The 142,597-nt window shown below is 47.9% G+C and overlaps 3 protein-coding genes and 1 pseudogene across 3 annotated transcripts; all 4 read left to right on the top strand.

Moving 5' to 3' along the window:
- Positions 1–46,540: 46,540 nt before the first annotated feature.
- On the top strand, positions 46,541–120,050 carry LOC129041366 (uncharacterized; annotated as a pseudogene).
- Positions 120,051–121,471: 1,421 nt separating this feature from the next.
- LOC129041492 (basic proline-rich protein-like) lies at positions 121,472–133,256 on the top strand. Its single transcript, XM_063668467.1, has 3 exons — positions 121,472–121,547; positions 121,811–122,211; positions 123,042–133,256. Exons 1-3 carry the CDS (start codon positions 121,472–121,474, stop codon positions 124,812–124,814), a joined length of 2,250 nt encoding a protein of 749 aa, XP_063524537.1. The 3' UTR covers positions 124,815–133,256.
- On the top strand, positions 125,616–133,256 carry LOC129041491 (basic proline-rich protein-like). Its single transcript, XM_054497046.2, has 3 exons — positions 125,616–125,742; positions 126,126–126,313; positions 126,513–133,256. Exons 1-3 carry the CDS (start codon positions 125,616–125,618, stop codon positions 127,527–127,529), a joined length of 1,332 nt encoding a protein of 443 aa, XP_054353021.1. The 3' UTR covers positions 127,530–133,256.
- On the top strand, positions 128,415–129,398 carry LOC129041490 (putative uncharacterized protein FLJ44672; the record flags this gene model as incomplete). The annotated part of the gene is made up of 1 exon (XM_054497045.2): positions 128,415–129,398. A coding segment is annotated over one exon (984 nt), but the record flags the coding sequence as incomplete, so codon positions are not given.
- Positions 133,257–142,597: the final 9,341 nt, after the last annotated feature.

Below are 142,597 nucleotides of genomic sequence, written 5' to 3'. Positions count from 1 at the left end.
ACTTTGGGAGGCCAAGGTGGGTGGATCCCTTGAGGCCAGGAGTTTGAGACCAGCCTGAACAACATGGTGAAACCCCATCTCTACTAAAAATACAAAATTAGCCAGATGTGGTGGTACACACCTGAAATCCCAGCTACTTGGGAGAATAAGGCAGCAGCATCGCTTAAACCTGGGAAGCAGAGTTTGCAGTGAGCCGAGATTGTGCCACTGCTCTCAAAAAGAATGGATAAGAGGTAATAATCTCCCTGGCAGGTGGTCATCCAAGCGATTCTCCTGTTTCAGCATCCCAAGTAGCTTGGACTACAGGCACCCACCACCACACCAAGCTAATTTTTTTTTTTTTTTGTATTTTTAGTAGATACAGGGTTTCACTATGTTGGCCAGGCTGGTCCTGAACTCCTGACCTTGTGATCCACCCGCCTTGGCCTCCCAAAGTGCTGGGATTGCAGGCATGAGCTACCTCACCTGGGCAGCTTATCCTATTTTTGAACAGATCTACATTGCTGGGAAACATCCTGTTCGGCTCTGCTGGTAATAGTCAACCAAAGTACTGCTCCAGTGAGTCTCATGAGGTTTCAGAGCTATGGAGCTCCTTGGGGGAGGGTCTGGGTAACCTACTCATTTTACAGATGAGCAAATTCAGGCAGAAAGAGGCCCCAAAACTCACCCAAGGTCACAGAGGTGGTGGGCAGCAGTGCCTGGAACAGCTCCCTGTCAAATGCTCTTTGGAGCGAACCACATGGATGCCCTGTCTTTATTTAGCAATGGCCTTTAGATCTGAATGCTTAAACGTGTTACAACTCAACAGATATGGGCTGCAAGATGGCCAGCAGACTTGTAGTCACTTTTAACTCATTCATACACTGTTATAGTTTACCCAACTTTCTCTATTTCCCCTATTATTTGATTGGAATCTGTCAAATTGTCCTGCCAGTGTCCATGGGGAATTTGCTTTCTACTGTACCTCTTTGAAAGGGTCTAGTTCAAAGGGGAGACCAAAGGGTCTCCTATAAAGAGACCTAAGGGTTCTGCCTACAAGGCCCTGGCATGACCTGGGTCCTAATATCTTCCTTGGTATTGCTCCCTGACAGGCAAGCCCATCCCTGCAGAGCTCTGGTACTCACTGCCCCCATCTTCCTGATGCTCTTTCCCAGCTCCGAGTGTGGCTGGTTCTCCTTGCTTCTTCCCTCTGATGTTCTGTTGTCCTCCCTGGAGAGGCCTCCCTGGATGACTGAGGAAGCTGCTACCACCCCTTCTCGCTCTACCCTGAGACCTAGTGTGTCTCCCTCGCAGTGCCTGGCACCATCTAACATTGCCTTTTGTGTTTATCATCAGTTTCCCTTCATTAGAATAGCAGGGTCCTAGCTGATTGTATTCAACATGACATCTTTAGCTACTGTTTAGCCCATACCTGGAAGCAGGAGGCTCCCGAAAAGGTTGTGTTGAATGAAGACCAGAGAGTAAAACCCAGCCTCTGAGAGCACGTCCTGCATGCAGCCCTGAATGCGGCCAAGCACGCTGCATGTAAGGGAGACATTCAGCACAAAGGGAAGTTTCAGATCATTTCTCGGTCCCTCCCTCAGGCCATATCAGCAGGTGATACTGTGATGAAATTCACAGTTAACCTGGGTCCCACTCCTTCCAACGATGCAGATCTTGGTTGTAGCAAAGCGCATTGACACAGTTATGGATGTACACATCAGACAATGCACCAAACTCCAGAATTTATCTAGGAGGGGCTGGTTAGAAGGGAAGGGGGCTTCAGGCAGGGTTTGCAGAGCACTGTGTGCAAGATGCACATCAATTTTTTTTAATAGAGACATGGTCTTGCTCTGTTGCCCAGGCTGGAGTGCAATAGTTCAATCATAGCTCACTGTAGCCTCAACCTCCTGGGCTCAAATGATCTTCCCACCTCAGCCTCCCAAGTAGCTGGGACTACAGGTGTGTGATAACATGCTTAGCTAATTTTTGCATTTTTTGGTAGAGACGGAGTTTCACTATGTTGCCCGGGCTGGTCTGGAGCTCCTAGGCTCAAGTGATCCACCTGCCTCAGCCTCTCAAAGTGTCAATCAAAGACTGGAGAGGTTGGCTGAGATCAGGGAGGTGATGAAGGCATTGCTTCCTCCCCGCTCAAGCAGTATCAGAGCGCACCAACAATAGCACTTCTGGGATGCCAGATGGCCCCAGAATCGAGGCCCACTCCTGCCATTATGACCTGTGTGACTTGGGGTCCTCTCTCAGGCTTAGTCCTTTTATCTGTAAGATGGTGATGATGCTTCCATCCACCCATCCTATAAACACTTATTTAACGCTCATGAAGGAGAGGCACTGGGTATACAGAGCTCATAACTTTCAGTAAATAAATCCATATGCATTTCTATTATTAATCTTTTGTTACAACAAAGTGTTATCATATTCTTTCTCCTGTTGATGGCTGCCTGGGTTGTCTTCATATGTTAACTATTTTCAAAATTTCTGAACTGGTTTTCCAGGGCAAACCAGTTTAAGTTTATTTGTCTCTTTAATTTTCTTTTGAAATAGGATCTGACTCTGTCCCCCAGGCTGGGGTACAGTGGTGCCATTAAAGCTAACTGCATTAGCCTCCAACTCCCAGGCTCAAGTGATCCTCCTGCCTCAGCCTCCTGAGTAGCTGGGACTACAGGTATGTGCCACAAAGCTTGGGTAACTTTAAAAAATTTTTTTGGTACAGATAGAGGTGTATGTTGCCCAGCTGGTCTTGAACTTCTGGGCTCAAGCGCCATTCCCATCTCTGCCTCCCAAAGTACTAGGATTATAGGCATGAGCCACCACACTCAGCATGCTTAAGTTTCTTTATATATTTAGGAGTGAAATTGCCAAGGTACAGGTGAGTCTTTATCACCAGATGTGAAATTGGCTTTCAAAAAGGTTAAATCAACTTACGCTCCTGTCTTGACTTTTTAATTTTAGCCAACTTGGTAGGGAGGAATCACTTGCAAATGAGTTATTTTAATCTACATATCCCTGGCTATTATGGAGCCTAACATCTTTTCATATAGTACTGACCATTCTGATGTTCTCTTCTGACAATTATGCTAATGACTTGTACTCCTTCTTTTATTGGTTTTTCCCCCATTGATATATGAGCATTTTGAATATCTTGTGAACATTAATTGTTAATTACAGGTGTGACAACTACCTCCTCCAGATTTGTAAACCATGGCCAAGCTTACCCCACATACAACTGTGGAATGCACAGCCCTAGATGGCACCCTTCACCTCCTGGACATTTGAATCTTTATCACTGTAAACATTGAGGTAAGTGTGAATCTTTATTACGGCAAGTTTCCAACAGGTGATGTGAAAGGTCTTGAGAAAGGCAGACCTTTTTTCTAGTTCACATGAACATACCATGGAGTTAGCAGTGCACTGGACTTATATTTCCACTTTTTTTTTTTTTGAGACAGAGTCTCACTCTGTTGCCCAGGCTGGAGTGCAGTGCCACGATCTCAGCTCACTGCAGCCTCCATCTCCCAGGTTGTAGCGATTCTCGTGCCTCAGCCTCCTGAGTAGCTGAGACTACAGGCATGTGCCACCACACCCAGCTAAACTTCGTATTTTCAGTAGAGACAGGGTTTCACCATGTTGCTCAGCCTGGTCTCAAACTCCTGACCTCAAGTGAGCTGCCTGCCTCAGCCTCCAAAAGTGCTGAGATTACAGACGTGAGCCACCACACCTGGCCATCTTTCCAGTTTCTTTAGGGTATCTCTCCATGAAAAAAAAGAGCTCCTACTTTAAAATTTTAACGTAGTTCACTGCAACAATCTCTTCTTTTATGGTTTTCTGTTTAAAAAATTCTACCCAGCCCACAGCCAGGTGTGGTGGCTCACACCTGTAATCCCAGCACTTTGGGAGGCCAAGGGAGGTGGATCACTTGAGGTCAGGAGTTTGAGACCAGCCTGAGCAACATGAGGAAACTCCATCTCTACTAAAAACACAAAATTAGCTGGGTATGGTAGCACATGCCTGTAATCCCAGTTACTCAGGAGGCTGGGGCAGGAGAATCATTTGAACTCAGGAGGCGGAGGTTGCGGTGAGCCGAGATCGTGCCATTGCACTCCAGCCTGGGCAACAAGAATGAAACTCCATCTTAAAAAAAAATTAAAAAATAAATAAAACATGGGTTTTCCAGACAGGGAGATCTGGCAGAAATTTTACTCTATCCTAGTAGGAAAGTTATTTAGTCTTAATAAGTTCAAGTGATCGTGCCTATAATTAGGGTAATAGTGACCGCTAGGATTTTTAAACATATTTGTAAATACTTTTGTAAAATATATCCATAGACACGTATGATTGTTATATAGTAGGTATACATATAAAAATTGTTTTATACATACACACAAATATAACAAAATCTAAGTGCCTGCTTGGCACAGGCAAGGCACTAGATAAACTAGAATTTGTTCAATGTGGCTCCTGAATCAAATGACAATTTGTTAACCAGAGTCTTGTCCTCAAATCATGAGAACTGTTATTTCTCTTCTCATTTGGCCCTCAGGATTGATGTATACACTGAATGAGAAAAAAAATAAATAAATAAAATAAATAAATAAATAAATAAATAAAAGAAACGCTACCCAGCCCAAAGTCGTCATCTTTTATATTTTCTTCTAAAAAGTTTAAAGCTTTGCCCTAAGACTTTCCTTGTAATTTGTGTTTCCACACAGAGTAAGGTAGGGCTCCAACTCTAGTTAATTGTTTGTCTGTTTGTTTGCTTGAGACAGGATCTTGCTCTGTCAGCCAGGCTGTAGTGCAGTGGCATGCGATCACAGCTCACTGCAGCCTCCAGCTCACGGGCTCAAGCAATCATCCCACCTCAGCCTCCCAAGTGGCTGGGACTACAGGCATGTGCCATCACACCCAGCTAATTTTTGTAATTTTTTGTACAGACAGTGTTTCACCATGTTGCTCAGGTTAGTCTGTAACTCATGGGCTCAAGGGAACTGCCTGCTTCAGCCTCCCAAAGTGCTGGGATTACAGATAGGAGCCAATGTACTTGGCCTTAACTTCATTTAATCTATAAGGATTTGACAATTGTCAGGGGACCATGAAAAGTCCCCTCTTTTGTCACTGATCCATACCATCTTTGCAATATATTCAACTTCTCTATATATGCATAGGTCAGATTCTGTTTTTTTGTTTGTTTTTGTTTGTTTGTTTGTTTTGAGACAGAGCCTCACTCTGTGACCCAGGCTGGACTGCAGTTGTGTGATCTCGGCTCACTGCAACCTCCGCTTCCCAGGTTCAAGCAATTCTCCTGCCTCAGCCTCCCAAGTAGCTGGGACTACAGGAGCATGTGACCACACCAGGCTAATTTTTGTATTTTTAGTAGAGACAAAGTTTCACCATATTGGTCAGGCTGATATGGAACTCCTGACCTCAAGTGATCCTCCTGCCTCAGCCTCTCAAAGTGCTGGGATTACAGGTATGAGCCATCACACCTGGCCAGATTCTGATTTTTTTATTGTGTTCCTTTGGTGTATTTATCTCACTCTGTGCCAACTACTGTAGATTTAATAATCTGATAGGGCAATTCCTCCAACTTGTACTGGTTCAATATTTCTTCACTTTATTTTGTTTGTTTGTTTTGCTGACTATTTTCAGTAGTATCCTTTTTAAAAATTACATTTTAAGTTTGCTGCTGATACAGAGGTATATAATTACTTTTGTATACTGATTTTGTATCTAGTAAACTGGTTAAGTGAGGCTCACTTGAAAAATGACAGTTTGATTTCTTCTGTTGTAGTACTTATACTGGATCTACAACAGGGTTACATCCCAATAAACTCATTGTACATTGAAAATATTGTAGTCAAAAATGCATTTAATAAACCTAGCAAACATCATAGCTTAGCCTAGCCTACTTTAAATATATTCAGAACACTTATATTAGCCTATAGTTGGGGAAAATGATCCCAGACAAAGCCTATTTTATAATAATGCATTCAACAGCTCATGTAACTTATTGAATACTGTACTGAAAATTAAAAACAGCATGGTTATATGGGTACTCAAAGTACAGTTTCTCTGCATCATCCTAAAGGTGAACCATCATAAGTCAAGAGCTATCTATACTTTATTTCTTTTTCTTGTCTTCTCTGCTAGCTAAGACTCCCAGTACAATGTTAATTAAAGTAGCAATAGTAAGTATTCTTGTCTTGTTCCTCGTTTTCTGGGAAAATTTTTTTTTAACATCACTGGGTCTGATGATTGATGTATGTTTCTGATAAATAACTTTTGCCAGGTTAAAGAAGTTTCCCTTTATTCCTAAGAAGTTTCCTTCTATTCCTAGTTTGTTGGTAGGGTTTTGTTTTGTTTTGCTTTTGGAGATGGAGTCTTCATCTGTTGCCTAGCTAGAGTGCAGTGGCACAATCTCGGCTCATTGCAACCTCTGCCTCCCGGGTTCAAGTGATTCTCCTGACTCAGTCTCCTGTGTAGCTAGGTTTACAGGCCTGTCCCCACCACAACCAGCTAATTTTTGGTTTTTGTATTTTTAGTACAGACGGGGTTTCACCACATTGTCCAGGCTGGTCTCAAACTCCTGACCACCATGCCTGGCCTGTTGGTAGTTTTTAATCATGAATGGATTTACATTTTATCAAAATATTTTCATATAACTATTGAAATTTTTTTCCTCCTTTAATCTGCTAATGACATGAATTTACATTAATAAATTTTGAAAATTTTAAATGAGACAGCATTCTTCGGATATACCAAGCTTGATGGATTTAATTTACTAATACCTTTGAAAAGACTTCATGTATTTATTCACTAACACTGACTTTTTTTTTTTTTTTTGAGATGGAGTCTCGCTCCATCACCCAGGCTGGAGTGCAGTGGCATGATCTCAGCTCACTGCAACCTCTGCCTCCTGAGTTTAAGCAATTCTCCTGCCTCAGCCTCCCAAGTAGCTGGGATTACAGGCACCTGCCACCATGCCTGGCTAATTTTTGTATTTTTAGTAGAAACAGGGTTTCACCATATTGGCCAGGGTGGTCTTGAACTCCTAACCTCAAGTGATCCACCTGCCTCAGCCTCCCAAAGTGCTAAGATTAAAGATGTGAGCCACCACGCCTGGCCAATAAGACTGACTTTTAATTTTCCTTTCTAGTACTGTTCTTGTCTCGTTTGGGTATCAGGATTATATTAGCCTCATAAAAGGAGTTAAGAAGTGCTCCCTCTTTTTCTATTTTCTGAAGGAGTTTGCTAAGTATGAGAACTCTTTATTTCATGATTAATTGATAAAACTCTCTCGGAAAACTGTCTATACTTTATCGAAGTATTTCAGTAATAGTTATGAAGCTATTCAAGTTTTCTATTTCTTCTTTAATCAGTTTTGGTAGTTACACAATTCTAGAACTTTTTCTACTTAAGGATTTATTGGCATAAAGTTGCTTATAACATTCTCTTATTATCTTTTTAATCTCTGCAGCAGCTGCAATATCATCCCCAATTTTATTCCTAATGTATTTTATCTTGATTAGTACAGTGGTTTGTCAAATTGTAGTGATATTTTCAAATAAATGACTTTTGGAATGTTTCTCTCCTGGCTCTTTGTTTTCTTTTTCATTCATTTCTGTTCTTATATTTATTATTATTTTAATTATATTTATCATTTCTTTCATTCTATTTGAACTTATTCTGTTGTACATTTATTTGTTTATTTATTTAATAGAGACAGAGTCTTGCTATGTTAGGCCAGGCAGCTCTCGAACTCCTGGCCTCGGATGATCCTCCTGCCTTGGCCTCCCAAAGTGCTGGGACTACAGGCATGAGCCGTCATACTGGCCTATTTTACTTTCATAAAGCTGATGCTTAGTTCATAGATTGTTAGTCTTTCTTTTCTTCTCTAACACGAGTACTCATGTTATTCCTTAAGACGATATTCCTCCCTGAGGACACTTGCTCCTCTACTACCAAGAGGTTCTCTGAGCCAGCTCCTCATCCCCTCAACCTTCCACACCACGACTCTTCTCAGGAAGAGAAATAAGGATTGGCCAGACAAGGTAGAAAGACAGCATTTTCCTAGAGGGTGTGTGTATTACTTTACTGAAGGGATTGTCTAAATTATTGTTGGACTACAATAAGCTTTAAATTGGACTGAATATTAAGGGTATACCTCCCCCACACCACCCATCAATTTGTTGGGCTTGTGAAACACCCAAAATTAGGTATCATAATCAATCAATCGTGAATAAATAACTCTAATTTCAGTGTGAGTTACATTTTAGGATTTTGTTATCATAATTATAAGTAATCATTTCATTATAATATCTTAAACTTTTATTTATTTGTTTACTTATTTATTTATATGGAGTCTCGCTCTGTCACCCAGGCTGGAGTGCAGTGGCACAATCTCGGCTCACTGCAAACTCTGCCTCCCGAGTTCAAGTGATTCTCATGCCTCAGCCTCCTGAGTAGCTGGGATTACAGGCACACACCACCATGCCTGGCTAATTTTTGTATGTTTAGTAGAGATGGGGTTTCACCATGTTGGCCAGGCTGGTCTTGAACTCTTGACCTCAGGTGACCCACCCACCTCAGCCTCCCAGGGTGCTAGGATTACAGCCGTGAGCCTGGGATGGGGTCTCACTATATTGACCAGGCTGGTCTTGATCTCCTGGGGTCAAGCGATCCTCCTGCCTTGTCCTCCAAAGTGATGGGATTAACAGGCATGATCACCTATTTAATAGCAACACATCATAATGAAAGGATGGAAGTAAAATATTTTAAAAACCACTTCCAGGTCAGGCGCAGTGGCTCATGCCATGCCTGTAATCCCAGCACTTTGGGAGGCTGAGGTGGGCGGATCACCTAAGGTCAGGAGTTCGAGATCAGCCTGACCAACATGGAGAAACCCCATCTACTAAAAACACAAAAAAATTAGCCAGGCATGGTGGCCCATGCCTGTAATCCCAATTACTTGAGAGGCTGAGGCAGGAGAATTGCTTGAACCTGGGAGGCAGAGGTTGCAGTGAGCTGAGATTGTGCCATTGCCCTCCAGCCTGGGCAACAAGAGAGAAACTCCGTCTCAAAAATAAATAAATAAATAAATAAATAAATAAATACATTAATTAATTAAATAAAAACCACTTCCAGGCCAGGCATAGTGGCTTGAGCCTTGGATGTTGAGACAAGCCTGGGCAACATATTGAAACCGTATCTCTACTAAAAATAGAAAGAAATTAGCCAGATGTGGTGGTGCACATGTATAGTCCCAGTTACCTGGGTTGGGGGAAAGTGGGGGAGTGAGAAGGCAAGAAGATTGCTGAGCCCAGGAGGTAGAGGGTGCAGTGAGCCATGATGTCACCACTGAACTGCATCCTGGGTTATGGAGTGAGACCCTGTCTCAAAAAAAAAAAAACTTTTTAAAATAGAAAATCATAAAACATGATGTAGTGATAGACAGATCTATAGATAGATATATTTCCAAATGTAATGTGTGAACCTGATTGGACCCCAGTTGCAGGGAGGGCAGTTATAAAAGACATCTTAGGTATGATCGGAAAAAATTGATTTTAGATCAAAGAGGAGATGACCTGGAATTACTGTGAATTTTCCCAGGTGTGATATTTGTGGCTATTGTGGTAATGTCAGAGAATGTTAACGTTTTGTTAACTTTGGGAGCCTTCCATGTGCATTTGAGGGGCGCCATGCATGCTTCTGCAACTTACTTCCAAATGTTCAGCAAAAGTGGTGGGTGGGGAGGGGACAGGGGAGGTACAAAGGGTGAAATGTTAACGACTGTGGATCTGGGTAAAGAGCGTACAGGATGGCCAGGCACAGTGGCTCACGCCTGTAATCCCAGCACTTTGGGAGGCCAAGGTGGGTGGATCACTTGAGGTCAGGAGTTAGAGACCAGCCTGACCAATATGATGAAACCTTGTCTCTACTAAAATAACAGAAATCAGCTGGGCATGGTGATGCATGCCTGTAATCTCAGCTACTCAGGACGCTGAGGTAGGAGAATCACTTGAACCTGGGAGGCGGAGGTTGCAGTGAGCCGAGATTGCACCATTGCACTCCAGCCTGGGCAACAAGAGCAAAACTCCGTTTCAAAAAAAGAAAAAAAAAAGTGTACAGGTGTTCACTGTACTAATCTTTCCATTTTTATACAGCTTTGAAATTTTTCAATGACAAAGAAATACAAGCAAACACCCCAAAAGCACACTGAACTCTTTGAGCTAGAGAACTAGGAAGCCAGTGGGTCTCTCAAAAGCTGCTGAATAAGTAACGGAACAGGTAAGAACGAATGTGGGTAGGTGTCAGGTAATGGTTTCACTCATCAAGTGCCAGCTTGGAGATGAAGTTCTGAGAAAAAGACGGTTCAAGTCCATCCAAGCCCTGGGATGCAGGTGTCCTGCTGGTCAGACCAAGCTGCGTGCATGGGGGCTGAATGAGGCAGGAAAATGATCTTAAGAGAGGAGCACTGTTCTCCTCTCTAAAATTTCCAGCCATCACCAAACACTGTGTCTTCTTTCTAGGCTGGTCCCTTCTGATGTCCTGAAATTGCCTCTCTGTCTCTGGCTACAATATCCCCTGGCCTCCTTCGTTCACTCACTCCCTGCTCTCGCTCCCAGCTGAAGAATTTCCCAAATGGAAGCCCGACCACTTGCTCTGGAGCTCTGGGCCCAGGAACCCAGCTTTCCATATAAGGCCCACATCACCTGTGTCCCAAGGGAAACCTACTGTATCTCACCGCAGTATCTCTCCTGCCCCTTCCCCCATTTGTAGCCTGTGACTTAGTTGCAAGAAAATGAAATCCCTGCCAGGCATGGTGGCTCACATTTGTAATCCCAGCACTTTGGGAGGCTGAGTCGGAAGGATCACCTGAGGTCAGGAGGTTGATACCAGCCTGGCCAACATGGTGAAACCCCGTTTCTACTAAAAATACAGAAATTAGCTGGGCGTGATGGTGCGCACCTGTAATCTCACATACTTGGGAGGCTGAGACAGGAAAATTACTTGAACCTGGAAGGCAGAAGTTGCAGTGAGCGGAGATCGTGCCACTGCACTCCCGCCTGGGTGACATGGCAAGACTCTGTCTAAAAAAAAAAAAAAAAAATTCTTACGACTGTTCCAATATGGGCTATTTCAGGGGCTTTAGAAATGTCTTGTTTCCTTTTCTCATCAGCTTAGTATGATTCCCCATTCTGTTTTTCCAACGGGAGAAGGTAAAGAGGTGAGATTCAGTAAATCCTCACCAATACAATTTCTGGCTTACTAAACATCACTCAATCTTTAAACAAAGGGCTGGCAAGGAATGCCACCCACACGGAGCCCAGTCTCCTCTGTGGCTGCTGTTCCCGCTAACAGGTAGCCAGGGCCGATATCCCAGGTGATTTGCCACCCACGTGCCGTCTGCCAGATGGCTCCGTCCTTCTCTGGAAGGATCTGTTAGAAACCGCGTCCTTTTACTGAGCCCAGACTTCCTCCTCGTGGTTTCTGCCCGATGATCTGGGTTTCAAGACTGCGATCAAGTGGCATCCCTGTGCCCCTGCCAGCCTCTCACCAAAGCATAGCACTCACGGCTCACACTCATGGCAGTGGCGGCCCCAGACCAGCTCAGGGAACGAGGCGACTTCCTAGAGGGGACGTATGGGCTCCTAAAGGCTGTGGCGCAAACTACCTGCTCGTTGCCACCACACAGGGCGCTTCTGCTTGGAATCCACCACACCTCTGTATATTCTGAGCATAGGTTCCTTTTCCATGAGGGCTTTCACCAAGGACCCAGTGGAAAATCACATCGCAGAGCACAAAATCTGCATGATGCTAGGTTGGAGCAGCCGGGAAAGCACCATTGGGGCAGCACCTTTTGCCTGGAGTATTTCTTTAACATGAATAAAAAGACTGATTAGCCACAAAGCAAAGGGTGGCTCAGGATAGAAAATGAATAGAAAAGCTTACCTCTCCGTGGAAGCTCTTCAGCAGCGGTGCTACCTCCTTGCGCAAATCCTGGAGCAGGGGGCGGAGGTCAGGAAGCAGCCATTTGCGAAGGAGAAAGAAGGGACACATTGGTTAAGTCCTCCTAAAAACAGCGTGGCAGTCAGTGCCGATTATCATTATCTAAAGCAAGCCTGGGACCTCGCCGGTTCCTGCACTCCTAAAACATAGATAACACCAACTGGCGCTCCAGGATTTAAACTTATTTAAGAATACGAGGTGGTTCTTTTTTGTTGTTGTTGTCGTTATTGTTTGAGACAGAGTCTCACTCTGTTGACCAGGCTGTTGACCCGGCTCACTGCAACCTCTGCCTCCTGGGCTAGAGTCATCCTCCCGCCTCAGCCTCCCAAGTAGCCGAGAATACAGGCGTATGCCACCATGCCTGGCTAACTTTTGTATTTTTTTGTAGAGATGGGGTTTCATCATGTCATCCAGGCGAGGGTCAAACTCCTGGGCTTAAGAGATCCGCCTATTTTAGCATCCCAAAGTTCTGGGATTACAGGCATGAGCCACCCCACCCAGCCTACAAGGACGTTTTATTTCTACTAACTCCTGGTCACCTCATTTTGAATGTGCTACAGACTAAAGCTTTTGCTGGTGTCAGTCTAAGTGAGATAATTAATTTGCTTAGAATAAAATAGACTAGAATGGGGGTTTGGCTGCTGTTTCTATCTGAAATGGACCTGGGCCACTGCACTGCATTTTAGCTGCCTTTTTTTTTTTGAGACGGAGTCTCGCTCTGTTGCCCAAGCTGGAGTGCAATGGCATGATCACAGCTCACTGCAACCTCTGCCTCCCGGGTTCAAGTGATTCTCTCGCCTCAGGCTCCTGAGTAGCTGGGACTACAGGCGCCTGCCACCAAGCCCGGGTAATATTTGTATTTGTAGTAGAGACGGGGTTTTGCCATGTTGGCCAGGCTGGTCTTGAACTCCTGACCTCAAGTGATCTGCCTGCCTTGGTCTCCCAAAGTGTTGGGATTACAGATGTGAGCCACCACAGCCGGCCCAAGCTGCCATTTTAATGCACCGTTAGTGGGACACACAGCCTGTTTTGAATCCACGTCTGACAAAGTCACAATAAATTTTATCTCAAGCCACCAGTGCCCAATTTGAAACACAAGGACATACCGTAGGTGCTTGCATATGATCTTGTTCAGAGCATTTTATTTAAAATAAAGTAACTAAGAAAGTGCTTCGAATACTTTGAAAAGACCCAACTAAGATAATATCTTATTTACTGAAAATTTAGGCGTTGAAACTATGTTTTGTTTTGTTTTTTTAAGACGAAGTCTCGCTCTGTTGCCCAGGCTGAAGTGCAGTGGTGTAATCTTGGCTCACTGCAACCTCCGTCTCCTGGGTTCAAGTGATTCTCCTGCCTCAGCCTCCTGAGTAGCTGGAACAACAGGTGCCCACCACCATGCCCAGCTAATTTTTGTATTTTTAGTAGAGACGGGGTTTTGCAAGGCTGGTCTCTCAAACTCCTGACCACAGGTGACCTGCCCAACTCAGCCTCCTAAATTGTTGGAATTACTGGCATGAGCCACTGCACTGGGCCTACATTTTAGTTCATGAAGCCTTCTGAGAATCTGAGGAAAGCTACTACCTTGCCCTCAGAAATAAAACTCTGCAAATTATTTTATCAGAGTCTTCCTAAGTAAGACTTATCTCGAGACCCCAGGTGAAGAAGTCTTCTTATTCTATATCAACACATATAGCCATATGTGCTTATTTATATTTAAATACAACTTAGTTAAAATTAAGTAAATTTGGAAAATTCAGTTTCTGAGTTACCCTAGCCACATTTCAAGGATTCGGTAGCCACTTGGCGCTGGTGGCTACCGCATCCAACCATACAGATACAGAACTTTTCCATCATCACAGAGGGATCTACAGGACAGAGCTGTACTGCAAGTTTTTGTTTTCTTGAGACAGCATCTTGCTCTGTCACCTAGCTTAGAGTGTAGTGGTGTGATCATAGCTCACACCACTACACCATTACAGGTGCCCACCACCACATCTGGCTAATATTGTATTTTTAGTGGAGACGGGGTTTCACCATGTTGGCCAGGCTGGTCTTGAACTCTTGACCTCGAGGGATCCACCTGCCTCAGCCTCCCAAAGTGCTGGGATTACAGGCATGAGCCACCATGCCCAACCCCAATATCTTTTTATAAGGTCCTGGTAGCACCAATGAGAGAACAGTAATTATTGGTAAAAGAAAAAATGTTCTTAGTATTTGTTTTCCTGGATGACATGTAAGATAGCTGTAAGTTTCCCTCATCAATGTAAGATGAGGGTCTTACATTAAGACCCTAAGCTAAGCTAAGCTCTTAGCTTAGACCAGGTATGGAGTCTTTAAAAACAAGACAATATATATTATGTGATATGCAGACTGTAGACCTCAACTTAAAATGTAGTTCAGTGAAAAATGAAGTTTCTTTTGTTCCAGGATACAAAAAGTGTCACTTCCCATCTCATCTGAAGATGAACCATATAGCCATCAGTGCGGCATCGTTCTTCTGGTTACTTTTGTAGATGAACACATATTCCTTCCAGTCCTTGTGATAGAAAGGGTAATTTTAAATGGGATTGAAACTGAAGTATTAAATAAAAAATATGTTTCTATACAACAGGAGACAGTAAATATGTCCTGGCAATTTCTCAAAGATTTTAGTTCACAGGTCTGAGAAAAATTCCATTAGCTTTAATTATTTATCAGCAGTCAATTTAGATTACTGTTCTTGACCTGTTTTTACAGCGTATGGGCCACCCGAAATGAAATAAATGAAGTCTTTTTCTACAATGGTTGATTTTCTGAAATAATAGAAATCTGGTTTAAAGGAGGAATGAAACCCCAAACATGTAGTTACCACAATATATAACCTGCCACGCTGCTTTTGTAGTTGGATAAAATGCACATCTTTGTGAGTTTTTTAGTTATTAAATAAGAGTATCTTGAAAGGGATAAACTCACTCTTGCTGTAATTTCTTCCCATTTAAATGTCTTTGTGCCATTTAAGACATGTTCTGTGTCCTGGCAGAAAGTCTCCAATGCTGATGCGGTGGCTTTCATGTGGTGCCTGGTATAACTCCACAATGGAAAAGGCTGGCTTTAGGGGACTGGTGGGTTCAGGAGCTGAGATGAGGGTGCAGGATTTCAACACAGGGTGCCTGCTGGGAAGAAGCGAGGGGTACCCTAGAGCCATAGGCAGGGACCCCTGGGTTCCCGAGCAACAGGGAATGTGCAAGATTTGTCTGATGATGAGACTGGGCACAGTGGCTCATGCCTGTAATCCAAGAACTTTGGGAGGCTGAGGCAGGCAGATCACATGAGGTCAGGAGTTCAAGACCAGCCTGGCCAACATGGTGAAACCCCGTCTCTACTAAAAATAGAAAAAAATTAGCCAGGTGTGGTGGTGTGCACCTGTAATCCTAGCTACTCGGGAGGCTGAGGCAGGAGAATCGCTTGCACCCAGGAGGTGGAGGGTCCGGTAAGGTGAGATTGCACCACTGCACTCCAGCCTGGGCAACAGAATGAGACTATGTCTAAAAAAAAAAAAAAAAAAAAAAAAAAGACTTCGATGATGAAAAGTGGGAGTGGGGGGTTATCTAAGTTGTAATGCCCAAATGTGGACTGAGGGGGATAAAGGCTGAGGATGGTGCAAAGGACTTGGAAGAAGGGAAGATATGAACTGCACCAAGGCCGTGATCTGGCAGTATGTGGCCGCAGCTCAGTAGCATTGGCAGAGCCTGGATGCAAATGTCTCTAAGCCAGCGACCCTCAAAGCAGGGTCTGGGGACTCCCAGCTCCCTAGATCCCTTCAAAGGTCCACAAGGTCAAAACTACTCTTGTTACTTGCCTTTTCCTCACCTTCTCCCGCAAGTGTACAGTGGAGTTTTCTAGATGGCTGTGATGTGTGATGATAGCCTCACTCTGACACCAATGACTCATATGTGTGTGTGTTCCTGTGCTTTGCAGACTCCTAGGCTTTCATGTCTAACACAGTTAATACTGAGAGATACAACACACACACACACACACACACACACACACAAACACACACACACACACATACAAGCTCTCGGGAGTCCCCAATTTTAAGAGACTAAAACTTTGAGAAATGGTTGCACTAAGCCTTCTTCTGGTCTCAGAGCTGAAAACTTTTCATTGTCAAGGACAAGGTTGTTTGTCCACTCTGAGATCCTGTGTGTGGTCTCACGGGCAGCTCAGACAGGACAGCTGGAGCCTCACTGGCATCTGGGGATCAGATATCCCACTGAGAGGGGCATGCAAGCACCAGCTCCAGTAGCCTGGGCTGGCATCTGCCCTGCCTCATTTCCAAAGCCATGTGTCCTGAGCTAGCACACCTGGCACAGGGATTTCCTGCAGGACTCCACGTGGTCAGGGGATCAGTGGTGGGAAATGGGAGAAGTCAAACTCAGGCTCCATTAGTTAATTCTCTTAAATAAGTCTGATTTGCCTCTAGGTCTGATTTCAAAATATTCTTCCAGTTCCCTTTCTGAGTAACTGCTCATGTCAAAACCTCTGACTGGGCACAGTGACTCACACTTGTAATCCCAGCATGTTGGGAGGCCCAGACAGGAGGATTGCTTGAGGCCAGGAGTTAAAGACCAGTCTAGGCAACATAGGGAGACTCCTGCTGTATAAAAAATTTATTAAAAAAAATTACCCAGGCATGGCGGCAAGCACCTATAGTCCCAGCTACTCAGGAGGGTGAGTTGAGAGGATTGTTGGAGCCCAGGAGGTTGAGGCTCCAGTGAGCTATGATCATGCCACTGCACTCCAGGCTGGGTGACAGAGCAAGACTTCATCTTAAAAATAAACAGATCTCTAGTTGCACTTCAGAACTTTGAAAATACAGCTGTGACTTATAGATTTGGAATTTGTCAAAGAGAGGAACAACATGTTATACATAGTATATTTTATTTGTTTTTATTTTTTACTTTCTTGAGACAGAGTCTTGCTCTGTTGCCCAGGCTGGAGTGCAATGGTGAGATCTTGGCTCACTGCAACCTCCACCTCCCCAGCTCAAGCAATTCTCATGCCTTGGCCTCTGAATAGCTGGGATTACTGGTGTGTGCCAGGATACCTGGCTAATTCTTGTATTTTTTAGTAGAGACAGGGTTTCTCCATGTTGGCCAGGCTAGTCTCAAACTCTTGACCTCAGTTGATCCACCCATCTTGGCCTACCAAAGTGCTGGGATTACAGGTGTGAGCCACCGCGCCTGCCCCACGTATTATATTTTAATTTATTCAAAGACCATTTGAGCGTTTACTATGAGCAGTGAATGATACAGTCACAGTCCCTGCCCTCAGAGAGCTTGTGTCTTAGTGAGAGTGGTGAGGTCTCCATTTCTAGGAGACACTTGAGGAGATGTACATTCTATTCCTGCGGCCGTGGATGGTGCTAGGTTCAGGGCAGACACTCAGTGAATACTTGCAGATTGAATGAATGAATGAAGAGATGCTCTTCCCAGACTCATCACCAAGCTAACTTTTTTTTTTTTTTTGAGATGGAGTCTCCCTGTGTTGCCCAGGCTGGAGTGTAGTGGAGTGATCTCGGCTCACTGACACCTCTGCCTCTTGGGTTCAAGTGATTCTCCTGCCTCAGCCTCCGGAGTAGCAGGGATTACAGGCACGCATGACCATGCCCAGCTAATTTTTGTATTTTTAGTAGGGACAGGGTTTCACCATGTTGGCCAGGCTGGTCTTGAACTCCTGACCTCAGGTGATTCACCTACCTCAGCCTCCCAAAGTGCTGGGATAACAGGTGTGAGCTGCCGCACCCAGCCCAAGCTAACTTTTTATGGACACTGCTGCAAAGGGGACTCCTGTCCTAGATAGTGATGGATCCCAAAGGCATCATTTCAGCTCAGACTCTGAAACCAACCAGGAGGTGTGACTCTGACTTTTGCCACTGTGTCATTTATTCCAGATCTTAGGCCCTGCTAACATTTAGACATATGGGCTATTTAAAATCAGAATGCAGATGAATCCTCACTCTTAGTACTTTTAGGAGTCTATCCATAAGAATAATCAGAAGTGTAGGCAGAGATTTATTCACAAGAATGTTCAGCATGTGTTTAGAACAGAGAAAAACTAGAAACAATGTGGATTCCAACACCATTGGAGTACTTGTTAGAGAATTCTACTAAAAAAATACAATCACATATTAGATAGTCAGTATAATTATTTTCTTTTTAAGAAATAAGGTCTTGCTCTGTCATCCAGGCTGGAGTGCAGTGGCGCGATCATAGCTCACTGTAGACTGGAGTCAGTATGATTACTTTTTGAAGAATAGGAAAGACTTGGAATGATGCATATGACTTCCACTTATTTGACAGATGTTTGTTGAGTGGCTATTTTGGGCCTTCTGGCCCTGTTTCAGGGGCTCCTTCAATCATGAGCAGAGGTCACAGGCTGCTGTGCCTCCTGGGCTTCTGTTGCATGGCGGGTGAGACATGAGTCAAATCACCATCAACATGCATGACACTTACCTGTGGCTGGTGCTGTAGAAGGGGGCACATGGTGTGAAGGGAGTTTAAGAGGCAGACCTGGCCAGGCACGGGGCACACACCCATAATCCCAGCACTTTGGGAGGCTGAGGTGGGAGGATTGCTTGAGCTCTGGAGCTTGACACCAGCCTGGGCAACATAGAAAGACCCCATCTCTACTAAAAATCAAAAAAATTAGCTGGGTGTGGTGGCACGTGCCTGTAGTCCCAGCTACTTGGGAGGGTAAAGGAGGATCACTTGAGCCTGGGAGGTCAAGACCAGCCTTGGCAACACAGCAAGATCACATCTCTACAAAAAATTTTTAAAAAGTAGCCAGGTGTGGTGGCATGTGCCTGTAATCCCAGTTACTTGGGAGTCTGAGGTGGGAGGACTGCTTGAGCCTGGGGGGGTCAAGGCTGCAGTGAGTTGTGATTGTGCCACTGCACTCCAGCCTGGTGACAGAGTGAGACCCTGCTTCCAAAAATGAAAGAAAAAGAAAAAAAGAGGCAGACCTGTTCTTAGACAGCAGAGAAGGCTCCTTTGGGGAGCCTCCTTTGAGGAAGGGGCGCCTGAGCTCAGATCTTGATGCGTAGGGGGCAGATGTGTGAAAGGAGCCACAAACTTTCATAAAGCATGCTTACAGTCTGACCCCAACATGACAACAATGAATCTCACACACATATATGTATTTGGACAACCACACCAGGAAAGACATTGGTATGAAATGGGAGATGTTTCTAAGTGAACACAATTATGGCTTTTGTTTTTCCTTTCTTTGTCCTTAAATAAATTGTACCCTTTTGGCCAGACACGGTGGCTCACACCTGTGATCTCAGCACTTTGGGAGGCCGAGGTGGGTACATCACCTGAGATGAGGAGTTCAAGACCATCCTGGCCAACATTGTGAAACCCCATCTCTACTAAAAATACAAAAATTAGTTGGGCATGGTGGCAGGTGCCAGTAGTCCCAGCTACTTGGGAGGCTGAGGCAGGATAATTGCGTGAGCCTGGGAGGCGGAGGTTGCAGTGAGCTGAAATCATGCCACTGCATTCCAGCCTGGGCAATAGAGTGATACTCCATCTCAAAAATAAAATAAAATAAAATCAGATTTCAGGCACGTTCCTTTTGCAGTTCTAGTTTGATTTTCTTTGTTTCTCCACCTGGATGCCTGACTTCACATTTATTCATCACTTGTGTGCAACTAACTTATCTAAAATTAAGCAGCTTGAAAAATACATCCTTTTGTCTTAGGTTCATAATCAGCACATAATGTTTATTAATATTTACTAGCTTCACAGAGCTGCTCAGAGGAATAATTAATAATGAACGATGGGTAAATCTACTTGCAGACACAAGGCACAGTGTATATATTTTCCAGGACACTCACTCAAACACACACATGGAAACAGAGGCAGGATCTTGGCAAGGCACCTGGTAACCCACGTGCAGCCAGAAAGATCTAGGTGGTGAAGTGGCAACCTCACAATTTTTAGGTGCTTTTTTTTTTTTTTTTTTGGTGGTCGGGGGATACTATAGAGCCACTGGCATCTAAAATGCAGTCCATAATTTCTTAATTTCTAAATGGAATTATTTGTACCATACAGATAGCAACCAAGCCTAAGAAACATGTAACTTAGGGGACAACGAGGAAATTTAAACCTTTGAAACTAGATTTTATGTTTAAAGACATAAAGGACAATGGATTATCCCAACCTAGCAAGTGAAGGGGAAACAAAAACTTCCAAGCAAAGAAAGGCTTCCTGGCCTTCCCTGACTTCCCCAATGGCAGAGCAGCACGCAGCTAGGAAGGGGACCCAATGTCACTGCAGCCAAGCAAGTCCATTCAACGGCACCAAAGAAGCAGCAAAAAGGTGCGTCTAACAGCAACCTGCTGTGAAGGCCACAGAAGTAGGTCTTTTCTGAGCCTGCTGCCCAGGAGAGTTCCAGGGAACCGAACAGAGATAGACACAGTTTAGAAACTGCTGGGTGTGAAGGACACACATGGCTCAGTACCTGTTTTGCAACCTGTCCCTGGAAATGGAGCCACAAATTGTGACTCACTCAATAACAGATTAAAATGGAAAACAGGCTGGGCATGTTGATGCATGCCTGTAATCCCAGCAATTTGGGAGGCTGCGGTGGAAGGATTGCTTGAGCCCAGGAGTTCAAGACCACCTTGGGCAACATGGTGAGACCCTGTCTCTACAAGAAATACAAAAATTAGCGAAGCATGGTGGCATGTGCCTATGGTCCCAGCTACTCGGGAAGCTGAGGTGGGAGGATGGCTTGAGCCCAGGGAGGTCAAGTCTGCAGCAGTGAGCCATGACTGCACCACTACACTCCAGCCTGGGGGACCAAACAAGACCTTTTCTCAAAAAACATAAAATAAAATAAAATGAAATTAGAAGAGTTTGCATATGAGTCTATCAGTCAAGAAAGCAAAGAACCCTCTATTTCTGGAGTGACTACCCACAGAAAATATGCTGTATACGTGAGCTTGTATCTATGGAAAATTGTTGATGCTTAGAGAATTATTATGTGTTTGGTCAATAACTGCCTTTTGAATACTTCTGGAATTCCTCTAAGCAAGCTTTCTCAGGCTTGTTCCCAAATAGTGACTTTTACAGAGTCCTGGAATTTTCTTCTGGATACACAACATGGCTTCTTTGTAGTGAAACAATTCAGGAAAGAAATACAATTGAAGACATTCTATATCTCTTGGCTGGAGCTGCTGGCCCTGGCAGATGAATCATAGAAGTCCATAAATGTCAAGCAAATTTGCACAGACTTTATTTTATTACCACATATGGCAAATACAGATCTATTTATCTCCAACCATCTTGACATCAGCTTTGGCGTTTTTGTACCTTACTGCCTTTCTTAAAAATTTCTCTGGATCTACATCTCAGCCACACAAGACAGCATGTCCGACGACAGTAAGGACGTTCACAACCCTGGGCTGGTGACTTTTTTTTGGTATGACGGCAGAATGGCAGAATGTTTAAACTGGTAAGTATTTGAAGTAGATCAAAGTACCTAGCTATTTACATTCTTGCTATGTCTTAGCGAACACCACAGGGCTGTAAGGATTTCCACAAGAATTTCACCTAAACAAGCTTTCTCCCCCAAGGAATTAGGTGTTTCTTATCACATATTTGGGAATCAGCTGAAAAACTGTGGTTGGTGCCAACTGCTTTTGATATATTTGTTAAAGAGACGAATACTGAAAATATTTTCAGGATTCGAAAAGCTGACTTTCTGGGAAATTCCATGACTGGCTAAGATGATTTAAGAATTCTCTGGGGGACTGCTTCATTCATTCATTCATTCATTCATTCATTCATTCAACAAACTTGTACTGAGAGACAGAGATACAAAGACGGACAGCCTCCCACTCCCACTCTCCAGGACACAGAATGGACACGGAGATGTGTACCTTCTGGAAGCAGCCAGAGCCATCTCTTCATGACCCCAGGCAGTACCTTCAAGGAGTCCAGCCAGAGAGGATTCAGGGGAAAGTATAGTGACCAGTCTATCTTCTGCTTTCATTGTCGTATTTCCCCATGTAACAAGTACAAAATCTTCAGCTACAACACAGCTGCTGAAGGCCAGGTGTGATGGCTCAAGCCTGTAATCCCAACACTTTGGGAGGCCAAGGTGGGCAGATCACCTGAGGTTGAGAGTTCAAGACCAGCCTAGCCAACATGGTGAAACCCCATCTCTACTAAAAATACAAAAATTAACTGGATGTGGTGGTGTGCACCTGTAATCCCAGCTACTTGAGAGGCTGAGACATGAGAATTGCTTGAACCTGGGAGGCGGAGGTTGCAGTGAGCAGAGATTGCACCACTGCACTCCAGCCTGGATGAGCGAGTAAGGCCCCATACCTTAAAGAAACATTGTAAATAAATAAATAAAATACATTTTTTTAAAAAAGCAAATGTGAAATCAACAATATGGCAATCTATTTTAAAAACCTAATTTGGTGAAATTATTTTAGAATACCCTTTTGAAGAGTCCTTTCCGTAGTCCAAAATCATCTGAAAAAAAAATATGTAGTTTAAATTCAAGTGTTGATCAGCCTGGCCAACATGATGAAACCCCGTCTCTACTAAAAATACAAAAATTAGCTGGGGGTGGTGGTGGGCACCTGTAATCCCAGCTACTTGGGAGGCTGAGGCTGGAGAATCACTTGAACCCAGGAGGCAAAGGTTGCAGTGACCGGAGATCATGCCATTGCACTCCAGCCTGGGTGACAAGAGCGAAATACCATCTCTAAATAAATAATAAATTCAAGTGTCTAGATAAGGTAATAAAAATCCTCCCACCCTGCCACTGAAAATGAGAGGGGGTGTACCTCCATGTCCTGCCCTGGCTGGTCACTGACTCCATGACGTAGCTCTGCCACCCACAGGGACTTGACAGAAAAAGGCAGAAGGCCAGGCTCGGTGGCTCATCTCTGTAATCCCAGCACTTTGGGAGGCCGAGGTGGGCAGATCACCTGAGGTCAGGAGTTCAAGACCAGCCTGGCCAACATGGTGAAACCTCATCTCTACTAAAAATACAAAATTAGCTAGGCATGGTGGCTTATGCCTGTAATCCCATCTACTTGGGAGGCTGAGGCAGGAAAATCACTTGAACCTGGAAGGAAAAAATAAATAAATAAATACTTACATAAATAGGCAGAAGAGATCATGTTCGTCTCCAAAATTCCATTGCCAGCATATGAGAATAGCAAAACTGAAGAGAAAGACATTGGTGGTCTCAGGGAAGGGGCTGCAGGGGTTGAGTGGCTCCTGCCAGGCAGAGGATCATGAAATCCAAACGTGTCCTTCTCCGAACGCCCACTGCGTTCTCAGTGCTGGACTTGGCCACAATTTGGTGTGACTGCTGGGAGACTTACACCAAATCTTTGGCGTGGATACACCACACAATGATATGTCCAGAGAGGGCTTTCTCTGAACAAAGAGACCATCAATAACAATATAATTTTACTTTTTTTTTTTTTTTGAGACAGAGTTTTGCTCTTGTTGCCCAGGCTGGAGTGCAATGGCGTGACCTTGGTTCACTGCAATCTCCGCCTCCTAGGTTCAAGCAATTCTCCTGCCTCAACCTCCTGAGTAGCTGGGATTACAGGCATGCACCACCACACCCGAATAATTTTGTATTTTTAGTGGAAACGGGGTTTCTCCATGTTGGTCAGGCTAGTCTCAAACTCCCGACCCCAGGTGATCTGCCCGCATTGGCCTCCCAAAGCGCTGGTACCACAGTCATGAGCCACCACACCTGACCATTATAATTTTAGATTTATAAAATTATATCCACGCTTTGGGCTTAGCAACGGAGCACGACTGGCATCTTTCAGAATAGTCCTCACATCCATCAGCAGAACTCCTTCAGTGAGTTTCCTGAATGTCTTTTTGACACCCTGTCATCCTATAAAAGTCCCTCACATGCATGTGACATGTCCCTAAGCACACAGACATGCATTAAGTTAAATATGCACATACATACAAACAAGTTACAGACGATGTCATCTCTACTTCCTTCCTTCCCTTTCCAGGAAGCTACAGGTGTGTACATCATCCGTATGTTGCCTGATATAGAGGAGCCGCCCGATTATGAATTCCACGATACAGTTTTAAGAGATGCTATGCATGGTTCACTCAGTGAATCTCACTTTCTTATGTAAGCACATGTGCAAGTCACTTTTTTTTCTTTTTTTTGAGAAGGAGTCTTCTTGCTCTGTTGCCCAGGCTGGAGTACAGTGGCGTGATCTTGGGTCACTGCAACCTCCACCTCTGGGTTCAAGTGATTCTCCTGCTTCAGCCTCCTGAGTTGCTGGGGCTACAGGCATGCACCACCATGACCGACTAATTTTTGTATTTTTAGTAGAGACGGGTTTTCACCATGTTGACCAGGCTGGTCTCGAACTCCTGACCTCAGGTGATCTGTCCACCCCAGTCTCCCAAAATGCTGGGATTACAGGTGCGAGTTGCCGTGTCCAGCTGCACCTTGCTGTTTTGTATCACAGAATCTAGCGCTGGCAGCAAGGGAGGCTGCCCACCTCACTCTTTCTTTTTTAAGAAGTCCGCTGTTCTGAGAGGTCGGAGCAACCTTTTGTTTTCAAGCTCCCCATGTGTGCTGGGGAGGCTGTCTTTATGTTTTAACATGTACCAACCAGAGATTAAGGTAAGTGAGGCACGGCAGTCATGAAGGCTCACTGAAATTATGCCTGCTAATCTTAAATGGCAAGAACGTTAGGCAGCACAAAAGGAAGGTTAGTAATTCCAAATCTTTTACCTAACTGAGGAGGTTTAAATTTATAGGAACATGTACTAGAGATAAAGAAATCCAAGGTGGTTGGCCAACCTGTCTGCCACCCTGGTGTGCAGAAGGACAGGAGATCCTATGATGAGAGAGAAGGAGTAGAGGCTAGAAGATGGACGGAGGGCCAAGGTTTGAGACCTGGCATGGGCCTGAACTCACTTGAATCATTTTACTTGTAGAAAGAGGCTAGAGGTTGGGTGCAGTGGCTCATGCCTGGAACCTCAGCACTTTGGGAGGCCAAGGTGGGAGGATTGCTTGAGGTCAGGAGTTCAAGACCAGCCTGAGCAACATAGCAAGATCCCACCTCTAAAAGACAGGCTGGGCTCCCTGGTCTGGACTGAGCAATTTCTTTGGCCTTCTTAGAAATGAGCTACTCTGCAGCCCCACATAGCCTTTCTTCAATGTGTACATTAGGATGCTGTGTGGCCCAGGTGAGGGGTGTCACCTGGCTACATCCGTGGAGGGATCCTAACACCATCATTCATGTGGCCAGTGTCATGACAGCCACTGCACTGTGCTTGCTTCTAGATGCTTCCAAACAGCCCTTCAGGTATGGAATCATCTCTGTCCCATAAATAGGAAATCTGGAATTCCCAGAGGTTGTAAATTGCACCTGAGGCCATTTGGCTACAATCCAAACTCTGGGAGCAGCTGGTGCCAAACCTACTACGCCACACTGCCTTCTAAGCTGCATTTCATCTGGAAGCATCATGGCTGGTGGGACGAGCCTCTGAATGCTGCAATTCAGGTTAATCACCCAGACCTGCTGGAGCACGCAGGGCTGAGGGTTCCCTGTACCTCCCTTCTCTCCCCTGCTGTCTTGATCTCTGACTTTGCTCCTGGTGGGCCTGAACTGCCATGAGTGATCAAGAACCTGAGAGGCCTCTGATCTGCTCCAGGCACATCTGTGCCCACCAGGAAAAACAAAAATCCTGATAAAAGACCTGAGGTGCAAGTCAGGATTCACCATGACTATACAGTGGTCTCACCTTCTGAGAAGCTATTTTGTTCATCGTAAGTAGGCAGTTTGACAATTGCTCAATGTTCGGGCTCTACCCTGTGTCCTGTCCTAGTCAATGTCAGGGAAGGAAAGGTGCCTCGTCTCCAGGCATGTGGGCCCCCAGCAGAGCAGGACAGGCTGGGACTTGGGGTTCTTGGGCTCTTTCAGATGGGGGCTGAACACTGGTCATATTCTGACCTCTAGAGAGGGCAGAGGTGAACAGCCACACACCCTGCACCTCAAGGCTTACATGAGGAGAATAAAGACACACACGCACAACCAAAATACCAGGCAGGAAATGAAATGTGCTGAAAGATAGGCACAGCTAGCCTATGATGGGGGCCCAAGGAATGAAAATCCCTCCTGGCTGGATTGGGGGCACCTGAACTGAGTGACGTTTGCACACAGAGGGTTAAGTAGACGTGGGGGACTTTCCAGAAAGAGACAAGACACAAACAGAAAGAAAAAAGAGGAGATCCAGAGATATAAACAAAGTGCACACAGAGGGGTAAGTAGACGTGGGGGACTTTCCAGAAACAGACAAGACACAAACAGAAAGAAAAAAGAGGAGATCCAGAGATATAAACAAGGTGAAGCTGATGGAGTAAGCCACGTGGGAGAGGGGGCCAGCTGGGCCAGGCTCCCAGACCACCGAGGCCCCTGGAGGAACCCTAACACAGCCTGAGAGGCAGGTGGATGGCCACCAATCATGCAAAAGATATGCAGAGACCAGACCAGGGTCTGCTTTAGGAAGGTCACTCCTCCTAAAGGACCGGTCAGAGGGGAAAACCTGGAGATGGAAGATACCAGCTGGGAAATAAAAGTCTGGACAAAGGTAAGAGAACCAGAGGTGGCACCTGTAATCCCAGCATTTTGGGAGGCTGAGGTGGGCGGATCATCTGAGGTCAGGAGTTCGAGACCAGCCTGACCAACATGGTGAAACCCCGTCTCTACTAAAAATACAAAAATTAGCCAGGTGTGGTGGTGCGTGCCTGCAGTCCCAGCTACTCAGAAGGCTGAGACAGGAGAATCGCTTGAACCCAGGAGGCAAAGGTTTCAGTGAGCCGAGATTGTGCCATTGCATTCCAGTCTGGGCCACAGAGCTCCATCCCCCCAAAAAAAGAGGTGAATGGTGGCCAGGGAGCAGGGAGGAGGAGGACAATGTTCTCCAGAATTAAAATAAACTGGACTTGGCAAGCAGACTGATGGGAACAGGAGAGAGTAGGGCTTTGTAGAAGTTTAGGACCCAGGTAAGGGTGAGGGCAGCAGCCCCTGCCATGAGCCAGACAGGAGGGGCACAGCCTGGGAACTGATCCAGCAGTGAAAATGATGAGAAATCCACACTGGGAAATACCCAGAGCTGGCAGGACTTCCACAGAGAACCCAGGCCCTGGCACCCAGGGGCTGAGGGTAGGAGGTGAGGAGGTTCTGTGGCAAGGGCCCTTGGAAATGTCCCCTTAACAGGAGAGGAGAAGAGGACAGAAAGGCTGCAAAAACTGAAAACTAAGAGGGGCAGAAGACTGAGACCTGTGGAAGAGCCAAGGGCCTCAGTGAGTGGTTTGGCCTGAGAATGAGCCAAGGGTTTCAAAGAGAGGGCCATGGCTTAGGCATGGGAGGCTGAGGCTGCAGTGAACCAGGATCGCACCCCTGCACTCCAGCCTGCATGACAGAGCGAGACCCTGTATCAAAAATTTAATCAATAAAAAATGAAATACAAACAAAATAAAAATTCAGAGGCCATCAGTGAAGACCTTGGGGCATCTCGGCTCCAAGCATGGGGTCTGTTCCTTGGATGAGGCCAGCAGCAAAGATGAAGAGAGATCCACCCCGAGGCAGCTCGCAGAGAGCCGCTGCCAAATGAAGGAGGACGCCCACATTGATGAAATCTACAAGAAATACACTTTGCGTGGGAAATCTAAGAAGCAAGGGCTTTCCACTGCATCCCTGCCTGCTCTGTGGCGGGCAGGGATGGCTTCTCGCTCCTCTCACACACCCAGCACAGAGCAGACCCTTGCACCCTTGGCAGTGACACCTGATGAATCCAGTGGTTTTATTCCACATCTGCCCATCACAAACTGTTCTAGATTAAATCAGTTTCTGAAGATGATGGCCCAAACCTATTCACCAATAATCTTATTTTCCCAAAAAGAAAAATCTATTCTAAGGCCGGGTGTGGTGGCTCACACCTGTAATCCAAGCATTTTGGGAAGCCAGGGCAGGTAGATCACCTGAGGTCAGGAGTTTGAGACCAGCCTGGCCAACATAGTGAAACCTTGTCTCCACTAAAAATACAAAAATTTGCTGGGCAAGTTGGCACACACCTGTAATCCCAGCTACTCGGGAGGCTGAGGCACGAGAATCCTTGAACCTGGGAGGCGGAGGTTGCAATGAGCTGAGATTGTGCCACTTCACTCCAGCCTGGGTGACAGCACGAGACTCCATCTCAAAAAAAAAAAAAAAAAAAAGAAAGAAAAGAAAAATCCATTCTACCGGGATTCTGATACAAACTGGCATCCCAGTGTTGTCCTTCAAGGGAGCCCTGAGGTGTGGTCAGCGGAGATCCTGGGGAGGCTTCCCTGTTCAAAGAATAATTAGACCATGGACCTGGCTATTAAAATCCAGTTTTCCAACTGGAGGCTCCAAACTGAAAGAGACTGACTTCTGAGCCAGTGAACCCCCGTGGGTCTTTTTCTCTTTACTCCCACATTAAAAGGAGTGAGGTTCTGAAGTGAAACCCCGGGCAGCTTTCTTTGAATGGCTGCAGCTCCACTGGGGTCCTCCTACTTTTTCCTAGGGTCTGCAACTAAAAATGACAGACTTCAGCACCGGCAGCCTTAGCTTTCCAAGCGGGTTTTCTATTGGCTTCCAAAATGAACCAGTTTCTCCAGCTAACCTCATCTACATAGCCGCTCACTCCTCGTGACTTTTCTCTTTGGACCCTCTGGCTTGGTAAAAGCAAAGGGTTTTAGGCTTTTTAGCCTGGGATGCTAATAAGCTGTTCTTACTTCATTGAAAGGGCCTAAGAGGTGCTACACCACTTGTGCCTCCAGAAGCAGGTTCCCGGAAGGATGTGATCTTTCCAGGTCTTTCCAGAGGCTAAGCTGCTGACTGTGTCCCTGAGAGCCCCAGCCTGAGTGGGTGGAGTAGAGAGGAGGGGAAACCAGCATCAGTGTGGTGAAACTTTGGGAATCACGCAGGCAGGAAAACTAGCTTCAAGAAGAAAGAGGCCAGGCACGGTGTGGCTCAAAACCTATGATCCCAGCACTGTGGGAAGCCGAGGCAGGAAGATCACTTGAGGGCAGGAGATCGAGACCAGCCTGGGAAAGACAAGGAGACCAACATCTTTGCAAAAATAAAATATGTAGCCAGGTGCAGTGGAGCACACCTGTGGTTCCAGCTACTTGGGAGGCTGAGGTGGGAACATCGCTTGAGCCCAGGAGCTTGAGGCTGCCGTGAGCTATGATTGCACCACTGCACTCCAGCCTGGATGACACAGTGAGACCCTTTCTCAAAACAAAACAAAACAAAACAAAATGAAAGCAGGCTGGTCTCGACCTCCTGACCTCAGGTGATCCACCTGCCTCAGCCTCCCGGAATGCTGGGATTATAGGGGTGAGCCACCGTGCCCAGCCCAATGGAGATTTTTTTAATGCATCTATGGGAGTTTTCCAAGAGTTCCTTTCTGACTCTATCGAAAGCTAAGTTGTCTGTGACACAGCAAAACCCCTGACTACCAAGTACTTCTGGGTAGAAGCTGATAGAGACTGAACGAGGGTCAGGAGGGGGACCCGAACAGGGGATGACCTGCAGGCCCTGCCTGCAACAGCAGCAGATGCTCTCTCCCAGGGGTCAGCAAGCTGTGGCGAGTTGGCTAAAACCATCCAGCTGCTGGGATTTTTATGGCCCATGAGCTAAGAATGGTTTTTACATTTTCAAACAGTTGCATTTAAAGTGGTTATATAAGTGCCTACATAATATCCTGATTTGGCTCTTTCTCCATCAAGACTAACATATGTAGCACTGGGCCCTTTTAGAGAGTGTGGACCCCTGATCAATTATCTTGTTTCTTTGCTTCTCTACTTGCCACACTGTGCACCTGTCCAGGTGTGTGGCCCTGTGAGGATGGCTGCTTTACATCCCAGGAATCAGGCCACGTGGAAGGAACCTAGCTCCATGGCCAGGACACCAGACCTCAAGTCTTAGCACCGTCCCTTTCCAAGGCAGGCATAACTCCTGAGCCTCAGTTTCTCCACCTGGGAATGACTCTAGCTCAATGGTGGCTGTGAATACAACCGAGATGTGAGATAGGAATATATTTCTTAAAAGACCAGAACACTCTTAGAATGAAAATTTTTTGTGATTTATGAGTTGATTTTTCAGCCCAATTTATTTTCTTTATGTTGAAATCCAACATTCTTTCCCAGTCCACATAAATTGAGTATGTGGGAGGAGGGGGATTTGATCCACTGCCAAACAGATGAACTCAAGCCATCCGACCTGTGCTCCCAGCCTCCAATTCCACCACCAGGTCAGGGCAACCTCTTCATTCTAGGTCACTTTCCTTTGTACCTGACTACACCTGGCTGGGCCAGAGGAAGAAAAGTTGCCCCAATCTCATGCTAAAAACCAGAGGTGTGTGGACCTGTAAGGAAGGCTGCTTGGCATCGCAAATCAGGCCACATGGTAACAACTGGGCTCTGGGGCAGGATACCAAAGCCCTGTCTCAGCCCCATCAGGTGAGGATAGCTCACCTGGTCCACCTCGTGCCACTGGGAAAATGTTTCCCACTGCGTCCAGGTGCAGGTGAAGGAAGACAAAAAAATTAAGCTGTGTTTTCTAGGAAACCCAAAACAACTAAACATCTTTATAAAGAGAGACAGAGAGAGATAAACATCTTTATAAAGAGAGAGAGAGAGAGAGAGTGAGTGTGTGTGTGTGTGTGTGTGTGTGTGTGTGTGTGTGTAGTTTGTAGAGACAGGGGCCTCACTATGTTGCCCAGGCTGGTTCTGAACCCCTGGCCTCAAGTGATCCTCCCACCTTGACCTCCTGAAGTGCTGGGATTACAGGCCCAGCCTAGAACTAAACATCTTGCAACATGAAGCGAACTGCTGACTGGGAGTGTTCAAGGAGACAGTGATACTTAACATCCTACATCAAGCTAAAACTGGGGTTGCAATGTAAGTTTCATGTAAGTGACATCTTGGCTGCCTTACTGCCTCACAAACACATCTGATTCAATGCCATAGGAGCCCATGAGGCTGCAAACATGCCGTTCCAGGGATGAGAAATCTGAGGCTGAAACCACCTGGGGTGACTTAATGAAGTGGTGGAGCTGCACCAGAGCCGAGGCCCCTAACCCCGGGGAGAGCCCGAGTTCTATCCAAGGTGCAGGAGCCCCTTCCTTCCTCCAGCTCAGACTCGAATCTGAGATCCCCTCCAATTCCAAGTGGCCTTGCAATAAAGCAAACAGTGAATGTCAGGCTGGCACTCCAACCCTGCTCTGGTCACCTTCTGAGCAGCTCCCTTTATTGAGTAACCTCCCTTTATTGTCATATTGTTTATTTACAATAAAACAATGAACACATTCTGACAACAGGACAGTGGGGTGGGTTGGTGGTGGGGGGGTGGTCATCACCAGGCGCTGGGCCTGGTGGGATGGGCTGTGCCTTGCCAGAGACCCCTGCCCCTTGTGGGATCAAGGAGCCTCTCTAAAGAGTCTCTCTGGGCCAGGCACAGTGACTCACACCTGTAATTGCAGCACTTTGGGAGGCCGAGGCAGGCAGATCACCTGAAGTCTGGAGTTTGAGATCAGTCTGGCCAACATGGTGAAACCCTGTCTCTACCAAAAATACAAAAATGAGCTGGGTATGGTGGTGGGTGCCTGTAGTCCCAGCTACTCAGGAGGCAGAGGCAGGAGAATCACTTAAACCTGGGAGGCGGAGGTTGCAGTGAGCCAAGATCACGCTACTGCACTCCAGCCTGGGTGACAGAGTACGACTCTGTCTCAAAAAAAAAAAAAAGAAAAAGAAAAAAAATCCCACAAAGACATCCTCTGCACACAGAAGCAGCTAAGATTCTTCTTCCAAGGACTGGAAGGCTTCCACCCAAGGGGCAGGTCACAGCTTTAATCACACAGATATGGTGCTAGGGGTGGAGGTGGCAGGGTGGACCAGCACCACTCGCAGATCTGCAGAGAGCACTCATGCCCGGGTGGCCTAGAATTCTGCTGTGATGCTCTGACATCAAAGGAGTCTGATCTATAACTCCCAAGTGGGACCTTGCTTCGGACTCAAGCAAACAGGGGAACTGGACTCTTGGAGTATCGTGGTCCAACAGCAAGGCAGCCTTGTACCAATGCCGGGGCAGGAAGGGGATTTGCCACTTAGAACTCTCGCTAGTAAGTACCATATGGGACCTGAGAGCCCCAATCTCCATATAAAGCTCCAGTGGGGCAAAACCTATGAGAAAATACAGGGTGAAAAGTACTGTGGAGCAAAAAACTCACCCAAATCCCAAAGCCATCCATGCAAGAAGTGACCAACCTCAGTTCCTCTCCCCTTGCCCAGAACTCAAGGTGATGTGCAAAAGTTGCAACCACACACACTATATATTTTTTGTTTCTTTCTGAGACAGGGTCTCACTCTGATGCCCAGGCTGGAGTGCAGTGGTGCAACCACAGCTCACTGCAACCTCCACCTCCCAGGCTGAAGAGATCCTCCTGCCTCAGCCTCCCAAGTAGCTGGGACTACAGGCATGCACCACTACACTCAGCTTTTTTTTAAAAAAATATTTTTGTAGAGATGGGGTCTCATTATGTTGCCCAGGCTGGTCCAGAACTCCTGAGCTCAAACAACCTACCCGCCTCAGCTGGGATTACCAGCTCAAGCCACCGCACCCAGCTTACTGTCTTGTTTTACGTAGAACAGTTCTCTAAACACCTTTTTAGTCACAGTTGTAAATCAATCATATTTTTCCAATGCTATGGCTAAAGGATGAACACTGATGTCTCCAATTTCAGTATCTTTGTGAAAACAGCTAATTAGCAACTAAGCACTTCTGAGCTGGGGCAAGCTCTTGCTGCTTTGAGTACACCTGTGATGAATGTGGCCAGAAGGAAGAAGTGAGTTTTGCTCAGCACACACTTATCAAGTGCCTGTTGGGTGTCCTGCATGTGCATGGCCAGAAGGAACATCCTGACCACTGGTGCTGAAATTCTGCAAAAGAATAAGTGCAAATAATGGCAATAGGGCATTAAAAATGCCAAACAGGGCAGGGTGTGGTGGCTCATGGCTGTAATCCCAGCACTTTGGGAGGCTGAGGCGAGTGGATCACCTGGGGTCAGGAGTTCGAGACCAGCCTGGCCAACATGGTGTAACCCCGTGTCTGCTAAAAATACAAAAAATTAGCTTGGTGTGGTGGCAGACTCCTGTAGTACCAGCTATTCTAGAGGCAGAGACAGGAGAATAGCTGGAATCTGGGAAGCGGAGGTTGCAGTGAGCCAAGTTCATGCCACTGCACTCCACCCTGGGCAAGAGAGTGAGAATCTGTCTCAAAAAAAAAAAAAAAATTAAATAACAAATAAACAAGAGCTTTTCAGTTACAAGACAAGGAACACAAAAATTCAACATAATTTTGGTTAAGAGAGGGAGGAATTGTAAGTCAGCCTCGGTTAACTAGGGCTATTGGGAATACCCAAGGATGCTCATGGCAGGCCCTCCAGCCCATGTCTAGAAGGCAGATAGGTGGGCTTGTTTATTTTTAGAACACCAGGAGCGATCTAGGGTCTTTAATAAATGCAGGACACTAGTCAGAAGCAAATCAGGCCAGGCCTGGTGACTCATGCCTGTAATCCCAATGCTTTGGGAGGCCAAGGTGAGGTGATTACTTGAGGCCCACGAGTTCAAGACCAGCCTGGGCAACAAAGCAAGACCCCACCTCTACAAAAATAAAAATAAAAAGTATTAGCCGGACATGGTGATGTGCACCCACTGTAGTCCCATCTACTCAGGGAGGGTGAGGTGAGAGGGTCCTCTGAGCCCAAGAGTTTGAGGCTGCAGTGAGCTATGATTGCACCACTGCACTCCAGCCCAGGTGACAAAGTGAGATCCTAACTTTTTTTTTTTTTTTTTGACGGAGTCTCGCTCTGTGCCCCAGACTGGAGTGCAGTGGCGTGATCTCGGCTCACTGCAAGCTCCGCCTCTCGGGTTCACGGAATTCTCCTGCCTCAGCCTCCCGAGATCCAAACTCTTAAAAACAAAAAAAAACAAAGCAACTTTTCCCTTAAATACTAACACTCACCCAACCCACCAGCATTCTTGCACATAAAACCCAACAGAATGAACATTTTACTGAGGGACCAACAATGGCATGAAGGCAAAAACCAGGTGAGGTACACATTAAGCAATTCTGCACAATGGGCTGCAGCCTCAAGGTGCCCACAGGATCTAGCTATTTCTGGAGAAATCTAAAGCTGGGCCAGAGCGATTGATTAGACAAGAATGTTTTCCAATGTCAATGGACATAAAGTATACATTGGTCTGCAAGTATGAAATTGTTTAAAAATCTTTAGAACTCAAGATGCAATCTTCCTTCCACAGGAGGTGGATGAGAAAGAAGCCTGGTTCAGACACTTGCACTTGGGAAAACATTTGGAAGTGGTTTTGTGGACAAGTTGCCTGTTAGAGGCATGCAGAGTCTGATTGCTATTTTAGTGCTAGCATCCAGAAACAAGCCTAATGCAGGGCAGTTGCTTTCCAAAAGAGCTAAACTAGGGTCTCTCTCTCTCTCTTTTTTTTTTTTTTTTTGAGACAGAGTTTCACTCTTGTCACCCAGGCTGGAGTACAATGGTGCAGTCTTGGCTTACTGCAACCTCTGCCTCCCAGGTTCAAGCGATTCTCCTGCCTCAGCCTTCCAAGTAGCTGGGATTACAGTTGCCTGCTACCACACCTGGCTAATTTTTGTATTTTTAGTAGACACAGGGTTTCGCCATGTTGGCCAGGCTGGCCTCGAGCTCCTGACTTCAGGTGATCCTCCCGCCTCAGCCTCCCAAAGTTCTGGGATTACAGATGTGAGCCACAGTGTCCAGCCACTAGGGTCTCTTTAGAACACACACACACACACACACACACACACACACACACACGCGCACACACACACACACAGACAAACACACACACGTGCACGTGCCACTGACAAAACCAGGCCCTGGTTTGGGACAAAGGATTTCATTTTCTTCCTGAGCCCTCAAACTTTAAAACCTATATATTTTTAAATGAGATCCAATTCAGTACCTTCATCTGTAATCTTAAACCAAGTGGCCCAACTGTGTACCGGGCAGTGCAGACCGCTTTGGAAAGGTTTAATCTTGGAAGCAATTGGGCTGCCAGTGGCCCTGCTGCAGATGAGCCCATCATCCTCTGACAGGGGGTCTTTTCAGGCAATTTGTCACCAGCCTCCGTAGAGCAGAAGCAGCGCACAGACACTCTAATCATGGGGTGCTTCAAGGAGTGGTGGCAATCCTGCTTTCTAGATGCAGCCAACATCAATCAAAGAAAAGTCGGCTTAACCAAGCTAGTGTATTTGCCAGAGAACTCAGACTGCAAAGGAGTCTTTCGAAGCTCATGGTCTATCAAGTTCAAAGGGCTATGCTTAGGCACAGCCTGCAGGCTCAGCTCACATGAAAAGGCTGGTAGGAAAGATAAAAGTCAGCCAGGTGTACTGGCTCATGCCTGCAATCCCATCACTTTGGGAGGCTGAGGCAGGAGCATCGCTTGAGCCCAGGAATTTGAGACCAGCCTGGGCAACATAGCAAGACCCCATCTAAAAAAAGAAGGTAAAAAAAAGTTTTTAAAAGAAAGACAAAAATCCCTAGAGAGAGGCAGCAAGAGCTGCTGCTTCTAGAAGCACAGCCCAGCCACAGCCATGTGGACTCCAGAGCTGGCCCCTCCTGCTCCCGTGATGAGATTGCTTCCCCTCCCCTCCTGCTGGCCTGGGGACAGGATCTGGTGGCATGGAGGAGGCCAGCATTCTTCCTGCTGTCTGTCCTCGGCAAGCCAGAAGTGTGGCCCGAGGGCCAAGAGGAAACTCTTGCTTTAAAGCCCGGCCATGAACCTGAGCACTCAGGGGCCTGTTTCCTGCCTGCCCTTGGCATAACAGCTCCTTCTACTTAACAAAGGGAGGAAGAGAGAGCTGGACACCTACGTTTGGAGGGAGGAAGCAACTTCCTGCCCAACACAGCATAGCGTCCTCTCCAGGATCCTCTGCCCAAGCCAGAGCCTGCTCTGGCACTGGAGGCCAAGGCCGCTTTCTTGGTCCAAAAAAAAAAAAAACAAAAAACAATTTTTTTCACCAGTGACAGGTTCACCTTCAGAAAGGAAATCAGAAAACCGAAAAGCCCCTCTTTCTCTTCTTCCTCAAATGCTATCAGCCTGAGTGGGGTGTGGAAATACTACCTCTCCCCAAAACAGGCTGTGATGCTGGTGGACGAAGATGACAGATGCCCTGCTGGCCGTCCTGCTGAAAAGCTATGGCTTGGGGAACCGCCCAAGCTGGGGAAGATGCCCAGGGTCTTAGATGGTTACCCCTGCCTGACCCTCAGGCTGGACAGGAACTGGCTGTCTCATCTCTGAGTCTTGAAATCCACACTGCACACACCTGGTAAATGTGCAACTGCAGCCCAGGCCCAGCCCTGCCATCCACACTGCACGCACCCGGTAAACGTGCGCCTGCAGCCCAGGCACAGCCCTGCCATCCGCACTACACGCACCCGGTAAACGTGCGCCTGCAGCCCAGGCACAGCCCTGCCATCCGCACTACACGCACCCGGTAAACGTGCGCCTGCAGCCCAGGCACAGCCCTGCCATCCACACTGCACACACCTGGTAAATGTGCACCTGCATCCCGGGCACAGCCCTACAATCTGCACTGCACATACCTGGTATATGTGCGCCTGCAGCCCAGGCACAGTCCTGCCATCTGCACTGCGACGCCTACGGCAGTCTTTATGGAGGCTTATGATGGCACAGTACCCAGCTCTGTGCTAGATCCTGGGCTGTGGCAGGAGGGTACATAGCTCCACACTGGACTTTTGCTAAAGGTGCCCAGTTTAAGATACAGGCACTGAACCAAGTGACTGATACTTGGGGAGCTCATTCTCTGGTGGCACAGGAACCCCTGAGACTCAGGAATATGAGTCAGGCCAGCAAAGACTGCTCTGTCAGTGCCCACAGGGCCCAGCAGCACTGGGGTGGAGTCTGGAGTCAGCCTCTGATCCAACAGTGAAAGCTCTCTGAGATCGCAACCATGAGAAGACAGGATCCCAAGAGCTGTCGCGAAGACCCTGTCCCAGATGTTGTGCTCTGCACCTCATGGTTGGGTGGCTTCCACCAGCTTCCTGAACCTGAGCCTGCTCTGCCATCTGTACAATGGGCACAACATCAGCCTCACATGGCTGAGATGAGGCCACGGGACACAAGTAGGTATTAGTGTTTATAAACTGAAAAGTTAGCTGGGCGCAGTGGCTCATGCCTGTAATTCCAGCACTTTGGGAGGCTGAGGCAGGAGGATAATTTGAGTTCAGGAGTTTGAGACCAGGCTCACCAACCTCGTGAAACCCTGTCTGTACTAAAAATACAAAAATTAGCCAGGCTTGATGGTGGGCACCTGTAATCCTAGATACTCGAGAGGCTGGAGCAGGGGAATGTCTTGAACCCGGGAGGTGGAGGTTGCAGTGAGCCATGATTGTGCCACTGCACTCCAGCCTGGGTGACAGGGCAAGGCTCCATCTCAGAGGGAAAAAAAAGAAAAGAAAAGTTATGGAAATGTCCATAGAGACGTGCAGCAGGCTCCGTGCCCGCACTCACTACACTGTCGTGGGGACCCCAGGGAGGCCCACACTACTGCTTTCCCCACTCTGGGGACGGGGAGAACCTGATTTGTCTTTGGTCCACAGGTAGTGAGCGCAAGGGCCCAATTCAGGTCCAGATCGGGGTGCTGACAAGGACTGTGTTTGGGGCTGCTCCCATGCAGACACAGCCCCATGGACAGGCCCTGATAGGTGGTCAGAGGACATAAGACAAAAGCCAAGTAAGCAGCTCTAAGGGCTGGGCTGGAGTGCACACAAGCACCGGGGAGCGATTCCCAGAAGGGCTGCCCTGCTAGGAGACTGCACGGGAATCTCCTAACAGAGGCCATGGTGGGCAGGAATACTGGAAGGGACCCAAGATTTCTATGGGCAGACACAGGGTGGAAGGGTATGTGTGTGGCCAGAGCAGAGGAGAAAGAGAAGACAGCCTGGAGCTGTATTTGACAAAGTCACAAAATGAAAGAAGGTCAATAAAGGGTGTGAGGAAGAGAGGAAGGAAGGGAGGGAGGGAAGGAAACATGGGAAGGATGGATGGAGGGAGGGAGAGAGAGAAATGAGGGAGGGAGGGAGGGGAGTCAAGCATAATTAAGGTTTTGCATTTTAGATCATGAATTCATTTTCTTCCTTGGAAACAACTGTGCACCTGCCTCTGCCTCGGTACCACCACCCCCAGGTCTGTTCAGTGTCCCCTCCATGGTCACACCATGCTGGGCAGAGACAAACCGGAAAAACACAACTTGCTGTAACATGCCTGCACAGGGGGGCCTGGCCACCTGGAGACGTGGGCTGTTGTCCACTCCCAAAGGCCAGTGGGTTGGGGGTTGCAGGATAGCCAGCTGGGTTCGAGACAGGATCAGACTCTGGGGAGCCTTCTGTCCTGTGCCTGTGACCAGTACCCACCTGGAGCAGAGGATAGCAACACAGGAAGTATCGGCAGTCACTCTCCTGCCATCCACATGTGCACGCCTTTCTGGGTCCGTGGGGGTGGGGTAAGACATTCTCTTGTAACAAAAGTAACATATGTAACATATCTCTTCTCCCAGAAGGACCCTTTCTGGGTCCATGGGGGTGGGGTAAGACATTCTCTTGTAACAAATGTAACATATGTAACATATCTCCTCTCCCAGAAGGTCAGATATTATCACCAAAATGTAACATATGCAGATGGTCCTGCACCTCTTTTTTTGTTCGTTTTTAGATGGAGTTTCACTGTTTGTTGCCCTGGCTGGAGTACAGTGGCGTGATCTCAGCTCACTGCAACCTCCGCCTCCTGGGTTCAAGGGATTCTCCTGCCTTAGCCTCCCAAGTATCTGGGACTACAGATATTCACCACCATACCCAGCTAATTTTTGTATTTTTAGTAGAGATGGAGTTTCACAATTTTGGTCAGGATGGTCTTGAACTCCTGACCTTGTGACCCGCCCACCTCAGCCTCCCAAAGTGCTGGGATGACTATCGTGGGCCGTGCGGCCGGTCCTGCGTCTCTTTGGTAAATATTAATAAGCATTGGCAAGCTTCCTGCAAACTGCCTACCACTCTGCTTAGTCCCCATACACACAACTCTCTGCTCACCAGGGTGCTGTGCGGATGCCCCTGTGGGACATGGGCCAGCCAATGTTTGGATGCTTCCAAACACCAACAACAGTTTTGGGCGAGTAACTCTAATCCTTGACAACTACCATCTAAAAGATATGTTATAATGGTCTGTGGGATTATTTGTTGCATTTGTTTCTCTATTTAGAGACCAAAATTTATTTCCCGAGTACATTGCTAAGTGAAGTTCCGACAATGTTTATTGTAAATGGCCCTTGTCTTGTAGAAATTTGATGAAGGTCATTGAATCCAAAGGCGTAAGTAAGACCAGAATTCAAGCCACGCAGTGTGAGAGGGTACTGTTTTATAAGAAGGAGGGATAGAGACACATTTATCTTTTTAAATGACAGAAAGAACAGGATGCACCTGGCATGCTTTGTGACTGGGAACAGTTTCTGTGGGTTTCTACCAAGAATCCTTTCTGGAGTTCATGTGGCAGGGATAAGTGAGCCATGACTGCCTGGAGGGGACTCTCAGAAGAGTAGGAGGAGGGTTCCTAAGGCAGCCAGGCAAAATGGCTGGAGTGGGGGGTGTGCCTGAGAGCCCGTCAGCAGCAGTTCCCCACAATCACCCCCAGCCAGGTTTCCAAGCTGCCGTGTTTCTGTTTCTTTCTCCCTTTTTAAATTTTGAGACAGGATCTTGTTCTGTTGCCCAGGCTGGAGTGCAGTGGCACGATCGCAGCTCACTGCACTTGACTTCCTGGGCTCAAATGATCCTCCCGTCTCAGCCTTGTAAGTAGCTGAGACTACAGGCATGTGCCACCATGCCTGGCTAATTTTTTTTTTTTTTTTTTGAGATGAGATCTTGCTATGTTGCCCAAGCTGGTCTTGAACTCTGGGGCTCAAGTGATCCTCCTGCCTCAGCCTTCCAAAGTACTGAAATTACAGGTGTGAGCCACCATGCCTGGCCTTAATATTTCTCTTCTAGACATGTGAGATGACTCTGAGTTCTTGAATGCCCTCCAGAAGATAAACCAAGACCTTCTGGAACATTCTTAGGAGGGAAGTAACAAGCAGGTTCCTGAAGGTGACACCGGAGAGAGTAGAAGCCTTCAGCCTAGGTCAAGAGGCACGGATCTGAGAAGGGAGCTCAAATCTTCTTTTTTGTTGTTGTTGTTTGAGACGGAGTCTCACTCTGTCGCCCAGGCTGGAGTGTGGTGGCGTGATCTTGGCTCACTGCAGCCTCCTCCTCCCAGGTTCAATTCTCCTGCCTCAGCCTCCCGAGTAGGTGGGATTACAGGTGTGTGCCACCACACCTGGCTAATTTTTGTATTTTTAGTAGAGAAGAGGTTTTACCATGTTGCCCAGGTAGGTCTCAAACTCCTAACCTCAGGGGATCTGCCTGCCTTGGCCTCCCAAAGTGTTGGGATTAGAAGCATAAGCCACCATGTCTGGTCTCAAATCTTAGTCTAGTTAAATGTGTGCAAAGCTGGCCAGGAGGTTCCAAAGAAATGACTGTCCAAGTAATGCCAGCTGAGGTCTAGGAGAGAAATAAAGGTGGCAACTGTGGTATGATGGGGAGAGAATGATGGAAGGTGAGGTCCTCAGGAGATGAAATTGGCAAGATGTGGTAACGTGTGAATGAGGAAGGGCAGATGGAGGAAGGGCTCCCATGTGGCTATTCTTGGGCTTGGCTGGGGTGGCCCAGTGGGCACTGCGGCCACCACCAGGGGTAGGAGGTAGGATGCCTGAGTGAGTGGAGACACATGGGCTCTGGGAGTGCTACATCTGCAGCATGAATGGCAGCTGGGCAGGTGGATACAGAGCTGGACGGGTTTGGGGTTGGGAGGACACAGAGAGTAACAGGAGCTCTGGGAACAGCCCAGGAGCACCATGATGGGGAGAGGGGAGCTGAGGATGCCAGGGAAAAGCACAGAGGATGAAGGGGTGGCTCAAACACAGCCTGAGAATGTCCCAGTCTGCATCGGGAGGTTAGGGAGAGGAACCTCCCCTAGTTAGGGAGAGGAAGTTAGGGAGTTAGGGAGAGGAAAAAGCAGCCCTGTCAAACCTGCTCAGAGAGGCTAAAAACCCATGGACACCACGCGGCTAGGTTGTGGAGGCCCTTTTGTTAATCTGCCATGCATGTGTAAAGGAAGAACGAATACATGAATGAATGAACAAACGGCAGTCGCGTAGAGTGGCAGGCACTTTGCTTTATTCCTGCATCAGCAGCTGTGACATACTAGGAAATAAAAAGGTAAGTGCTCCCCTGGGAGGCCTGAGCCACCCCCAGAGGATTCTGCATACACCCACCTCCCTATCAGAGCAGATGCAGCTCTCTCTGACTCCATTTCCCTGATGGCGTGGCTGCCACAGGCCTGTGGCCGTCTCCAGCACACCTTGTTATCTTATTTATTTATTTGTTTATTTATGAGATGGAGTCTCACTCTGTTGCCCAGGCTGGAGTGCAGTGGTGCAATCTCGGCTCACTGCAACCTCTGCCTCCCAGGTTCAAGCAATTCTCCTGCCTCAGCCTCCCGAGTAGTTCGGATTACAGGAACCCACCACACGCCTGGCTAACTTTTGTATTTTTTAGTAAAGACGGGGTTTTGCTATGTTGGTCAGGCTGGTCTTGAACTCCTGACCTCAGGTGATCTGCCTGCCTTGGCCTCCCAAAGTGCTGGGATTACAGGCATGAGCCACCATGCCTGGCCCAAGCCCTTCTTTTTATAAAGACAAAGAGTGGACCCCCCACCCAGGCCACCTAGCCAGCCACCCGGAGCTGGACATGACCAGCAGCAGGATGACCAGGGCCCCCTCGGGGTGGCCAGAGGTTCCCCAGGTCTAGAGGCTGTAAGTGTCACAGACGTATTATTCCCTATTGCAAGTGGAACTAGATTGTTGTCTAATCATAGGTCATTACCATGAACAACAACAAAACAACTCCAAATAATACAAGTGTGGCGGGGGGAATCAAAGCTCTGGTGGTCTCACACCCCAAATTGCACCCCTGCTAATAGTATGGCACATTATCTTCCAGAATCCACCACAATGGCCAGACTTCTGCTCACTGGTACCTGAGCCTCTCTAGCCAAGCTGAAATAAAATCTAAATCAATATTGCCCTCTGGGTAATATGGCCGATTGGGAAGCATGTTTTTCTTTATCTTACAAAGATGTGCTGAACAAACCCTCCTCCACTGGCTTGGCACAGGGCACATAGGGTGTGGCCCAGGCCTTGGGAGCTCCACCAGCCATGGGCAGGCATCTGTGGTGAGGTTATAGTCTCATTAGCTGACATTTCCCTTCTATGCACACCAGTCTCCCAAATCAAAAAAGAAACAGAGTGGAGTTTAAGTTGGCCACTTTCAATCTTTTTTTGTAGTTTTAATTGCAGAAGACCATTTTCAAATAAAATTTTACATGGATGCATGATACTGCTGAGCAGGTACAAATGGGGTCGCTCTGGTTGAAGATGGGAGGGGGTTGGATTTAGGTCGCCCCCCCCCCACCCCATCCCACTTTCCCCTGAGCTTTAAGGAGCTCAGTAGGAAAGCTCTGGCTAGAAGAAGTGTGCCTCTCTTCAAGCCTCTTTCTACCCTGACCTTCTGTGACTGCAGTCACAGTCATCTGATTACACCGTCCACAACTCTAAGATGTGACTTTGGTCGCTTGGCCCATGTGACAATGTCTGGATTAACCTACTGATACATATTTTTGAAATGGAATCTCACCATGTCGCCCAGGTTTGCTTTGAACTCCTAGGCTCAAGAAATCCTCCTGCCTCCCGAGGAGCTGGGACTACAGGCATGTGCCACCATGCCCTGCTAATTTTTTATTTTTTGTAGAGATTAGGGCTTGCTATGTTGCCCAGGCTGGTCTTGAACTCCTGAACTTAAGTGATCCTGCAGCCTCCCAAGTGGCTGGGACTACAGGTATATGCCATGGTGCTTGGCTACTGACTGATTTTTTAAATTATTATTATTATTTTTGATTTGGAGTCTCGCTCTGTCACCCAGGCTACAGTGCAGAAGCACGATCTCGGCTCACTGCAGCCTCTGGCTCCCAGTTCAAGTGATTCTCCTGCCTCAGCCTCCCAAGTAGCTAGGATTACAGGCACACACCACCATGCCCAGCTAATTTTTATATTTTTGGTAGACAGGGTTTGGCCATGTTGGCCAGGTTAGTCTTGAACTCCTGACCTCAAGTGATCCACCCACCTTGGCCCTAACTGATATTTTTAAAAGATGCAGATGTCACAGAAATAAAAATCCAATACATAGGCTAGATGGCTATGAATTCTAGCAGAAGTTGGGCAACAAAACAGAGACACACATGTCTGCCACGAGCCCTGGTTTCTCTTGCACACATTTTAGCTGGTGTCCCTGAACTCATCTGCTATGCTGCCCATGACGGTGGTAGTGCAGGGGGACCTACAAAGCTTCGTTTCAAACACTGCTTGTGTTTTGACAGCCTTTTTCTTGTGTATGGTGTTTTTAAAGAAGTGAAACTAGAAGTACTGAGTCTCATAAGCCACTCGGGGGAAGCGTTTCCCTTTTGAACCTGTGGGTCTGAACCAGGAGTTCATGACCAGCCTGGCCAACATGGTGAAACCCCGTCTCTACTAAAAATACAGACATTAGCTAGGCATGGTGGTGGGCACTTGTCATCCCAGCTACTCCAGAGGCTGAGGCAGGAGAATTGCTTGAACCTGGGAGGTGGAGGTTGCAGTGAACCTAGATCTCACCACTGCACTCCACCTGGGGGACGAGCCAGATTCCGTCTCCAAAAAAAGAGATGGAGATGGGGTCTGGCTCTGTTGCCCAGGCTGGAATGCAGTGGCACAATCATAGCGCACTACTGCCTTCAACTCCTGGGCTCAAGCAATCCTCTCGCCTCAGCTTCCTGAGTAGCTTCCTCTACAGGGACTACCATGTCCTGCTAATTTAAACATTTTTTTTTGTTTTGTTTTTTAGAGATGGGGTCTTACCATGTCGTCCAGGCTGGTCTCAAACTCCTGGGCTCAAGTGATCCTCTTGCCTCTGCCTGTCAAGTAGCTAGGATTACAGGTGTGAGCCACTGCACCCACCCATTGCCTGTCATTTGCATGCAGATGCTATTCTAACATGAAACCTTTTACTCAAATATTTATCTACGATGGAGTCTCTCCGGAGTCAAGCCATGTCTCCACCATGGTGAGGCCATCAAGTCATTTAAAGTGGTTTCCCAGAGCAAAGGCTGCACCTATGTGCAAGTGATGCCCACACCAAGTGTGTACGGACACACTTCAGCTGTCTTCTATCAGGTGGGGGTTCCTGCTCCAGGCCCACCTTGTCCATGAGGCTAACCCAGGGCTGACCTTAGCATGTGCCCACTCCTCTGTACACCCAGAATCCAAGGGGTAGGATGGACAGGTGTAGGAGCAGGAAACAAGTGTGTGGTCCAGCTGGAGGAGACGGTCTTGGGGTCAGAACATCTGTACCACCTTCAGAATTCCCCCCAACTCCCTGCAAAAGTCCTGGTGAGAACCTCACCAGTCTCAGCTTCCATCCAATGACAGGGCTGAGCTCTCCACCTCCGTGGTGCCTTCGAGCTCTTAAATGCCAGGACCTTAGGTTAAAATTCACATCAGATCACAGTGAAGCAGAGGAATGTTCCACTTGGGTTTGAATTTGGGCTCTGGGACCTTCCATGGGGGCTTAGAGACTTTCCTAACATTTTCCACCTGTGAAATCCAGGGATTATTAAGCTACCCCAGCGGGATGCTAGAGGCTGAGATGAAATCATAGCTGACCAGTGCTGCACACTGAGCCTCAGCACGTGGTCAGGCATGCCTGCTATTTCCATTGTTAGCACTGGTCGGTGCAGACAACATCCCAGGCGAGGTGCCAGTGGGGACACGTGGAACCAGATAGCACCAGAGCTCTCTGGTTCTGCAGTCAGGTAGAAGATGGAGGCCTGCACGCTACATAGTTGGGCAGGACGAGGTGACATCAGTGCTGCGGAAACAGGAAGGAAGGGGGCCGAGGGCTAGGAAGTTTCGTGGAGAGGCAGGCCCCTGAGCCGAGCTTTGGAGGATGAGCAGAATATGATGGAATGAGGAAGGCTTGCTTCCAGTAGGGGATCTGAGTATCATTCTCCCACAGTTTTATTATTATTTTTTCTTTTTTTGAGACAGAATCTCACCGTCTCCCAGGCTGGAATGGCGCAATTATAGCTCACTGCAGCCTCAACCTCCAGGACTCAAGCAATCCTCGCCTTGGCTTTCCGAGTAGCTGGGACCACAGGTGCACGCTACCACACTTGGCTAAATTTTATTTTTTATAGAGACGGAATCTCATTATGCTGCCGAGACTGGCTCAAACTCCTGGCCTCAGGCAATACTCCTGCCTCCAGGTTGGCATGCAGTGGTATGATCTTGACTCACTACAGTCTCTGCCTCCTAGGCTCAGGTGATCCTCCCACCTCAGCCTCCCTAGTAGGAGGGACAACAGGTGTGTGCCACCACATCTGGCTAACCATCTCTATCAAAAAAAAAAAAAAAAGCGGCCCAGCACAGTGGTTCACACCTGTAATCTCAGCACTTTGGGAGGCTGAGGCAGGACGATCACCTGAGGTCAGCAGTTTCAGACTAGCCTAGACAACATGGTGAAACCCTGTCTCCAATAAAAATACAAAAATTACATGTCTGTGGTGGCAGGCACCTGTAGTTGCAGCTACTCGGGAGGCCGAGGCAGGAGAATCGCTTGAACCCGGGAGGCGGAGGTTGCAGTAAGGGGAGATCATGCCACCGCACTCCAGCCTGGGTGACAGAGTGAGACTTTCTCTCAACAAACAAACAAAAAACAACAACAAAAAAACAGCACTAAACTAGGAGCCACAAGGCCTGAGAGCAGGCTTGTTAGTCATCAGCTCTGGGCAATTCACCTGTCTTTGCCTGTATTTATTCATCCACCATCCCCAAAAGCACAGAGGGAGATGGGTGAAGGTGTTAACCTTGTGCAGCTCGCGGGCGCATGCGCGCTCCAGGAAGCCCCAGCAGCCCCGCCTCCAGTTCCGATTGGCTGCGCGTGGCGGTCGGTACTCTGTGACGCCATAGGAGCGCGCCCCCAGTGACGTCTTAGGGAGCGACTTCAGTGAGGGCTCAGAGGCGCGCCTTCGGCAACGTCATACAGGCTGGCTTTCCGCGACGTCACAGACGCGCGCCTTCTGCGACGTCACAGACGCGCGCCTTCTGCGACGTCACAGACGCGCGCCTTCTGCGACGTCACAGACGCGCGCCTTCTGCGACGTCACAGACGCGCGCCTTCTGCGACGTCACAGACGCGATGTAATACCTGGAGCTGGTCAGTCTCCTCACAGTGGAGCTTGGTAACCGCGACCTCCTTTCCAGGTCCTGTGTATTGCTGGCTGGAGAAGGGTAGTTGACAAACTCCCACCCAGTACAGTATGTCCGTCAAAAAAAGGAAACAGTGTCCGGTGGCGGCGGAGGGCGAGAGGATCCTTTCAGGCCAAGAGCAGCCTGTTAACCTGGCGCGACCCCATCTCTTTAGTCTCACCTCAGCTGCCCAGCTACTTGAACCCCGAGGTTCAAGGCTCCAGTGAGCTATGACCCCACCACAGCACTCCAGCCTGCGAGACTGAGGTAACCCGTGTCTAAAAAAGTAAAAAAGGAAACTATCCAAGTGTGCAACAGGGAGGGACTGCTTAAAGAAAACATGAGGCTGGTTGGGCCCAGTTATCCCAGCACTTTGGGAGGCCGAGGTGGGAGGATGGCTTGGGCTCGGGAGTTCGAGACCCGCCTGGGCAGCAGGATGAAACCCCATCTCTAGAAAAGGTACACAAATTAGCTGGGCGTGGTGCACACCTGGCCTGATTTTTTTGTTTTTTTGTAGAGATGGGGGTCTCGCTATTTTGCCCAGGCCGGTCTCAAACTCCTGGGTTCACTGATATTCTCACCTGGGCCTTTAGACTTGTAGAGATTACAGGCGTGAGTCACCGTGTCCCACCTGGGTTATGCTATTTAATAAAATAATGTGTTCCGCCTGGCGTGGTGGCTCACGCCTGTAATCCCAGCACTTTGGGAGGCAGAGGTGGGTGGATCAGCTGAGGTCAGGAGTTCGAGACCAGCCTGACCAATATGGAGAAACCCTGTCTCTACTAAAAATGCAAAATTCACCAGGTGTGGTGTTGCATGGCTGTAATCCCAGCTACTTGGGCCCAGTAATTGAACCCCTCAGACCTGAGGATGAGAAAGCTTGCCTCAGTTCTTCCCCAGGTGATCAGCCCAGGGGTAAGGAAGGAGAGGCCGGAAAAGAGGACCCACGAGAAGGGCCCCCTCCTGGAGTTTGAGGCCCACTCCCTCCTGCCCCGGCCTCTCCTCTGTCCCACTCCCTGCTCTGCCCCACTCCTGTAGCCATGGCCATGAGGGGCTGTGTTTGAGTACAGGCCCCAGCAGCAGCCCTAAGCCAAAAGTGGGCAGGCTCACCTGCAGGGGATCAGAGTAACATGGCAGGAAGTAAGAGTGAAAGCCGCCCTGGAACCGCGCCTCTCTGCCCCCTCACGTCACTTGGGTGCACTCCTCCCTCACCTCACTCAGGCAGCAGCATCATGAGTTCTATGGGAGTGATGTCCTGCTCCCTCTGCTGCCTCTTTTTAGTCTTGGGGCTACCATAACACTTTCCCTTCCCCAGTCCTGCCAACCTGGTGGGACATTGGGCTTCCCTCTCCCAGTGTCCTGGGGACAGACCTGTCCTGTATCATACCCACAGAGAGACCCTTTTTTTCTCCAGGGCTTGAGGATCAGCCAGGTTTCATGAGTTAAATGCAGATCTGAATCATACCAAGCTGAGAGTGGGGTACACACTCTCCTCTACTGAAAAGTAGGGAGGGATTCCAACGTGGTTAGAGGGAGAGTGGGGCAGAACCAGACCAGACAAGGAGTGGTCACCTGGAAAAAGCCTGACATCAAAGGCCTTGGTGAGTGCTGTGTGCGGTGGCTCACTCCTCAGCCCTTTGGGAGGCTGAGACAGGTGGATCACTTGAGGCGAGGAGTTTGAATCCAGCCTGGGCAACATGGCAAAACCCCATCTCTGCTAAAAATACAAAAATTAGCTAGGCATGCTGTGCTCCTGTAATCCCTGTTACTCTGGAGGCTGAGGCAGGAGAATCGCTTGAACTGAGGAGGCGGAGGTCAAAGTGAGCCGACATTGTGCCACTGCACTCCAGTCTGGGAGACAGAGTGAAATTGTGTCTCCAAAAAAAAAAGAAAAGAAAAGAAAAGAAAATGGCCTTGGCAGAAGGACCTGCCTGGCAGTGCCTTTCCTCATTTCCCCTGGGTAGGCCTCTGCCATGAGGAGGTGCTTCCTTCTTCCTTTCCATGGCCCACAGCAAAGGACTGTGTGCTTCTAAGGGGGGTTGGGTGGGGGACTGTTGACAGAACTGGAAACCTTCTTCAGGTGGGGTTTTTGTTGTTGTTGTTGAGATGGAGCCTCACTCTGTCACCCAGGCTGGGGTGCAGTGGGACAATCTTGGCTCACTGCAAACTCTGCCCCACCCTGGGTTCAAACAGTTTCCATGTCTCAGCCTCCTGAGTAGCTGAGATTATAGGTATGTGCCACCACACCCAGCTAATTTTTGTATTTTTTTTAGAGACCGGGTTTCATCATGTTGGCAAGGCTGGTCTCGAATTCCTGACCTCAAGTGATCCACCCACCTGGGCCTCACAAAGTGCTGGGCTTACAGGCATGAGCCACCATGCCCAGCCCCTTCAGGTGGGTTTTGAGGCTTCAGTACAATACTAGTTTCCCGTGGCTGCTGCAACAAATTACCACACACTAAATGTCAGTGCTTTTTATAAGGTGAAACAGATTATCTTGTGGGGCTTTTGTTGTGATGGTGATTTATTAGATTAGTTTAAAGACAGTAATGCTCAGGTGTTGTAAAATTATAAAAACAATCTTCACATTTCATATTTTTTTCTTGAGACAAAGTTTTGCACTTGTTGTTCAGGCCGGAGTTGCAATCTCAGCTCACCACAACCTCTGCCTCCCAGATTCAAGAGATTTTGCTGCCTCAGCCTCCCAAGTATCTGGGACCACAGGGGTGCGTCACCATGCCCAGGTAATTTTTGTACTTTAGTAGAGACGGGGTTTCACCATGTTGGCCAGGATGATCTTGATCTCTTGACGTTGTGATCTGCCTGCCTCGGACTCCCAAAGTGCTGGGATTACAGGTGTGAGCCACCCCTCAGCCCACATTTTATAACTTTAAAGCAGTGTTAATGGTAATTGCCTTAGGGAAAGATACTTTTGTTGTGATACGTAAGTATTATATTCAAGTATATTGTACAGCAAAAGATATTAAACCTAAGTGAGCAATAATGTATTATATGGTACACTTAAAACTTTAGTACAGATATTCGTGTTTAGCAAATTGACCTTAACACATAATGATGACAAAAAAATGGAGCTGTTCTGATGATACACCATTGGTTATGCCTGAATTTAATACTCTCCATGCTCTTGACTTTTTCATTTTTTTCATTGAAACAGAGTCTTGCTCTGTCACCTAGGCTGGAGTGCAGTGGTGCAATCATAGCTCACTGCAACCTTCACCACTCAGGTTGATCCTCCCATCACAGCCTCCCTAGCAGCTGGGACTACAGGTGATTACCACCATGCCTGGCTAATTTTTGTATTTTTAGTAGAGATGGGGTTTCACCATGTTGGCCCGGCTGGTCTCAAAGTCCTGACCTCAGGTGATTGACCTGCCTCGGCCTCCCAAAGCAGGTTACAGGCATGAGCCACTGCGCCTGGGTGCCTCTTGACTTTTTATAGTTGTTATATTATTTTAATCTTAAGTAAATAAATGTTAGCTGAAATGATGCAGTTCAGGAGAATCTTCTGCTTCTGTTACTAAAAAAAGTTATTTTTATAAGTCCAATAAGGTTACACTAATGTTATGTTTAGAAAATATTACCTTTTCCGGCCAGGCATGGTGGCTCACGCCTGTAATCCCAGCACTTTAGGAGGCTGAGGTGGATGGATCACCTGAGGTCAGAAGTTCAAGACCAGCCTGACCAATATGGTGAAACCCTGTCTCTACAAAAATACAAAAATTAGTTGGGTGTGGTGGCTGGTGCCTGTAGTCCCAGCTACTTGGGAGGCTGAGACGAGAGAATTGCTTGGACCTGGCAGGTCGAGGTTGCAGTGAGCCAAGATCCTGCCACTGCACTCCATCCTGGGTGATAGGGTGAGACTCCATCTCAAAAAAAAAAAAAAAAAAGTAAAAGAAAATATTACCTCTTCCATGTAATGCTATATGTATTAAATAATATTAGCTGGTATGTTTTTCTGGCTTTATAATATGGTTCAGATTTGTGTAGAAATTCTGGCTGTATCTACATTGCCTTAAAGTAATGGGATATTTCTTTTGTTTTTTTTCTTCAGCTGGAGTTTTGCTCTTGTCGCCCATGCTGGAGTGTAATGGTGTGATCCTGGCTCACTGCAATCTCTGCCTCCCAGGTTCGAGTGATTCTTCTAGCTCAGCCTCCTGAGTAGCTGGGATGACAGGCATCTGCCACAATACCTGGCTAATTTTTGTATGTTTGGTAGAGACAGGGTTTCACCATGTTGGCCAGGCTGGTCTTGAACTCCTGACTTCATGATCTGTCTGCCTCAGCCTTCCAAAGTGTTGGGATTACAGGTGTGAGCCACTGCGCCTGGCACCTGTGACTAATATTATTTCTAAGATCTGGAATGCATTTATTACTGAAACAATGCTGACATACACTGCACCTAAAAAGGAAGAACTAGACATTCATTAAAGCCAGGAAAAAGCAGAATTCAGTGTGCTTAAGAACCGCTCCCATGGACAGGTACAATGGCTCATGCCTGTACTCCCAGCACTTTGGGAGACTGAGGTGGGAGTATTCCTTGAGGCTGAGTTCAAGATCAGCCTGGGCAACATAGCAAGACCCCATATCTTTTTTATTTTTTAGACATGGTCTCACCCTGTCATCCAGGTTGGCGTGCAGTGGTATGATCTTGACTCACTACAGTCTCTGCCTCCTAAGCTCAAGTGATCCTCCCACCTCAGCCTCCCTAGTAGGAGGGACAACAGGTGTGTGTCACCACATCTTGCTAATCATCTCTATTAAAAAAAAAAAGTGGCCAAACACAGTGGCTCACACCTGTAATCCCAGCACTTTGGGAGGCTGAGGCGGGAGGACCGCCTGAGGTTAGGAGTTTGAGACCAGCCTGGCTAACATGGTAAAACCCCATCTCCAGTAAAAATAAAAAAATTAGGTGCGTGTGGTGGCAGGCGTCTGTAGTCCCAGCTACTCGTGAGGCTGAGGCAGGAGAATCACTTGAACACGAGAGGTGGAGGTTGCATGGGCCGAGATCATGCCACCGCAATGCAGCCTGGGCAACTGAGTGAGACTTTCTCTCCAAAAAAAAAAAAAATCACTTAACTAGGAGTCACACAGCCTGAGAGCAGGCTTCTTACTGATCAGCTCTGGGCAGATCACCTGTCTGTGCCTGTATTTATTCATCCACAATCCCCAAAAGCTCAGAGGAAGTTGAGGGAAAGTGTAAATCTCTAGATAAGGGCAGGACATCTCTGCTGCAGCCTTGAATCTGGGACTCCCCGTGGGGTGAGGGCCCCTGAGGCCATCTGTCCTTGGCACTCCCAGGGGCGTTAGCATTGTGGTCAGGTGCTGCATCCACAAGCCCACGAGCCAGGAGCATGCTGTGAAGGTCAGCATCACCAGTGGAGGCAGCTTCACCCCCAAGGAGGTGCAGGAGCTGCGAGAAGCCACACTGAAGGAGGTTGACATCCTGCACAAGGTCTCAGGGCACCCCAACATCAGTGAGTGAGGGCCCCAAGCCCCACGGTGGTATGACCCCCTGTGATTCTGCCCTGACAGCCCAAGCCAGGGAATGTGGCCCCACCACTCAGCCAGTTAGAACCACCCAGGCTCAAGGCTCCCAGCTGTACCCTCACTGCTTTGACAGAAGGGGTCCCAGGCAGGGATGGTTGCAGGTGAGGGGATGGGGGTTTGATGTCCCTGGGCTAAATGCGCCAGGTGTGCTGGTGCATGCCTGTAATCCCAGCCACTCAGGAGGCTGAGGCAGGAGCGTCACTCGAGCCCAGTAGTTTGAGGATGCAGTGAGCTGTGATTGCACTTTGCATTCCAGCGTGGGTGAGACTGTGAGACCCTGTCTGTAAAAATAATAACAATAATAATAATAAAGTTGCTTGAGGCTGAGTTCAAGATCAGCCTGGGCAACATAGCAAGACCCCATATCTTTTTTATGTTTTAGGCATGGTTTCACCCTGTCATCCATGTCAGCATGCAGTGGTATGATCTTGACTCACTACAGTCTCTGCCTCCTAGGCTCAAGTGATCCTCCCACCTCAGCCTCCCTAGTAGGAGGGACAACAGGTGTGTGTCACCACATCTTGCTAACCATCTCTACTAAAAAAAAAAAAAAGTGGCCAAGCACAGTGGCTCACACCTGTAATCCTGGGCCTGCCCACACCCGGGTTGATATCCTTTGAGCACCCTCCTGATTCCCCTGTCAGCTTTTGAAGTTAGCCGACAGCAGCCTTGATCCCTGACCCCCGTGCCCCAGCTGCCCCTGCCTGGGCTCCCCTGCTACTTGAGATGAACTAGCCATTTCCATTTCGGTACAGCTGAAGGACACTTATGAGACCAACAGTTTCTTCTCCTTGGGAGACTGAGGCGGGCAGATCACCTGAGGTCAGGAGTTCGACACCAGCCTGGCCAGCATGGTGAAACCCTATCTGTACTAAAAATACAAAAAATTAGCCGGGCATGGTTGCAGGTGCCTGTAATTCCAGCTACTTGGGAGGCTGAGGCAGGAGAATAGCTTGAACCTGGGAGGTGGAGGTTGCAGAGAGCCGAGATTACACCACTGCACTCAAGCCTGGGGGATACTTTAGTCCCAGCTACTCAGGAGGCTAGTGTGTGAGGATAGCTTGAGCCCAGGAGGTTGAGGCAGCAGTAGCGGCAGCAAGCTATGATTGTTCCACTGCACTCCAGTCTGGGTAACAGAGCGAGACCCCAATCTCTACAAAGAAGCTTTTTTTTCTTTTATGAGCTGGAGTCTTGCCGTGTCTCCCGGGTTGGAGTGCAGTGACGCGATCTCCGCTCACTGCAACCTCTGCCTTCGAGGTTCAAGCAATTCTCCTGCCTCAGCGTCTGAAGTAGCTGGGACTACAAGCGTGTGCCACCACGTCCGGCTAATTTTTGTATTTTTAGTAGAGATGGGGTTTCACCATGTTGGCCAGGCTGGGCTCAAAATCCTGGTCTCAAGTGATCTGTCTGCCTCAGCCTCCCACAGTGCTAGGATTATAGGTGTGAGGCACCATACCCGGCCTCAATTCACAAACGTTTATTTGGAACATTCACTGTAGGCCAGTGTGGTGCCAGGAGGTGCAAGGATGAGTGAGAAACAGTTCCAGGCCCCAAGGAGAACATCCCCTGGGGCAGGAGGGCTGACAGCTTCTTTGTGTTCCATTCTCAGAGCCACTCGGAGTTCCCTTGCTGAGGATCTGAGCATGACCCGGGACAAGGCACTGCCGGACTCTCTTTCCGCAAAGGACTTCCATGACAATTATTAGCCCAATGAGATCCTGGGCAGGTAAGGCCCAAGCTTTCCCCATGAAGTGCTGTCCTAGGCTCCAGCAGGCCCTGTAGGCTACAGCCACCTCTGCTGCACAGCAAGTACTGACCCCACTTTCATTCCCAAAGTGCTGTCCACTTGAAGAAACCCTTGGTTTGCGGTCCTGCCCTCCCGAGGCCAGGACAGATAAGAGAAACCTCTCCCAACAAAAAGTTCCCAGGGGTAGGTGCAACGGCTCATGTCTGTACTCCCAGCACTTTGGGAGGCTGAGGCCGGAGGATTGCTTGAGGCTGAGTTCAAGATCAGCCTAGGCAACATAGCAAGACCCCATATCTTTTTTATTTTTTAAACAGGGTCTCACCCTGTCATCCAGGTTGGCATGCAGTGGTATGATCTTGACTCACTACAGTCTCTGCCTCCTAGGCTCAAGTGATCCTCCCACCTCAGCCTCACTAGTAGGAGGGACAATAGGTTTGTGCCACCACATCTTGCTAACCATCTCTATTTAGAAAAAAAAAAAAAAAGCAGCCAGGCACAGTGGCTCACACCTGTAATCCCAGCACTTTGGGAGGCTGAGGCGGGAGGACCGCCTGAGGTTAGGAGTTTGAGAGCAGCCTGGCTAACATGGTGAAACCCTGTCTCCAATAAAGATACAAAAATTAGATGTGTGTGGTGGCAGGCGCCTGTAGTCCCAGCTACTCGGGAGGCTGAGGCAGGAGAATCACTTGAACCCAGGAGGTAGAGGTTGCCGTGAGCCGAGATTGTGTCACCGCACTCCAGCCTGGGCAACTGAGTGAGACTTTCTCTCCAAAAAAAAAAAAAGAAGAGTACTAATCTAGGAGTCACACAGCCTGAGAGCAGGCTTGTTACTCATCAGCTCTGGGCAGATCACCTGTCTGTGCCTGTATTTATTCATCCATCATCCCCAAAGCTCAGAGGACGATGGTGTAAATTGTAATTCTTGTGGCCACTCCCCCATTTATGTGCGCTCCAGGAAGGCTGAGCAGCCCCGCCTTCACTTCCGATTGGCTGCGTGTGAGGGTCGGTCTTCTGTGACGCCATAGGGGCGCGCCTTCGTTGACGTCTCAGAGGCGCCCTTTCCAAAAGTCCTGTGAGCTGGCATTCTGTGACGTCACAGGGGCGGTGTAGTGCCTGGAGATGGTCAGTCTTCTGACAGTGGAGCCTGGTAACCACCACCTCCTCTCCAGGTCCTGTGTATTGCTGGCTGGAGAAGGGTAGTTGACAAACTCCCACCCAGCACAGTGTGTATGTCTGTCAAAAATAGGAAACTGTGTCCAGTGGCGGCCGAGACAGGAGGATCCTTTCAGGCCAAGAGCAGCCTGTTAACCTGGCGCGACCCCATCTCTTTAGTCTCACCTCAGCTTCCCAGCTACTTGAACCCCGGTTCAAGGCTCCAGTGAGCTATGACCCCACCACAGCACTCTAGCCTGCGAGACTGAGGTAACCCCTGTCTAAAAAAGTAAAAAAGGAAACTATCCAAGTGTGCAACAGGGAGGGACTGCTTAAAGAAAACATGAGGCTGGTTGGGCCCAGTTATCCCAGCATTTTGGGAGGCCGAGGTGGGAGGATGGCTTGGGCTCAGAAGTTCGACACCCGCCTGGGCAGCAGGATGAAACCCCATCTCTACAAAAGGTCCAAAAATTAGCTGGGCGTGGTGCATGCCTAGCCTGATTTTTGTATTTTTTGTAGAGATGGGGCTCTCGCTATGTTGCCCAGGCCGGTTTCAAACTCCTGGGTTCACTGATATTCTCACTTTGGCCTTCAGACTTGTTGGGATTGCAGGCATGAGCCACCGTGCCCCACCTGGGTTATGCTGTTTAATAACGTAAGAAAGTGTTTGGCCCCACATGGTGGCTCACGCCTGTAATCCCAGCACTTTGGGAGGCCGAGGTGGGTGGGTCACCTGAGGTCAGGAGTTCGAGACTAGCCTGGCCAACAGGGAGAAACTCAGTCTCTACAAAAAATAAAAAAATTAGCCGGGTGTGGTGGCACATGCCTGTAGTCCCAGGTGCTCGGGAGGCTGATACTGGAGAATCGCTTGAACTGGGAAGTGGAGGTTGCCGTGAGCAGAGATCACACCAAGCACCCCAGCCTGGGCGACACATCGAGACTAAAGTTTGAGACCAGCCCAGGCTATGTAGTGAAACCCTTTCTGTACAAAAACAACAACAACAACAACAAAAAACCAACAAAAAGCCAGGTGTAACTGTCCACCTGTGGCCACAGCTACTTAGGAGGCTAAGGCAGGAGGATCACTTGCGGCCAGGAGCTCAAGGCTGCAGTGAGCTATAATCATCCTGCTGCTCTCCATCCTGAGCAATAGAATGAAACCATTTCTCTAGATAGTTAGCTAGCTAGCTAGATAATTGATACGTAGTTTTCTTTTCTTTTCTTTTTTTTTTTTTTTCTTGAGACAGAGTCTTGTTCTGTCACATAGGATGGAATGCAGTCGTGTGATCTTGGCTCACCTGCTCACTGCAACCTTTGCCTTCTGGGTTCAAGCGATTCTTCTGCCTGCCTGAGTAGCTGGGAATTATAGGCACACGCCACCATGCCTGGCGAATTTTTTATATTTTTAGTAGAGTTGGAGTTTCACTATGTTGGTCAGGCTGGTCTTGAACTCCTGACCTCATCATCCACCCACCTCAGCCTCCCAAAGTGCTGGGATTACAGGTGTGAGCCATGGTGCCCAGCCAATTATGTAGTTTTCTATCAGAAATTTTTTTCCTGGATTTGAACATGTTTTTCTAAAGTAGCATTCAACACATCAGCATTTTACAGTGTTATTAGTTGTTAATATGATTTTGTTTTTCTAAAATACAGTATCCTTTACAAAAGCAGTTTTGTCTTTCAAAGCACATAGATAAGTCCTCAAGTGAATTTGTCTGATGGTGACGACTTTGTTACCATTTTGTCCACTTGATTGAAACAGTTGGTAATTTCAGGTCACTATTGGCCTTAGAGGAAGAGCCCAAAGGCAGCAAGCCAGGGCGCTGGTGTCCAGTTGCCTTCTAGAAGCATTTTCACCTTCCCTTAAGGTTTCCCTTGATGAATATAGAAGTATTGTATGTAGAATTGACCCAGTGCTGCCCTGGCAACTTTGTAGATTAGGCCAAATTTACATTTCTTACCTTTATGAGAAGCACCCTGGTAGGCTAGTGGATTTACACACAAAGTCTGATCTCAGCTGCACCGTCCAGAAATGCAACATGGTCCAATCAAGTAACATTCTCTGAGCCAGTTTCTTTAGCTGTAAAATAAGAATAACAAGTATACTCATCTAAAAAGACAGCTTATTGTATCTGAGTGGTCCTTTATTTTCTACGAAACTGTCTTTAACACAGTAATTATTTTCATTGCCATACCACATTTTTTGTTTTATTTATTTATTTTGAGATGGAATCTGGTTTTTTGTTTTTGTTTGCGATGGAGTCTCACTGTTGTCACCTAGACTGGAGGGCAGTAGCATGATCTCGGCTCACTGCAACCACCGCCTCCCAGTTTCAAGTAATTCTCCTGTCTCAGCCTCCTGAGATGCTGGGATTACAGGTGGCCACCATCACACCTGGCTAATTTATTTATTTATTTATTTTAGTAGAGATGGGGTTACATCATGTTGCCCAGGCTGGTCTCAAACTCCTGACCTCAAGTGATCCACCCACCTTGGCCTCCCAAAATGCTGGGATTATAGGCATGAGCCACCGAGCCCAGCTCATTTTTAGAAAAGGATTTCTTGGCCAGTCTCAGTGGCTCGCACCTGTAGTCCCAGCACTTTGGGAGGCAGAGGTGGGTGGATCAACTGAGGTCAGGAGTTCGAGACCAGCCTGACCAACATGGAGAAACCCTGTCTCTACTAAAAATGCAAAATTAGCCAGGCGTGGTGGTGCATGCATGTAATCCCAGCTACTTGGGCCCGGTAATTGAACCCCTCAGACCTGAGGATGAGAAAGCTTGCCTCAGTTCTTCCCCAGGTGATCAGCCCAGGGATAAGGAAAGAGAGGCCGGAAAAGAGGACCTATGAGAAGGGCCCCCTCCTGGAGTTTGAGGCCCACTCCCTCCTGCCCCAGCCTCTCCTCTATCTAGGACTCCTCCCTGCTCTGCCCCACTCCTGGATCCATGGCCATGGCGGGCTGCGTTTGAGCACAGGCCCCAGCAGCAGCCCTAAGCCAAAAGTGGGCAGGCTCACCTGCAGGGGATCAGAGTAACATGGCAGGAAGTAAGGGTGAGAGCTGCCCTGGAACCACGCCTCTCTGCCCCCTCACGTCACTCAGGTGCACTCCTCCCTCACCTCGCTCAGGCAGTGGCATGAGTTCTATGGGAGTGATGTCCTGCTCTCTCTGCTGCCTCTTTTTAGTCTTGGGGCTACCATAACACTTTCCCTTCCCCAGCGCTGCCAACCTGGTGGGACATTGGGCTTCCCTCTCCCAGGGTCCTGGGGACAGACCTGTCCTGTATCATACTCACAGAGAGACCTTTTTTTCTCCAGGGCTTGAGGATCAGCCAGGTTTAATGAGGTACATGCAGATCTGAATCATACCAAGCTGAGATTGGGGTACACACTCTCCTCTACTGAAAAGTAGGGAGGGATTCCAACGTGGTTAGAGGGAGAGTGGGGCAGAACCAGACCAGATAAGGAGTGGTCACCTGGAAAAAGCCTGCCACCAAAGGCCTTGGTGAGTGCTGCGTGCGGTGGCTCACTCCTCAGCACTTCGGGAGGCTGAGATAGGTGGATCACTTGAGGCGATGAGATTGAGTCCAGCCTGGGCAACATGGCAAAACCCCATCTCTGCTAAAAATACAAAAATTAGCTAGACATTCTATGTTCCTGTAATCCCAGCTACTCGGGAGGCTGAGGCAGGAGAATTACTTGAACTGGGTAGGCAGAGGTTGAAGTGACCTGAGATTGTGCCACTGCATTGCAGTCTGGGAGACAGAGTGAAATTGTGCCCCCCAGCCCCAAGAAAAAAAAAAAAAAGAAGCCTTGGCAGAAGGACCGGCCTGGCAGTGCCTTCCCTTGAGTTTCTCCTGGGTAGGCCTCTACAATGAGGAGGCGCTTCCGTCTTCCTCTCCATGGCCCACAGCAAAAGACTGTGTGCTTCTGAGAGGTTGGGTGGGGGACTGTTGACAGAACGGAAACCTTCTTCAGGTGGGGTTTTGTTTTGTTTTGTTTTATTTTGTTTTGTTTTGTTTTGTTGTTGTTGAGATGGAGCCTCACTCTGTCACCCAGGCTGGCGTGCAGTGGCACAATCTTGGCTCACTGCAACCTCCGCCTCACCCTGGGTTCAAACAGTTTCCATGTCTCAGCCTCCTGAGTAGCTGAGATTATAGGCATGTGTCACCACACCCAGCTAATTTTTGTAATTTTTAGAGACGGGGTTTCACCATGTTGGCAAGGCTGGTCTCGAATTCCTGACCTCAAGTGATCCACCCACCTGGGCCTCACAAAGTGCTGGGCTTACAGGCATGAGCCACCATGCCCAGCCCCTTCATGTGGGTGTTGAGGCTTCAGTACAATACTAGTTTCCTGTGGCTCCTGCAACAGATTACCACACACTAAATGTCAGTGCTTTTTATAAGGTGAAACAGATTATCTTGTGGGGCTTTTGTTGTGATGGTGATTTATTAGATTATTTAGTTTAAAGACAGTATTGCTCAGGTGTTGTAAAATTATAAAAACAATTCTCACATTTTATATATATATATTTTTTTGAGACAAACTTTCGCACTTGTTGTTTAGGCTGGAGTTGCAATCTCAGCTCACCACAACCTCTGCCTCCCAGATTCAAGAAATTCTCCTGCCTCAGCCTCCCAAGTAGCTGGGACTACAGGGGTGCATCACCACGCCCAGGTAATTTTTGTACTTCAGTAGAGACGGGGTTTCACCATGTTAGCCAGGATGGTCTTGATCTCTTGACGTTGTGATCTGCCTGCCTCGGACTCCCAAAGTGCTGGGATTACAGGTGTGAGCCACACCTCAGCCCACATTTTATAACTTTAAAGCAGTATTAATGGTAATTGCCTTAGGGAAAGATACTTTTGTTGTGATATATAAGTATGATATTCAGGTATATTGTACGGCAAAGGACATTAAACCTAAGTCAGCAATAATGTGTTATATGGTACACTTAAAACTTTAGTACAAATATTCGTGTTTAGCGAATTGACCTTAACGTATAATGATAGCAAAAAAAATGGAGCTGTTCTGATGATAGACCATTGGTTATGTCTGAATTTAATACTCTCCGTGCTCTTGACTTTTTCTTTTTTTTCTTTGAAACAGAGTCTTGCTCTGTCACCCAGGCTGGAGTGCAGTGGTGCAATCATAGCTCACTGCAACCTCCACCACTCAGGTTCAAGTGATCCTCCCATCACAGCCTCCCTAGTAGCTGGGACTACAGGTGATTGCCACCATGCCTAGCTAATTTTTGTATTTTTAGTAGAGATGGGGTTTCACCATGTTGGCCCGGCTGGTCTCAAAGTCCTGACCTCAGGTGATTCACCTGCCTCGGCCTCCCAAAGTATTTGGGTTATAGGCATGAGCCACTGTGCCTGGCTACCTCTTGACTTTTTATAGCTGTTATATTATTTTAATCTTAAGTAAATAAATGTTAGCTGAAATGATACAGTTCAGGAGAATCTTCTGCTTCTGTTACTAAAAAAAGTTATTTTTATAAGTCCAATAAGGTTACGCTAATGTATATGTTTGGAAAATATTACCTTTTCCGGCCAGGCATGGTGGCTCACGCCTGTAATCCCAGCACTTTGGGAGGCTGAGGTGGACGGAGCTCCTGAGGTCAGGAGTTCAAGACCAGCCTGACCAATACGATGAAACCCCGTCTCTACAAAAATATATAAATTAGTCAGGTATGGTGTCGGGTGCCTATAGTCCCGGCTACTCAGGAGGCTGAGACAGAAGAATTGCTTGGACCCAAGAGGCGGACGTTGCAGTGAGCCGAGATTCTGCCACTGCACTCCATCCTGGGTGATAGGGCGAGAGTCTGTCTCAAAAAAAAAAAAAAAGAAGTAAAAGAAAATATTACCTCTTCCATTTAGTGCTATATGTATTAAATAATATTAGCTAGTATGTTTTTCTGGCTTTATATTGTGGTTCAGACTTCTGTAGAAATTCTGGCTGTATCTACATTGCCTTAAAGTAATGGGATATTTCTTTTTCTTTTCTTTTTCTTTTTTTTTTTTTTTCAGCTGGGGTTTTGCTGTTGTCACCCATGCTGGAGTGCAATGGTGTGATCCTGGCTCACGGCAATCTCTGCCTCCCAGGTTCAAGTGATTCTCCTAGCTCAGCCTCCTGAGTTGCTGGGATGACAGGCACCTGCCACAACGCCTGGATAATTTTTGTATGTTTAGTAGAGACAGGGTTTCACCTTGTTGGCCAGGCTGGTCTTGAATTCCTGACTTCATGATCTGTCTGCCTCAGCCTTCCAAAGTGTTGGGATTACAGGCATGAGCCACCATGGCCAGCCTGTCTTTTTTTTTTTCAAAGCCACCCTTGGTAATGAAATGTAAAATATGCACCAGTGAATATTACTTTGCTGAATATTGCCTAGTGAATATTAAGTATTCTCACCCTTCAGACATGAACTTATGAATTCAACACGTGAAGACTTACAACTTGATAAACCAGCTTCAGGCAGTAGGTCTGCAGTCTTAAGTCAGATTAGAAGATTATGTGAAATAATTATTTAATGCTTAACAATGATTTTTTTAATGGTACCTTTCACATGAAATAATATCCCTCTTACTTTTAATTATGTTCCAGGACAGGAGAATTCATGTTGTCAAAATTCTAATACTCTCTTGAACAATAAACTCATTTTCTTTTTATTAACCCATTATAAATACATGTAAGTGTTGCATTTATGGGTAGACAGAACTAAAAGAACAATATTTGTCCTGCTTTTCAGATGCAAGATTTATCTGACATTATGCACTGAACAGTTTATTATTGAAGTCTACACTAGCCAACTGAACAGGCATTCATCAAATGTCCACGATACCCAGGACATAAGAAGGTTCCTTTTAGAGCATGGAGCCATGCGTATCATCTCTTAATTGTTAAGTGTGTTTTGAAAGAAATAGAAATATGATTGATTTTCTTGTTTTGGCTCTAGAGTGGAGTGCAGACAAAAAAGAATGGGATCACACTGTTTAGATTTACTAAAATGGAAGGATTGCCAGCAAGATCATATCCCTAGTCTCCCCATAGCAAATGGCACCTGCTAGCTGTTTGCTGTTCTTTTTTTTTTTTTTTTTGAGGTGGAGTTTTCCTCTGTTGCCCATACTGGAGTTCAGTGGTGTGATCTCAGCTCACTGCAAGCTCCACCTCCTGGGTTCAAGCAATTCTCTCTGCTTCAGCCTCCCAAATAGCTGGGATTACAGGCACCTGCCACCACACCTGCCTAATTTTTTATTTGCAGTAGAGTTTGGGTTTCACCATGTTGGCCAGGCTGGTCTGGAACTCCTGACCTCAGGTGATCTGCCCACCTCAGCCTCCCAAAGTACTGGCATTACGGGCATGAGACAACCTGTCCTGCCTGCTAGTGGTTCTTGAACACACTGAGTTCTGCTTTTTCCTAGCTTTAATGAATGTCTGGTTCTTTTTTTGTGCAGTGTATGTCAGCATTGTTTCGGTAATAAATACATTCTGGATCTTAGAAATAATATTAGTCACAGGTGCCAGGTGCGGTGGCTCATGCCTGTAATCCCAGCACTTTGGGAGGCTGAGGCGGGTGGAGCACTAGGTCAGGAGATTGAGACCCTCCTGGCTAACACGGTGAAACCCTGTCTCTACTAAAAATACAAAAAATTAGCCGGGCGTGGTGGCGGGCGCCTGTAGTCCCAGCTACTCAGGAGACTGAGGCTGGAGAATGGCATGAACCCGGGAGGCGGAGCTTGCAGTGAGCCGAGATCGTGCCACTGCACTCCAGCGTGTGTGACAGAACGAGACTGCATCTCAAAAAAAAAAAAAATAGTCACAGGAAAGAAAAATACTGCCTATTTTATAATAATATTTAATAACCCAAGTTATTAAACCCATTAGATTGAGAAAACTTGTGTTCCTGTGATTTTGATGGGGAAGGAATATGGTATGCCAGAATCACTAAATGATGGAAAATGATGGATCAGCTTTTTTGCAAAAAAATTTGATAAGTCTGTTTTTTTCCCCTTCAACTAAATTATATTACTGAGTAATGTTTTTTATAATGTTTTATTTAGGAAAGTAAATACAATGGGTAGGACTCAGCTTCAGTTTTCTCTTACTGTTCTGTTTTTGAGACAGAGTTTTGCTCATGTTACGCAGGCTGTAGTGCAGTGGTGTGGTCTCAGATCACTGAAACCTCCACCTCCCAGGTTCGAGTGGTTGTCCTGCCTCAGCCTCCCAAGTCGGTGGGATTACTGGCACCTGCCACTATGCCCAGCTAATTTTTGTATTTTTAGTAGAGATGGGGTTTCACCATGTTGGTCAGGCTGGTCTCGAACTTGTGACCTCAGGTGATCCACCTACCTCAGCTTCCCAACATGCTTGGATTGTAGGCATGAACCACAATGCCCAGCCTCTCATACTGTGTTTTTTTGTTTTTTTTTTTTTTGAGATGGAGTCCAGGCTGGAGTACACTGGTGTGATCTCGGCTCACTGCAACCCCTGCCTCCTGGGTTCAAGTGATTCTCCTTCCTCAGCCTCCTGAATAGCTGGGATCACAGGCATGTACCACCACACCCAACTAATTTTTTTTGTATTTCTTGTAGAGACAGGGTTTCACCTTGTTGGCCTGGCTAGTCTTAAACTCCTGACCTCAGGTGATCCACCCGCCTTGGCCTCCCAGAGTGCTGGGATTACAGGTGAGAGCCACTGCACACGGCCAGGAGTGGATTAATTTTATGGTTCACCTTTTAGACCATACAGAACAACTTTCTGACATTGCCATGGCATTCGTAAACTGCCATGGAGTTGATGGGAGTATCGCAGTGAGGACGAGCAGAGGTCACTCTCATGGTTATCTTGGTTTTGGCTGGCTTTTTTTACTGCAACCCATTTTATCAGCAAGGTCTTTATGATGTGTATATTGTGCTGACCTCCCTCACCCTGTGACTTAGAAAGTCTTAACCATCTGGGAATGCAGCTCAGTAGGTCTCAGCCTCATTTTACCCAGCTCCTATTTAAGATCGAGTTGCTGTCTTTCAAATGCCTCTGACAGTATTGCTGCTTTCTTTAAGGTTCCTGAAAGGGAGAGAGGAAATCTTAGATTTTTCATTGCTGTGAACCACTGCAAGTATTGAGGAAATATTTACACTTCCAGCCTCATAATCCTGCAGTCATTTGGCACCTGTGAGTGAGGTGCGGGGGAACTGCCCCATACATTCTGGAGCATTCGATCTGGTGGGGAAACGTGTAGTAAGTAGGAGATATTTACAGTGTAAGGTGTTAAGATCTGGGGTAGAATTAAGTAGAATAAGGGGATGGGGAGGTAGGGGGTGTGATTGGGGCAGCCTTGATGATATGTAATGAGCACATTCTGCAGTTGGCCTCACCTCTTTCTAAAACTTCCACTTTTTTTACTCTCAACTTCAACAATTGGTGCTTTTTTATTTTATAGCAAATTCGTTGGAATTAGGTTTATATATTTTCTTGAATTAACAGAATAATTTAATTTAACATCACTCTCTAGTGTGACTGAAAGCCTTTAATCCTTTACTGTTTTTTGTTTATGGGCATATTTGTTTGTACAGCTATAATAATTATTTTATTTTGTGTGGTTTCTCAAAAACACGTTTCTTATATCAAAGAGTCTCTGTACTAGAGTCCTTCAGATTTGGTGCTAATAACATTAAGTAAGAATTTAAGACAAGTCTTGAGATGTTAGAGGAAAGCCAATCTAAGAACACAGAAATTAATTATTAATTTATTTTGAGTTGACATTTAAGTTGAGGTGTGGAGGTGGAGGAGACAGTTGAATAAATGAGTTTGGAAGTAAGGAGAAAGATCTGGGAATAGGTATAATTTTGGATTTTATAGTTGTGTTTTGATAGCAATTGTTGATATTGCCAAAATAATTCATCAATGAGCTCCCTGACAGCTCCCCAACCTTTCTTTCTAAAGAAACAGGATTGACCTGATGTGGTGGCCCATGCCTGTAATCCCAGCATTTTGGAAGGCAGATCACCTGAGGTCGGAGAAACCAGCATGGAGAAACCAGCATGGAGAAACCCCATCTCTGCTAAAAATATAAAATTAGCTGGGTGTGGTGGTGTGTGACTGTAATCCCAGGTATTCGGGAGGCTGAGGCAGGAGAATAACTTGAACCCAGGAGGCAGAGTTTGCAGTGAGCCGAGGTTGCACCATTGCACTCCAGCCTGGGCAACAAGAGTCAAACTCCATCTCAAAAAAAAAAAAAGAAACAGGGTCTTGTTATGTTGTCTGGGCTGGACTAGAACTCCTGTGCTCAAGTTATCCTCCTGCCTCAGTCTCCTCAGTCTCCTAAGTAGCTGGGGCTACAGGCACATGCCAGCATGTCCAGCTTTGAGCCACTCCCACCCATCATGTTGCAAAATATTTAAATGTTACAGAGGTGTGAGGGAGAGGTGTATATAAACAGCGCCATGTAAATTGCTTGAATCTTTTTTTTAGAGTTCTGTTTGGATGTGGCTTCAGAGCAGGGATTAGTCAATTCATTTATACTTTTTTCTTTCTTTTTTTTTTTTTGAGGTGGATTCTCACTCTGTCGCCCAGGTTGGAGTGCAGTGGCAAAATCTCAGCTCACTTCAGCCTCCACCTCCTGGGTTCAAGTGATTCTCTTGCCTCAGCCTCCTGAGTAGCTGGGACTACAGGTGCCTGCCACCATACCTGGCTGATTTTTTTTGTTTTTTTGTATTTTTGGCAGAGACAGGCTTTCACCATGTTGACCAGGCTGGTCTCGAACTCCTGACTCATGGGATCCACCTGTCTCGGCCTCCCAAAGTGCTGGGATTACAGGTATGAGTCACTGCGCCTGGCTGTTTTAGTTTACATTTTTAAATTACAATTTTTATACCTATTCAGAAGTAGAGAAAATAGTACAGTGACTGCTAAAATACCCATTCCTCAATTTCTGTGATCTTTAAGATTGTCCCACATTTTGTTCTTCTGTTCTTTTACCTCCCTTTGCAGGAATATTGTAAAGCAAATCAGTCATCACATCATTTTATCTGTTCAGTGTGCATCCCCGAACAGCATTTATGTATTCCTACACAGCCACTATCTCATCACATCTGACAAAATGAACAATGATTTTTTGGTATCAGCTCATATGCAGCTCTTAGTTGAGTTTCCTCACTCTTTTCTTTCTTTTTTTTTTTGAGACAGAGTCTTGCACTGTCGCCCAGGCTGGAGTGCAATGGTGTACTCTCGGCTCACTGCAACCTCTGCCCCCTGTGCTCCAACGATTCTCCTGCCTCAGCCTCCTGAGTAGCTGGGATTACAGGCGCATGCCACCACACCCGGCTAATTTTTGTATTTTTAGTAGAGATGGGGTTTCACCATATTGCCAGGCTGGTCTTGAACTCCTGACCTCAGGTGATCCTCCCACCTCGGCCTCCCAAAGTGCTGGGGTTACAGGTGTGAGCCACTGCACCTAGCCAGGTTTCCTCACTCTTACCTGAACAGTATCTCATTTTCTTATTATCTGAAAAATTTTGCTTTAAATCTGGATCCAAACAATCTTCATGTGCTAACTTTGGTTGTTATGCTTCTTGTAATCTAAACAGGCCTCTGCTTACTTTTTAAATTTCCCATTCCATTAATTCTTTGTGCAAATTTTTTTTTTAATAGCATGCTCACAAGGTTGAAGGAGTAAAGAAGATTGATCTTGTTGTTCCTGTGTAGATGAAAGTTTAGCCTGAAATGTGCCAGTTTGCAGCAGCCAATGGAGGAGGGTTATTACGGTCATGAGCAGTTAGTAGCAAAAGGCTGCTTCCAAATAGTATTTGCAGGCCAGGTGCAGTGGCTCATGCCTGTAATCCCAGCACTTTGGGAGGCTGAGGTGGGTGGATCACTTGAGGTCAGGAGTTTGAGACCAGCCTGGCCAACATGGTGAAACCCCAACTCTACTGAAAAGTACAAAAATTTTAGCCAGGCGTGGTGGCAGGCACCTGTAATCTTAGCTACTCAGGAGGCTGTGGCAGGAGAATCACTTGAACCCAGGAGGCGGAGGTTGAAATGAACCGAGATCATGCTACTGCACTCCAGCCTGGGTGACAAAGCAAGACTCCGTCTCAAAAAAAAAAAAAAAAAAAGAGCAAATAGTATTTAGGTTGTATTCTTTATTGTCTATAATGATTTTCTTTCTCTTTCTCAGGATATTGAAAAATAGTGTTTAGTCTTTTAAGATCTTAGAGTTATTAAGATTGTCTTGGGACCAGGACAGTTAAATTTGCCAAAATCTGGCTGTTAATGATGGGTCATTTATTGTTATTTATTTATTTATTTTTGAGATGGAGTCTCACTCTGTCAACCAGACTGGAGTGCAGTGGCATGATCTCTGCTCACTGCTAGCTCCGCCTCCCAGGTTCACACCATTCTCCTGCCTCAGCCTCCCAAGTAGCTGGGACTACAGGCATCCACCACCACACCTGGCTAATTTTTTGTATTTTTAGGAGAGATGGGGTTTCACCATGTTAGCCAGGATGGTCTCGATCTCCTGACCTTGTGATCCGCCCACATTGGCCTCCCAAAGTGTTGGGATTACAGGCATGAGCCACTGTGCCTGGCTATTTTTATTATTATTATTATTTTAATTTTTTAAATATTTATCAGCCTTGGGATTCTGATATGTAAAAATGCAAGAATCTTCAAAGATAGAAAACATATACAGTTATCATTAAAATGGGAGAACTCAGAATGTACAATCATGGAGCAGTGCCGTCCACTAGCTCCCCCGCTAACTACAGCTGCAAGCATGATTCTCATGCTCTCTTGTACCTAGTGTTCAACTAGTGACACAGCTTCTTCACTCATGGGGAAGGGCTATCAGCAAATGGCACTGAAGCATGGGGGCTTGAGAAAGATCCCACACACTCGAGGCCATGTTAGACATTTCATGAAAGGATTAGGTGGGTTACCCCTGGTTTTCTGCCCCAGAGTTTATCAAGACTGATATTAAAGTAAATGCATTGTAAGCCACACATACAAGTTGTGGAGTGAAGGAAACAGAGTGACATTTTTGTTTGTCCTGTTTTATAGGCTCTAATTAAATTGTGGCCTTGTATTGGGGGCAGCATTTTGTGATTATTATTATTTTTATTATACTTTTAAGTTCTGGGGTACATGTGCAGAATGTGCAGTTTTGTTACCTAGCTATACACATGCCATGGTGGTTTGCTGCACCCATCAACCCCTCATCTACATTAGGTATTTCTCCTAATGCTATCCCTTCTTTAGCCCTCCACCCTCTGACAGGCCCCGATGTGAGATACTCCACTCCCTGTGTCCATGTGTTCTCATTGTTCAACTCCCACTTATGAGTGAGAACATGCAGTTTTTAGTTTTCTCTTCTTTAGTCTGCTAAGAATGATGGTTTCCAGCTTCATCCATATTCCTGCAAAGGACATGAACCCATCCTTTTTTACACCTGGCTAGTATTCCATGGTGTATATGTGCCACATTTTCTTTATCCAGTCTATCATTGATGAACTTTTGGGTTAGTTCCAAGTTTTTGCTACTGTGAATAGTGCCACAATGAACATACTTGTGCAGGTGTCTTTATAGTAGAATGATTTATAATCCTTTAGGTGTATGCCCAGTAATGGGATTGCTGGATCAAATGGCATTTCTGGTTCTAGATCCTTGAGGAATCGCTACACTGTCTTCTACAATGGTTGAACTAATTTACACTCCCAAAAAATAGTGTAAAAGCGTTCCTATTTCTCCACATCCCCTCCAGCATCTGCTGTTTACTGACTTTTTAATGATCGCCATTCTAACTGGGGTGGTTTTTATTTGCATTTCTCTAATGACCGGTGATGATAAGCCTTTTTTTGGTATGTTCTTTAGCTGCATAAATGTCTTCTTTTGAGAAGTGTCTGTTCATATCTCAACACTTGATTTTTTTTTTCTTGTAAATTTGTTTAGGTTCTTTGTAGATTCTGGAAATTAGCCCTTTATCAGATGGATAGATTGCACAAATTTTCTCCCATTCTGTAGTTCGCTTGTTCACTCTGATGACAGTTCCTTTTGCTGTGCAGAAGGTCTTTAGTTTTAGTTAGATCTGATTTGTCAGTTTTGGCTTTTGTTGCCATTGCTTTTGGTGTTTTAGTCATGAAGTCTTTGCCCATGCCTATGCCCTAAATGGTATTGCCTAGGTTTTCTTCTAGGGTTTTTAGGGCTTTAGGTCTTACGTTTAAGTCTTTAATCCATCTTAAGTTAATGTTTGTAGAAGGTGTAAGGAAGGGGTCCAGTTTCAGTTTCTGCATATGGCTCAAGCAGTTTTCCCAACACCATTTATTAAATAGGGAATCCTTTCCCCATTTCTTGTTTTTGTCAGGGTTGTCAAAGATCAGATGGTTGTAGATGTGTGGTTTTATTTCTGAGGGCTCTATTCTGTTCCATTGGTCTGTATATCTCTTTTGGTACCAATACCATGCTGTTTCGGTTACTGTAGCCTTGTAGCATAGTTTGAAGTCAGGTAGCCTGATACTTCTAGCTTTGTGCTTTTTGCTTAGGATTGTCTTGGCTCTGTGGGCTCTTTTTTGGTTCCATATGAAATTTAAAGTAGTTTTTCCCAATTCTGTGAAGAAAGTCAATGGTAGCTTGATAGGGATAGCATTGAATGTATAAATTACTTTGGGCAGTATGGCCATTTTCACAATATTGATTCTTCCTATCCATGCCCATGGAATGTTGTTTCATTTATTTGTGTCCTCTCTTATTTCCTTGAGCAGTGGTTTGTAGTTCTCCTTGAAGAGGTCCTTCACATCCCTTGTAAGTTGTATTCCTAGGCATTTTATTCTCTTTGTAGCAGTTGTGAATGGGAGTTCACTCATGATTTGGCTCTCTGTTTGTCTTTTGTTGTTGTGTAGGGATGCACATTGATTTTGTATCCTGAGACTTTGCTGAAGTTGCTTATCAGCTTAAGGAGATTTGGGACTGAGACGATGGGGTTTTCTAAATACACAATCATGTCATCTGGAAACAGAAATTTGACTTCCGCTCTTCCTATTTGAATACCCTTGATTTCTTTCTCTTGCCTGATTACCCTGGCCAGAACTTCTAATGCTATGTTGAATAGGGGTGGTGAGAGAGGGCCTCCTTGTCTTGTGCCAGTTTTCAAAGGGAATGCTTCCAGACTTTGCCCATTTGGCGTGATATTGGCTGTGGGTTTGTCATAAACAGCTCTTATTATTTTGAGATATGTTTCATCAATATCTAGTTTATTGAGAGTTTTTAGCATGAAGCGGTGTTGAAATTTTTCGAAGGCCTTTTTCTGCATCTATTGAGATAATCATGTGGTTCTTATCACTGGTTCTGTTTATGTGATGGATTACGTTTATTCATTTGTGTATGTTGAACCAGCCTTGCATCCCAGGTATGAAGCTGACTTGATCGTGGTGGATAAGCTTTTTGATGTGTTGCTGGATTTGGTTTGTCAGTATTTTATTGAGGATTTTTGCATCGATGTTCATCAGGGATATTGGCCTGAAATTTTCTTTTTTGTTGTGTCTCTACCAGGTTTTATCTGGGTGACACTGGCCTCATAAAATGAGTTAGGGAAGAGTCCCTCTTTTTCTATTGTTTAGAATAGTTTCAGAAGGAATGGTACCAGCTCCACTTTGTACTTCTGTTAGAATGTGGCTGTGAATCTGTCTGGTCCTGGACTACTTTTGGTTGATAGGCTTATTAATTACTGCCTCAATTTCGGGACTTGTTATTGGTCTATTCAGGGATTTGACTTCTTCCCGCTTTAGACTTGGGAGGGTGTATGTGCCCAGGAATTTATCTGTTTCTTCTAGATTTTCTAGTTTAGTTGCATAGAGGTGTTTATAGTATTCCCTGATGGTAGTTTGTATTTCTGTGGGATCAGTGGTAATAACACCTTTATCATTTTTTATTGTGTCTGTTTGATTCTTGTCTCTTTTTGTTAGTCTGGCTAGCAGTCTATCTATTTTGTTGATCTTTTCAAAAAATCAGCTCCTGGATTCATTGAATTTTTGAAGGGTTTTTCTTGTCTCTATCTCCTTCAGTTCTGCCCTGATCTTAGTTATTTCTTGTCTTCTGTTAGTTTTTGAATTTGTTTCCTCTTGCTTCTCTAGTTTTTTTAATTTTGATGTTAGGGTGTCAATTTTAAATCTTTCCTGCTTTCTCTTATGGGCCTTGAGTGTTATAAATTTCTCTCTAAACACTGCTTTAAATGTGTCCCAGAGATTCTGGTATGTTATGTCTTTGTTCTCATTGGTTTTGAAGAACCTCTTTATTTCTGCCTTAATTTTGTTATTTACCCTCTAGTCATTCAGGAGCAGGTTGTTCAGTTGCCATGTAGTTGTGTGGTTTTGAGTGAGTTTCTTAATCCTGAGTTCTAATTTAATTGCACTGTGATCTGAGAGACTGTTATTATTTCTGTTTTTTTGCATTTGCATTTACTTCCAATTATGTGATCAATTTTAGAATAAGTGCGATGAGGTGCTGAGGAGAATGTATATTCTGTGGATTTGGGTGGAGAGTTCTGTAGATGTCTATTAGGTCTGCTTTGTCCAGCACTGAGTTCAAGTCCTTAATATCCTTGTTAATTTTCTGTCTCGTTGATCTGTCTAATGATGGGTCATTTATACTTGCCTTTGCTTTAAGTCTGTTTCAATAGTTAGTAAATATGTTTCTAGAGTTTTTCCAATTAAAAAAAAATTGACCTGCACCTTGCTTTGGAATGTACTAAAATCTGATTTCAACACAAACATAATCTTCTGAATTGTTTTGGTTGTGTTCAGCTGAAGCCTTGGGGAGCGCTGAAGCCAAGGCTGTATCATACCAAAATTTGAAGCACGTGTGAATGATCTGAATGTGGAAGGACTACCAGAAAACATTCCTTTCAGAAGACCCTCATGGTATGGAATCCCAAGGCTGGAAAACATCTTTCAAGAGGGCAATCAAATTAAATTTGTTATGAAGAGGTAAGATGATAATCTGCAGAAACAAATTCATTGTCTTCCCTAAGGAGAGATTAATTTGACAAAGATGGGCCTTTTGTTCCCCTTTCATCATGACTTCTTTATATTAAAATTAACATTTAGATTCATTTATTGAACAAACATTTATTTAGTATAAGCATCAGATGTGCAAATTTGGGTCTAGCAAGAACCCTGTCCTTGGGAGGCTTAATACTAAGAAAAATGCAATGAAGATTTATTGAACATTTTTTGGGGAGAAGGCAAGGATGGCACACCCAGATCAGTCACTTGTGCATCCAGAAGGGAGGCAGTGTGTTTCAAATATGAGTAAAGGCAGAGAGGAGTCAAATATGCTCACATCTCTCACATCTTCACATACATTACACATTCTTTGTGGAGTGAGGAGTGCCATGTGGTTGTGGTGGGATTGCTTAGATAGACTTTTGTGGCCAGAGGAAGGCCTTGGCTCCTACAGAAGCAGTGGCAGTCATTAAATGGTCTCATAGCAGTTTCCTCTTAAAATAATTTGGATCTGCCCTTTAGAAGAGTTATTCTGGCTTGATTTTGAATGGAAACACATGGGTAGTTTGAGTGTTGGGGGTAGGAAGAGAAGGCCTCTCTGTTCATGGAAGGAATGTTGAAGTGGGTAGAGTCTTGCTTACTGATTGAGGTTGTGCATCTGTGTATATTCGTTGGTACTGAGTTATAAGGGAGAGGAAAGGTTTAAGATGATACAGCAAGCACCTTCTGGCTGTGCTGTGGGACAGTTCATCTTAAGATTCAGAAATATAATTGAGCTGGTTTGGGGGAAAAGTGACTTTTGCATATTTATCTTACAAAAAAGATGACTTTGGAGACATCCAGTGGTTTCACCTGAATGTCTGAAAATTGCTATTTTCAAAATTCAAGTCACCAAAATGATTTTTTTTCACTGTAAAATGAAGGCAGAATGGATTATGTTTAAAAACTGGCCAGGTGCAGTGGCTCATGCTTGTAATCCCAGCCCTTTGGGAGGCGGAGGTGGGTGGTTTACCTGAGGTCAGGAGTTGAAGACCAGCCTGGCCAACATGGCAAAACCCTGTGTCTACTAAAAATACAAAAATTAGCCAGGTGTGGTGGTGCAAACTTGCGGTCCCAGCTACTCGGGAGGCTGAGGCAGGAGAATAGCTTGAACATGGGAGGCGGAGGTTGCAGTGAGTCAGGATTGTGCCACTGCACTCCAGCCTGGATGACAGAATGAGACTCTTTCTTAAATAATAATAGTTAGCGGTGCAAAGCTGTGTGAGAAAGACCTGTAAATATCTTCTAAATGTTTTATTATAATATTAATATCAACTCTTTTTACAGACCAGAACTTCTTACTCACAATACAACTGAAGTCACTCAGCCAAGAACAAATACAACAGGTAAGATAGTTGTGAAATCGTTTTTAAAAGCACAGATTAATCTTGAAGCTTTTAAAAATTAATCTTTTAAAATGATGGAACTGCTCCTTCCTTCACCTCCCCAAGAAATCTTTTGCAGAAGCTCAATATAGGCACTCTGTGATTTATCAATATGAACAGATGCAGTGTAGGGGTAACCCAAGCTTTTTTTTTTCTTTCTTCCTTTTTTTGATACAGAGTCTCACTCTGTCACCCAGGCTGGAGTGCAGTGGTGTGATCTAGGTTCACTGCAACCAGGCTCAAGCAATTCTCCTGCCTCAGCTTTCCGAGTAGCTGGGATTCCAGGTGCATGCCACCATGCCCAACTAAATTTTGTATTTTTGGTAGAGATGGGGTTTTGCCATGTTGGCCAGGCTGGTCTTGGACCCCTGTCCTCAAGTGATCCGCCCACCTCAGCCTTGCAAAGTGTTAGGATTACAGGCATGAGCCACCGTGCCCGGCCTAGTTTCTTTATTAGAGCTCTAAGTGTACCTTTCTTTCTTTCCCATCTTTTTGTTTGCCATTGTGCATTGTCAGAGTAAGTGGCCACAATTTGTAGATTATCCACTACCTTAGGAACTTATGTTGCCAAGAACTAATAAATGGCCATTTAGTATGAAGTTTTGTATTGTCAGGAAATAAGTGTTGGGAATCAAGTATGAATTATGTGTATGTATTAGGTGTTTACAAATTTGTGCAGTTAATCATTCTCATGAATACTAAGGTGAATAAATGTTCTCAAGTTGGGTTAATGGGTGTGTCCTTAAATACTGCTCCTTCAGCTCTCACAGTACCTGGGGGCAATTACTTAAGGTCAGTCAGTGTGGCAAATAGATTTTTTGTGGATTATGGCATGGAAAGTGGTTGAGAAATTCTGTAGTAGGGTAAGAAAATTATCCTTGTCCGGGAGTTCTGCAGTGGAGAAGACAAAACTCAGTGCTTAACTCATAGGTTAAGCACGGGTTTTTTTGTTTGTTTGTTTTGTTTTGTTTTGTTTTTGAGTTGGAGTCTCGCTTTGTCTCCCAGGCTGGAGTGCAGTGGCATGATTTTGGCTCACTGCAACCTTCGCCTCCCGGGTTCAAGCAATTCTTCTGTCTCAGCCTCCTGAGTAGCTGGGATTACAGGTGCATGCCACCATGGCTGGCCAATTTTTGTATTTTTAGAAGAAATGGGATTTCACCATGTTGGCCAGGCTGGTCTCAAACTCCTGACCTTGTGATCCGCTCACCTCGGCCTCCCGAAGTGCTGAGAGTACAGGTGTGAACCACCACACCATGCCCTCAGTATGCTTTTGATTTAGCCAAAGTATCAAAGCATTGGTGAAGAATTTAAGATTGGAAGTTACACATTTTTTGCTAAGGGAAGTAATAGAGAAATAAAAATATTACTGGAGGTAGATCTTCAGTTTGCATTGGTCTGAAGACGATGAAACCTGTAGAAAACTTCATTTCTGAAGACAAAGCTCAAATTCAAGGTTGTGAGGAGTACAGTCACCGCTTTCATTAGGGGCAGATGTGACAGTGTTTACAGAAACCGTGAATGTGAAGCCTGTATTACATAAAGAATGTGCAAGTGCCATAGAAGACACTGCAAGGATTTGGTGCTGGAGCAGTGCTGGACCTGCCATCGTCACCAGAGTGCAGCAGGTGTCACCAGAAGGAGAATCTCCACTCTTGCCATCACTAACAGCACTCGACTTTCTCCCACTCATAAAAGATCTTGGAAGGAATTAAAGGTACTTGCTGGTTTGTCATTTTAACATAACCTTACTTGGCCTGACCGTGGACCATGCATTAGTCTTTGGACAGGACAATTCAAATCACAGACCACATGACAGAATTTTGTGGCCATCAGAACTGTCTCCTTAAACACACCATGGGTGCACTGTGTCCTCAGCTTGGTGAAAGGTAGAGGTCACACGTGAGAAGGCAGTGGAGCCAGGCAGGTGATGGAGCCTCGAAGAGTGGGAGGTGGCACCTGGCTCTGTGAGGAGGCTGTGAAGTCCTCCATGGGAGAAACAGATGCCAGAAAAGGAGGTGAGGATGGGCAGAAGAGGAGGCTGAGCAGCAAGTGAATGAAGCGCTCGACCTCAGAGGAGGAGAGTCCCATGTCTTTATTGGTAGTACTCCAATGTGGTTGATACTGGAGTTATTTTCTGTGGCTGAATGGTTCAACTACTCTGAAATCCATGGGGGAAAAGAAACAACTGCTACTAAACCTTTGAGATGCTGAGTTTTCTTTTAAAGTGAAGGAAATATTACAAGATTTTCTGAAACTACCAACCTTTAGCAATATTTTCAGACCTTCTCCAACATTTTCCTTTGTCAGCAAACAGAGATGACCTCTACACTGAGGCGAATTTTCCACTCCCTTTACCCTTTTCCTTTTCTCTCTTTCCCTCCTTTCTTCATCCAGTAACTCCAGTTAGCCTCCATTGTCTCCAAGTCGACTTTCGTCCTCATCCATAACTCCTCCACACAAGCCCTGAACACCTGTCCATGTAAGTGACATCGTATATGCCTTTATTTTTATTTTATTTTATTTTTGAGACAGAGTCTCGCCCTGTTGCCCAGGTTGAAGTGCAGTGGCATGATCTCGGCTCTCTGCAACCTCTGCCTCCCAGGTTCAAGGGATTCTCATGCTTCAGCCTCCCAAGTAGTTAGGACTACAGGCACGCACCACCATATGCAGCTAATTTTTGTAGTTTTTGGTAGAGGTGGGGTTTCACCATGTTGGCCAGGCTGGTCTTGAACTCCTGACCTCAGATGACCCACCTGCCTCAGTCTCCCAAAGTGCTGGGATTACAGGTGTGAGCCACGGTGCCTGGCACATGATTTACTATTTATAAGAACATGAGCTTACTACTTGTGTAACATTTATTCCTGTATTTTAGTTGGAAGTTACTGAGGTGGTATGAGGTTTGTTGACTACATCTGGCCTCTCAGGGAAATGGCCAAGTTGTTCAGATTTTCAACTGTATTTATGTGAAGTTGTTCATCAGCTTCATTGCTTACTACTGTGAAATAAGTTATAAAGGGAATTTTTTTTATAAAAAGAAGGAGATTCAGGCTGAGTGTGGTAGCTCATGCCTGTAATCCTAGCACTTTGGGAGGCCAAAGTAGGTGGATTGCCTGAGCTCAGGGGTTTGAGACAACCCTCAGCAACATGGTGAAACCCCATCTCTACTAAAATACACACAAAAAAAATTATCTGGGGATGGTGGTGGGTTCCTGTAGTCCCACCTACTGAGGAGGCTGAGGCACGAGAATTGCTTGATCTTGGGAGGCAGAGGTTGCAGTGAGCTAACATTGTACCACTGCCAGCCTGGGTGACAGAGCAAGACCCTGTCTCAAAAAAAAAAAAAGAAAAAAGAGAAATAGATTTACTCAGGGGAGGGGATCCATTGTTAGTAAAATATATCTAGTACCAGATGCTTTTTGGTCTCCTAGTGACCTATCAAATTGCAGGGTTTTTGGCTTTGTAATATATTCAGTTCTACATTTATTCATTCAAGAATTGAAGATTTTTATATCCCCATTATGTGCCAAGTACTGGGTGGGACAGTAGGTGACAGAGGTGAACAAATCCCTGATCCCAGGATTTCACAGTATATGTTGGAATTTAGTGCCATTTGGCTTCATTCCATTCTGCAGTAGTCCCAAGATTTTCCAAGATCATCCTGTCCTCCAGTGTCCAGTTGATTCAACTTCAGAATATATCCCAGAGTCTGTCCCTCTTCACTCCTCACTGCTGCCACCCTGGACCCATCTGCCATCATCTTTCACCTGGATTGTCTCCGTAGTCTCCTAACTGGTTTCCTTGTTTCCATGCTTGCCTCTTTCAGTCTACTCTCTCTCTCTTTTTTTTTTTTTTAATTTAAGACGGAGTCTTGCTTTGTCACCAAGGCTGGAGTGCAATGTTTTGATCTTGGCTCACTGCAGCCTCCACCTCCTGGGTTCAAGTGATTCTCCTGCCTCAGCCTCCCTAGTAGCTGAGATTACAGGCATGAGCCACCAGGCCTGGCTAATTTTTTGTATTTTTAGTAAAGACAGAGTTTCGCCATGTTGGCCAGGCTGATCTTGAAGTCCTGGCCTCGAGTGATCCACTTGCCTCGGCCTCTCAGATGTTGGGATTACAGGCTTGAGCCACCCTGCCCTCCCAGTCTACTCTAAGTACAACAGCTAGAACAATCCTTTTACAGTGGAATTCAGAACATGTTTACCTGTCTGTTCAAACTCTCGAGTGGCTTTGTTTTCTACATGATCTGGCCCCTACGACCTGTCTCACTGCTTCCTGCTACTCTCCTGCTCTTACTCCTCTGCATAAACACTGAGCTCATGGTGTTTCCTTTAACATGCCAGGCATGCTTGACCCTGTCCTGTCTCTGGGCCTTGCTGTTCCCTCTGCCTGGAACATTCTTCCCCTAGTGTCTGCATGGCTCACTCTGCAGTGCTTTGGATTTTGGCTCAGAAGTCACCTTATCAAGGGACTCCAGGCTGCTCTGCATAAAATATATCCTCAACTCATATTTCCTATTTGATATCTGACTCCTCTTCCTCTTTCTCTAAAACGTAAGCTCCATGAGGGAAGGGATTTTGTCTGTTTTGTTCTCTTGTATACCTAAATACCTAGAAAGGTGCTCAGCAAATATTTTTTGGTTGAATGACTAAATCAGCCTATTATTGAATCAGTCAGTGTCCTCTGTAGAAGGGAGTTCTCATACCAGTGGTGCATATCTGTATGATAGCTGGTGTAGGGAGGAGCATGGTCAGAGTGGCTCTGTGTGGAATAGTTTTTGCTTAGCATAATCCCAGCAGGCTCCTATTGGGGTTAAGCCACAGTTTTAGCTTTATTAGTATCACTTTTTTTTTTTTTTTTCTTTTGAGGCAGAGTTTTGTTCTTGTTGCTCGGGCTGGAATGCAAAGGTATGATCTCGGCTAACCACAACATCTGCCTCCCAGGTTGAAGCAATTCTCCTGCCTCAGCCTCCCAAGTAGCTGGGATTACAGGCACGCACCACCACACCTGGCTAATTCTGTATTTTTAGTAGAGACAGGGTCTCTTCATGTTGGTCAGGCTGGTCTTAAACTCCCCACCTCAGGTGATTTGCCCACCTCAGCCTCCCAAAGTGCTGGGATTATAGGCATGAGCCACTGCAGCCTTTAATCATAAAGTCAGAGGATGTTAAGATTGGAAGGGATCTGGGAGAGTATTTGGTCCACTTTTCTCATTGATGAGAGAATAACAGAGCCTTGAAAAGTAAGTTAATTACTCACAATCATAAAGGTGTATGGGTCAACCTGAAATTAGGCTTCTGACATCAGATTCTGTAGTCTTTCCTACATGTGTTCTCCCTAGACTGAGATAGTTCATGGGCTTTCAGGTTTGACAATTTTCTCTCCAGTCTCTAAACAGGAGCTTTTATCTGGACATTCTAGTTTAGCATAGATGGACGATGACCCTGCAATGTGTAGAAAATCCCAAAGGTTGACCACTGTCAATGGGAACTACCCCAGATGTGTCAGGAGCACCACAGGCATGCTCACACCTCCATTCACTGGAGCTGTGTAGGGTGGAAAGGAAACCCAAATCAAGACCCTTTGCTGCTTTAATTCTTGTATTGCATGTCACAGTCCAGTGTGTCTCCATTTAAATTAAGATTTTTTGATAAATGGTCAGAACAGCTGCAGGCCCTTTGGGCCAGAAGTCTTGATCTTACCAACTCTTCATTTTCTTTTCTTTGTTTTCTTTTTTGAGATGGAGTTTCACTCTTGTTGCCCACACTGGAATGCAATGGTGCGATCTCAGCTCACTGCAACCTCCGCCTCCCAGGTTCAAGAGATTCTTCTACCTCATCCTCCCAAGTAGCTTAGATTACAGGCATGTGCCACCACGCCCAGCTGATTTTTTGTATTTTTAGTAGAGACAGGGTTTCTCCATGTTGGTCTCAAACTCCCAACCTCAGGTGATCCACCCGTCTCAGCTTCCCGAAGTGTTGGGATTACAGTCATGAACCACTGTGCCTAGTCAACTGTTCATTTTCTTGATAAACTTCCTTCAGGCATTTGTGTGTAGCCAGTCTATTGTGGAGTTGTCAGGGGGGTGTAGAGCCCTCTTTTTGGGATAGTCAGTTTTCCCTGTGCAGCATGTCCTGAAGCTGCCCTGTTTTCATCCTCTTTCTAAGTGTGTGTGGTCTTTTGTTAAGCAGGTAAAGTGAAAGAGGACTCCTAAAGAGAGAAAAACTCCTCCAGCATTTGCTGAAACATGTTTGTGAATTGACCAAGATGTAATTAATTGAGATGGCATGAAAAAGACCAAAATTTATTTAATTTCTTGCCATCTGGTTTGTGATATATGGTGCCCCAAACTGAGTTTAGAAGGAACTTTGGTCGTAAGTCAAGAGGTGTCATATTTGTTTTTGTTTGTTTGTTTGTTTGTTTTGAAACAAGAGTTTTGCTCTGTCACCCAGGCTGGAGTGCAGTGGCACGATTTTGGCTCACTGCAAACTCTGTCTCCCAGGTTTCAGTGATTCTCTTGCCTCAGCTTCCCAAGTAGCTGAGATCACAGGTGCCTGCCACCACACCTGGATAATTTTTGTATTTTTAGTAGAGACAGGGTTTCACCATGTTGGCCTGGCTGGTCTGGAACCCCTGACCTCAGGTGATCTGCCCACCTTGGCCTCCCAAAGTATTGGGATTACAGGCATGAGCCACTGCACCCGGCTGAAGGTGTCATATTTACTTCTACTCCCCATGACCTCTCTTACAATACGAATCATGCACGAAACCCACGGTTTTGCTGCATCTAGTTTTACTCAAGCAAAGACTCTGGACTTTCATACTGTACACCGATGTATTCTAGTTTGCATCTGAAATGTACTCTGAGGATGGTGACTTGTAGATAGCCATTTTTGGGTCAAGGGAAGTTGAAGTCTGCTGAGTATAGTAGCCATACCACCTAGAGAACTTAATTTTGGTTTGGTTATAAAATTTATTTTAGCTTAGTTTTCTTACATTAGGTGGGCAAAATAAGAAAGAGCAGAAGGCTCAGTGCGGTGGCTCACGCCTGTAATCCCAGCACTTTGGGAGGCCGAGGCAGGTGGATCACCAGAGGTCAGAAGTTCAAGACCAGCCTGGCCAACATGGTGAAACCCTACCTCTATTAAAAATAAAAAAGTCAGGCCGGGCGTGGTGGCTCACGCCTGTAATCCTAGCACTTTGGAAGGCTGAGGTGGGCAGATCACGAGGTCAGGAGATCAAGACCATCCTGGCTAACATGGTGAAACCCCATCTCTACTAAAAATACAAAAAAATTATCTGGGTGTGGTAGCGGGTGCCTGTAGTCCCAGCTACTTGGGAGGCTGAGGCAGGAGAATGGCATGAGCCTGGGAGGCGGAGCTTGCAGTGAGCCGAGATTGTGCCACTGCACTCCAGCCTGGGTGACAGAGCGAGACTCTGTCTCAAAAAAAAAAAAAAAAACCCAAAAATCAGTCAGGTGTGGTGGTGGGTAACTACTCAGGGGGCTGAGGCATGATAATTGCTTGAACCCAGCAGGTGGAGTTTGCAGTGAGTGGAGATTGCACCACTGCACTCCAGCCTGGTGGATAGAGTGAGACTATCTCCAAAAAAAAAAAGCTTAGAGACACTCAGCAAAACTGTAAGGCCTAGAATTGGAAACTGGGAATTACTCTGTTTATAGATTCTTTCTTTCCAAGATGGACTAGTGGAGTTTCTGAGCAGCAGCTACATCCTCCTTTCACATCATCAGGTTTTATAAGGTTGCCTTTAGCCCTCTGAGTGATCAGATCTGCCTCACAGTCTCTCATGGGAGCTGTTGATCTCGACAAAATGGATCTTGAGTAGCTAATTTCAAACAACTGAGGTGGCAAGGAGGGATCTCTTCCTTGGTTCTTATATGTATTTTTTTAATCGGAGAGCTGGAGAAGCAATGTCAAGGTCAGGATAACTCACCCTGATGTTGTCACTTGTCAGGGATTGTGCTGGATTCTGACTTAGGTTCTGCCATCAAACACAGAGTGCCCTGATCCTTAGAGGTAGAGGCAGCTCTTCAGCCTATGGGGTAAGTAACCAGGGAATGGAATTCTCACCATAGCATATTTTCTATGCTAAAAGTTTTACTGTAAGATTTGGACCACCTTCTTTCTTTTTTTTTTGAGATGGAGTTTCACCCTTGTTGCCCAGGCTGGAGTGCAGTGGTGCAACCTCAGCTCACTGCAACCTCTGCCTCCTGGGTTCAAGCGATTCTGCCTCAGCCTGCCGAGTAGCTGAGATTATAGGCGTGCACCACCACGCCTGGCTAATTTTTTTTTTTTTTTTTTTGGTATTTTTAGTAGAGTCGGGGTTTTACCATGTGGGCCAGACTAGTCTCGATCTCCTGACCTTGGGTGATCCACCCGCCTCGACCTCCCAAAGTGCTGGGAGTACCGGAGTGAGCCACTGGACCTGGCCTGGACCTGCTTCTTTCTTTCTCTTTTCCTTTTTTCCAGTAGCAGCTTAAAATTGGTGCCTTATTTAGACACAAGCAAAAGGATAGTAGCCCAGCTTTGGAAATAGGTGTGAGGTCACATATGATTTTCCTAGTTTCTCTTCTCCCTTCACTTTTTGCTCTCTTGATAGTATGTTAATTGTATTCTGTCTCTGAATCTTTTTTCCCCATTTCTTTGGCAGACATTTTTACTTGTCTTTGAAGAGTAGGGGAAGAGCTGTTTTTAGGACTCTTTAAAAGGTACAGTATGGATGACGGTCTTGGCTAATGGTAACCAGATCCATGGAGCTGGGGTCAGCGTGAGCTGGAATGTGTTCAAATTAGAAAAGCACTGGCGCTCAGTGGCAGGAATACAAGTGACTGCAAAGTATTAAACACATCTGCAAAGGGATACTGACATCATCCTCAGAATCTGTGGGAAATACACATAGCGTGTAGACCCATTCCTCTTTGACCCTATAAAGATTCTTTAAAGAGTAATACCTTGAGTGGTTTTCTAGCCAGCTTGCCTGCTCATTTATCTTTGAGGACAACATGACTCAAGCACCACAGGCCTCAGAGATGAATGGATTCTGCATTTGAAAGTGCTGACGCTGAGAGACCGGGTCTTGGTGGACCCCAAGAGGTCTGCTTTTCCTCTACTCATTGTCCCTACTGTTCCTGGCAGCTGGCATTGCTATTTAAATGGGTTGTTCTTTGCTGTTTTAAGTTGTTTGGTAGTGGTGTGTCAGGATTTGGGTTTTCTGAATACTTTCCCAGCTGGTTACTTGAGTGGTGGTTAGGGAGGAGCTGTCTTGGGGCTGTTCTGGAGCTGTTGAGGTTGGGTGTCTGTCTGGATTCTCACAGCTCATGTTTTGAGGAGAATGCTGCCTTTGGTGGTGCTGTGTATGGCTCTTTTTTTTTTTTTTTTTTTTTTTTGAGACAGAGTCTCACTCTGTCGCCCAGGCTGGAGTGCAGTGGCATGATCTCAGCTCACTGCAAGCTCTGCCTCCCGGGTTCATGCCATTCTCCTGCCTCAGCCTCCTGAGTAGCTGGGACTACAGGCGCTCGCCACCGTGCCTGGCTAATTTTTTGTATTTTTAGTAGAGACGGGATTTCACTGTGTTAGCCAGGATGGTCTCGATCTCCTGACCTCGTGATCCATGTGTGTGGCTTTTTAGATGTGGGTGCAGGTGAGTTGGGGGAGTTAATGAGATCATTTTTAGGTGTTTTGTACAAAGTAGTCTGCACTACAGGATTCATTGTGACTTTTTTCCTTAACCTGCACATACTTCTCTGCTAGACTTTGCTGTCTTTCTCCTGCCTTTGATTTTCCCAGCTTCTCTTGGTTGAATTTACATAAGGGCTCTGCTATGGTTTAAATGTGTTGGAAGTTTATGTGTTGGAAACTCAATCCTCAATGCAACAGTTGGGATGTGGGGCCTAATAAAGAGAGCCCTCATGAATGAATTAATGTTATTGTGGTAATAGTTTAGTAATCACAGGAGTGGGCTTATTGTAACAGAGTTGAGTCCCTTTTGTTTTCTCCCACTCTCTTGTCCTGCCATGGGATGATGCAGCAAGAAGACCGTCACCAGATGCAGGCCTTTCAACCTAGGACTTCCTAGCCTCCAGAACTGTACAAAATAAATTTCTTCCTTTCCTTTCCTTTCTCCATTCTTTTCCTTCCCCTCCCTCCCCTCCCTCCCCTTCCCTTCTCTCCATTCCCTCCATCCCTCCTTTCCTCCTTCCCTCCTTTTCTCCTTCCCTTCCTTCGTTTCCCTTTCCCTTCCCCTTCCCTTTCCCCTCCTTCCTTTTTTCTTCCTTTCTCTCTCCTTCCTTACTTCCTTCATTCATTCCTTTTTGTAAATTATGCAGTCTGTGGCATTCTTTTATAGCAGCATGAAATGGACAAAGATGGCTCCATTTTCAAGAGCAAGCCGTTTTGTAGTTTCTGAGCCAATTATGACTGCAAAGGAAGTTCTATAGGTAGCCTCAGATCCATCACCTAGGAAACATGCTACCAAGCAGACCTAGGATCTAGGATTTGATCAAGTGTTGGGCAACATGATACCTCTGCAATTTAGCACCTGTCTATATATCTCCAGTTGGCTCAGCTTATCAGGGCTAAAACTACCCCTCATATCCTAGTGTCTCTTGTAGGCAGAAGCCTTTCCTAAACCCTAAGCTGCTTAGCTCACATTCTGTCTTGTGCTTTTTTTGGGAGGGGGTTCAAATATACACAAAAGAAATAAGATGAACCTCCATGTATCCAATCCCCAGATTAAACAGTTATCTCCATTTTGCCAGATTTGTTTCATCTTATTCAATCTCCCTAAAAATTTGTCGGTACAGGAAAAACTGGATACATACCAAATTCTCCACCCTACCTCCTATTTTAAGTCACTTTTCAGAGTAATGAGTTAGTGACCTAGTAACCTCTACTCTAGTGACCAATAGTTTTTTTCCTGAATATCATTGTGAACTCATAGATTATTGTTTGCATTTGATGTATTTTAGACCATTGCAGTTATTATTTATTAATTGTTTTGGATGCATACATTGTCTCATTTAGGTTAATAATTATCTCTTCAAGTTGACTCTCATGTCTTTTTGATGTGATCTTTTTGGACTTTGATGGCTTCATTGCTTTCTAGCATAAAAGATGTTCCATGATCTGTATACTGCACCATACAAGAAGTCAGCCATTTCTGTAGGGAGCCTTGATTCCTTTTAGTAGAGAACACAGTTTGGGCTGTTGGTCTGAATTACTTTTGTGAACCTCCTCTCCTGAGACTACAGCATGCATCAGTGCTTATAGCCAGTATGGAGCTCTTGCTGGGCACCAACAGATCTCCTAAAACTGCTATGTAGCTCTGCCTCACTCTTAAAAAGATTGATCTCTTGAGAGTTTTGTGCTCTACCCCCAGATGTGGTCTTTCTTGTTCTGAAGCTTTTGCTTCAATCACCCTGAATTTCACCAGTCCTATGCATGCCATGCCTTGGATTGCAAACCTGCCCTCACTGAAGCCAGTTTCTCTGGTTAGAATCATTGCCCCAACCCATGCCTAATACTCTAGTAAACAAGGTCCTTCCTGGGCTTAGGTTAACGGTCACGCAGGACCATGCTTATACTTCATTATATCAAATGGGAGATCCAGTAATTTATAGCCTATTATTTCTGCAGTCTGGGGATGGCTTTGCATAAGCTTTGCTGAAGCAGATTTTATTACATTAGAAGAGAACATAGCTTGTTGCATCCAACACTGGAAGCTTTTAGATGCTAATAAGGAGGTCATGTAAACGTCATGGAATGACTCTGGAATCCATTCCCCTCCCTACCAAGCAAGAATAATGACATTCTAGGTTGACCTCTTTTTATTTCCCTTTGATTTTGAGTAATAAATTCCCTCCTTGCTTTCTATCTGAACAGTTTGGGAGTCTGTATTCCCTAGAAAGACTCTGGTCACATACCCATCAGATTAAATTAGGTGAAACCTCTTTGGCATTAATGAATGTTGAAGGATTTCAAAGGGCTAATGGAAATTGTTCTAGAAGGAACAATTTACATTCTATTGATGAGATCATCCTGAATCTCTTAGATTATTTTATACAGCAAACCAGCCAGCATTGGGTTTTCTTTGCTAATAGATGACAAGTAGAATGTAGACACTTGGAATCTATGGAGAATCCCTAAGTTGCATTTTAGCCTCCGTGTTATGTCTCTTTTCCTAACCCTTTTACCAGAGCTGATCATGGGAAATAGATTTGTATGACTTATCTTCGTGCCTCCTCCCTTCATTCTTATAGAAAGTGATAAGTACTGCCTGCCAGGTAAAATCTTGGTGGCAAAATCCAAAGTCAAATCCAGAGTTATAAGCATAGCCCCCACCCAAATAGCTTCCAAAGAAAAGAAAGAGGCCAAGTGTGGTGGCTTACACCTGTAATCCCAGCACTTTGGGAGGCTGAGGCAGGCAGGCCACCGGGTCAGGAGTTCAAGACCACCCTGGCCAACATGGTGAAACCTTGTCTCTACTAAAAATACAGTGAGATTGCGTCACTGCACTCCAGCCTGGGTGGCAGAGCAAGACTGTGTCTTGGGGAAAAAAAATGAAAAGAAAACGAGTGTTGTGCAAAATCTTGCTTCATTTCCTTAAAATTGGGTACTTACTGAGTTATTGCATTAGATTTGTGCTTTGTGGTAGTTGTTGTACTACTGTTGATTGATTTCATTCTGTATTCATGGAACACCAACAATGTTCCTGGTACTGTCCTGATCACCTGAGATAAAAAGATAAACAGGAGTTGGTCCTTGCCACTTAGAGCTCAGAGTCTACTACTGGGAGAGTGTGGGAAGGTGTGATAAGAGCTATAGTGATCTTGCCACATAATTTGCATTTGTATCTTAAAGCCAGTGGGAAGCCATGGAAATGTTTTAAGCAGGAGAGTGACACGATTCAATGATTCATTTGTGTTTTACTTTTTCTTTTGAGATGGTGTCTCACTCTGTCACCCAGGCTGGAGTGCAGTGACACAGTCTCGGCTCACTGCAATCTCCGCCTCCTGAGTTGGAGCGATGCTCCTGCCTCAGACTCTGAAGTACCTGGGACTACAGGCATGTACCACCATATTTAGCTAATTTTTGTATTTTTGGTAGAGATGGGGTTTCACTGTGTTGGCCAGGCTGGTCTCAAACTCCTGATGTTAGGTGATCTACCCGCCTTGGCCTACTAAAGTGCTGGAATTACAGGCATGAGCCCCTGCTCCCTGCGTACTTTTTTCTTTTTTTGAGACAGAGTCTTGTTCTGTTGCCCAGGCATAAATGCAGTGGTGCAGTCATAGCTCACTGTAATCTCAGACTCCTGGGCTCAGTGATTCTCTTCCCTCAGTCACTCAAGTAGCAGGGACTACAGGTGTGCACCACCACACACTGCTAATTTTTTTTTTTTTTTGAGGCAGGATCTTACTCTGTTTCCCAGGCTGGACTGCAGTCGCATGATCATGGCTCACTGCAGCCTCACCCTCCTGGGTTCAGGTGATTCTCCTGCCTCGGGCTCCCAAGGTGCTGCAATTACAGGTGTGAGCCACCATGTTTGGCCCCATTTGTATTTTTGAAAGGTGACTAGTGATAGTGAAGATACCAGTGAGTTGAAGGGAGTGAGATGAGAGGCAATAACAGTTCAGATAACAGATATTTTTTGAGCCCCTGCTAAGTTCCAGGCACATATCTAGGTCCTGGGAACTAAGGGAGAATGAGTAAGTCAGTCTCTGTTCTCGGGGAGCTTCCATTCTAGTGGTGGTGTGGTGGTGGGGAAGCAGGCTATGTACATGCAACAAATGATATTTTTTCAGATGGTGATAAGTAATTTGAAGAAAATAAAAAGAGCTGTGGGAGTTATGGGCGTTGGAATGGGTACTGACCTATTGGGGTGGGCAGTGAAGACCTCTCTGAGGAGGTGACATTTGAGCTGAGGCAGCTCGAAGAAGATCTGGTCAAGATCTGGTCTGGTCCTGCTGGGTAGAATATCAAGGGCAGGGACCTGAGATGTTAACAGACTTGGCATAGTGTTGAAGCGCCATAAAGATGGTCAGGGTGGCTGGAGCATAGTAGACCCTGGAGGAGCAAGTAATATTCAGATGAGGATGGACCTTCTAGGCCATGGAAAGGAATCTGGATGAATTCCAGTGGAGTAAGAAGCATTGTGATTAAATCAGGGGTCGACAAACTACGGCCCATGGGTCAAATCTGGCCTGCTGCCTATTTTAACGAATAAACCATATTGGAACACAGTCTCACCCATGGGTTTACATATTGTCCACGGCTGTTTTTAGTGTTACAAGAGCAGAGTTGAGTAGTTTCAACAGAGAACATATGGCCCAGAAACCTAAAATACTATCTGGTTTTTATAGAAAAAGTTTACTGACTTCTGAATTAAATGATCTAATTTAAGTTGTGAGGAGGAGACACTCTGGATATTGTTTAGGGAATGAATTGTAAGTAAGAGTCAAGAGTATACCTGAATAGTTCATATAAGAAATAACTAGATTTTAGCCGGGTGTGGTGGCTTACTCATGTAATCCTAGCACTTTGGGAGGCTGAGGTTGACGGATCACAAGGTCAGAAGTTTGAGACCAGCCTGGCCAACATGGTAAAATCCCATCTCTACTAAAAATAGAAAAACTAGCTGGGCGTGGCAACGTGTACCTGTAATCCCAGCTACTTGGGAGGCTGAGGCAGGAGAATTGCTTGAATCTGGAAGGCAAAAGCTGCAGTGAGCTGAAATCAAGACACTGTACTCCAGCCTAGGCAACACAGCAAGACTTCATCTCAGGCAAAAAAAAAAAAAAGAAAAAACTAGATGTTTAGCCATCAGAAAACAAAGATCACACTGTTTTTATTCTGTTTTAAAACACCTAGCTATGCTTCATACTCATTAAATATTGTTGAATGAGTGATGAGATGCTGAATAGGGGGTGCCAGTGAATATGAAGGGAAAGTGAGTTTTTGAGAGTATTTAGGAGGTAAAATATCAGGACAGCTTATTGTTAACACAGTGAATAGAAATAGGAGGAGGGCAGAAGGAGGAGTGTAGGATGCCCTTCAGGTTTCTGGTTCAGGTATCTTGGTGCATGGCAGTGTCATTAACTGAGACAGGGAAAGTGGAGAAACAAAGAACATGTTGTCAGGGAGAAGGAATTAATCTTTGGACATAAGATGCTCAGGACATCCAGGTAGACATGTCTAAAAGGTAGTTGGAAAGACAGAGCTCAGTGACATGATATCTAGATTCATGGTAACCAGAATTCCAGAGTCATCAGCTAGTGTGGGCTCTCCTAGAAAGGGTGTGTGATAAGGAGGGCAGGGATAGATCTCATGTGGCATTCATTTCCAGTACATCTTGGATCTAGGGAGGAGGCAAAGGTCAACTAGCTGTGTGGACAGTTTGCATCACTCAGTCAGGTCATCCCATGACCATGGAATATTTTTTCTGCAGAACCTGATGGGCTTAAATGAAGGCTTGCCTTACCTAAACCTCTTTCTCTTAGTTGGGTTGACTGGGGCAGCTGTGGAGGCTTCTTCTAGGCTCCCTGCTAACATTGGAACATTTGTGGCCTTTTAACTCTGTAGGTGATTCACATTTGCATTTATCTTTTTATTTTTTAAGAGACAAGGTCTCATCTTGTTGTCTGGGCTGGAGTCCAATGGCACAATCATAGCTCACTGCAGCCTCAACCTTCTAGGCTCAAGTGATCCTCCCACCTCAGCCTCCCCAAGTAAGTGGGATCATAGGTACATGCCACCAAGCCCAGCTAATTTTTTAATTTTTGTAGAGGCAGTGTTTCCCTATGTTGCCCAGGCTAGTCTCGAATTCCTGGGCTCAAGTGATCTTCTTACCTTGGCTTTCCAAAGTGCTGGAATTGCTGGGTGTGGTGAGCCTGTAATACCAGCACATTGGGAGGCTGAGGCAGGCAGATCGCCTGAGCTCAGGAGTTCGACACCAGCCTGGGCAACATGGTGAAACCTCATCTCTACTAAAAATACAAAAAAATAGCCAGGCGTAGTAGCGTATTCCTGTAGTCCCAGCTACTCAGGAGGTTAAGGCAGGTGAATCACTTGAACCCAGGAGGCAGAGGTTGCAGTGAGCCGGGATCACGCCACTGCACTCCAGCCTGGGCAACAGAGCAAGACTCCAGCTCAAAAAAACAAAGTGCTGGGATTACAGGCATGAGCCAACATGTTTGCATTTATCTAGTTGAGGCTACACTTCTGCTGAAAGTGGTCTTAAAATAGTTGTAACCCAGGCTGGGGGCAGTGGCTTATGCTTGTAATCCCGGGACTTTGAGAGTCCGAGGCAGGTGGACCACTTGAGGTCAGGGGTTCAAGACTAGCCTGGCCAACATGGTGAAAATCCATCTCTACAAAAAATACATAAATTAGCTGGGCATGGTGGTGGGCACCTGTAATCTCAGCTACTTTGGAAGCTGAGGCAGGAGAATCACGTAAGCCCAGGAGGCGGAGGTTACAGTGAGCCAGGATTTCACCACTACATTCCAGCCTGGGCAGTAGAGTGAGACTCTATCTCAACAAACAAACAGAAACCTATAGTTGTAATCCTAGACCTGGATGCAAATCTACCCTCTTTACAAAAGTCCATTATGAAAAGCCAAGGATGAAATCAAACTGTAAAGGGAGCAGGGAAGGGGGACCACTGTCTTGCTCTTCCACACTCCTCATAGATTTTTTTAGCATATTGTCACACCTGCGCTGTTCATACATTTTTTAGAAGATGTGTTTTAAACATATTTTAACCGAGTCTTGCATATAACTTTCAAATTTTAGGGGCCCACGTGTTTTATCAGTTTTTCCTTTTTTTTCTTGAGACAGAGTCTCGCTCTGTCACCCAGGCTCTAATGCAGTAGTGTGATCTCCGATCACTGGCAGCCTCTGCCTCGCGGGTTCCAGACATTCTGCTTCAGCCTCCCGGGTAGCTGGGATTGCAGGAGCTCACCATCATTCCTGGCTAAGTTTGTATTTCTCGTAGAGATGAGGTTTTACCACGTGGCCAGGCTGGTCTTGATCGCCTGACTTCGTGATCCACCTGCCTCAGCCTCGCAAAGTGCTGGGATTTCAGGCATGAGCCACCTCGCCCAGCCAATCACGATTTTAAAAAACCACCATGGCCTAGTTAATGTTTATTAGCTCATCACTACTAATCACTGTGCACACTCACTTGCTATATCAGAGGCGCAAAACTGCCCAATTTCTTTTTTGAGATGGAGCCTTACTCTGTCACCCAGGCTGGAATACAGTGGCACAATCTCGGCTCACTGCAACTTCTGCCTCCTAGGCTCAAGGGATTCTCATGCCTCAGCCTTCTGAGCAGCTGGGATTACAGGTGTCTACCACCACACCCAGCTAATTATTGTATTTTTTAGTAGAGATGGCGTTTTACTATGTCAGCCAGGCTGGTCTCAAACTCCTGACCTCAAGTGATCCACCCGCCTTGGCCTCCCAAAGTGCTGGGATTACAGGGGTGAGCCACCGTGCCCGGCCTAAACTGCCCAATTTTAAAGGGATAATTGGGAAAACACTTGTTTAAAAAGGAAATGAAGGAGTTGCCATGACTGTACTTAGCAGTGTGAAGACCCTAGAAAACCTGTGTTAACTCCTGGAGGTTCACAGTCTACTGCCTCTTCAAGAGCCTTAGCAGACTTAGATGTACATGTTAGGAGACCAGGTCTGAAAGCTTCCCAGGATTGTCTAAACTTCTACAATAAGTTCCATGATGCCTAATGAGTAGTTCCACCTTTTCACAGTAGACATGCTATTGCTGCCTCCTTCCTTATCATGAAAAGAGCAGAAGATGCAGATGATATCTGAAGCAGGAAGACAAAGGGGAGACACTGAAATTGTCACCTACCTTTGGATGCCCCTCATGCCTCATGTTTCCCATTGAGCCTCACTTATCAGTGACACAGAGGGTGGTTTCTTTGCTCTCCCCTTTCCCTGTGGCTGCCTGGAAGTAGGGGAGGCACTTGCTGACATTATGTTGCTGTGGATTTGTTGAGGACAGGAACAGGAAGTTTTCCTGGTGGTGTATCTGTCACAGAATCATAGGGGTACTTTTTAATCTCACTGGCCTTGTGATTCTGTGACCCTGGTTATTATGTGTTAGTGTCAGCTTATTTGAAGGGGATACTCTTATTTTTTATTTAAACATTGCCAAAGACCATCATACTTTTTTTTTAAATTGAAACATTTTTGTATTATTTATTTTTTGGAGACAAAAGTCTCACTCTTTCATATGAACATGAAGGGACTCATAGTCCCTTCCCCTACAGTGTGTCTTTAGTAACATATCAATGAAGGGTCATGTCTGAATGAATTACAGAAGTTGAGGACCTAAAAACAGAAGGTCCCAGAAGCCAGGCTTTGGTTTATTTCTACTACTACATTTGCTATTGAAACCAAGCAGACGACTTCATTTCTCTCGGATTCAGCTTTCTCATGTGTCAGAATGGGAGAGGAAGGGAGGCGTTGGGTAAGTGTCATTCTGCTGTCTGTATTTCTAATCTGGCTAACACACGTGTGGCAAATACTTAGATTTATTGACAGCGGTTTCCTGTAGTGCTGTCTCGAATGATTCTGAGGAGGCTCAGCAAGAAAGTGTGTTTCAGTTGATTGGGTGTGTCCCTCATGGAGAAGGAAGCAAGGAGTGGGGAGCACTCACAGCATTCCCAGGGCGTTCGTGTCCATTATCTCAGTACCTGATGTTGACGTTTCCTTTCCTTATCAGAAATCCTGACTACTCTGTGTCTGATGACTCGAACTTACTGAGCGCTGCTTAGTTGCTTCATAGAAACCACCTGTCTTTGCACAGCTACCCTGCCTCTTGATGAGAATGGAAAGGCTACCAGGGACCACTGCTGTGTGGAGAATGGCCTTCAGTCATTTCTGCTTAGAACACAGAGGCCATTTTGACTAATAACATAACTCTGCTTTTGATTGAAAGTGTTAAAAATGGGCCTGGTGCAGTGGCTCACGCCTGTAATCCCAGCACTTTGGGAGGCCATGGCAGGCAGATCACAAGGTCAGGAGATCAAGACCATCCTGGCTAACATGGTGAAACCCCCGCTTACTAAAAATAGAAAAAATTAGGCATGGTGGTGTGTGCCTGTAGTCCCAGCTACTGGGGAGGCTGAGGCCGGAGGATCACTTGAATCCGGGAGGTGGAGATTACAGTGAGCTGAGATCATGCCACTGCACTCCAGCCTGGACAACAGAGCAAGACTCCTTCTCAAAAAAAGAAGTGTTAAATGTATCTTTTAAAAGTGCTTATCTTTTAGGCTTGTTCTTCAGATTTGCCAAATAGCCTAAGCAAAACGCCTTCAATATGAAGTGGATATTGCTCGATTGTAGGGAACTTGTCCATAATGTACTTGAGAATGCAGATACAAATAAAAGAATGTCTGTGTCAAATTTTATCTTCCACAAACCGTTCTCTTGCACTTTCAGCTCAAGCTGTTGGGCTCGCTGAGGCAGTAAAAGTACCATATTCTGCGTTTGAATCAAACCCCGAGTTCCTATATGTAGAAGGCTTGCCAGAGGGGATTCCCTTTCAAAGCCCTACGTGGTTTGGAATTCCATGACTTGAAAGAATCATCCATGGGAGTAATAAAATGAAGTTTGTTGTTAAAAAGTAATTTCTAAGCTGGGTGTGGTGGCTCATGCCTGTAATCCCAGCACTTTGGAAGGCTGAGGTGAGTGAATCACCTGAGGTAAGGAGTTCGAGACCAGCCTGGCCAACATGGTGAAACCCCATCTCTACTAAAAATACGAAACATTAGCCAGGCATGGTGGCTGGCACCTGTAATCCCAGCTACTCGGGAGGCTGAAGCAGGAGGATCACTTGAAGCTGGGAGGCAGAGGCTGCTATGAACTGAGATCACAGCACTGCACTCCAGCCTGGGCAACAGAGTGAGACTCTGCCTCAACAACAACAACAACAGTAAAAAAAGTAAGTTCTATTTGCCACTGAAGTCATTTCTGGAATTAAAACAATAAAATGACATTTCTACTAAAATGTTTTTCTAGCTAGAGGTGACAAGTGTGGCTGTAAGTCCTTCATGGAAAAGCCTGGCTCTGAGCTGCAGTCCTGGCACTCTCCATTGCCCCTGAAGTTCCCCATGCTGTCCACAGCCATCTTCATCAGTGCAAGAATAGTGACCACTGCCTCCATGGTGTTTAGAGGCACCATGGTGGCTCACAGTACACCTAAGTACTTGAATGAAGTCTAATTTGCTGGGTTTTATCTTCTCTGTTACTCCTGGGTCAATCTTGAGTGACTAAATATTGATGATTGAGTTTCTTTTCTTTTCTTTTTTTTTTTGAGGCAGAGTTTTACTCTCGTAGCCCAGGCTAGAGTCCAGTGGTGTGATCTCCACTCACTGCAACCTCCGCCTCCTGGGTTCAGGCGATTCTCCTGCCTCAGCCTCCTGAGTAGCTGGGATTACAGGAATGCGCCACCATGCCTGGCTAATTTTTGTGTTTTTAGTAGAGATGGAGTTTCACCAAGTTGGTCAGGCTGGTCTTGAACTCCTGAACTCAAGTGACCCACCCACCTCGACCTTTCAATGTGCTGGGATTACAGGCATGAGCCACCATACCCGGCCTGATGTGATGATTGAGTTTCTTACTATATCTATGTTTCTGCAGAATTTTAGTGGCTGAAGAAAATACACTAGTGTTAATTTTCTTTTTCATGAAAGAAGTAATTTATTCTTCATACAATTACTTGCCAGTCATGGGAAGGAAAAGTCAGGGTTTTTGTCCACAATGATAGGAATTATTGTTACATTACAGGGTGACTCTGCGAACTCCTTTTGGAAAAAACTCTCATCAGGACTGTTTTACTAGCTGTTAGACCACCATTGTACTGGCTACTGTAACATTTCTTGGTATTCTTTCTTGGCTTGAACTAATTATTTCCTACTTGCCACACTAAAGGTAAGAGATTACATGTACTTCCTGTTATATTTCACTACCTTAAGACATTCTTTATCAGCATTTTATAAAATCATAGAGAATCATTGGCCAATATCTTTGTGGGACTTGCAGTTAGTTTCTTAGCTTTTTAAGGTGTTTTATTTAATGGACCTCTTTTTCTTTTTAAAAAAAAAATTTCACTGGAAATGTCACATTTGCAATCCTACTTTATTCATGTTTCTATGGCTTTTTTGAGCCGCCTTTGGAGGATTACACTACAAGTTTAATTCTGCAGGTTTCTTTGAAAAGAGTCAAACTGTATGAAGTTTAATACTCTACTCTTATAAAACATCTCCTTTTGTATTTTTTTTCCTACAATACACTAAAGTAATTCTGTGCTTATTTTACAACTTTCAGTCCCCCAAAAGACCATGAAGTCCTGAGAGTAATGAAAAGCTTCCTGAAATTGAGGTCACTGTGGAAGGTAAGGGCCAGTCATTGGCATGTTTCTGTTGATTCTTCAGTTTAATAGTTATGCCAATTCACTAGCTATGTGTTCATACAGATGAAGTTAACCAAACTAGTTTTACATGTGAATAGCTGCCTTTGATAAAGCTAAATTTCTGAAAGTTTTTAATTCAAATTTTGAAAATCATTAGCAGAAAATAAATAACTTGGATCACATCATAAACTGCACTCAAGAAAATCTCCAAAATGCTTTTCCTTTATTACAACAAATGAGAGTGGAGAGGGTCACCTGGAATGTTTCTTGATCTTTTGTGCTCTTTTGTTTTTTCTGTTCTTCTAAGGAAAGAAAGTTTAGGGGTAGTTTAACAGCAGTGCCTGGAATGAAAATATTTCCTACAACACCCTCTAATGTACTTCCTTTTCTCCAAGCCCACAGGGTCTCCAGGATTCTCATCTTTTCATGTTTACAATATTAAAATACTTCATACAATACCAAAGACAGTTCCCAGCCAACCATCAAATATGGGTATTTCTTCCATCTCCTCATGAATGCAAAAGGAAATAACTGCATTAGGATCATTTTTTTTTTTTTTTGAGACAGGTTAGGGCTGTAGGAATAGTGTTACCAGGAATAACTTGTGGATTGTTTACTACTGCAGCCAGCTGTGATTTTCCAAATAGGGAGATGCCTGTTTTTCTCACATAAAAGTAATTGTGCTGGTAGGCTGAGGCTGACATTGGTTCAGTTGCTCAAACATGGTAAGACTGGCTTCCCTGTGCTGCTCTTCACTTTTCTTTCTGGTGCACGGTGATGGAGGGAGCTCCTGTCATCATGTCTCCATCCAAGCTGGACATAAATAAGTAAAGAAAATGCAGCATGAGCCCTGCCTGCACCCATGGTCAGGAAAAGCAAGAGGATTTTTTTGAATCCTAGCACAATTTTGCATAAGTCTCTTGGTTTTAAAAAGATGAATTTTAAAATAATAATATAAGGCACAAATTCTGAGGCCAAAGTGATAGGGTTTAAATCTGCACTCTGCCACTTAGGAAAATTGCTTCAGTTCTCTGTTATTTAGGTTGCACACCTGTAAAATGGGAGGAGGAAAATAATATTTGACTCACGGTTTTTAAAAATTTAGATTTTTTTTTCTTTCTGAGATGGAGTTTTGCTCTTGTTGCCTAGGCTGGAGTGCAGTGGTGTGACCTCGGCTCACTGCAACCTCCGCCTCCCAGGTTCAAGCGATTCTCCTGCCTCAGCCTTTTGAGTAGCTGAGATTAAGGTGCCCGCCACCATACCCAGCTAATTTTTTGTATTTTGAGTAGAGGCAGGGGTTTCGCCATGTTGGCCAGGCTGTTCTCCAACTCCTGACATCAGGTGATCTGCCCGCCTTGGCTTCCCAAAGTACTGGGATTACAGGCATGAGCCACCGCACCTGGCTGAGATGTTATTTCTTTCATAAACAACTGCTGTGATTTCAGACCACTTGCTATTTAGGCAGTTAGGAATTTTTCACTAGAAGGCATGTAAAGAAAGATAATGGGCATTTGTAATGGATTTAGCATTCATCATTTGACTGCATGACTGACCCCCAGAGCTATGATTTTATTAAAGAATTTTTCAGAAGCCACTTAGCTAGGAACTGAGCCTAACCAGCTACCCACCCTCACCATTCAGTGCTCTTTTGTTCTTCTCTGTTTCTCCTCAAACTTTATTACTCTCACAAAATGATAAAAACTTGCATTTCTTTTCTTTCCTTTGTAGATACAGGGTCTTGCTCTGTTACTCAGGCTGCAGTGCAGTGGTGTGATCATGGCTCGCTGTAGTGTCAAACTCCTGGGATCAAGCAATACTCCCACCTCAGCTTCCCAAGGAGCTGGGACTACAGACGTACAACAGCATGCAAAGCTAAATTTTTTATTTTTTATTTTATTTGTTTGTTTATTTTTATTATTTGTTTTTGAGTTGGAGGTTTTTTGTTTTCGTGGTTTTTTTTGTTTTTTTTTTTTAAAGACAGGGCCTCACTGTGCTTCCCAGGCGGGTCTCAAACTCCTGGCCTCAAGCAGTCCTCCTGCCTTGGCTTCTGAAATTGCTGGAATTATAAGCAGGAGCTACAATACCTGGCCTCCGTTGGTCCTATGTTCTCTAGCCTTCTCTTTGTTTTTTGGTAGCCAATCTCTCATTATGCTGTTGCCCTGTTATAATTAATACTTTTTTATTTTGAATTTTACCACTTTAAATTTTCGAGTGGTTTGTGTCTCCTGATTGGACTCCTACAAATAAAGAATTGATGCTAGGAAGGGTACCACGAGATAGACCCACACAGATGGGATTTGGGCATAGGTTTGGTTATCCAAGGGGCAGTGCTGAGCTCCTTGCCAGTGGGATATGGGATGCTGGTCATTTCCAGGAAGTGACCTCACAATGACTCAAGCTACCACTTACTGTTGATTGTGATGAATTGCCAGCTGAGGCACATACCTTGGGAGCTAAGTAGTTGCTGCACTTGACCACTATGAAGACTGGTGTGGGAAGGGCCTTTTTGGATGCACTTGAGCAGGGGCCCCTAATCCCTGGGTCACAGGCCTGTATTGGGCCACACAGCAGGAGGTGAGCAGCGGGTGGGTGAGTGAAGCTTGAACTGTATTTACAGGCACTCCCCACATTACTGCCTGATCTCTGCCTCCTGTCAGATCAGCGGCAGCTTTAGATTCTCATAGGAGCGTGAATCCTATTGTGAACTGTGCATGTGAGGGATCTACCTTGCTCTGTTCTTATGAGAATCTAATACCTGGTAATCTATCACTGTCTCACATCACCCCCAGATGGGACCGTCTAGTTGCAGAAAAACAAGCTCAGGACTCCCACTGATTCTACATTATGGTGAGTTACATGATTATTTCATTATATACTACAATGTAATAATAATAAAAATAAAGTACACAATAAATGTAATTTACTTGAAATATTCCAAAACTGACCTGCTGCACCCAGTCTGTGGAAAAATTGTCTTCCACAAAACCGGTCCCTGGTGCCAAAAAAATTGGGGACCGCTGCACTTGAGCACTTACAGAGAGAAAAACAAAAAGCTCAAGTCTACCTCTCAGCATAAGTCACGGTCTAAGATCCAGAGAGCTTCCATGATAGCGCAAACACAATTCCTTATTTCTTGTATCCGCAGGGCTGATGTTATTGAAAATCAAACACAAACTTAAATGTGCGGGTTGCTGAATTGCAATGACAGTTGAATTCACCTACCCTCCAGCCACACGGAATGTCAGTTTCCTTCCGGGACTTTACTGGTCCTTCAGGAAACCCTCTCCCTACTCCCATCATCACTCTTTCATTCTCATCTTTGCTCATCTTTAGCCGCAGCTGAGATGTCTCACCCCGCTCTCTATGATGCAACAAGAAGCCCCTTGGGAGCATTTCATTCCCACTCTATACTTCTGTCATTGTGCTCATCACAGTCTGGTAAGTGTTGACATACAATTCCTGTATTAGTCCATTTTCCATTGCTATAAGGAAACACTTGAGGCTGGGTGGTTTATAAAGGAAAAAGGTTTATTTGGCTTACAGTTCTGCAGACTATACAAGTAGCATGGTTCCAGGCTGGGCCATGGCCCACACCTGTAACCCCAGCACTTTGAGATGTTGAGGCAAAAGGATTGCTTGAGCCCAGAAGTTTGAAACAAGCCTGGGAAACATGGTGAGACCTTATCTCTACTGAAAATAAAAAAAATAACCAGGTATGATGGTACACTAATGCACGCCTATTGTCCCAGCCACTTTGGAGGTCAAGGTAAAAAGATCTGGGAAAGTGCTGGGATTATTGGCATGAGCGACCACATCTGGCCAGTTTATTTTCTATTACTGGCTCAATGTAAAGGCTGCATCTCAGGAACAGCCAATGAAAGAGATGCACAGGGTAAGGTAAGTGGGAAGGGGCACTTCCATGCCTCTGTTGGGCACACTACCCTCCCACCACCTCCTTGTGTTCAGCAACCCGTAAGCTCTCCAAACCGTATTGTTTAGGGTTTTCATGGAAGCATGATAAAATCATTGGCCATTGGTCGTTAAGTCAATCTCCAGCCCCTTTTGCCTCCTGGAGTTCAGCGAGTGAGGCTGAAAGTTCCAAGCCTCAAAAAATGTGGTTGGGGCCAGATGCAGTGTCTCAGCCTGTAATCCCAGAACTTTGGGAGGCCAAGGTGGTGGATCGCTTGAGTTTAGGGGTTCAAGACCAACCTGAACAACGTGGTGAAACCCGATCTCTACTAAAAAAACAAAAATTAGCGGGGCATGGTGGCGGGCACCTGTATGTAGTCCCAGCTACTCAGGAGGCTGAGGCAGGAGAATCATTTGAACCCAGGAGGCGGAAGTTTCAGTGAACCGAGATTGCGTCACTGTACTCCAGCCTGGGTGACAGCGAGACTCTGTCTCAAAAAAAAAAAAAAAAAAAAAAATTGAAAAAAAAATTAGCCAGGTGTCTCAGCTCCTAGGGAGGCCAAGGCAGGAGGATTGTTTAAGCCTGAGAGGTTGAGGTTGCTGTGAGCTGTGACTGCACCACTGTACTTTATCCTGGGCAATAGAGCAAGACTGTGTTTCAAAAAGAAAGAAAAAAATGAGCATGTTGGGAATGGGAACAGATGGCAATGTTAAGTAGAGTGGTCAGGGTTGGCCTTATAAGTGAAAATTGAGCAAAAGTTTGAAGCAGGGGATGGAGCTGGCTGAGGTGCTGAGGGAAGAGCATTGTAGGCTGAATCAACGGATAAAGGCATTGGGAGGAAACTGCCTGGTGTGTCTGAGGCTCTGGAAGGAGGCCAGTGGAGCAAAGAGATAGAGGGAGAGAAGTAGGGGAGGAGCCAGGGAGTTGCTGGGCTGGGATCAGTACAGATCATGTAAGCCCTGGGAGGCCATTGCTGGGGCTTTGGCTTTTCCTCTGACTAAAATGGGAACTGCGGGGTGGTTCTGAGCAGAGAGGCAACATGATCTGTCTCCTGATTTAAAAGCACCCCCTGGCTGCTGAGTTGAGAAAGACTGTGGGAAGATTTGGGTAGAAGCATGGGGGCCAAGCTGTGGCAACATCCGGGTGGGAGATGGTAGAGGTCCTGACCAGGGTCATGGTGGTGGTGAGAGATGGTCAGAGCCCGGATACGTGTTGAAGTCAGTCAATAGGATTTCCTGACAGACTGGATGTGAACTGCAAGAGAAGGCAGGAGTCAAGCTTGAGTTTGATTCTAATTGAATTATTAAGTAATTAAAAAAAAAAACACTGCTACCTTTCCCAGTCCTACTAAGTAAAGGATGCAAGATTAAAGAAATCTCAAGTCAGGCCAGATGCAGTGGCTCACACCTATAGTTCCAACAGCTTGAGAGGCAGAGATGGGAGTACGTTTTAAGGCCATGAGTTCGAGAGCAGCCTGGGCAACATAGCAAGACCTCCTCTCTACAAAAATAAATTTAATAAAATAAATATAGCTGGACATGGTGGTGTGTACCTGTGGCCTCAGTTACTCAGGAGGCTGAGGTAGGCAGATCTCTTGAAGCTAGGAGTTTGAGGCCAGCTTGGGCAATATAGCAAGACTTCTCTCTTTACAAAAATTAAAAAAATAATAGCGTGACATGGTGTTACTTGCCTGTATTCCCAGGTGCTGGGGCAGCTGAGGCAGGAGCATCTCTTGAGCCCAGTTGGTGAAGGCTGTAGTGAGCTATGATTATACCACTGCACTCCAGCCTAGGTGACAGAGTGGGACCCTGTTTCAAAATACAAATACAAATGAAATGAAATCTGAAGTCAGACCAGTCCTTTCTAGGCTATGCAGTCCTTGCAACCGCATAGCTGTGTGATCGGGTTTGTGTGGCTGTGGATGAGGAGACCTCTTTCCAGTTGCTGTTGGCTACATAATCAGTTTATTTTTAAATATAGTAATCAAATATGTTTCCTCATACTTGCTCATCTCAGATATGTGTGGGTTTTGAAATTCTTCTTGAAAGAAATTGTAACATCTTATTGGCTCCATCATTCCATAATTTTTTTTATCTGATCAGTTTTTTAAAAGATCAGAATTGATATTAGACTACCAAATCAGTTTTGATTAATGAGAAAATGAAATTGCGTTGTTTGCACTTTATCCAAGATTGGTGTCATATTGGCTAAATCAAATCAAAATGCAAAATTAGAACTTTTTTTATCATGAAACTATGTCATTCTTGAAGAAGATGCCATTTCTTTTTTTTTTTTTTTTTTTTCGACAGAGTCTTGCTTTTGTCGCCCAGGCTGGAGTGCGATGGCATGATTTTGGCTCACTGCAACCTCCTCCTGCTGGGCTCAACCAATTCTCCTGCCTCAGCCTCCCGAGTAGCTGGGATTACAGCCACATGCTACCACACCCAGCTAATTTTTGTATTTTTAGTAGAGACAGGGTTTCACCATGTTGGCCAGGCGGGTCTCCAGCTCTTGACCTCAGGTGAACTGCCTGCCTAGGCCTCCCCAAGTGTAGAGATTACAGGCGTGAGCCACCATGCGTGGCATCCATTTCTTTTTTGTAGTCTTTAATAAATAGCTGCTATCGTTGCAGACTTCCTATTCAGACACTTAGGAATTTTTCACTAGGAGGCATGTAAAGAAAGACCATGAACATTTGTAATGAATTTAGCATTCATTCTTTGACTGCATGGCTATCCCCAGAGCTGTAACTTTACTAATGAATTTTTTAGAAGCTGATTAGCTGGCAACTGAGCCTAACCAGCCACTCACCCTCATTATTCAATGCCCTTTTATTCTTGTCTATTTCTCCACCAACTTGGCTACACTCACGAAGTGATAAAAACTTGCATTTCTTTTCTTTCCTTTTTAGAGACAGGATCTTGCTCTGTTACCCAGGCTGCAGTACAGTGACATGATCATGGGTCACTGTAGCTTCAAACTCCTGGGCTCAAGTAATCCTCCCATGTCAGTCTCCCAGGTAGCTGGGACTACAGACGTGTGCCACCATGCCCAGCTAATTTTTTTAATTTTTTTATCATAGAGACGGGATCTTTCTAGGTTGCTCAGACTGGGCTCAAACTTCTGACCTCAAGTGATCTTCCTGCCTCAGCCTCCCAAAGAGCTGGGATTACATGCAGGCATGACCACCTGTGCCCAGCCCCTTATTATTATTATTTAAAATAATAGCTTTATTAAAATACAATTCACATACCATTCACTTTATTTATTGAAATCTGCAGTTCAGTAGGTTTTAGAATATTCCCAGAGCTGTACGTCAATCACCACAGTCACTTTTAGAATCTTTCATTACCCTATATGAAAGGAGAAATGCGCACCCCTTAGCCACTACCTCCTACTCCCCCCACCTGCCTTGGCTGCCAGCGTTAGGCAACCATTGATTGATTTTTTGTCACTATAGATTTGCCTAACCTGGACAAATAGAATTGTATAATATGTGGTCTTTTGTGGCTTTTTTTCCCCTCTTAGCACAATGTTTTCAAAGTTCCTTTATGTCATAGTGTGTATCAATATTTCATTCCTTCTATGTCTGAATAATATTCTGTGTTAGAGACACACTGCATTTTGCTTATCTGTTCATCAGTTGGTGGACATTTGGGTTTTTTCCATGTATTGGCCGTTATGAATAATGGTGCTGTGAAGATTGCTGTACAAGTTTTTGTGTAGACATATATTTTTATTTCTCTGGGATATATGCCTAGGAGTGAAATTGTTGCATTATATGATGACTGTACACTTAGCATTTTGAGACACTGCCAGACTGTTTTCTAAAGTGGCTATACCAGTTAGGTGCAATGGCTCACACCTGTAATCCCAGCTACTCAGGAGGCTCAGTTGGGAGGTGGCTTGAGCCCATGAGTTCAAGACCAGCCTAGGCTAGATAGTGAGACCCTGTCTTGATTTTTTGAAAAATCCAATTAAAATGACAGGAAAAGAAATACCCAAACAAATTGGTTACATGATTTTATGTTCCCACCAGTAATGTATGTGGGTTCCAATTCCTCCACGTCTTCACTGACATTTTTTTTTTCTAGACAGGGGCTTGCTCTGTGTCTCAGGCTGTAGCAGAGTAATGCCATCACAGTGCACTATAGCCTTGACCTCCCAGGCACAAGTGATTCTCTCATGTCAGCATCCTGAGTAGCTGGGAATTACAGGTGCACACCACCATGCCTGGCTAATTTTCATATTTTTTTGTAGTAATGGGGTTTTACCATGTTGGCTAGGCTGGTCTCGTACTTCTGGCCTCAAGTGATCTGCCCACCTCAGCCTCCCAAAATTCTGGAATTACAGGCTGAGCCACTGTGCCCGGCCTTCACCAACATTTGTTATTATCTTTTTTTTTCCTTTATACCTTAAAGCAGTGTAAGAACAACTGTCTTCAATTATTCTAAACAAAAATTATAATCCCAGGGCATTGGGAGGGTGAGATAGGAAGATCTCTTGATGCTGGGAGTTTTTTTTTGTTTGTTTTTGTTTTTCTTTCTTTGTATTTTTTTTTTTTTTTTTGAGACAGTCTCACTCTGTCGCCCAGGGTGGAGTGCAGTGGTGCGATCTCGGCTCACTGCAGCCTCCGCCTCCCAGGTTCAAGTGATTCTTCTGCCTCAGCCTCCCGAGTAGCTGAGATTACAGGCACATGCCACTACTGCCCAGCTGATTTTTGCACTTTTAGTACAGATGGGGTTTCACCATGTTGGTCAGGCTGGTCTCAAACTCCTGACCTCAGGTGATCTGCCTGCCTTGGCCTCCCAAAGTGCTGGGATTTACAGGCATGAGCCCTCATGCCCAGCCTGATGCCAGGAGTTTTAGACCAGCCTTGGCAACCTAGCAAGACCTCATCTCTGCAGAATATTTAAAAATTAGCCAGATGTGGTGGTGTGGTGGTGCCTGCCTATAGTCTCTCTTTTTTTTTTTTTTTTTTTTACTTTTTGAGACATGGTCTGTTTCTATCACACAGGCTGGAGTGCAGTGGTGTGATCATGGCTGATGGTAGCCTGAAACTGCTGGGATTCAGTGATCAATCCTCCCATCTCATCCTACCAAGTAGTGGGCACCACAGGTGCATGCCACCTGGGTCTCGCTATGTTGCCCAGGCTGATCTTGAGCTCCTGGCCTCAAGCGATCCTCTCACCTTGACCTCCCAAAGTGCAAGGATTACACGTATGAGCCACCATGCCTGACCCCTACCCTGCCTCTTGAGAACCAAAAGAAAGAAGGATCCAAATTCTCCTTAGCTCAACCCCAGCCATTTCCCGATTGTGTCATCAGCAAGGAGCTGGTTATTGGGCTGTCCAGGCCTCCCAAACTGCACAGAAATGAGGTGAGGGAGTTTTCCTGCTGCTCCACTCTGTGAGGAGTTGGAGGATGATGTTTACTCGTTTGCAGAGAGAGATGCATTGTAGGCACCTTAGGATGGAGGGGATCCTGATTCCAATGTCCTTTTTTTTCTTTAGAAACAGGACCTTGCTGTGTCACTCAGGATGGAGTTCAGTGGTCCTATCATGGCTCATTGTAGCCTCAAACTCCCAGGCTCAAGCGATCCTACCACTTCAACCTTCCCAGTAGCTGGGACTACAGGTAAGCACTGTGACACACGGTGATTATTATTATTATTTTTTTGGTAGAGATGGGGCCTCTCACTATGTTGCCAGGGCTGGCCTTGAACTCCTGCACTCAAGGGAATTTCCTGCCTTGGCCTCCCAAAGTATTGGTATTACAGGTATAAACCATTGTGCCCACCATCTCTGGTTCTTAACTTTCTGCCTCCCTCTTCCACATTTAAAGAGCACTTGTAATTACATGGGCTCTTTTAGATACTCCAGGATAATCTTGTTTTAAGGTCAGCTGATTAGCCACATTAATGTCATCTGCACTCTTAATTCCCCCTTCCTATGTATTTGTGCATTGTAATATAGGACATGAGCAATTGGTGGGGGCGGTCGTTACTTTGGCCACCACAGTAACTGTTTTGTGCCAGGCACTCAGCTAAGCACTAGTGAATTAAGCATGAATAACACATACTCGCTAATCTCCATCCATTCATGGGAGGAGCACCTCACCTCCCATGCTCCTGAGAATCTGGAGAGTCAAGGAAGGCTTCCAGGAGGAGGTGATGCCAAAGTGGACAAGTGACAGGAGCCAAAACTAGCCAGGAAGAGAGTAGAGATTTAAGGGGAAGTGTACTCTAAGCAGAGGGCATCACCTACTTCAGAGACTCCCAGAGGGGAAAGAATGTGGATTCAGGATTCAGCTCCTTATGAGAATCTAATTCCCAATTCAGGGGGCAGATGAGGCTCAGTTGGACTCCACAGCAGGTAAAATGGAGAAGGGCAAGCAGTGAGGCTGCCTTGCAAGGCAGGGCAGAGCAGGGGCTTTTAAGGAGTTTGGACTTAATCCCCGAGACAAGGAGAAGTGATGTAAATGGGGGAGTAACGTGACGAGATTAATGGATTAGAGACATGGCTCAGGCTGCTGTGTGGAGAAGGCACCAGGGGGAGCAGATGGCTCAGTGGGTATGCTGGAGACCTAAAGCAGGGGACACACTGAGTTTAGGGAGAGGTTTTTAAAATAGAAGAAGGTTGAGTAATTTAAATGATGGTGGGAAGGAGCTAAAAGCGGGGGATAGGTTAAAGATACAGGGAAGTGGGAGGAAGAACTGACAAGTGAGGTTCCAGAGAGGGCCGGAGGAGATTCCCATAGGGGGATTAACACTTTTATTTTATTTTATTTTATCTCATCTTACCTCATCCCATCTTGTCTTATCTTATCTTATCTTATTTCTAAGACAGGGTCTCTGTTGCCCAGGCTGGAGTGCAGTGGCAGGATCTTGGCTCACGTAGCCTAGACTTCCAGGCTCAAGGGATCCTCCCACCCTTGACTCCCAAGTAGCTGGAACTACAGGTGTGCACCACCACCACACCTGGCTAATTTTTTTCTTTTCTTGGTAGACACAGGGTCTCACTATGTTTGTCAGACTGGTCTCCAACTCCTGGCCTCAAGCGATCCTCCTGCCTAGGCTTCCCAAGTTGCTGGGATTACAGGCTTGAGTCACCATGCCTGGTCTCTGCTAGTTGTGTATTCTCTAGAGTTGTCTTTAATTTGTGCTAGTGTGTCCCTCAGTATGCTGATCCTCTGTTAAAATTAATTTTTTTTTTTTGAGATGGAGTGTAGCTCTTGTTGCCCAGGCTGAAGTGCAATGGCGTGATCTCGGCTCACCGCAACATCCACCTGCAGGGTTCAAGCGATTTTCCTGTCTCAGCCTCCCAAGTAGCTGGGATTTACAGGTATGTGCCATCACGCCTGGCTAATTTTATATTTTTAGTAGAAACAGGGTTTCTCCATGTTGGTCAGGCTGGTCTCGAACTCCTGACCTCAGGTGATCTGCCTACCTCTACCTCCCAATGTGCTGGGATTACAGACGTGAGCCACTGCACCTGGCCAAAATTAATACTTTTTATATTAAATTTACATATATTGTTTTTCTTCTTCTTCTTCTTCTTTTTTTGAAATCGGGTCTCACACTATCACCCAGGCTGGAGTGCAGTGGCACAATCTCTGCTCACTGTAACCTCCACCTGCCAGGCTCAAGCAGTTCTCCTGCCTCAGCTTCCTGAGTAGGTGAGATTACAGATATATGCCACCACATCTGGCTAGTTTTTGTGTTTTTTGTAGATGGGGTTTCACAATGTTTCCCAGGCTGGTCTCAAACTCCTGAGCTCAAAGCGATCCACCCACCTTGGCCTCCCAAAATGCTGGGATTACAAGTGTGAGCCACTTTCCTCATTCTAGTTTAAACTTTTGAGTGGCTTGTGTCTCCTGATTGGACTCCTACGAATACAGAATTGATAATAGGAAGGATCCCGGGAGATAGATGCACACAGATGGGATTTGGGCATAGGTTTGGTTATCCAAGGAGCAGTGCTCAGCTCCTTTCCAGTGGGACATGGGATGCTGGTGATTTCCAGGAAGTGACCTCACAATGACTCAAGCTACCACTTACTGTTGATTGTGATGAAATGCCAGCTGAACCATAGGCCCTGCGAGCTTAGGAGTGCTACACTTGACCACTGTGGCAGTAAAGATGACTCTGAAGAATGGCATGGGATGGATCCTTTCGGATGCACTTGAGCAGGGGTCTCCAACCACAGGGCCACAGAGCCGGAGGTGAGCAGTAGGCGAGTGAGGGGAAACTTCGTCTGTATTTCTAGCCCTCCCATCACTTGCATGACCACCTAAGCATCATGTCCTGTCAAAGCAGCAGCAGCATTAGACTCTCCTAGGAGCACGAACCCTGTTATGTGTATGTGAGGGATCTAGGTTTCATGCTCCTTATGAGAATCTAATGCCTGATGATCTGTCACTGTCTCCCATCACCCCAGATGGACAGTCTAGTTGCAGGAAAACAAGCTCAGCAATCCCACTGATTCTACATTGTAGTGAGTTGTAGAAGTATTTTATTATATATTACAACATAATAATAATAGAAATAAAGTGCACAATATGTGTAATGCATTTGAAACATCCTGAAATCATTTCCTTCACCCCCAGTCTGTGGAAAAATTGCCTTCCACACATTCACTCTGTTATTTTTTGGTAGAGACAGGGCCTTAGTATGTTTTCCAGGCTGATCTCAAACTACTGGCCTCCAGTAATATACCTCTCTCAGCCTCCCAGGGTGTTGAGATTACAGGCATAAGCCACCACGCTCAACCAACACATGAGTTTTTTAAACCAAATAAAAATTAAATGAGATTACCTGAGCCCAGGTGGTCGAGGCTGCAGTGAGCCCTGATTGCACCACTGCACTCTAACCTAGGTGACAGAATGAGACTCTGTCTCAAAAAATAAAATAAAATAAAATACAAATTAATCCTTTATGACATTCCCAGTAACTTTCCCTCCTAAGTGTTCCCCAGAAGCCTTTGAATTTTGTTAAAGTTTCACATACCATTTAAAACATTTAAGAACTTATGTCTGTCTGTGTCATCGTTCTATTTCAAAAGAATGTCTTTTTGTCAACTTCCAGCTGGATCTACCATGAAAGACTTCAGAGTCCAGGAAGAGAGACTGACTGGGCAACATGTTATTCAGGTACAAAAAGACTTGGAATATAACTCAAAAATGATCAAATAATAGTGCATGCATCAAGTGCAATGGGAAGCTCTTCTGGAGGGTGAGAGAAGCTTCCAGTTAAGGTGACCTTTGAAACCAAGTCCTGAAAGATGAGGAAGAGTTGTATGAGAATGGGGAGGGAAGGGGGGAGGTGGAGGGATGGGGAAAGGGCTGGGATGGGATGGAGTGAGCTGCCCAGGCAGGGAAACCAGCACTGTAATGACCTGAACAATGAAGCTGGCACATTTTTTTTTCAGGAAATGGTGAATTAAGTGTGGCAGTAATGCTTTGTAGCGACAATAAATTTGATTGTATGGAATTTTGCCTGAGAGACCTCACTACAGTTTCTAATGTTTTGATGTTATCATCCATCCCTGTCCTTGTCAAATAATTTGGAATAGGTATAATGATCACAATAACACCAAGCGTAATAATATCTCATTAATTCTCACAAAATCACAGGTAGGTGCCACAGTTATCCCCATTTTATGAATGAAGTGATGAAGACTTAGGAATAATGAATGATTTGCCCAGGCTCACCTGGATATTAAGACTGAGTCAAATGTTGGGTCTGGTCTGACTTTAATGCTTGCTTTGTTCATGAGCACCACGTATTGCCTCTCCTATGCAGTTAAGCAGGTAGACAGGTGACAGAAAAGCCTGTGTTTGTCTCTACTCACGCACTTTTGACTGAACGTGTGTGTGGAGTTTGTACACCAAGTTCTCCAGTGTTCTGGATATTAACTGGGTATCCCACAATTTTATTCTGACACTACCTGGAGTTAGCACAGACCCCAGAGGTTAGGGGCTTAGTCCCACAAGACTATCCTCACTTCAGATGCAAATGGCAAGTCCTGGGTTGTCACCTGTACTTTTGTCCAACCTGTTACAAATCAGGGGTTCCCATGACCCTCTTCTTGGGTTTAATAATTTGCTAGAATGGTTTACAGAACTCGGAAAAACAGTTTATTTTCTTTTTTTCTGAGAGACAGGTTCTCATTTTGTTGCACAGGCTGGTGTGCAATGGTGCAGTCATAGCTCACTGCAGCATCAACTGCCTGGGCTCCAGTGGTCCTCCCACCTCAGCCTCCCTAGTAGCTGAGACTACATGCCTGCATCACCACATCTGGCCAATTTCTTTTATTTTTTGTACAGATGGGGTCTTGTTGTGTTGCCCAGGCTGGCCGCAAATTCCTGGGCTCAAGTGATCCTCCCACCTCAGCCTCTTAAAGTGCTAGGATTACAGATGTGAGCCACTGTATCTGGCCAGTTCATTTCCTATTACTGGTTTATTGTAAAGGATACATCTCAGAAACAGCCAGTGAAAGAGACGTACTTCCCGGATGTGGTGACTCATGTCTGTAATTCCAGCACTTTGGGAGGCTGAGGTGGGAGGATTACTTAAACTCAGGAGTTTGAGATAAGCCTGGGCAACATGGTGAAAACCCATCCCTACAAAAAGTTAGAAAAATAAAAATAAATACCCGGGTGCAGTGTTGTGCACCTATTATTCCAGCTACCAAGGAAGGTGAGCCAAGAGGATGCCTTGAGCTGGGGACTGGGGAGGCTTAGGTTGCTGTGAGCTGAGATTGTGCCACTGCACTCTAGCCTGGACAAAAGAGCCAGACCCTGTCTCAAAAGAAAAAAAAGATGCCCAGGGCAAGGTAAGTTAGGAGGGGCACAGAGCTCCCATGCCCTCTGTTGAACATGCCACCTTCCCAGCATCTCCTGTGTTCAGCAACCCCAGAAGCTCTGCAAACCCCATTCAGGGTGTTTATGGAGGCTTTATTATGGAAGCATGATTGATAAAATCTTTGGCTACTGGTGATTAAGACAGTCTTCAGCCCCTCTTCCTCCTGGAGTTCAGTGCATGAGGCTGAAAGTTCCAAGCCTCTAATCATGTGGTTGCCCCCAAAGTTCTTAGAGGCTGTTGTATTAGAAACCTGGGACCAAGACTGAATATTAAAAACAAAAGACGCTCCTATCATGTCTATCACTGAGGTCTTTGTAAGAGCTTTAGAAGCTCTGTGCCAGGAACCAGGGACAGAGATTAAATATGTATTTATTTTCTTTTTTTGAGACAGAATCTTCCTGTGTCATCCAGACTGGGGTGCAGTGATGTGATCATAGCTCACTATAGCTTTGACCTCCTGAGATCAAGCCATTCTCCCTCCTCAGCCTCCCAAGTAGCTGGGACTACACATGCATGTCACTGATGCCCAGCTCATTTTCATAGAGATGAGATTTAAGTTATGTCACCCAGGCCGATCTCAAACTCCTGGGCTAAAGTGATCTTCTCACCTCAGCCTCTCAAGTAGCTGGGACTACAGGTGCACACCACCATGTCTGGCTAATATTTTAATTTTTTTCTAGAGGTGGGGTCTCACTATGTTGTTCAGTCTAGTTTCGAACTTTGTGCTTCAAGTGTTTCTCCTGCCTTGACCTCCCAGTGTTGGGATTATGGGTGGGAGCCACCATGCCCAGCAATCACAAGGATCTTTATGAAAGAAAGAGGGTAGGAGAGTTAGAATTGGAGCAGGAGATGTGGTGATGGAAGCAGAGGTCAGAGAGGGAGATTTGAAGATGCTTCACTTCTAGCTTTGAAGATGGAGTGAAGGGCCATGATCCAAGGAATGTGGGTGGCTTCTAGAAGCTGGAAAAGCTAAGGGAACGCTTTAGAGTCTCCAGAGGGAATGCAGCCTGCTGACACCTTGACTTTAGCCTTAATAGACCTATTTTGGGCTTCTGGCCCCCAGAACTGTAAATGGTAGATTTGTGGTGTTTTAAGCCACTAAATGTAAGAAACTGCAAACTGTTGCAGCAGCAAGAAGAAATGAACATGAAGCCAGTCATGGTGGCTAATGCCAGCAATCCCAGCCCTTCAGGAATTTAGACAAGAGGATCACTTGAGGCCAGGAGTTCAAGACCAGCCTGGGCAACATGGTGAGACCTTGTCTCTATGAAAAGTAAAAGAATTGGCTGGGCACGGTGGCTCATGCCTGAAATTTCAGCACTTTGGGAGGCCGAGGTGGGTGAATCACCTGAGGTCAGGAGTTCGAGACCAGCCTGGCCAACATTGCAAAACCTTGTCTGTACTGGAAATACAAAAATTAGCCAGGCGTGGTGACAAGCACCTGTAATCCCTGCTATTGGGAGGCTGAGGCAGGAGAATCACTTGGATCCAGGAGGTGGAAGTTGCAGTAAAGCTGGGATTGCACCATTGCACTCCAGCCTGGGCAAGAAGAGTGAAACTCTGTCTCAAAATTTAAAATAAAATAAAATAAAATATATAAATAAAATAAAAAAATATATAAAAAATAAAATAAATAAAATAAAATAAATAATAAAATAAGAAAAATGAGCCAGGGATGATAGCATACACCTGTAGTCCCAGCTACTAGGGAGGCTGAAGTGGGAGGACCGCTTGAGCTTGGGAATTTGAGGTTACAGTGAGCTGTGATTGCACCACTGCACTCCAGCCTTGGTGACAGAGTGAGATCTTGTGAAAGAGAGAGGGACTGAAAGAAGAAAGAAAGAAAAAAAGAAAAAAAAGAGAAGACATGAGCATGGTGGGCATGGGGACAGATGGCAATGTTAAATAGAATGGTCAGGGGTGGCCTCCTAAGTGAAAATTGAGCAAAGACTTGAAGGAGGGGAAGGAGTTGGCCAAGGTGCTGAGGGAAGAGGATTATAGGCAGAAAAACAGAATAAAGTGTCTGAGGTGTGTCTAAGGCTCTGGAAGGAGGCCAGTGGAGCAGAAGGATAGAGGGGGAGAATTAGGGGAAGGGATCAATACATATCACATAAGCCCTGGGAGGTTATTGCTGGGGGTTTTTGGCTTTTACTCTGACTGAGATGGGAACTGTGGGAGGGTTCTGAGCAGAGAGGCGACATGATCTGTCTCCTGATATAAAAGCATTCTCTGGCTGCTGAGTTGAGAAAGGCTGTGGGAAGATGTGGGTAGAAGCATGGGGGCCAAGCTGTGTCAACATCAGGCAGGAGATGTTAGTGGTCTTGACCAGGGTCTTGGTGGTGGTGAGAGATGGTCAGAGGAGAGAAGTAGGGGAGGAGGCCAGGGAGTTGCTGGGTGGGGATCTTCAGTACGTGTTGAAGACAGTCAACAGGATTTCCTGACAGACTAGATGTGGGGTGTGAGAGAAGGCAGGGGTCAAGGTTGAGTTTGATTCTTACTGAATTATTAAGTAATTTTAAAAAACACTACTGCCTTTCTCAATCCTACCAAGTATGGGATGCTAGATTAAAGAAATCTCTTCATTCTCAGTGCAGTGGCTCATGCCTCTAGTCCCAGCTGTTTGGGAAGCAGAGATGGGAGTATCTTTTAAGGGCAGGAGTTCAAGACCAGCGTGGGCAACATAGCAAGACCTCCTCTCTACAAAAATGTTTTTCAAAATTTAATAAAATAAATGTAGCTAGGCATGGTGATGTATACTTGTAGTCCCAGCTACTCAGGTGGCTGAGGTGGGCAGATCTCTTGAGGTCAGGAGTTTGAGGCCAGCTTGGGCAATATAGCAAGACCCCTCACTCTACAAAAAATTTAAAAAATAGCCAGGTATGGTAGCACTCAACTGTAGTACCAGCTACTGGGGAGCTGAGACAGCAAGATGGCTTGAGCCCAAGAGATTGTGGCTGCAGTGAGCTGTAAGTACACAACTGCACTCCAGTCTGGGTGACAGAGCACGACCTGTCTCACAGTACAAACAGAAATACAAATAAAATAATGAAATCTCAAGTTAGAGCCTTTTGTCTCTGCAGCCCTTGCAACCTCAGAGCCGTGCAGTGGGGTTTGTATTTCCGGGAATGAGGAGACCGCTGCCCAGTGTTGTTGCCTGACTAATCAGTGTTTTTAAAAATGTATTAATTGGGGTGGGTGCAGTGGCTCATGCCTGTAGTCCTGGCACTTTGGGAGACCAAAGGGGATGGATCACCTGAGGTCAAGAGTTCGAGACCAGCCTGGCCAACATGGTGAAACCCCGTTTCTACTGAAAAAACACAAAAGTTAGCCGGGCATGGTGGTGGGCACCTGCCCAGCTACTTGAGAGGCAGAGGCAGGAGAATCACTTGAGCCTGGGGATGGAGGTTGCAGTGAGCCGAGATCGCGCCACTTCACTCCAGCCTGGGTGAAATAGCGAGACTCCATCTCCAAAAAAAAAAAAAGAGTATTAACATGTAATGATTTTATTATTAATATGTAATGAATATTAAATATTTTTAAAAATTTGTATTATATCAACATGTAATGGTTTTATTAATATGTAATAATATTTTTAAAATTTAGTTATATTTTCTAATTTTAATATATTTATATAAAGAAAAAGTCTTAGAGATCTTCAATAAAGTTAAAAAATGTAAAAGGATGCTAGACCCCAAAAGATTGAGAACTTCTAGTTTAGAAATATTCAAAGTAAGGCACATGGAACTTGCTACTTAATCTATTTTCTTTTTTTCTCTTTTCTTTTAGGAGATGGGATCTCACCCTGTCACTCAGGCTGGAGTACAGTGGTGCCATCACAGCTCACTGCAGCTTTGAACTCCTGGGCTAAGGATCCTCCTGCCTCAGCCTCCTGAGTAGCTGGGACTGTAGGTATACATGATGACACCTGGCTAATTTTTAAATTGTTTTGTAGACATGGGGTCTCACTTTATTGGCCAGGCTGGTGTCAAACTCCTGGCCTCAGGTGACCCTTCCACCTCTGCCTCCCATCCTAGAGGTATGAACCATGACAACAAGCGCTTGTTCAATTTTCTAAAAAGATAAAAAATGTCTAAAGGCTGTGGGATGATGGCAGGAAAAGTAGAAAAACAGAAGAGTAAGTTCAAATAACTTATTCACACATATTCTTTCGACAGCAAGAAGAACTTGTAGTATATATGTTCCTTACAGAAAAAAAAAGGCAAATAAACTGTTGTATAAGAACTTCAACACACACTGTACAATATTCCCACTTTGCTGACATCACTTATGGAAATTCTTCGTGGTTTATTGACTATCGCTATCAGTATTTTGCTTCTCTGATCATTTTTATCAACTTCCTCATCGGTTAACTTTTCTCCAAGGTATGTCGTATTGCGACATACTGCTGCTGCACAAACATGGCTAGCATCTTCTTATTAGACATATAGAATGCTTCCCTAATTTCTTTTTTTTTTACCATCTATCTCTGTGTTTTGCATTTTTCTTACCTTTATTGTCAGAGACTCCAAAAAGTCCGTTGTACTAATTTATCATGATTTGCTTCATTAATATATATTTTGCTTATATGGAGTTTTACCCAACAAACCTCATTAGATAATTTCTAACCTGTTTTTTTTCCCCCCCCAAGACAAGGTCTTGCTTGGTTGTCCAGGCTGGAGTGTGGTGGTGCTGTCACAGCTGTCTGTAGTCTCAACCTTCCAGGCTCAAGCAATCCTCCCACCTCAGCCTCCCAAGTGGCTGAGACTATAGGTGCTTGCCTCTATGCCCAACTCATATTTGGACTTTTTCTGTATGTGGGTTCCAGAGGGATGACTGCGAAATGTGAGTATGCATAGATTTTGATATATGCAGAGATAGGTGGCTGGAACGAATTCTCTCTGTATACCAAGGGACAACTGTATGTGGTTTTACAATTATGCTGTAGGACACATACTGTTCTGTAGCCTTTAAAATAATAATTTGTAACGACAAATAATTTTTAATAGGGTGGAATAATAATATTGATAAAAGTAGCAGCTGGCCAAGTGTGGTTGCTCACACCATTAATCACAATACTTTGGGAGGCTGAGGCAGGAGGATGGCTTGAGGTCAAGCGTTTGAGACAGGTCTCGGAAACAAAGGGAGTCACCATCCCTACAGAAAAATACATGAATTAGCCTAGTGTGGTGACGTGTTCCTGTAGTCCCAGCTACTTGGGAGGCTGAGGTGGGAAGATCGCCTGAGCTCAGGGAAGCTGAGATTGTAGTGAGTCATGATCAGGCCTCTGCACTCCAGCCTGAGTGACAGAGTGACACTCCGTCTCAAAAAAGTAGCAGCTAACATGAAGTGACCTTTTACTAGATGCCTATAAATATCATAGTTTAGTTTCTTATAACTGTTTCTTATTTCACTTAACTACTCTGTCTTCAATCACTCCTAGATTTTCACTTGAGTTTGTACAGTTGACCTTTTGTTTAGATTGAATTGCCTCCCTAAGGTATTTCCAGAAGTAAGATTACTGTGAGTCATGGTGAATGGACATTCTGTTTGCCCTTGATGTAAACTGAGAAGGTTTTGGGTGCCTCCCAGCTATAATCCCAGCCCTTTGGAGGCTAAGACAGGACAATTGCTTGAGGCCAAGAGTTGGAGGAGGCAGTAAGGTGAGACCCTGTCTTTATTATTTTAAAAAATTGCCAAGCTTTACCCTGGAAGGCTATGTACTACTTAAAACACCCCTCATAATATAAGAAAGTGTCCATTTCACTGCACCTCTGCCAGCACAGGGTATTATAATTTAATAAGTTTTTTTTCAGTGTTTTAAATAGATAAAAGACCTCATGTTACTTTATTTGTCACATTTTAACATCTTTCCATAGCTTATTAGCTCTATTTCCTTTCTGTCTGTAAATGGTTGTTGTTGTTTTGTTCTTTGAGACAGGGTCTTGCTGTGTCACCCAGGCTTGATGACTGTAATGGCATAATCATGACTCACGGCAGCCTTGACCTCCCATGCTCAAACTACCCTCCCATGTCAGCTTCCCGAGTAGCTGGGACTGCAAGTGTGCACCAGCACTCCCAGCTAATTTTTTTCTTTTTTTGGATAGAGACAGGGTCTTGCTGTGCTGTCCAGGCCGGTCTCTAGCTCCTGGCCTCAAGCAGTCCTCCTGCGTTGGCTTCTGAAATTGCTGGAATTTCAGGCATGAGCCGTGATGTCTGGCCTGTACTAGTCTTTTATTTTCTAGAGTTCTCTTTAGTTTGTGCTAGCCAATCTCTCATTGTGCTGTTCCCCTGTTATAATGAATAATTCTCTGTATTAAATTTTACCACTTAAAACTTTTGAGTGGTTTATGTCTCCTGATTGGACTCTGACTAATATGCTAGGAAGGGTCCCAGGAGATAAACCCACACAGATGGGATTTGGGCATAGGTTTGGTTATCCAAGGGGCAGTGCTGAGCTCCTTGCCAATGGGAAATGGGATGCTGGTGATTTCCAGGAAGTGACCTCACAATGACTCAAGCTACCACTTACTGTTGATTGTGATGAAATGCCAGCTGAGGCACATGCCTTGGGAGTTAAGTGGTTGCTGCACTTGACCACTATGAAGAGTGGTGTGGGAAGGGTCCTTTTGGATGCACTTGAGCAGGGGTCCCCAACCCCTGAGCCATGGAGCTGTAAGGAGCCACACAGCAGGAGGTGAGTGGTGTCGAGTGAGGGAAGCTTCATCTGTATTTACAGCCACTCCCCTTTGTTCACATTTCTGCCTGAGCTCCGCCTTCTCTCAGATCAGCAGCAGCATTAGATTCTCATAGGAGCTCACACCCTATTTGTGAACCGTGCATGTGAGAGATCTAGGTTGCGCTGTCCCTATGAGAATCTAATGCCTGATGATCTGTCACTTTCTCCCATCATGCTCAGAGGATGGGACCATCTAGTCACAGGAAAACAGGCTTAACACAGCCACTGATGCTACATTATGGTGAATTCTATGATTTCATTATATCTTACAACATAATAGGGGAAATAAAGTACCTAATAAATGTAATGTGTTTGATTCTTTTGGCCCAGCTCCTGCCTCCCAGCAGCCTCTTCAGGCCTAGAACTTTCTCCAGTCAGCCTCTACAGACCAAGCTCATGGCACCCAATGTCCTATTTAGTCCCATACCCTACCTCACGACAGTCTCTGCAGATGAGGCTACTGCCTCACGGCAGCCTCCACAGGCGTGGCTCCATCATTACAATGGCCTCTTTAGGCTCAGCTCCTGCCTCCCAGCCTTCTCTCCAGGCCCAGAACTTTCTCAAATTGACCTCACCAGGCCCAGCTCCTGCCTCTCATCAGCCTCCCAAGGGCCAGCTTTTGCCTCACAGCCACCCTCCAAGACCCAGCTCCTGTTTTACAGTGGTGTCTTGAGGCTCACCTTCTGCCTCCCGGCAGCCTGTACAAGCCCAGCTCCTGCGTTAAAACAGCCTGTTTAGTCCCAGCTCCTGCCTCTGGGTGGCCTATCCAGGCCCAAAATGTCCACAAGTCGGCCCCTCAAGGCCCAGCTCCTGCCTTCTGTCAGCCTCCCAGGCCCAGCTGCTGCCTCCAGGTGGCCTCTACAAGCTGAGCTCTTTCTTCTGGCTGTGCCTGGAGGCCCAACTTCTGCCTCACAACAACCTCTTTTGGCTCAGCTCCTGCCCAGCTCCTAGTGGCCTTTGTAGGCCCAAAACTGCCTCAAGTCAAGCTTTCCAGGCCCACTTTCTGCCTCTCAATGTCCTGGACAGGCCCAGCTCCTGCGTGAAAATGGCCTCTCCAGGCCCAGCTCCTGCGTGACAATGGCCTCTCCAGGGCCAGCTCTTACCTCCCAGCAGACTCTCCAGGCCCAGCTTTTGCCTCACGGAGGTCTTCGCTGAACAGTTTCCTACCTGCCTCCTGGCAGCCTTGATAGGCCCAGATCCTGCCTCACACTAACGTCATTAGTGCCAGCTTATGCCTCACGGTGGCTTCTCCAGGCCCAGCTCCTGCCCCCCAACAGGCTGTCCATGCCCAAAACTTCAAGTCGGCCTCTTCAGGCAGAGCTCCTGCCTAACACTGGCCTCTTTAGGCATGGCTCATGCCTCTCGGTGGCCTCTCCAGGCCTAGCTCCTGCATCCTGGTGGCTTCTCCAGACCAAGAACGTTCTCAAGTCTGCCATTCCAGGTCCAACTCCTGCCTCTACAGGCTCAACCTCTGCCTCACAGCAGACTCTCCAGGCCCAGCCTCTGCCTCACCACAGCCCCCCATGCCAATCTGCTGCCTTTCAGCAGCCTCTACAGGTCCAGCTCCTGCCTCCCAATGACCTCTCTAGACCAAGCTTATGCCTCACAGTGGCCATTCCGGCCCAGCTTTTGCCTTTTGGCAGCCTCTCCAGGCCCAGAACTTCCTCAAGTGGGCCTCTCCAGGCCCAGCTCTTCCTCCTGGCTGCATCTCCAGGCCCACCTCCTGCCTCACAACAATGTGTTTCCACTCAGCTCCTGCTCAGCTCCTGGTGGCCTTTGTAGGCCCAAAACTTCCTCACATCAAGTTCTCCAGCACACACTTCTGTCTCCCAGTGGCCTGAACAGGGCCAGCTCCTGCGTGACAGTGGCCTCTCCAGGCTCAGCTCTTGCCTCACGGAGATCATCCCCGGCCAAGTTCCTGCCTGCCTCCCAGCAGCCTCGACAGGCCCAGTTCCTGCCTCACATTGTTGTCATTAGGCCCAGCTCATGCCTCACGGTGGCCTCTCCAGGCCCAGCTCCTGTCCCTGACAGGCTTTCCAGGCCAAAATCTTCCTCAAGTTGGCCTCTCCAGGCTAATCTCTTGCCTCACACTGGCTTCTTTAGGCCCAGCTCATGCTTATTGGCAGCCTCTCCAGGCCCAGCTCCTGCATCTTGGTGGCCTCTCCAGGCCCAGCTCCTGCCTCCCATCGGCCTCACAGCAGATTCTTCAGGCCCAATATCTGCCTCACTGCGGCACCCCCCCAAGCCAAGCTCCTGTCTTTCAGCAGCCTCTACACACCCAGCTCCTGCCACTCGGTGGCCTTCTTAGGCCAAGCTTATGAGTCACAAGGGCCTTACCAGGCCCAACTTTTGTCTCATGGCAGCCTTCCCCTGGTCAGGTTCCTGCCTGTCTCCCAGCAGCCTGGACAGGCCCAGGTCCTATCTCACACTGGCCTCTACACCCAGCTCATGCCTCATGGTGGCCTCTCCAGGCCCAGCTCCTTCCCTGGGATGTCATCTCCAGGCCTAAAACTTCCTTAATTCAGCCTCTCTAGTCCCAGCTACTGCCTCCTGGCAGCCTCTGAAGGCCCAAAGGCTCCTTAAGTTGGCCTCTGCAGGCTCAGTTCCTGCCTCCTATCGGCCTCTACAGGCCCAGCCTCTGCCTCAGGGTGGCTTCTCTAGGCTCAGCTCTTCCTCGTGGCTGAGTCTGCTGCCTCACAACAACCTCTTTAGGCCCAGTTCCTGCACAGCTCATGGCAGCTGCGGTAGGCCCAAAACTTCCTCAAGTCAAACTCTCCAGGCCTACCTGCTTCCCAGTGGCATGTTCAGGCCCAACTTTGACTTGAGAACAATCTTTGCAGGGCCTGCTCTTGCATCCCAGGAGCCTCTCCAGGCCCAGCTCTTGCCTCATGGCAGCTGCCCCAGGCCAAGTTTCTGCCTGCCTGGCAGCAGCCTCAACAGGCACAGGTCCTCCCTCACACTGGGCTGTTTAGGCCCAACTCATGCCTGTCGTCGCCTATCCAGGCCCAATTCCTGCCTCCTGTGGACTCTCAGAGCTGCAAACTTACTCAAATCAGCCATTTCAGGCCTAGCTCCTGCCTTCTGTTGGCCTCTACAGGCCCAGCCTCTGCCTCACAGTGGAACCTTCAGATCCAGCTCGTGTCTCACTGTAGCATCCTCAGAACAAGCAGCTGCCTTTCAGCAACCTCTACAGGCCCAGCTCCTGCCTCTGAAAGGCCTCTTTAGGCCAAGCTTATGCCCCATGGTGACTTTTCCAGGCACAGCTTTTGCCTTTTGCAGCCTCTCCAGAATGTCCTCAATTTGGCATCTCCAGGATGAGCTCATCCTCCCGGCTGCGTCAATGGGCCCATTTCCTGCCTCACAACAACCTCCTTTGGCCCAACTCCTGCCAAGTTGCTGGCAGCCTCTGTAGGCCACAGAATTCTTAAAGTCAAGCTTTCCAGGCCCACCTTCAGGCTCCCGGCAGCCTCGACAGGACCAAATATTCCCTCACGGCAGCTTCTGAAAGCTGAGTTTCTGCCTGCATCACGGCATCCTCCGAAAACTGAGCATTTGCCTCATGGTGGCCTACCCGGGCCACAAATCTGCCTGCCTCCCAGCAGTCACGACAAGTCCAGGTGCTGCTTCACAATGGCCCCTTTAGGCCCAGCTCATGCGAAAAGGCGGAATCTCCAGGCACAGCTCTTGCCTCCTGGCAGCCTCTGCAGGCCCAAATTGTCCAAAGACGGCTCCTCCCAGCCCAATTCTTGCCTCACATCGGCATACACAGGCCTACACTCTACCTCACAGTGGACCCTCCAGGCCCACCACTTGCCTCATCGTGGCCTCCTGAGGCCAAACTCCTGCTTTTCAGGAGCCTCTACAGGTCCAGCTCCTCCCTCCCAATGTCCTCTATAGGCCAGACTCAGGCCTCTCGGCGGCCTTTGCTTTTTGACATCCGCTCCAGGCCCACAGCTTCCTGCAGTCGGCATGTCCAGGCCACGCTCTTCCTCTGAACAGCTTCTGCAGCCCAAATCGTCCTGAAGTCAGCCTCTACAGGCTCAGCTCCTGCATCCCAGTGGCCTCTGTAGGGCAACCTCATGCCTCACAGCGGCCTGTACAAGCGTAGCGTTGGCTTCTTTGCATCCTCTACCGGCCCTGAACTTCCTCCAGTCAATCTCTACAGGCGAAGCTCTTCCTTCCAGCGACCTTTGCAGGCTGAAATAGTGGTGCTCATCTCAGCTTCTACAGGGCTAGCCTCCTGCATCCACGTGGCGGCTGCAGGCCCAAATTTTCCTGAAGTCCGTCTCTCCAGGAGGAGCTCTTGCCTCTCAGTGACCTCTCCAGGAGCAAAACTTCCTCAAATCAGCCTCTCCAGGACCAGCTCCTGCCTCTTGATGGCCGCTTTAGACCCAGCTCACTCCTCACAAGGGCCTTTCCAGGCCCACTTTGTCCTTTTGGCGGCCTCTCCACGACCAGAACCTCCTCAAGTAGGCCTCTCCAGACCCAGCTGGAGCCTCCCGGCCTCCTCTCCAGGCCCAGCTGTTCCCCCCAGCTACATCTACAGGCACAACTGCTGCCTCACAGCAACCTCTTCAGACTCAGCTCCTACTCAGCTCCTAGCAGTCATTGTAGGCCCAAAACTTCCTCAAACAAAGCTTTCCCGGCCCACCTCATGCCTCACGGAGGCCTCGCCAGACTCAGCTCCTGCCCTCCAGTGCGGGTCTTCAGGCCCGCAAACTTCATCCGTTCGGCTTCTCTAATCCCAGATTGGGCATCTCGACAGCCTCTGCTGGCCCAAAGCGTCCTGAAGTCTGCTTCTCCACGCCAAGATCCAGCCTCCTGGCAGCCTCTCCAGGTGCAACATGTCCTCAAGTGGGCCCATCTGGTACCAGCTCCTGAATCCCGTCAGCATCTAGAGGCCAAGACTCTTTCTTGTGCGTGGCGACCTCTCCAGGCCCAGGTGTTTCTCGTGTTTGCATCAACAAGCCAACCTACCACCTCACAACAGACGTCTCTGGGCTAAGATACTACCCCGATAATGCCAGCCTTTGTAGGCACAAGCCTTTCTCAAGACAAGGATCTGCAGGAACAAACTTTTCTTCCGACAAACCTATGTAGGCCCAACTTATACCTACAGGGGGCCTGAACGGATGCAACTCTGGCTGCCGAACAACACCTACAGACCCCGCTTTTGCCTCCCAGGGACTTCTCAGACACAGCTCTCGCCTCACAGCGGCTTCCCAGGGCCAAGTTCCAGCCTGCCTCCCAGTGACCTTGACAGGCCCAGCTCCTGCCTCCCGATGGCCTCTTCAGGCCCAGCTCATTCCTCATGACGGCCGTTCCAGGCCCAGTTTGTCCCTTTTGGCGGCCTCTACAGGCGAAGTAACTCCTCAAGTCGGCCTCTCCAGACCCAGCTGCAGCCTCCCGGCATCCTCTCCAGGCCCATCTCTTCAACCCGGCTGCGTCCGTGGGCCCGGCTCCTGCCTCACAGCAGCCTCTTTGGACTCAGCTCCTGCCCAGCTCCTGGCGGCCTCTGTCGGCCCAAAATTTCCTCAAGCCAAGCTCTCCAAGCCCAGCTCAGCCCTCGACGGTGGCCTCTCCGGGCTCAGCTCCTCGCCCTCCGACGGCGTCTCTGGGCCCCCAGACCCTCCAGTGGGCTCCTCTCGGCCCAGCTTGGGCCTCCCGGCGGCCCCTGCGGGCCCAACTCGTTGTGAAGCCGGCCTCCCCGGGCCCAGGTCCGGCCTCCCGGCGGCCTCTCCGGGCGCAGCACGTCCTCGAGTGGGCCCCTCCAGGGCCAGCTCCTGCCTCCCGTCGGCCTCTAGAGGCCCAGCCTCTGCCTCCCTCATGGCGGCCCCTCCGGGCCCAGCTCTTCCTGGTCCGCCTGGCTGCGTCGACAGGCCCAACTCCTGCCTCCCAAGCAAAGCAAACAACCTCTCTGGGCTCAGCTCCTGCCCGGCTCCCGCCAGCCTTTGTGGGCCCAGCCCTTTCTCCAGCCGAAGCTCTGCAGGCCCGCCTTCTGCCTCCCGGTGGCCTGCGCAGACGCAGCCCTGGCTAGAGAACAGCCCCTGCAGGCCCCGCTCCTGCCTCCCAGGGGCCTCTCCGGGCCCGGCTCTCGCCTGGCCTCACGGCGGCTTCCCGGGGCCAGGTTCCTGCCTGCCTCCCGGCAGCCTCGACCTCGCAGTGGGCCCTCCAGGCCCACCTCTTGCCTCGCCGTGGCCTCCTCGGGCCAGGCTCCTGCCCTTCGGCGGCCTCTGCAGGCCCAGCTCCTGCCTCCCAGTGGCCTGCGTAGGCCAAGCTCCTGCCTCCACGGCGGCCTTTCCAGGCCTGGCGTTTGCTCCTTTGCATCCTCGCCAGGCCCTGAACGTGCTCCAGTCGGCCTCTCCCGGCCCAGCTCTTCCTCCCGGCGGCCTCTGCAGGCCCAAGTTGTCCTCCAGTGGGCCTCTCCAGGGCCAGCTCCTGCCTCCCGCCGGCCTCTGTGGGCCCAAGTCGTCCTCCAGTCGGCCTCCCCCGGCCCAGCTCTTGCCTCTCGGCGGCCTCTCCAGGTGCACAACTTCCTCCAGTCGGCCTCTCCAGGCCCAGCTCCTCCTGCCTCCCAGTGGCCTCTTTAGGCCCAGCCCGGCTCACGCCTCCCGGCGGCCCTCCCAGGCCCCGCGTTTGACTTTTGGCGGCCTCTTCAGGCCCAGAGCTCGACCTCCGGTGGGCCTCCCCAGGCCCAGCCTCCTGCCTCCCGAGGGCCCGTAGACAGGCCCAGGCTCTGCCTCACAGCGGAGTCTCCACGCCCCGCTCTTGGCCTCCCTGCGGCCCCCCCCAGTCCGACGTGCCTGCCTTCCGGCGACTTCGACAGGCCCAGCTCCTGCCTCCCGACGGCCTCTTTCGGCCCAGCTGGCTACTCACGACGGCCTTCCCGGGCCCGGTTTGTCCCCTTTGGCGGCCTCTCCAGGCCCAGCACCTCCTCAAGTCGGCCTCTCCAGACCCAGCTGCAGCCTCCCGGCGTCCTCTCCAGGCCCAGCTCTTCCTCCCGGCTGCATCCACGGGCCCGGCTCCTGCCTCACAGCAACCGCTTTGGACTCAGCTCCTGCCCAGCTCCTGGCGGCCTCTGTCGGCCGAAAACTTCCTCAAGCCACGCTCTCCCGGCCCAGCTCAGGCCTCGACGGTGGCCTCTCCCGGCTCAGCTCCTCGCCCTCCGACGGCGTCTCCGGGCCCCCAGACTTCCTCCAGTGGGCTCCTCTCGGCCCAGCTTGGGCCTCCCGGCGGCCCCTGCGGGCCCAACTCGTCGTGAAGCCGGCCTCCCCGGGCCCAGTTCCGGCCTCCCGGCGGCCTCTCCGGGCGCAGCACGTCCTCGAGTGGGCCCCTCCAGGGCCAGCTCCTGCCTCCCGTTGGCCTCTAGAGGCCCAGCCTCTGCCTCCCTCATGGCGGCCCCTCCGGACCCAGCTCTTCCTGGTCCTCCTGGCTGCGTCGACAGGCCCAACTCCTGCCTCCCAAGCAAAGCAAACAACCTCTCTGGGCTCAGCTCCTGCCCGGCTCCCGCCAGCCTTTGTGGGCCCAGCCCTTTCTCCAGCCGAAGCTCCGCAGGCCCGCCTTCTGCCTCCCGGTGGCCTGCGCAGATGCAGCCCTGGCTGGAGAACAGCCCCTGCAGGCCCCGCTCCTGCCTCCCAGGGGCCTCTCCGGGCCCGGCTCTCGCCTGGCCTCACGGCGGCTTCCCGGGGCCAGGTTCCTGCCTGCCTCCCGGCAGCCTCGACAGGCCCAGCTCCTCCCTGACGGTGGCCTGTTTCGGCCCGACTCATGCGTCTGGCAACCCGCCCAGCGGTGTGAGCTCCTGCCTCACACTGGCCTGTGCGGGCCGAGGTCCTCCCTCACGCTGGGCCGTGGAGGCCCGGCTCGTGCCTCTCGTGGCCTCCCCAGGCCCAGCCCCTGCCTGTTGGCGGTCTCTCCCGGCCCAGCCTCGACCTCGCAGTGGGCCCTCCAGGCCCACCTCTTGCCTCGCCGTGGCCTCCTCGGGCCAGGCTCCTGCCCTTTGGCGGCCTCTGCAGGCCCAGCTCCTGCCTCCCAGTGGCCTGTGTAGGCCAAGCTCCTGCCTCCACAGCGGCCTTTCCAGGCCTGGCGTTTGCTCCTTTGCATCCTCGCCGGGCCCTGAATGTTCTCCAGTCGGCCTCTCCCAGCCCAGCTCTTCCTCCCGGCGGCCTCTGCAGGCCCAAGTTGTCCTCCAGTGGGCCTCTCCAGGGCCAGCTCCTGCCTCCCGCCGGCCTCTGCGGGCCCAAGTCGTCCTCCAGTCGGCCTCCCCCGGCCCAGCTCTTGCCTCTCGGCGGCCTCTCCAGGTGCACAACTTCCTCCAGTCGGCCTCTCCAGGCCCAGCTCCTCCTGCCTCCCAGTGGCCTCTTTAGGCCCAGCCCGGCTCACGCCTCCCGGCGGCCCTCCCAGGCCCCGCGTTTGACTTTTGGCGGCCTCTTCAGGCCCAGAGCTCGACCTCCGGTCGGCCTCCCCAGTCCCAGCCTCCTGCCTCCCGAGGGCCCGTAGACAGGCCCAGGCTCTGCCTCACAGCGGAGTCTCCACGCCCCGCTCTTGGCCTCCCTGCGGCCCCCCACAGTCCGACGCGCCTGCCTTCCTGCGGCTTCGATAGGCCCAGCTCCTGCCTCCTGACGGCCTCTTTCGGCCCAGCTGGCTCCTCACGACGGCCTTCCCGGGCCCGGTTTGTCCCCTTTGGCGGCCTCTCCAGGCCCAGCACCTCCTCAAGTCGGCCTCTCCAGACCCAGCTGCAGCCTCCCGGCGTCCTCTCCAGGCCCAGCTCTTCCTCCTGGCTGCGTCCACGGGCCCGGCTCCTGCCTCACAGCAACCGCTTTGGACTCAGCTCCTGCCCAGATCCTGGCGACCTCTGTCGGCCCAAAACTTCCTCAAGCGACGCTCTCCCCGCCCAGCTCAGGCCTCGACGGTGGCCTCTCCGGGCTCAGCTCCTCGCCCTCCGACGGCATCTCCGGGCCCCCAGACTTCCTCCAGTGGGCTCCTCTCGGCCCAGCTTGGGCCTCCCGGCGGCCCCTGCGGGCCCAACTCGTCGTGAAGCCGGCCTCGCCGGGCCCAGGTCCGGCCTCCCGGCGGCCTCTCCGGGCGCAGCACGTCCTCGAGTGGGCCCCTCCAGGGCCAGCTCCTGCCTCCCGTCGGCCTCTAGAGGCCCAGCCTCTGCCTCCCTCATGGCGGCCCCTCCGGGCCCAGCTCTTCCTGGTCCTCCTAGCTGCGTCGACAGGCCCAACTCCTGCCTCCCAAGCAAAGCAAACAACCTCTCTGGGCTCAGCTCCTGCCCGGCTCCCGCCAGCCTTTGTGGGCCCAGCCCTTTCTCCAGCCGAAGCTCTGCAGGCCCGCCTTCTGCCTCCCGGTGGCCTGCGCAGACACAGCCCTGGCTGGAGAACAGCCCCTGCAGGCCCCGCTCCTGCCTCCCAGGGGCCTCTCCGGGCCCGGCTCTCGCCTGGCCTCACAGCGGCTTCCCGGGGCCAGGTTCCTGCCTGCCTCCCGGCAGCCTCGACCTCGCAGTGGGCCCTCCAGGCCCACCTCTTGCCTCGCTGTGGCCTCCTCGGGCCAGGCTCCTGCCCTTCGGCGGCCTCTGCAGGCCCAGCTCCTGCCTCCCAGTGGCCTGTGTAGGCCAAGCTCCTGCCTCCACGGCGGCCTTTCCAGGCCTGGCGTTTGCTCCTTTGCATCCTCGCCAGGCCCTGAACGTGCTCCAGTCGGCCTCTCCCGGCTCAGCTCTTCCTCTCGGCGGCCTCTGCAGGCCCAAGTTGTCCTCCAGTGGGCCTCTCCAGGGCCAGCTCCTGCCTCCCGCCGGCCTCTGCGGGCCCAAGTCGTCCTCCAGTCGGCCTCCCCCGGCCCAGCTCTTGCCTCTCGGCGGCCTCTCCAGGTGCACAACTTCCTCCAGTCGGCCTCTCCAGGCCCAGCTCCTCCTGCCTCCCAGTGGCCTCCTTAGGCCCAGCCTGGCTCACGCCTCCCGGCGGCCCTCCCAGGCCCCGCGTTTGACTTTTGGCGGCCTCTTCAGGCCCAGAGCTCGACCTCCGGTGGGCCTCCCCAGGCCCAGCCTCCTGCCTCCCGAGGGCCCGTAGACAGGCCCAGGCTCTGCCTCACAGCGGAGTCTCCACGCCCCGCTCTTGGCCTCCCTGCGGCCCACCCCACTCCGACGTGCCTGCCTTCCTGCGGCTTCGACAGGCCCAGCTCCTGCCTCCCGACGGCCTCATTCGGCCCAGCTGGCTCCTCATGATGGCCTTCCCGGGCCCGGTTTGTCCCCTTTGGCAGCCTCTCCAGGCCCAGCACCTCCTCAAGTCGGCCTCTCCAGACCCAGCTGCAGCCTCCCGGCGTCCTCTCCACGCCCAGCTCTTCCTCCCGGCTGCGTCCACGGGCCCAGCTCCTGCCTCACAGCAACCGCTTTGGACTCAGCTCCTGCCCAGCTCCTGGCGGCCTCTGTCGGCCCAAAACTTCCTCAAGCCACGCTCTCCAGGCCCAGCTCAGGCCTCGACGGTGGCCTTTCCGGGCTCAGCTCCTCGCCCTCCGACGGCGTCTCCGGGCCCCCAGACTTCCTCCAGTGGGCTCCTCTCGGCCCAGCTTGGGCCTCCCGGCGGCCCCTGCGGGCCCAACTCGTCGTGAAGCCGGCCTCCCCGGGCCCAGGTCCGGCCTCCCGGCGGCCTCTCCGGGCGCAGCACGTCCTCGAGTGGGCCCCTCCAGGGCCAGCTCCTGCCTCCCGTCGGCCTCTAGAGGCCCAGCCTCTGCCTCCCTCATGGCGGCCCCTCCGGGCCCAGCTCTTCCTGGTCCTCCTGGCTGCGTCGACAGGCCCAACTCCTGCCTCCCAAGCAAAGCAAGCAACCTCTCTGGGCTCAGCTCCTGCCCGGCTCCCGCCAGCCTTTGTGGGCCCAGCCCTTTCTCCAGCCGAAGCTCCGCAGGCCCGCCTTCTGCCTCCCGGTGGCCTGCGCAGACGCAGCCCTGGCTGGAGAACAGCCCCTGCAGGCCCCGCTCCTGCCTCCCAGGGGCCTCTCCGGGCCCGGCTCTCGCCTGGCCTCACGGCGGCTTCCCGGGGCCAGGTTCCTGCCTGCCTCCCGGCAGCGTCGACAGGCCCAGCTCCTCCCTGACGGTGGCCTGTTTCGGCCCGACTCATGCCTCTGGCAACCCGCCCAGCGGTGTGAGCTCCTGCCTCACACTGGCCTGTGCGGGCCGAGGTCCTCCCTCACGCTGGGCCGTGGAGGCCCGGCTCGTGCCTGTCGTGGCCTCCAAAGGCCCAGCCCCTGCCTGTTGGCGGCCTCTCCCGGCCCAGCCTCGACCTCGCAGTGAGCCCTCCAGGCCCACCTCTTGCCTCGCCGTGGCCTCCTCGGGCCAGGCTCCTGCCCTTCGGCGGCCTCTGCAGGCCCAGCTCCTGCCTCCCAGTGGCCTGCGTAGGCCAAGCTCTTGCCACCACGGCGGCCTTTCCAGGCCTGGCGTTTGCTCCTTTGCATCCTCGCCAGGCCCTGAACGTGCTCCAGTCGGCCTCTCCCGGCCCAGCTCTTCCTCCCGGCGGCCTCTGCAGGCCCAGGTTGTCCTCCAGTGGGCCTCTCCAGGGCCAGCTCCTGCCTCCCGCCGGCCTCTGCGGGCCCAAGTCGTCCTCCAGTCGGCCTCCCCCAGCCCAGCTCTTGCCTCTCGGCGGTCTCTCCAGGTGCACAACTTCCTCCAGTCGGCCTCTCCAGGCCCAGCTCCTCCTGCCTCCCAGTGGCCTCTTTAGGCCCAGCCCGGCTCACGCCTCCCGGCGGCCCTCCCAGGCCCTGCGTTTGACTTTTGGTGGCCTCTTCAGGCCCAGAGCTCAACCTCAGGTCGGCCTCCCCAGGTCCAGCCTCCTGCCTCCCGAGGGCCCGTAGACAGGCCCAGGCTCTGCCTCACAGCGGAGTCTCCACGCCCCGCTCTTGGCCTCCCTGCGGCCCCCCCAAGTCCGACGTGCCTGCCTTCCGGCGACTTCGACAGGCCCAGCTCCTGCCTCCTGACGGCCTCTTTTGGCCCAGCTGGCTCCTCACGACAGCCTTCCCGGGCCCGGTTTGTCCCCTTTGGCGGCCTCTCCAGGCCCAGCACCTCCTCAAGTCGGCCTCTCCAGACCCAGCTGCAGCCTCCCGGCGTCCTCTCCAGGCCCAGCTCTTCCTCCCGGCTGCGTCCACGGGCCCGGCTCCTGCCTCACAGCAACCGCTTTGGACTCAGCTCCTGCCCAGCTCCTGGCGGCCTCTGTCGGCCGAAAACTTCTTCAAGCCACGCTCTCCCGGCCCAGCTCAGGCCTCGACGGTGGCCTCTCCGGGCTCAGCTCCTCGCCCTCCGACGGCGTCTCCGGGCCCCCAGACTTCCTCCAGTGGGCTCCTCTCGGCCCAGCTTGGGCCTCCCGGCGGCCCCTGCGGGCCCAACTCGTCGTGAAGCCGGCCTCGCCGGGCCCAGGTCCGGCCTCCCGGCGGCCTCTCCGGGCGCAGCACGTCCTCGAGTGGGCCCCTCCAGGGCCAGCTCCTGCCTCCCGTCGGCCTCTAGAGGCCCAGCCTCTGCCTCCCTCATGGCGGCCCCTCCAGGCCCAGCTCTTCCTGGTCCTCCTGGCTGCGTCGACAGGCCCAACTCCTGCCTCCCAAGCAAAGCAAACAACCTCTCTGGGCTCAGCTCCTGCCCGGCTCCCGCCAGCCTTTGTGGGCCCAGCCCTTTCTCCAGCCGAAGCTCTGCAGGCCCGCCTTCTGCCTCCCGGTGGCCTGCGCAGATGCAGCCCTGGCTGGAGAACAGCCCCTGCAGGCCCGGCTCCTGCCTCCCAGGGGCCTCTCCGGGCCCCGCTCTCGCCTGGCCTCACGGCGGCTTCCCGGGGCCAGGTTCCTGCCTGCCTCGCGGCAGCCTCGACCTCGCAGTGGGCCCTCCAGGCCCACCTCTTGCCTCGCCGTGGCCTCCTCGGGCCAGGCTCCTGCCCTTCGGCGGCCTCTGCAGGCCCAGCTCCTGCCTCCCAGTGGCCTGCGTAGGCCAAGCTCCTGTCTCCACGGCGGCCTTTCCAGGCCTGGCGTTTGCTCCTTTGCATCCTCGCCAGGCCCTGAACGTGCTCCAGTCGGCCTCTCCCGGCCCAGCTCTTCCTCTCGGCGGCCTCTGCAGGCCCAAGTTGTCCTCCAGTGGGCCTCTCCAGGGCCAGCTCCTGCCTCCCGCCGGCCTCTGCGGGCCCAAGTCGTCCTCCAGTCGGCCTCCCCCGGCCCAGCTCTTGCCTCTCGGCGGCCTCTCCAGGTGCACAACTTCCTCCAGTCGGCCTCTCCAGGCCCAGCTCCTCCTGCCTCCCAGTGGCCTCTTTAGGCCCAGCCCGGCTCACGCCTCCCGGCGGCCCTCCCAGGCCCCGCGTTTGACTTTTGGCGGCCTCTTCAGGCCCAGAGCTCGACCTCAGGTCGCCCTCCCCAGGCCCAGTCTCCTGCCTCCCGAGGGCCCGTAGACAGGCCCAGGCTCTGCCTCACAGCGGAGTCTCCACGCCCCGCTCTTGGCCTCCCTGCGGCCCCCCCCAGTCCGACGTGCCTGCCTTCCGGCGACTTCGACAGGCCCAGCTCCTGCCTCCCGACGGCCTCTTTCGGCCCAGCTGGCTCCTCACGACGGCCTTCCCGGTCCCGTTTTGTCCCCTTTGGCGGCCTCTCCAGGCCCAGCACCTCCTCAAGTCGGCCTCTCCAGACCCAGCTGCAGCCTCCCGGCGTCCTCTCCAGGCCCAGCTCTTCCTCCCTGCTGCGTCCACAGGCCCGGCTCCTGCCTCACAGCAACCGCTTTGGACTCAGCTCCTGCCCAGCTCCTGGCGGCCTCTGTCGGCCGAAAACTTCCTGAAGCCACGCTCTCCCGGCCCAGCTCAGGCCTCGACGGTGGCCTCTCCGGGCTCAGCTCCTCGCCCTCCGACGGCGTCTCCGCCCCCCAGACTTCCTCCAGTGGGCTCCTCTCGGCCCAGCTTGGGCCTCCCGGCGGCCCCTGCGGGCCCAACTCGTCGTGAATCCGGCCTCCCCGGGCCCAGGTCCGGCCTCCCGGCGGCCTCTCCGGGCGCAGCACGTCCTCGAGTGGGCTCCTCCAGGGCCAGCTCCTGCCTCCCGTCGGCCTCTAGAGGCCCAGCCTCTGCCTCCCTCATGGCGGCCCCTCCGGGCCCAGCTCTTCCTGGTCCTCCTGGCTGCGTCGACAGGCCCAACTCCTGCCTCCCAAGCAAAGCAAACAACCTCTCTGGGCTCAGCTCCTGCCCGGCTCCCGCCAGCCTTTGTGGGCCCAGCCCTTTCTCCAGCCGAAGCTCTGCAGGCCCGCCTTCTGCCTCCCGGTGGCCTATGCAGACGCAGCCCTAGCTGGAGAACAGCCCCTGCAGGCCCCGCTCCTGCCTCCCAGGGGCCTCTCCGGGCCCCGCTCTCGCCTGGCCTCACGGCGGCTTCCCGGGGCCAGGTTCCTGCCTGCCTCCCGGCAGCCTCGACAGGCCCAGCTCCTCCCTGACGGTGGCCTGTTTCGGCCCGACTCATGCCTCTCGCAACCCGCCCAGCAGTGTGAGCTCCTGCCTCACACTGGCCTGTGCGGGCCGAGGTCCTCCCTCACGCTGGGCCGTGGAGGCCCGGCTCGTGCCTCTCGTGGCCTCCCCAGGCGCAGCCTCTGCCTGTTGGCGGCCTCTCCCGGCCCAGCCTCGACCTCGCAGTGGGCCCTCCAGGCCCACCTCTTGCCTCGCCGTGGCCTCCTCGGGCCAGGCTTCTGCCCTTCGGCGGCCTCTGCAGGCCCAGCTCCTGCCTCCCAGTGGCCTGCGTAGGCCAAGCTCCTGCCTCCACGGCGGCCTTTCCAGGCCTGGCGTTTGCTCCTTTGCATCCTCGCCAGGCCCTGAACGTGCTCCAGTCGGCCTCTCCCGGCCCAGCTCTTCCTCCCGGCGGCCTCTGCAGGCCCACGTTGTCCTCCAGTGGGCCTCTCCAGGGCCAGCTCCTGCCTCCCGCCGGCCTCTGCGGGCCCAAGTCGTCCTCCAGTCGGCCTCCCCCGGCCCAGCTCTTGCCTCTCGGCGGCGTCTCCAGGTGCACAACTTCCGCCAGTCGGCCTCTCCAGGCCCAGTTCCTCCTGCCTCCCAGTGGCCTCTTTAGGCCCAGCCCGGCTCATGCCTCCCGGCGGCCCTCCCAGTCCCCGCGTTTGACTTTTGGCGGCCTCTTCAGGCCCAGAGCTCGACCTCAGGTCGGCCTCCCCCGGCCCAGCCTCCTGCCTCCCGAGGGCCCGTAGGCAGGCCCAGGCTCTGCCTCACAGCGGAGTCTCCACGCCCCGCTCTTGGCCTCCCTGCGGCCCCCCGCAGTCGGACGCGCCTGCCTTCCGGCGGCTTCGACAGGCCCAGCTCATGCCTCCCGACGGCCTCTTTCGGCCCAGCTGGCTCCTCACGACGGCCTTCCCGGGCCCGGTTTGTCCCCTTTGGCGGCCTCTCCAGGCCCAGCACCTCCTCAAGTTGGCCTCTCCAGACCCAGCTGCAGCCTCCTGGCATCCTCTCCAGGCCCAGCTCTTCCTCCCGGCTGCGTCTACTGGCCCGTTTCTGCTCTTCGCTCTCCGACGGCATCTCCGGGCCCCCAGACTTCCTCCAGTGGGCTGCTCACGGCCCAGCTTGGGCCTCATGGCGGCCCCTGCGGGCCCAACCCGTCGTGAGTTCGGCCTCCGCCGGCCGAGGTCTGGCCTCCCATCGGCCTCTCCGGGCGGAGCCCGTCCTCGAGTGGGCCCCTCCAGGGCCAGCTCCTGCCTCCTGTCAGCCTCTAGAGGCCTAGTCTCTGCCTCCCTCATGGCGGTCCCTCTGGGCCCAGCTCTTCCTCGTCCTCCGCGCTGCGTCGACAGGCCCAACTCCTGCCTCTTGTCCTCCATTCCTCCTGTCGGCTCTCCCAGGACCCGCGGTTGACTTTTGGCGGCCTCTTCATGCCCAGAAGTCGATCTCCGGTCGGCCTTTTCATGTTGAGCCTCCTGCCTCCGAGGTTCACGTAGACTGGCGTAGGCTCTGCCTCCCAGCGCAGTCTCCACGCCCAGCTCTTCGCCTCCATGTGGCCCCCTTAGTCCGAGACCCCTGCCTTCTGGAGGCTTCGACATGCCCAGTTATTGCCTTGGGATATGCTCTTTAGGCCCACTTCACTTCTCAGCTCAGCCTTTCTATGCTGAGTTTTTTTCTTTTCTCTGCCTGTGTATGCTGAGAACTTTCTGAAGTTTGCTTCTCCAAATCCAACTGCAGCATTGTGGCGTGCTCGTCTGGCCCATCTCCTGTTCTCACGTGCATCTACTTGTTCATGTTTTCCTCACAACTACCTCTTTTAGACTCTGTTCCTATCCGGCTCCTGGTGTCCTTTGTATATCAGAAGCTTTCTGAATTCCAGCCCTCCAATTTCACTGCCTTCCTGGTTTCAGGCTGAACAGGCCGAGATTTTGCGTGACAATGGCTTCTTAAGGCTGCCTCAACCAACCCAGCTCCTGCCTGACACTGGCCTCTCTAGGCCCATCTGCTGCCTCTCGCTGTCCTCACCTGGCCCATCTGTTTCCTCATGTCTGCCTCCCGAGTCCCAGCTCCTGTCTCACTGTGATCTCATTCATACCAGCTCCTGTCTCATGATGGCCTCTTCTGGCCCATCTTTGACCTGATAGTGATGACTCAAATCCATCTTCTTCCTCATCCCAGCCTCTTCTGGTTTTGCTCATTCTTCGCATTCACCTCTTCCAGATCCAGATTTTTAGTCTTTGATGGTCAACAGCATCAAGGAGCCTAAAACTTCCCCAGACTGTTTTTTGTTGGTAACTTCACAGCAGAGTGCCTTAGGAAGACACCTGTCTCTTCTTTTAACCTTGACAGTGGATTTCTAACAAATTTGTAATAAATTTTGCCTGCATGGTTTCATAGTGATTTTTGTTTTATTTAGTGTCTCGTCATTTTTATTGTCTTCTTTCAGTGGCAGTGAGAATGAGCCTCTGCTTGGGCCCTTTCTCTTCACTCTGGACATGGCATCTTCTCACTTCATGTCTTCTATGTTTATATTTTTTACTGTTATCTTTTTTGTTTTGTTAAGGTCTTGCTCTGTCAGCCAGGCCAGAGTGTAGTCGTATCATCATCGCTTACTGCAGCCTTGGTCTTTTGACGTGAAGTGATTCTCCCAACTCAGCATCTTGTGTAGCTGATACTACAGGCACATGCCACCACGCCTGGCTAATTGCTGATTTTTTTTCTGAGAGGTTGGTTCTGAGCCTCCCAATGTGCTACAATTACAAGCATGAGCCACCATGCCTGGCCTGCTATTTGCTTGGCATGAACTATTAAGAATTTAGTTTTTGATTAATATACTATTTCTATATAGATTCATGTATATATAGATACTTTAAATTTTTCATGGATACCTCTTTTTCAGGATGGAGTGTGGTGTTATTATCCCAGCTCACTGCAACCTCTTCTTTCTTGGCTGAAGTGATCCTCCCACCTCAGCCTACTGAGTAGCTGGGAACCCAGGTACGAGCCACCATGCCCAGTTAATTTTTATATTTCTTGTGGAGAGGGGGTCTCACCATGTTTCCCAGGCTGGTTTGAAACTCCTGGGCTCAAGCCATCCACTCCCTCAACCTCTTGCAGTGCTGGGATTACAGGTGGGAGCCACCAAACCTGGTCTACCATTTTCTTTTCATGGATTATTAATAATTTCCTTTATGCCATCACCGTGGCTCACGCCTGTAATCCTAGCACTTTAGGAGGATGAATTGGGTGGATTACAAGGTCAAGAGTTCAAGACCAGCCCATTCAAGATGGTGAAACTCTGTCTTTACTAAAAATACAAAAATTAGCCAGGTGTGGTGGCAGGCATCTGCAATCCCAACTACTGCAGAGGGTGAGGCAGGAGAATTGCTTGAACCTGGGAGGTGGAAGTGGCAGTGAGCAGAGATCGTGCCTCTGCACTCCAGCCTGGGCGACAGAGTGAGTCTCCATCTCAAAAAAAAATGAATTTACTTTTTAATAGTATAATGTAAATATATAAATATCTGTGTGTATATATTCATATGTGAGTATATGTGTGTATATATTTTCATAGCATACACACACACACACACACACACACACACACACACTCATATACATTGTGAAAGAGATATTTGGAATACCTAGAAATTGATAGGCTTCTTCCAGGTTTTGAAAGCACCCTTAGCACAAACATGAAAGAAGTATAAACTATCATTATTAATGACCATGAACCAAGATGACCATGAGTCAATATTACTTTGCACCTCAACCACCTTCCAGCAGAGCATCTCAAAGTGCTGGATATATCTGAACATCACACCGTTTCACATAGACTTGGATGGTTTGTAATTATTACTCCTTTTAAGACCTCAGTGTGATCTTTGTCAGGCTGAAATCAAACTATTTCTCAAGTCATAGAGATATTGAATAACAGCTTTGGTCAGGAAATAGGTATTGCATTTGGTTTGTCATGACAATCTCCTGGCCTAGGCAGATATAATATAGCAGAAATGTGTGTGTGTGTGAATATTCTTGCTCATAGATGTGGGGTTGGAAGTGGAGGGGTGTTGAATTTGATAAAACCAGCAAGGTACAGGCTGCTGGGAAGAGGGAACTTGTTTTGGCAGCAGCTGTGTAACTCTAGAATTAACAAATGCTTGTATTCCACAGTTTTGTCTCCTGGAAAATAAAGATTATAATTCCTGCCTTGATATGTGGACTAGGTTATCCACTATATGCAAAATATCTAGTATATAATAAGTGCTGAATTAATACTACTTTCTGTACCTCATTCTTAATCAGTTTAATTTTGAAAAGTTTAGAATGACTACTTGTTTTGTAAAAATTATTTGTAATTATTATATAAAATCTTAAGTCCTATAGAAAAATACAAAGCAGGCCGGGTGCTATAGCTCACACCTGTAATCCCAGCACTCTTGGAAGGCAGGGTAGAAGGATTGCTCAAGGTGAGGAGTATGAGTCCAGCATGAGGAACATAGCAAGATTTCATCTCTATAAAAAATTAAAAACCAGTTATGGTAATGTGCACCTGTAGTCCCAGCCACTCAGGAGGCTGAGGTAGGTGGATCACTAGAACCCAGGAGTTTAACACTGCAGCCTGGGTAACAGAGTGAGACCCTGTCAAAGAGAGGGCATGGGGGAGAGAGAAGAGAGAGAAAAACAATAAAAGTACAAAGAAGCAAGTAATAAATCATGAAATTTTCAACCACCAAGAAATAACTCTTAACATTACATGATACGGCCAGGCCTGATAGCTCATGCCTGGCTGAGGCATGAGAGTTGCTTGAGCCTCAGAGGCAGGGGTTGCAGAGAGCCAAGATTACACCATTCGAACTCCAGCCTGGGTAACAGAAAGAGACTCTGTCTCAAAAAAAAACTGAAAAAACAAAGTGAAATTCCTACCTCTTTTTGTGCAAATAGGTAGTTAGGTAAGTAGATATATTAATGGATTAAAAGTAACTTTGCCTGGTATGGTGGCTCACACCTGTAATCCCAGCATTTTCAGAGGCCAAGGCAGGCAGATCACGAGGTCAGGAGATTGAGACAATCCTGGCCAACATGGTGAAACCGTGTCTCTACTAAAAATACAAAAATTAGCTGGGTGTGCTGGCGGTTGCCTGTAATCCTGGCTACTTGGGAGAGTGAGGCAGGAGAATCACTTGAACATGGAAGGCATATGTTGCAGTGAGCCGAGATCAAACCACTGCACTGCAGCCTGGCAACAGAGCGACACTGTCTGAAAAACATAAATAACTACTTTTTTTAAATGTGTTTTAGTTTAAATATACATAATTTTCATTTTGCTTGATACCACAGAAGCTGAAGAAACTAAAGTAAGGTAGGAGAATTTCTCAACTTCAGATAAATGCCTATGTGAAAGTGATATTGTGTCCAGAATTGGTGGGTTCTTGGTCTCACTGACTTCAAGAATTAAGCCGCCGACCTTCGTGGTGAGTGTTACAGTTCTTAGAGGCAGCATGTCCGGAGTGTGTTCCTTCTGATGTTCGGATGTGTTCGGAGTTTCTTCCTTCTGGTGGGTTCATGGTCTCGCTGGTTTCAGGAGTGAAGCTGCAGACCTTCGCGGTGAGTGTTACAGCTCTTAAGGTGGCGCATCTGGAGTTGTTCATTCCTCTTGGTGGGTTCATGATCTCGCTGGCTTCAGGAGTGAAGCTGCAGACCTTCGTGGTGAGTGTTACAGCTCATGAAGGCAGTGTGGACCCAGAGTGAGCAGCAGCAAGATTTATTGCAAAGATCGAAAGAACAAAGCTTCCACAGTGTGGAAGGGGACCCCAGCGGGTTGCCACTGCTGGCTCAGGCAGCCTGCTTTTATTCTCTTATCTGGCCCCACCCACATCCTGCTGATTGGTCCATTTTACAGAGAGCTGAGTGGTCTGTTTTGACAGGGTGATGATTGGTGTGTTTACAATCCCTGAGCTAGACACAAAGGTTCTCCACATCCCCACTAGGTTAGCTAGATACAGAGTGTCCATACAAAGGTTCTCCAAGTCCCCACCAGAGTAGCTAGATATAGAGTGTTGATTGGTGAATTCACAAACCCTGAGCTAGACACAGGATGCTGATTGGTGTGTTTACAAACCTTGAGCTAGATACAGAGTGCCAATTGGCATATTTACAATCCTCTAGCTAGACATAAAGGTTCTCCAAGTCCCCACCAGAGTAGCTAGATACAGAGTGTTGAATGGTGCATTCACAAACCCTGAGCTAGACACAGGGTGCTGATTGGTGTGTTTACAAACCTTGAGCTAGGTACAGAGTGCCAATTGGTGTATTTACAATCCCTTACCTAGACATAAAGGTTCTCCAAGTCCCCACCAGACTCAGGAGCCCAGCTGGCTTCACCCAGTGGATCCCACACTGGGGCCACAGCTGGAGCTGCCTGCCAGTCCCTCGCCATGCACCCGCACTCCTCAGCCCTTGGGTGGTTGATAGGACTGGGCGCCATGGAGCAGGGAGCAGTGCTTGTCAGGGAGGCTCGGGCCACACAGAAGCCCATGGAGGGGGAGGGAGGCTTAGGCAAGGCTGCAGGTCCTGAGCCCTGCCCCGCAGGGAGGCAGCTAAGGCCCGGTGAGAAATTGAGCACAGCAGCTGCTGGCCCAGGTGCTAAGCCCCTCACTGCCTTGGACTTGCAGTCCAGCCAGCGGCTCTGAGTACGGGGCCCGCTGAGCCCACACCCACCTGGAACTTGTGCTGGCCCACAAGCACTGCACGCAGCCCTGGTTCCTGCACATGCCTCTCCCTCCACAACTCCCTGCAGGCTAAGGGAGCTGGCTCTGGCCTTGGCCAGCCCAGAAAGGGGCTCCCACAGTACAGCGGTGGGCTGGCCAGAGTGGGTGCCAAGGCCGAGGAGGCGCTGAGAGCAAGTGAGGGCTGTGAGGGCTGCCAGCATGCTGTCACCTCTCAATATCTTTTTATTCAACATTCATTAAAATTATGAAAAAAGACAATAAAAGTATCATGATTCTTTTTAACCTGCAGTTTCTATTGTCACCCACAGCTGCTGTAGTTTTGGAATTGATGCATGTTTGAGAGTTTCTGTTTAATGTGTTTATACTTGGATAACTATTCTACTATTCTATTTTTTTTTTTTTTTTTTTTTTTTGAGACAGAGTCTTGCTCTGTCACCCAGGCTGGAGGTTGTCCATTTCCAAGACAAAGTGTTTTAAATCAGGTTAGGTCAGCAAACTACAAAATAAAGCATATATACTAGGCTGCTGCTTGGACACTGAATGCCTGCTTGTCACCACCCTCACCCTTTTAGTTGCCCCCACCTGAACCAAAGAAGTTTAGTCTAAGATGAAAGTTTACTAGCCTGCAAAACAGCAGTTTTTTTCTGTTCTTATCAGCCTGCCCAGCTACTTGGGTCATTAGTCAGATATTTGAAGAGGCTCTGAGCTAACTAGGATTTCAACACATTGTGGGCTGCAACAAAATGCAGCAGGACAACCGTCAAAAGTAGAAAAGTTTCTCTTCAAATCTCATCTTGGTTTAAACATAAAATAATAGACACTAGGAATAATAGCTCCTTACTCTAAAGCCTCCTATTAACTATTAGTTCTTACACTTTAGCCCACTGAGTTGCTTGGCTTACTCAGGCATGTCTGGACAGGCCCAGGCAAGTCTTAGCTCACAGTTTATGCCCCTTCCTTATTTGGAAATGTTACTGCTTCCTTAAACCTTTCATAAGCAACTTCCTCTCCTTCTTTGTTCTTCCCTGCACTTACCTATTTAGAAAAGTTTTAGGCTATTAGCAAATCGGATATCAGTTTAAGATTGTGAGGTTCAGCTGCAGCCAATGGATGCAGGACACAGCAGTAAGGATGACCCAAATGGATAAGGGATAAATAGATCTGCTTTTCCTTTGCTTGGGTGTGCTCTTGCCATTGTTCCATCTGTGATTGAGCACCCTTTCTGCAGAAAGTAAAGATTGCCTTGCTGAGAGATCTTTTGTCCTCATGTTGACTTTTCTTCATGGCACCAATTATCTATTTCTAACAATTTTGGTATTTCTAACAACAATCCTAAACAAAACACCTAAAGCCCCTACCCAACAACCAATAGGTGACATCCAGGAATATTGTGACCCCATAGTACTCAGCCTATGAGGAACTGGGGGAGGGACCTGCACATGAAGGGTTAAATTGCTTTTTGGAACTGTGCTGGGTGTGCCTGGTGCCAGACACCTGATCCTGCAAGACCATCATTAAGAGTCTCACTTTCACTGTTCTCTGGGTCCCTGAGTCCATTCTTTGGGTTTGGACAGGTGAGTTTGTTTCTGACACTGGGTGTGGTGGTGCATGCCTGCAATCTCAGCTACTCAGGAGGCTGAGGCAGGCAGATCACTGGAGCCCAGGAATCTGAGGCAGCAGTGAGCTATGATTGTGCTGTGGTGTGATCTCTGTTCACTGCAACCTCTGTCTCTCAGGCTCAAGTGATTCTCCTACCCTAGCCTCCCAGGTAGCTGGGATTATAGACACCCACCACCATACCCAGGTAATTTTTGTATTTTTAGTACAGACCGGATTTCACTATGTTGGCCAGGCTGGTTTCAAACTTCTGACCTCAAATGATCTGCCTGCCTCAACATCCCCAAGTACTGGGATTACAGGCATGAGCCACTGCACCTGGCCTCAAAAATCATTTTTTTAATTAAAAAATATACAGTCTCAGCCAGGTGCGGTGGCTCACACCTGTAATCCCAGCACTTTGGGAGGCCGATCGCCTGAGGTCAGGAGTTGGAGACCAGCCTGGGCAACATGGTGAAACCCTGTCTCTATTAAAAATACAAAAATTAGCCGGGCATGGTGGCAGATTCCTGTAATCCCAGCTACTCAGCTGAGGCAGGAGAATCACTTGAACCCAGGAGACAGAGGTTGCAGTGGGCAGAAATCATGCCACTGCACTCCAGCCTCTGTGACAGAGCAGAACTCCATCTCAAAAAGAAGAAATAAAAAATAAAAATAAATGTTTAAATTATTTTAGACAAAGAATAGGATGGCAGGGTTGTGAGAAGTCATGGGCTTCAGGGTTCCTGAAGGTAACTGAGCTCTGAGACTAAGTTTAGGCTTGTGGCCAGGGTCTTGTTTATGCCTGTCTTAAAGTATTTTCAGGGTCCCAGTGCCGAAGTTCACAGAGCTTGGAGGGAGAGGACCCTAGTCAAGACACATCACAGAGGCCTTGGGAGGGCAGTGTGCAGTGAAGTCTCTGCACACTTTAGGATTTAAGCCTAGGTCTAGCCTGCTGCAGAGCACAGGGGAGCTCCCTCTGTTTCACCTTGAGGCAAGAACAAGGGAACACCCTGGCCCTTGATTAGACTGATAAAACAGAGGCAGTGGGTTGGGAAATAATGCATTCATTATATTCTGGGAATGAACAGAACCTCCACATCAAATTGAGTGGTGATTTATTAAAAGGACGCCAAGGCCGGGCATGGTGGCTCATGCCTGCTATCCCAGCACTTTGAGAGGTTGAGGAGGGTGGATCAGGAGCTTGAGACCAGCCTGGCTAACATGGTGAAACCCTGTCTTTACTGAAAATGCAAAAATTAGCTCGATGTGGTGGTGGGTGCCTGTAATCCCAGCTACTCGGGAGGCTGAGGTAGGAGAATTGCTTGAACCCAGGAGACAGAGGTTGCAATGAGCCGATATCATGCCACTGCACTCTAGTCTGGGCAACAGAGCAAGACTCCATCTCAAAACAAAACAAACAATAAAACCCTCCAAAAATTAGCTGGATGTGGTGGCAGGCACCTGTAATCCCAACTACTTGGGAGCCTGAGGCAGGAGAATCGCTTGGATCCGGGACATGGAGGTTGCAGTGAGCCAAGATTGCACCATTGCACTCCAATCTGGACAACAAGAGTGAAATTCCATCTCAAAAAAAAAAAAAATTAAATAAATAAATACCAGGAAGCCACATGGAGGGGTGGAGAGGGAATACTAGCATCACATGGGCTTTGGTGCTAATTGAAGCTCTACCTTTTACAGTAATTGGGCAAGTTACTCAACCCTCTGAGATTGACTTTTCTATGTAAAGTAGCTATTCCTGTGGATGTAGCTTAAGGGGAGTGGAAACAAAGGTCATCAGAGTTGATGTATGACTCAACTCAGAGTTGAGGATGAAAAGTGGGGATAATAACACCTGCCTGTACCCTGGTACAGATCATAAAATGTTTATTTATTTATTTGTGGAGACAGGGTCTCGCTCTGTCACCCAGGCTGGAGTGCAGTGGCACAATCATGGCTCACTGCAGCCTTGAACTCCTGGGCTCAAGCAATCCTCCCACTTCAACCTGCAGGGATTTACAGGCATGAGTTACTGTGCCTGGACAGATCCCATGAAGTTTAAATATGACATAGCATCTGGAAGGTAGACTTGCCTAATGGAGGCCTCTTTTTTGCCTGGTGGGTCAGCGGGTCCTGTGTGTACAAATGATGTTTACTGGTCCACTCCTCCTCCAGGTTTTTAAAAATGAGCATTTTCTCTGTACTGACAATCATGAAATAAGGAAACTGAGGCTCAGAGAGGCAATAGAGCCTCCCAAAATCACATGGGTAATAAGTTTCAGAACCAGAATTCAAACTCCAAGTCTACCTCCTGGACCCAATCTCTTAACCTCTGTGCTATGAGCTAATAGCACATGGAGAATTTTGATTACTTTCCTTAGCATTTACCACCATATAATATAATATGTATTATACTTATTTATCTTGGGATGTCAGTTCTGGGATTAGGTTACAAAAAGGACTGTGATCTCACTCTCATTTTCTTTTTTTGTCTCTTCCTCTTTCCCCTCCCTAGCCCTGGGGTAAGCCAGCTGCTTCTTATGAAAAGGTGCAAGTGGACAGGAACTGATGTCTCCAGCCAACAGCCAGAGAGCACCTGAGGCCTGCCAGCAGCCGTGGAAGTGAGTGTGAAAGAGGATTCTGAAGGCTTGAGAGAGCTGCAGCCCTGGCTGACAGCTTGATTGTATCCTCGTGAGAGCCTGAGCCAGAGGACACAGCTAACCCTAACCAGATTCCTAGCCCATGGAAACTGTGAGAAAAAAAAAAAGTTTATTGTTTATTAAGCTGCTGAATTTGGGGCAATTTTTACCCAACAATAGATAACGAATACAAGGATATTGCTTATTACTCAAAATCAATATATAAAGCCCCTGAAAAATTGAAAGCTGCAACCAGGGAAACACTGAAAATCTCCAAGAACACTTTTTTCTTAAAGACAGTGAGAAAAGCACATACATCTGTTTTCCTTTTAGTTTTGGCCACCAGGAAGCTCAGAGCCAAATTTATGATGCAATCTTAATAATTGTGTAAGCCCCTATGGCCTGCTTATCTGTGTTCTTATTCCTGGCCTTTCATTTTACTCTGTCTTTTTGTTTTCTTTGTCCTGATTGTATTAGCTCATCTTTATAGTTTCCTATATTGTGTGAATTATAGCAAGCCACCTCAAATTCAGCTTACAGAAAAGCAAAGCATTCGTATTTTTTTTTTTTTTTTTTTGAGACTCTCACTCTATTGCCCTGGCTGGAGTGCAGTGGCACGATCTCAGCTCACTGCAACCTCTGCCTCCTGGGTTCCAGTAATTCTCATGCCCCAGCCTCTCGCGTAGCTGGGATTACAGGCGCCCACCACTACACCTGGCTAATTTTTTTTGTTGTTGTATTTTTATTAGAGACAGGGTTTCACTATGTAG

The sequence above is a fragment of the Pongo pygmaeus genome, chromosome 6, assembly GCF_028885625.2.
Source record: "Pongo pygmaeus isolate AG05252 chromosome 6, NHGRI_mPonPyg2-v2.0_pri, whole genome shotgun sequence".
NCBI classification, from domain to species: Eukaryota; Metazoa; Chordata; class Mammalia; order Primates; family Hominidae; genus Pongo; species Pongo pygmaeus.
This window is presented reverse-complemented; position numbering and strand designations above follow the sequence as displayed.

Excerpts from the sequence above, each read along its gene's own strand:
- LOC129041492 (XM_063668467.1), top strand. The coding sequence starts at position 121,472 with ATGCCAGCCTTTGTAGGCACAAGCCTTTCTCAAGACAAGGATCTGCAG. Across the intron at positions 121,548-121,810 it reads TTTTCTTCCGACAAACCTAT|GCGAAGTAACTCCTCAAGTC; the intron begins GTAGGCCCAACT and ends CGGCCTCTACAG. Across the intron at positions 122,212-123,041 it reads CGGGCGCAGCACGTCCTCGA|GCCCAGCCCGGCTCACGCCT; the intron begins GTGGGCCCCTCC and ends TGGCCTCTTTAG.
- LOC129041491 (XM_054497046.2), top strand. The coding sequence starts at position 125,616 with ATGGCGGCCCCTCCGGGCCCAGCTCTTCCTGGTCCTCCTAGCTGCGTC. Across the intron at positions 125,743-126,125 it reads CCCGGCTCCCGCCAGCCTTT|GCCCTGAACGTGCTCCAGTC; the intron begins GTGGGCCCAGCC and ends CATCCTCGCCAG. Across the intron at positions 126,314-126,512 it reads CCTCTCGGCGGCCTCTCCAG|ACAGGCCCAGGCTCTGCCTC; the intron begins GTGCACAACTTC and ends GAGGGCCCGTAG.